Below are 141,247 nucleotides of genomic sequence, written 5' to 3'. Positions count from 1 at the left end.
TCCTCCGAAAATTTGCCTCAATGTAGTCCAATATATGGTGAATAATTGGTATGAAAACAATTTTGAAATATCTACCTGTTCTTGGGAAAATTGAAGTTGAATTTGAAATTGAAAATCGTAGCATTAAATAAGTTACATACTGTACATAGGCGGCTCAAGACCACCTATCTACTGACGCAATACATGGATCTTCCCATACACCTAGAAAGATTTCTTTGGCATTATAAATACGTATATTTTTTAATGACTCACAAACAACTCGGCCCGGCATAATCCTATTTCCGCACCAATCTGGGCGACAATTTGGATTACAGCAGCAGCAGATCAGATAAATGATAATTCCGAGAGGAATACAGCTGGAAATGAGGTAAACTATCCATGCACCTCTGAAATAAAAAAATAGAATTATTGATCCCGATATTTCGTAAAAAAGTATTTTATCCAGGAATCTCAAATTTGTGGATTTTACGTATGGAATTTACATACGTACTAAATATAACTGGTTACAATTTATCATCATATCCAAAGTCAAAAGGTATATATGTTCCGTGTACGAAATTAAAAATTAATGAGTGAATAATTTATTGAATGAATGAATAATGAATGAACAATTCAAAATAAAATGAGTGGGTTTTTTATTCATTCATTTTTTGCCATATGTTAAATTCATGGGACGAATGAATGAATTATTCACTGAATGAATGAATAATGCATGAATAATTATGAAAATTGATTTTCGAATTGAATGAATTTTGGATGAAGGAAAAAAATTGAACAGGTATGTCTTTTGCATATAAATTCATTTGAGGGCAGCGTTCATCCTGTCATGAAAATTCTGAACGAGCCGCAACTCACTTGAATATATGTACATGCGTGGCTTATGTACCTCCACATAACTGATAATTAAAATTTTTGATAAACTGTCCAATCTACTTACATGTCTCTTGAAGTAATATAGTTCTGGTTGTAATATCCTTGTGAAGCACTCTCCTCTATAAATGTTGCCATCACGAAGAAAGCGATGGCAACTGTATTGCTGAAAAATTTCATCTTGCGCTTGATTCAGTTAACAGAAAATTAAAATTATTCAGAAAATTAATGTTCCATTGCATTCGGGTTTTGAATTAAAAATATTGTGTCTCAACGGCCCCCCTTCCATTTATTCAAATCGCGATTTTGAAACGTGATCATCTAACTGGTCTTTTTGCAAGTAGAAGGTTTTAAAAATTTATGATTTTTACTTTTACAAAGTTATGTAGAGGAATACAATTTTGACTTTTAAGTATGTCTTGCTTAATAAAATAAGGATAAAATTGATGAAAAATAATAAGCAACAATTAAATATTTACTCATTGAAGAAAAAAATCATAACTCTTACCTCCTAACTTTGCAAACATATAAATTATAGATTTTTAGACGCAGTAAAATCGTCAATTTATAAAAAAAGCAAGGAGATGATCACATTTCAAAATCGCCATTTGAATACACAGAAAAAGGGAAATTTGAGACGAAAATTTTAATTCAAAACCTGATGCAGTTGACCTTTAAGAATGTAATTACTACTAAAATAACAGCGTTTCAAAGCGTGTCAAGTTTTTAATGAGACCTGAATATAAATGTGTATCTAGTTGGTTCGAGGTTTACATAAATACCCGGCTTATCTAGACAAAATTCGGAGTAATAGTGAATCATCTTGGGTCTTCGGAACAGATTTTATTTAGGCAAATCCTACTTAAATCCGTCTCCAAATTGTACCCTGAGCTAGGTACATACATAGTTCAATGATTCACATCCTAGTGGACAAATGAGAACATACAGGGCGGCTTAAATATCAAGCTACAAAGGAAAATTTTTCATTGGGAAAAATTCCCAAATTCCTCTTAAATAGCTACCTAAATTTTGTCTCAGAAATTCAACAATTTAAGAATTTTGCATCAGTGTTCCATCAGTTTTGATAATAATTAATAAAAATCCCAATCCCAAATCTTGTACCTAATGGATATTAACGGGGTCTCCCCTTTACAAAATTTCCTATTGCAGCGTGACGTGACATTTAAACCACCCTGTATTTAGTACCTAAAAATGTACTTTTTTAATTAATAAACTATAAAAATAATAACCTAATCCTGTCATGCGTTGGGTAGATAATGCAGGAAGTGCTAAAGAAAAGATGTATTTTAATTTCGTGGAAACCTGAGTGTATCAATTTTACTTGGTAACGGGAAATTACCTACATATATGTGCTTAGATATATAATTACAAAAATTAGGACGAAATGTTCCGCATTCCAGAGAGCTCGACTACAGTTTATCAATTAAAAAAGGATATGACTCATTAATATTAATGTTTATTTAAGCCAATCAATCTGTGAGTTTGGTAGGTAATGCAAGAAAAACATGCTTGCCGTAAGTTTTCGAGAAACTTTTCGTGGACATTTCTGTAACTCTGTAAGTCCAAATATATATTTACATAATTTCTACTTGGTAAAATTTGCACACCTCATATTGAGCGAAACAATATATGAATGCCAAGTTTTAATATTTATCGGGTAGGAAGTTGGGATATGCTGTCATGACATGCCATTGACATTATTGACGTGTCCGAAATTTCAATATCTGATTATTTGCCGTAATATTTCCGCATCGGATCGGATGGATTGTATCAAATTTCTCAGACATTTAAAATTTGTGCTAAATAAATAGGACAAATTCAAGTTATCATAAATGCCCAATTTGTCGGACTTCGAAATATTGGACATTTACGACAATTTGAATCTGTCACCTTGATAGTCGCCATATTTGTCCGGGCAACATACGCATATTACATATATTTTCTAAAAAAATGATAAAACTCCGTTTCACGCCTGTATTACAGCACTACACATAAATAAAGCTAAATGACACTAAACACATACATATTATACAAGAATGCAGTTATTGATGGGAAAATAATTTGGTGGTGAACAAAATGTCATATTTGTCAGAAATTTTGCTTTCATTGGGATCGTGACATATTGTATGATCACATTGGCAAATATGTATAACATGTTGAGATAGACGACAAATATGACGTGGACAAGCTCGTGCTTCAGCAGGATGTGAGTAATACCTTGAAGTACGTATTTTGGGGCAGGCCATAATTTCGTAAATCCGAAACTTTGTTTTGGGTGAAATATTCTCCCCAATTGCTATCAAATTTTATGAATCGACTCAACATGTTGTATAAATCACTTTCAAAAATTTTCAATTTCGATTGAACTTTGTCTTTGTGTGTATTTCATCCTTACGTAATCAGTAGGACACCTAAATGTACACCTAGATGTATTTTTGTTCGTTAACAAATCTTCTACATAACTCAGTTACATTACATAATAAATGCTTTGTTAAACGAGTTGATAATTGTTCCAGGAAATATCTTTTGAAACGATGCAAAGCTGAAGTATGTATTTTAGTTTTTAGGTACACGCGTAAATTGAAATTCTATGTATGTACATATGTAGGTATATTCAAGGTATGTAAGATTACTTATTATTAGTTAATAATTAACTCATGTATTTATATAATGGTGTGTAATTACATGAAATATTTGTGTAATTTTAATCAGTGCTAATTTCTCGGTATCGCACCGAACACACCCATGCATAATTATAATATTGGTAAGTGTTACATAAACTTACCAGTCTAAGCCTGCATACTTACTTATGTCTCATTAAGTATATTGTGCAATAAAATATTTCACACCTGCCTCATTTTGCCTTCACCACTTATATACATACATATGTATGTATGAGAACAAAACCCGAGCTAAATAATTGAAATTCCAGGAAAAATAGGCATTATCCTTTAATTACCAATACATATTTAGCACTCCTTCCTCCTAGTCCTACTCAATAAAAAGGGGAGCGAAGTAAAGAGCTACTTACCAGTTGTACATACCTAAATACAGTTCACTAAATTTCCGAAACTCAGGCTCTTCTTTCATCGCCATGAAATTTTGCTGGATTTATTGCATCCTGTTGTGTGCTATAGCTCTGCAAGGTAAAAAATGGCCCATTTGAGTTGCTGCATTTTTGAAATTTTTGTATTTCTACACTCTAAAAAATAATTTTGCCTTTTGAGAAATAAATGCGCTCTGAATTCTGTAATAAGTAAACTAAACCAAAAACACAGGAATAGATATAAAATTTCTTCGAAAATCGCTCACATGCTCTCCCCAAATATATGTAGCATTCACTCTTCGTAAAAGTGGCACTATTTTATATAGCGCAGAGAATTAATGCTATTTTTTGTCAAATATAGATCTACCCGAAAGTGGGGCTGCTGTACACTCCAATGTCAATAGTTGCGACATATTCTGCAATTTGGGCGGTTCCAGCTTAAGTTGTGCTCGATGCTGTCAACAACAGGGGGTCGTTGTTTCTGGAAATTATCAGGCTTACGGTCACTGCGATGGATCCACTTGTTTTTGCAGGATTGCTAACAAAAGATAATTTTGTATGAAGTGGTTAACCAAAAGCTACAAAATTAGATTCAGCAATACGTAAAATTTTTTGGTGTATTTTACTTATCTGTCAGTTGGTAAACGGTTTTGTGCAATGAATTGCTAGTGATTGAAAATAAATAAACACAGTTTTATGCTTGGCAATAGTTGCATATATTATAATTTACGATTAATCATTTATCACCATGGTTTCAGACAGAAATAATAATTATGTTTGGGGGATTCTGGACAGTTATGAAAATTAGCATACATACCTTTTTAAAAATCTGAGGGGTAATAAACTCCATCTACTCCATACTCCATACTGATATTTACTTTGTATTAACCTCCAACCGGTTTGGTGATACATACATAGTTGTAGTTTGTGTCAGAGTCGTGTATTTTTCATAACTACAACATTACTAAACGGTAATGCCTGTTATTACTATGCAGGTAGATTCACATAATACCTACGGGCAGCAATGCATTAATACGAGTTTCCAAAAGATACAGTTTGAAAAATAAATTCCAAACCCAAGTATTCAAGGCAACCTTTAATTTAGGCAAAAGTTACCAAAATAGAAAATGTTCTGCCCAACACTTATCCTTAATATTCTAATTCAGACATATCGCCACCACAAATAATTAGTGTTTCATAATTTTATATGCATACGTAACGGTAAGAGGCTGTTCAAATTGATTAATGTAAAAGCAATGAATTATTTAATAAAACACATTGATTATTTTATTAAAAGTACTTAAATTTCATTTTCACCGACGCATGTATCTACATCATTATTGAGTAGCTTCGTCTACGTAATGCGAAGATTTTGTCTGTCCGTCTGTCGCAAGTCAACTTGAAGGATAAATATTTTTTTAATGTGTTTATTAAATGGTGCGAGTGAAGCGAAGCGAAATTCCTGTATGGACATTACGTGTCCATGCATATGTCCATCTGTATATATTTACCAATGATAACTTTTGAACGGATTCGAATTTCGACATAAGATTTTCGCTAACGTGTTTCTAGTTTTAGAAATACGCGTGAGTTCGAAGATGGGTGTTGTAGGTCATAAGATCACTGCTCCACGGGGATGAGATTAACGGTCAAATACGTCAAATTTTTTCTCTTTCGACCGTTTCAGATGTACTTTGGGACGGGGATTTCAAAAATCGAGAACGTTTTGACGTCCCATAACCGCGTCGCTTCACCTCTCTGCTCCATTTTGTTTGCAACGGCGTATTAAATTTACAATTTGTGACGGGATTGATCATACATGTCTGGATTTGTATGCTGCTGTACAAAACTTGCTGAGACAGGAATAGCAAGTAAGGGCGAAAACTTGGCTATATTGTTAATAACATGTCTTCATGTTCTCAAAATTAGCCTAAAGTAAAAGTTATTGTTCCAGAGTTTTATTGGCTATTCCTAGTTGTACAATTATTTACCTATTACCTGATCTGTAATTATACACTGCATACCAAGTTCCTGGTATGTAGTGTAAAGTTTAGGCAAAGTTTAGGGCTTTGCTTCATTCCACTTAATCGTTGTCAGCAACTCACAATAACTGTCCACAATTAGGGGACAATTACAGCCAATTTTTGGCCTGATGTCGCCATTTCCCCCTCAATTTTAAACATGGAAAACGCAAATTATATTTGCATAAGCTGTCGGCAAAACATTTTTAGACTAAAATAACCATTTCTTCTTGAAGTTTACACGAATAGAAAGGTTATCAATTATATAGCCCAAGTTTCCTGGAAGGTTTATATTTCCGTGTGGTTAGATCAGTAGGAAAAGGAGTTTCATAAAATTTCCTTACATACGTAAAGTAATATCTAGTACTTATATGTCCTTAATGGCAAACATGTTATACTGTCATAAACTGCAGCACAATTACATATGTATACATGAACATGAACTCCAAAGAATTTTTAAAACACAAGTTGTGCTTATTTTAAAACTTAACTATAGGTTGCTGTGTGCAGTGTTTTGCTAGCCATTCCTAGCTGTATAACCCTTTCCCTTTCAAAGTTTTACTGTGTATTCATACCTATATAACATACCGAATATCTGTTAAGAAACGTTTAGAATTGCATCGCCATAACCCAATATTACAATTTCAAGATTTATTCCTGGTAGTATAGTTACATGAAAAAATTTTCGGAAACTAGTCTTCTACATGCATCTCTACAAACACCTGCAGATCGAAGTGTTACATTGCTTTATTTTATTGCAACCAGTACTTTTATAAAATAGTGAAACGGTAGGAAATAAAAATGCTTCAGTTTTTAACACGAAGCAACGTCGGAATCGAAGTTAAATTGATTTCATAAACAGATGTGGCGTCGTTATTTAAAAACAATTGGGATTTTTTATTGTCTGAATTTAAGAATTTAGCTGTATATCGTCAATATCAAAGTGAATAACATACGTAGATGCGTATAGCACGTATCCATTAAATAAATAAACAATGTCCTCAATGACAATATTTCTACTCTATTGTTATCTTGGAAATTTTGAAACCTTGGCAAACTTTGGAACTGTGTCGCACCCAAAACTCCACAAACTGATAGGCACCATTCCACAAGGCTGCATCCCACACTTGATTTGTGATCGAATACAGTCGCATCATTTAACTCTAAATGATGCTAAACAACCCATCGTTGTCTCCATTCCCGAAAAAAACTGCACAACAATACACACATTTGGGTCTATGTTTCCATCCATACCCCGGTTAGTTACCCACAAGCTAGATAGGATATCCACACCATATTGCCGTGTCCAGATTGTGTGGATGCATCTTCCCGCTACGATGGATATCGCCATGTCCAACTCTTTCGGAATTTTTCTCGAATTTTACTCACGCAGCTACTTCAATACGAACCCTGGTTATATTATTGCTAAACCTGCTGGGCGTGTATATGTCCTCGTGATGTTAAATACCCTGCACAAATCATTGCAATATTCATCTCTAGCACCGCTATACATTCCACTCAATGTTGTACTTCCACATTTCGCCGTCTTATTTCTGCCCTTCAGCGAAGATAAGGAAAGCACCTTGTGTACGAGTAATTCCGAAAATAGTGTCCCATTTCTCAGAAATATGGAATGTTTCGAGTTCCTCCTCTCGGATAATCTATTGTCATTTTATTCAATGATAAGGATGCCCTCGGATTGGGCTGTTGTCCTACTCGAGACTTACAAAAAAAGTCCCGGCTACTTCACAAGCACAAGACATATTGCGGACGCCATTTTGGTGCAACACCTGAACTTTACTTGGAATTGGACATATCACTGGGAGCGCGAGGCCAGCGAGAGTATGAGAATTGATCAGAAATGCTTGAGGGTTATTATTATTCCAGACCTGTTGAATATCTTGAACAAACTTGACTCTGGCACCCCTGTTGGCTATGAAACGATTAAATATGCCTTCGTGACATGCCATTACAAGGAAGACATAAATTTCAGGTTTTACATAAATCCATTTCAACCTATTGTGTGGATTAGCATTGCAGTTTCTCTCGCGACGCTTATAATTCTTGGGGAAGCGTTCTTTAGTGTTAAATATAATCAGTTTCGGTTTTACGTGACGTTTTACATCTGGGCTACCATTTTCGAACAATCTAACACAGTAACTTCTACTGTAATGAATACAAAGTTCTTCCGTGCCCTGATAATGGTTTGGTTGATGTCTGTGACCAGCCTGACAAGCAGTTATCGCAGTTTAGTAATTAGCAGTTTGAATTCCCCACCGGTTATAATTTTTCCGAAAACCCTTCAAGTAAGTATATAATTCCATTTCGCACACGAGAAAGCATTCCTTCCTCTAGGATTTGTAATGCACTCTAGTACTCACGTACAAGAATCAAAACCAAATATCCTAAACATGTGTATCATTAGCGTTGAACGTTTTTTAATACGGCAAAAAGGGAATACTGGATAAAATTAAAAAAAATAAAGCATGCCCATCGTTGTTATATGTTCAAATCACACGAATTTGAGACGCAAAGAACGGCGGCCAAAACTTGTAATAGGACGATACCACAATGATTGGTTATTATCTATGTGAGTAATCGTTGCCTTCTCGCACTGAGATTCAAAATAATGAAAGTCATACCTAATTTACAACATTTTGATAATTTGTTATTGCAGGACCTTTCGTGCTCTAATCATGAGCGGGAAGTTTGGTTTCTTGAGCAGAATATGTCCAAAAGATACCAAATATTGTTCAACGCACATTCTGAGAAAAGACGCACAATCGTTCGGCCCAAGGCCGAAGGAGGCTGCTTTAAGGTATTTTCGCCACCTGTCATCACTGGACGCGTTAGAATAGGCAATGTGATTCATCAAAATGTATCCATCGGCTTGTTCATCCATTATTTGTTTAATTTAATCCCTGCCGTTGATCAGTCGGTTCGTCTTTTGCCTGTAATTTACCAGTTACTCAGCCATGAGCAATCCTTTCACCCAAAGAATGAAATACTTTCACTGTTGGACAAGAATAAAACAACTCGCAGCATAATGTCCTTAATCGAGGAAGAACTAGTTGAATGCGGAAAATCTGTATTTTTTGATGAGTATAGAAATGTCCACTTGTGGTTTCATCATCTCAGTTCAACTTATCATTGGTTAAAGTTTTCCGTTGCTCGGATTCCCTACCTTCCAACACCAATTGGATGGCATTTTGCGACCTACGACGGCACAAAGGGATCAAGGGTACAGAAATTGTTTGTTAACCTGCTTGAAACTGGGGTTTACTCCAAGGCTAAGAGTATGGAGAGTGAGATGGAGTTTCAAAGCCGAAAGATGACCTCGTCTAGAAGTATCATTCAGCCCATGATGCGAAATGGACGCCGCCCTCATAAGGAGGAGCGGAGCCAAAGAATGGGGGGCAGTCCAGATACAATATTTATTGTGTGGGGTGTTCTTAATCTTACTCTCGGCTGCCGTGATTTCATTAGAATTTTTAAGCCGCTCCCGTTTTCATTGTGCCAAACTGGCTCCAAGTAAGAAATCCGTAAAGCCAAACCTGAGAAGGCCCCGATAGGGATTGGTAGATTGGTAATCAGGATTGGGGTTAGTCAATACTTAATATATGTAAGCTTAGAAAATAATTCAAATGTTCCTCCTGTCTCCCATATCCAAATCCAATACATTCAAATAAATCTTTTGATTCCCGAAATTTGCCTTATTATATCGAATATTTAATATTTTTAGTAATTTTCTGACCAGTTGTACACATAGATCGGATATTTTGCGTACTCCGTACTCCGGCCAGCCATGCGTACTCCGGCCTCCGCGTACTCCGTACTCCAAAAAAAGTCGCGTACTCCGGCCTCCGGAGGCCGGAGTACGTACTCCAGGACTTGAGTATTCCCATTTATGGGATCAGATATTTTGCGTACTCCGTACTCCACGTACTCCGGCCGCCGGCAAATCTCGCGTACTCCGTACTCGGGCCAGCCACGCGTACTCCGGCCTCCGCGTACTCCGTACTCCGGAAAAATTCGCGTAGTCCGGCCTCCGCGTACTCCAGAAAAATTCGCGTACTCCGGCCTCCGGAGGCCGGAGTACGTACTCCAAGCCCAGAGTACTCCGATTTATGGTTGTACATAGTTCCTCGGCGAAATAAAAATTTAAAAAAGTTGTCACTTTGGTATATCAAAGCAAACATCAAAAATTTCATATCACTTATTTATTTCTAAGAGGTTATCATTCTGAGATGAAATAATACACTTTTTAAATGTAAAATTCATAATTTAAATTTATTCAACCATGCCAAGTTAGCGAAATATAAAAGCGGGATTCATTCCGGTTGAGCTCCAAGGACGCGAAGATATGTAGGTACACTGCCGAGCAAAAGTGATGGGCAAAGATTTTTCATAAACTTCAACTCTCAAATTCTCAAAAAATACGTGGAATTTTGGAATTATTTCTGGTTCATGTTAAAGACAAATTAGTGGACTACAATCTAGGTAATTATTAATATTTAGCAATTATTATTACCTCTAGAGTAAATTAAAAACTGAAATAAGTCGTAAAATTGATGAGCATAAGTGATGGGCAGGAAACGTTTTAGCCAAGCTAAGTTTTGAAACTAATTTTGTAAGTAATGATTTTATCGTTTTACATAAATTATAAGTCTGTAATTGTACTAATTCATGTAAATTTAAAACAATATAGACAATATCAGTCAAGCGAAGGAGGTGCCAAGTGAGGGTTAGGGAGCTCATCATTCAACACCATCAAAATGTAGAAAACCGTTTAAGGACTCAATAGGAATTTGTCAATTTAGCCGTAAACCGTCGGTAATACCTTTAGGCACTACAAAAAGACGGTATCATTCGAAACTAAAAACGCCAGGGATGGCGAACACCCTTTATTTGAAGATTGAAGAAATTAATTGCGGGACAGCACTCACAAATCCGAAGCTGTCAGCCACCAAAATTTTTGTCGAAGCAAAAATTGAGTTTGATGCGGAATCTAGTCGTATTACCATTGCTAGAGTGCTGAAAAAAGGTGGCTAAAAAAATTTCCGAGCAAAAACTAGGCCATACAAACCCATCGTCACTCAGAAGAAACGTCTTGTTTTTGCACGACAGCATGTAACCAAGGATCAGAATTTTTGGAATTCGATTCTTTGGTCGGATTAGTGCAAGTTCAACGTTTTCGGACCATAAAACGTTGAACTTGCATTCATCCGACTAATGAATCAAATTCCAACAATTCTGATCCTTCATTATTTGGTGTCGTGCAAAAACAAGACGCTTCTTCTGATTGACGATGGATTGGTATGGCCTAGTTTTTGCTCGGAAATTTTGTTAGCCACCTTTTTTCAGCACTCTAGCAATGGTAATACGATTAGATTCCTTATCAAACTCAATTTTTGCTTCGACAAAAATTTTGGTGGCTGAAAGCTTCGGATTTGTGAGTGCTGTCCCGACAATTAATTTCTTCAATCTTCAAATAAAGGGTGTTCGCCTTCCCTGGCGTTTTTAGTTTCGAATGATACCGTCTTTTTGTAGTTCCTAGTGGTATTACCGACGATTGACGGCTAAATTCGTAATTTCCTGTTGTGTCCGTGGACCGTTTTCGACATTCTCATAGTGTTGAATGATGAGCTCCCCAATCTCACTTGGTACCTCTTTTCTCTGGAGTCTGGACTGACATTGTATATATGGTTTTAAATTTTCATGAATTAGTACAATTAATGACTTGTAATTATTGTACACGACAAAATCATGACTTAAAAAATTATTTTCAAAACGTAGCTTGGCTAAAACATTTAGTGCCCAACACTTATGCTCATAAATTTTACAACTTATTTCAGTTTTTTATTTACTCCAGAGGTAATAATAATTGCTAAATATTAATAATTACCTAGATTGTAGTCTACTAATTTGTCTTTAACATGAACCAGAAATAATTCCAAAATTCCGCGTATTTGTTGAGAATCTGAGAGTTGAAATTTATGAAAAATCTTTGCCCATCACTTTTGCTCGGCAGTGTACATACATAGTTTTATGTAGGTTAGAACAGGATGGAAACATGATGGACGCACTATTAAGGTAGACCTTAATATGATGTGCGTCACGAACGTCATATTAAGGTCTACCTTAATACTTCTACAAGCAAAAATTTAATTTCTCCATGGTTGTGTAAGCTCATAAAAATAATGGTAATTTCACTTGGCGAAGCTTGTAAGGGGATTCTCTATATATTTTTCAGCAACCCAACTTTTTGGGTTTGATACATATGTAGAATATCTACAAAATAGTTATTTCCAGGACGAATCTACAGAGCGTCGCTTTTTTATCTGATAAAGAATTTGACCTTGAATAACCCCGGAACGGTTTGTCGTAGCGGGTCAAAATTTTGAACAGAGGAGCATGATATCCTCAGATAGTTGTGTGCAAAAATTCAACTCTCTACTTTCAAAAATGTCTCCCCCACAGCCGCCATAAGTCGAGACACTCTTTCAATTTTTTCTAAACTCCGTCTAAAAAATTCGGTCTAAGCAGAAAAATTTTTCTTTTCAAGTATCCGACCCCAAATAAGTCCATTTGACTTATATCGGGGGACTATACAGGTATTTCACTATTCGAAATGATTTTTATCCCCAATCTAGCTTCAAGGACCTTTGCATTATCTTGGGTCAACTTTGCCGTCTGGGAAGACGCTCCGTCATGATTTGAATAAATTTTTTTGCAAAGGCGGGCGCAATTTTTTTCTTGTTTTTCGGTCAGCTGATGCACACGAGGTTTCCGACGAAGTCGTGTTTTCAAAATCTTAATTTCTCTTTTCACTCAACGCTTAGACACCCCAACCTTAAGGGAAACTTCCTTTTGGGTCCTTCGATTGTCTTTGGAAGTCAATAGGTAAATTTTCCTAAGCACGGTCGGAATTAACACTTTTTTTGCCTTCTTGGAGGGGGTGGTGGTTGCCCTTAGCTCAAAATTTCTCGCTTTTCACCTATATTTTTAAATACCTTATTGATTCTAGATTTCGCAAATGTTTTTCCTTCACTTTTAAGATGTTTTGATTTTAGGCTAGACGGGTACTTAAGGACTTGGTTCAGAATCCCCCGTGGTAACACTGTCATTTTTATGTCACTTTTATACAACTTTGCCGCAGCTTTGCATAAGATGGGCTGCGTGTAAAAAATTTGGGTCTGGTGCGTTAATTAGGGGAGCGTCCATTAATCACGTGATCGATTTTTGGAGAATTTTGACCCCCTCCCCCCCTTGGTGACCGTTGGTGATAAATTCGTAACCCCCCACCCCCCTCCGGTCACGTAACAGGAGACCAAATGATGCTAATAAATCATGGTGTCCGGAAAATAATATTATTCCAGGGTTCTTACAATCGTAACTGACATTAAGGCTATTTAATCAAAACGTTTTGATGGGTTTTTGTTTAGTTTTTATATGCTTCACGTCTCACAGGAAAACGCATATGCTTATTGTCTAAAATAATAATGAACCAAAAATATGATCAGAAAATTTGTTCAAACTTATTGTCCATCCAACTTTGCAGGTCCTCAATTATTTCAAGTCTGTCTCCATCCATTGTGTCTGGTTAAATTGCCTCAACCCCATGAATGTGGTCTGAATTTTCGATATCCGACACATCGGATTGTGTGTCAGAATCAGTTTCCGCCAGGATTATTTCTTACGTCCGTGTACTTTCTTGTGTGCAGCTTTCGCAGTTTTAGTCGCCAAGGAAATGTTGCACGTCGGACACACACGTTCTTCAAGATACTGAATCTGTGGTGGACAGTAGGCGTCAAATGGGAGGATCCGGAACTTTGGGCAGGATGGTTCCAATGATGTTAAAATCAATCTAGTTGGCAAATCTTGGAACGAATGCGCATGATCCATAGTGCAGGTCGGTTCACATAAGCGAATTCCATTCTCTGATTTATGAAACAGGAGTGGGGGAGGTAGGAACCTGTTTTTTATGATTAAAGGGTAATTTGATCTCCAATCCTTACAGCAATTCCGATTATCGCATTTCACAATTTGCAGGAAGTAGTGAGATTGCCGCACATGGATGCATTTCCACTCTTCTGAAAGGGGTAAAACTTTGGACCCCTCTTCAGTTCCATCCGCGGGGGAAATGTATTCTGCAAATACATCGTATCCATCAATTTTATTTTCGCTCCACACTTCCGACAAAATTTCGCCAGCTTTTTGAAAGTTCTTCTTCTCCAAGTTAATGTCGTTGGTTCGACATTGGTCATCTAAATGCGTTCCAAAATGATCATGTGGAAGTATTAGTCCCGATAAATCTCTTGAAAGCGACGCCATCCTGCGCTCCACTGGATTAAACGCAGATAGGCCAGCGGCATTTGTTGCTACAATAATGCAGTCGAGATCAAAAAGCTTAAAATTGTGAGCTGCTTGGGTGAGGACTTTGGGGTAGCGTGGATTTTCATCTGGGCCGCCATCGGATAAAATGCATACAATTGGCTTCATTGTATTTGCACCTGGAGATTTGACGAAATTTGCATAATTTTCAAGTTCCATTAATCTTCGAAAATCCTTTCCATGAGATTCAGCGGTACTCTTGTCGTGCTTCCCACTTCGAATTGCGACGTACGTCGGTCCGGAGTAAGTGATCGTCTTCAATTTGTCATCAATTGATAAAGCTGCAAATACCGATGGAATGAGCTTATGTTTGGATGCCACAACCCAATCATGGTCCGGTAGCTTGACTTTGTAGCTTAGATGCATCAAGATTGGGGCTTGTTTATTTGCAGCTGGCAGACCCAGTGGAATTCTCGCCTTGTCATCTTGACTGCAAACAAAAACACAGCCGCTACCAAATAGAGAAGCCAGATCCTTTACATATTTTACAGTAGCTGACGCAAAGTGTCCGTCTGGATTATTTTTTCTTTCATTGTTTTCAGGACGGATAAGTCTAACAGGCACAGTTGTTACGTGGCGTCTTCCTTCGATTGTTGTAGAATTTTTTGGGAACAATCTTAGGTACAGTCCAGATCTTGACAAGTTGTACCCTGGAAATTTAATTATCAATTTAGTTTTTAAGTATCGATAAAGGTAATTTAATTACTATTTTAGGTGACCTTCATTTTTCAATTCATTATGCAAGTCATTAAGTGTCACACAGCTGCGGAGTAATTCTGATCGCCGGCGTGCTTCTGCTGACGCGTGTGGACATATTATGTCAACTATTGTTTTGAGAAGAAGTGGCTGCTCAGCTTCTAGACTAGGTCTACCAATTGGTTTAGGTATTAGAGTTGACAATTCGTCCATTAATTCTGGGTGCTTCTCCATCAAACAGTCGATCTTATTCTTCTTGCCATCTCGGGATTTTTGAGAGGATTGAGCATGTCGTTTAAGCTGATCCAATTTTTCCTGCTGGTTGACTGTGATTACCTTCAGAGACTTCAGTGTATCCAGTTGATCCGATGTTGCCAGGCCTGTGTTCTTTATCTGCTGAAGTGCAACTATCTTCGCAGAATTACTTGTAATTATTTCTAATATTTTTTCTTGAGTTGGGGCTACCCGATGTTGTCCAGTTTGTACATCCGCGTCCTCAGGAACGGGATTATTGTCGATTACTGGCTGACTTGTAGCATGAGAAATTGTGTTACATTCGTTCTCTAAATCATGAAAGTTGAAATATACTAAAATCATTATAACACTATTTATAGCAAAAACAGGGATCAGGTTTATACTTCACCGTTTGTAGCTTGGGTCATAGTTCAAATATAACATTGGCACACGTATGTACAAGTAAGTGAAGTATAAACGGAACGTTAGGTTTCTAATTTCAATTTTTTACGCGTGTTTTATTTAAAATACCTAATAAGTTAGAGCTCGCTTCATCAACTTTTTTAATTGGAAGATTTGCCAGCGCTGAAGTTATGGTGGGCTGTTTCCTGAGAGATCTTTCTTTCAACTTTAGGATGGTTTTTTCAACTTCAGCAGGATTGGTTTTGTTTTCCTTCCAATACGCGTTGACCTCTGACTGAACTTTTGCTCCTGAAACAATTTTACAATTTTTTTAGTAAGTGCTGAGCGTATGATTATTAATTTGTCACGAACCTGACGAAAGTGGATTTGCCAACTTCCAGGCATTGTGGAGTCTAGGATAAAGGCCTGACATGGTAATTGACAGGAAGATGGAGTTTTAAATAGTCGAATAAAATCCACTATAAATTTCGGATTTTTTGTAAATGAACACTACTAAACTGCAATTTCAGATGAGCGCCGTGCAACACTCAACGTGTAAAGTGAGAAAAATGTGCACCCTAAATAAATGTGTACCCTAAATAAGCCTGAGTAAGACTTTCACTATCGCTATTGCTACGATCATTTTAGTCAAATTTGTCAAATATATTTGCTCGAATTCGTCGTTCGTGAGTATTTATGATTTGAAGTATGTACACAACAAAAATTTTACTAGATTTATTTTGGATAACTGGGCATGCGAAAAAACATCATTTCGCCAGTTTCATGGGTTGGGGAATGTTACAAAATAAATAAAAAACGTTGAAAAATCGGCCGAGTTCGAAAAGTGACAATACACGCCGAGTCGGCAAAGAACTCGGTTCATCTTACATAGTGTAAATGCATAATACGCAAACGGATTAGAAAATCTCCAGTAGTGAGACCTCAGGGGAGGATTCACAACTGTTTGTAAAGTATTGTCAAAGCCATACATGAGGTTGAAAATTTTAGTAAGATGATTTTAGTATTCCCTATGATACAATTTGGTAGAAAAGAGCCAGATTGAGCAATGCTGTTGCAGTTACCATCAACTTTTATGAATTTAATTTGAAATTTGGGATACAAGTATATGCAAATCAGACATTAGAATTTTAAGTCCAACACAAGTGTCTCTAAATATATGCAATATAAAAAAATATGCCCTATGACGAATTTATGTATGTAAGATGAAATAGGTTAACGATTGAGTAAATATGATCAAATTTATGTACCATACGTGATATGCCAAGAGAGTTTATGCATATCTCCCAGGTATCGACAAATAAAAATTTTATAAAAACTAAACGTTATGTCACGTGACATCTGGGTATCACCCCCCCCCCCCCCCATGGTGATAATTGGTGACAAATTTCAGACCCCTTCCCCCCCTTTGGTCGATCACGTGATTTATGGACGTTCCCTAGCAAAACTATTCAATAAATTTATAACATGAAGCTATTAGCCCCAAACCGCACATGTTTCTGGAGGTGCACAACATAGCAACATATAATCTGTAGTGGATTTTTGAATTTAGATCAAGAGTCCTGACTAACCTTATGTATGTATGTGGAATATTTTAATTTTTAAATGAAGCCAAGACCTCAATCTAGACGAGGAGATCATTTTGATAATTTGTGAATTTGATAGAAGGGGTATATAGCGCTTTGTTTATTGGCGACACTGGTTTTGCCTTAGATTTTGTATGTTAAATAACCCCGTGGACTTTCATAAATTATCTAAAATAGTTGGTGCACTAAACAACATATTTATCCAGCTTCTGGCAAAAACTGAAACTAATTTTGCTCGCTAGTTTTTTCACAAACGTTGATCTTAACAAAAATGAACACTCCCTGGGAAAACCAAGATTACACGAGACGGGTGTGGTTTGGGGTCAATAACTTTTCTTTATAAATTTTCCGAATAGTTTTAGCAGTTAATAAACCAGAGTCAAAAATTTTACATATAACTCATCCTATGCAAACCTGGGACAAAGTTACACAAAAATGACCTAGTGTTACCACGGGGGATTCTGAACCAAGTCCTTAAGTTTGCAACGAGTTTTTATGACTGCCTCACCTTCTGGGAGCTGTTGGGGAGGCATTTTTGAAAGTAGAGAGTTGAAATTTTTCACACATCTATCTGAGGATAACATGATCCTCTGTTCAAAATTTTGACCCGCTACGACAAACCGTTCCTGAGTTATTCAAGGTCAAATTCTTTATCAGATAAAAAAGCGACGCTCTGTAATTATGCGAAGTAATTAGGACATACTTAAGCCCAAATCGATAAAACTAGCTAAGCAACCATCGTACGACGCAAATTGGAAGGTGAATCCAGTAGAAAAATATATCTAGCATTGAGCCAGCCAAGGATAAGAACCCTTTCTCTTCAAATATATGTACTAAAAATTAGAACCTATAAACTTAATACTTATACAATCGTTCTAAAACTAATTCATTCAATGCTAAATGTTTTCAAAGCATAAAAGTGGAAATATTTCGTGATTTTTATCAATACAGAATCACAGTTCCAGTAGGTCGCAAATACTAATAAAAACAGCAGGAATGCTATATATTTCCTTGGAATTCAAAGCACGAAACAATTGGACCATATGTACAACTGAAATTAATTCTTGAAGAAAAATAACTTTATCTTCAGATAATTTTGAGTATTTTAACGGAAGGTTAAAATGTTTATTAACCATTGTCTCATCCTGCTTTCCGCTTTGTTATCAGTGCTCGGCATGAAAAACCTCCCGCCCATAAACTTTGAACATTTTGGCAACTGTGTAATCAAATTCTTAACATTGAGCGATTCCTTTGAGTATATCGACCTAGCAGAGAATCTAATCCATGCAAACGGTCCTATCAATCTAATCTACACGATCAGTAGCCGACCAAAACTTTCCGATTATGTGACCGAGATCGAGAAAATGGTACAGGACTTTAAATTCAATGAGGTTTGCACCATCACAATTTTTGTAAAGTTTGACATCGAAAATAATGCATTCGGCACAGATTATTCATACCGGAGACGGGACACCCATAGAAGTAGGTTACATTCCGTCTTCATCTTAATATGTGAACAGATTTCGTCCCGTACATTGCACTTAAGTTACGGACCAGAATTTCTTGTGCCGTTCAGAATCTTTTATGTCGAAATCAAAACAAATCTCCATCTATCCAACTCAATTCTTCACTCAGATATTGAATGGTTTTTCTTCTGTGTCTTTTGTAAAGATAATTTTGTTCCGGTAAGCTATACTCCGGACATAAAGAAAATAACAGTAGAAACATTCCATGTGCACCAATTTAGAAACGATATTTCCATCGCTGCAACGATTCGATACCAATTTAAGCCAGGTGGAATTTGCGGGAAAGGGGAGTACTATATTGCACTCCTCAGGAAAACCTGTTCCATTGAAGAAAGAAAATATTTAACGATGGGTAATATTTTGAACATTACGTTCGTTCTACCTCCACGTTCAGGGTGGCATACACATAAGTGGGGCTATTTTAACCAAGGTCTACAGTACGGTATCTACTATTATGATGATATAAATACGCTGCATTCGTTCCGGTATGAGGGGCATTTCGCGATATACTGTAACTTTAATGTGTGGTCTGAAAACTCTGAATTGTCCGCGTGGGTGTCACCTTTTGATCCAGAAGTGTGGCTCGGTTGCGCCGGAGTCCTGGTGATCCTGGTTATCCTAAGGGTTTTAATGGGTTTATGTAAACGTGAGAAAAATTTTAATTTAATTAAAAATGTGAAAGAGGTAGTGTTCGTAATTTGCGCGATGTTTGTCAGACAATCTTCAAGTACTAAATATCTCTCAATGTGGATCTTTGTGTCCTTGCTTTACACAAGTTTTATGCTACTGGCCCAATATGAATTATTCTTAACAGCAAATCTAGTTATTCCACCGCCATATGAGAAATGTCGTACTTTGAGCGAGTTTTTTGCTAATGATTATACTCTCGTTTACTCGTCGGAGGAGGCCAATCAAACAACTTCAACCCGGACCAAAATACAGAATGAATATGAGCGGCAAAAATTTGGAACCTTCCCTCAGGATAAAACCATTGTTATTGGGTACGAACTAATATATTACTGGATTATTATTAACGCACCCAGGAAAATACTGAAAAGTACCCAGTAAAGTATTTAAAATCAATAATACTGAATGTTGCCCAGCCAAATTATTTTATGCACCCAATATAAAACCAAAAATGCCCAATAATATCGTGACACATAAAAGTAATAACGACTTTGGTATTAAACATGAATTAGCCATTTATTCCTCCACATTATTCAAAAATAAATTCGAATTACATAGTAATCAATGCCTCCGTAGCATTGGTAGGGCGTCCAGGCCCACGTCGAGTCCCTATTGGAATCGTCTTGGCTTCTGGGCAGACTTCGTATAGTTTGTTCATAATCGCGATACCAATTAAGTCCTTATAATAATTTATGGGTCTCCCCTTATATACATAAATTTGTAAGAAAATTGGACACAAACATTGTATAAGATATTATTGGGCATTTTAGGTTTTATATTGGGGTCATAAATGAATTTGTTTGGGTGAAGTTCAATATTATGGGTTTTAACCATTTTCCTGGGTACTTTTCAGTATTTTCTAGGGTGCGTTAATTGGAACCCTATATTACTGGTGATCTTATGTCATTGCACTACACATATTTTGGCATTTCACGCTTTATGCAATTTATTGAGAGGTCTCAATTCAAATTTATCACTATGTGGAGCTTATTGTAGCGTGTTGCCAAATTTAAACACGGGGGTCTCATAAGCCTAGCCTCCTAGATATGTAGTTGCTAACCTAATTTAGTGCTTATTTAGCTCCTTAGCTAGTAAATAACAAAATGTTATTTGTAATATATAAGCTTGATTTATTTACTAGACACAACTGGAACAATCTGACTGCCTATGTTACGAAACGAAGTCCAAGAAATGTCATCCTAACCTACAATAAAGCCTATTCACTAAAGCCTCTACTTTACATACAAAACAAGCTTTTGAACGGACGGTATGAGTGTTTTGTGATTTATGAGATTGCATTAAACGATGGCAGGTTCAGCGTTGCGAACAATATACTGAGAGATGAGATTGGACGGAGTGTCAAGGCTCTTGAGATGGGAGGATTCCAAAAACTGTGGCAGCGGCAAATAAATCAGTTAATTATGTTGAAAGCTAGCAACTGGTCAACGTTAAAGGTGGCGTCCTCGTACATTACGACGAACACGTTGTCACCTTTCTTCAATATTGTGGGAATAACAATAGTTCTGCTTTGGGTTATACTTATAGCTGAACTTATGTCAGATCAAGCGGTGCGAGACAGGGTAAGGTATCTTGTCACGTTGGTTAGAATTTCAGTCCGTGTAAGATTTGCCAAGTTGTGCAGACACTTTAAAAATAAGAAGTCCAAGGGTAAGATGAGACGGGGAAAATAGGCATCAAATATGTACATATTTGTGTACGTAAACCTGACTTATGATTACATCAATGATAATCAGTATATACTTGAAGATTAGTATTTTCCAATGATCCAGTTGGTCCTAGGGATCAGTATTAATTTTTAGTATTTATCATACATGTTTTGTATACAGTATCCCATTTAATTGTGGATGCAGTGCATGCATGTATGATATAAATAAATCACAAATTCTTAATAATGGGTTAATATTTCAAATTGATTTTTACACCAATTATCAACAATATTTCATGCTACAATCGTGCAAGATTTTAAATGAATTGGTGTAAAACTGATGAAATTATAGATATTTAAATGTCAAAAAGTTGAAAATTGCACGCCACAAAATTGTAGATGAAGCCGAGTTTAATTATGATAACGACCCAGTCTTTCAATATAGATACAAATTTCGTTCGGGATTGGTTATTTGCATAAGATCAGTTGTTCGAGTTGCCCATGATCTAATCCCCAATCTAATCCGAAAGTTTTGGTGACTAATCCCCAATCCGTAATCCGAGCAAAAAATCAACTAATCTCTCAGCTCTGGTTTTTGAGTAGAAATTGGGACCATTGTTGTTCTTCAAAAACCTGCCCAACTCATTCCCATTTACTGTAAATTGAATCACCCAGATAAGTCGGCTTACCGAGCATAGGTACTTATTTAGATATGTAGATAAATCCTTTGACGGATCGCATACGGATCGACCAAATATAAATGTATACACTTTTACGACTCATTTTCTACACAATGCTTATTTGTCTGGTGCAATCTTTTTCATTCAAGATAACCAGACTTGGCCAACGTATGCATATTCAGATTCAATTAACCACGTGGAGCACAGTATTACTTATTCAAATGAATCATTACAATATTGCCTTATTTCTCTCGCCACGTTTTCATACATAAATAACACGAATTACTTCATAACACCATGTGCAAAGTCATTGCCAATTTAATTTCATTACTAACTGGTAACCACCTATAATTTAAAAAACAGAGTTTTAATTTCGCAAAAATTATTTGCACTAGAAACTTATTAGTTTTGTTCTTTAGTTTTAGTTTTTGTCATAGCCGCGGTAATCATAGCAATAATTTTTGCGCCAAAAGACGTTCCACCACCATATCTGGCAAACGTTAAACCAGCTGCGCTTGTGGAAAAATTCGTCTGCAAATCAACCGGATTTGAGGTTAAATTTACATTATCCAATGTTAACTTGAGAATGGGTTGTCAAAATGTAATTCCAGTAATTCTGGCACCATAAATTGATTATGTAATTTGAAACAGAAAAAAATTGAAGACATATTAACGAAAATGAGTGAAGACTACAAAGAAAAAAATGTGATTGTTTTTGGAGAAACTGGTAAATAACTTGACATGATTTATAAATATGCGAAACGGGATTTCTGGGTCGTTTATTTAATGAAGTTACAGTATGTAACTTATTTAATGCTACGATTTTTAATTTCAAATTCAACTTCAATTTTCCCAAGAACAGGTAGATATTTCAAAATTGTTTTCATACAAATTATTCACCATATATTGGACTACATTGAGGCAAATTTTCAGAGGAATGGAGATAGAACGGTTGAATCCACAAATATTTTAATGTCAAAATATTGCGAATTGCACGTTACATAATTAATGCTACGATACACAACCCGTGCAAATTTGCCGTTTTTCCTAAATAAGGAGCAGAATTTCGAATGGATAAACAATTCTGTAGTATTTCTACTACAAATGAAAATAATCTGCCGAATTATAATAAATAAATAACAAAGGACACCGTTCTCAGTATCAAAGTATTGGAAAAGTGACCTGTCTCCATTAATAACGTCTAAATTTAAGGAAACTTTGGAAACAATTTAAAATACACACCGAATCTATTCCAAGACTCGCGGAGGAAAGGAAAACCACAGGAGCTATAACGAATTGTCATCGTCAGGGTCGAAAACCCAGTAAAACACCACACGCGGACGCGACGATTGTAAAAACAGTGACAATAATGCTTGTCTGTCCGCACCAGAAATTGCGAAAGATGTTCAAAGTGACCGCTTTACTGCTCTACACCTATGAATGAATAGACGGTGGCTGATATTCGCAAGAATATCCGGGGAAATTCCAAATTCTACACCATGCATCTTATGGAGCAACCACAAGAAACACTTGGGGTGGGCAATGCAAAGCGAAGATGATCCCATGTTTACCGGAAAAAATTTCTGTTCCCAGATTAGACCATAATTCAACTTTTTAGCTCAGATGGAACGGTAAGAGTGTCTAAGGAGCCCAAAGAAGTTTCAAGGAATTAATTTCTGAGACAAATTATCGAACATAGCAGAGATAAGGAAATCTAAGCTGTGTGAACCGCTAAACCCTGGTGTGAAACTTTCGAAATCTTGCAGGGAGGTAAGGTTTTTGGGCAGTATATGTTGCCACAGGGTGGTAGCACTGACGTGCGTCGATGGGATCATGACCAAAGAGGTTTACCTTGCTTTGTTAGAAATAAGTCTTGGCCAATTCACAACAAAGAAAGACTTTGGTCAGAGATTTATTTTCAACAATTGCCGGATATTTGACAAATATTACAAACATCATCTTAAATGCCTCAAGGATAATAATACAAAGGTTTTGGACTGGACACTAAAATTTCTTGACTTCAACTCGATCGAGCATAACCCAAAAACCCTGCGGCGTTTGGTGACAACACCAAAACCGATAAGCACGGCTCCCCGACACACCTTGATAACAGAAAATAAATAAACATCGACCATACCATAACCGAAAGGTTGGTGGATTAGATGCCCAAACGATTTCAATCAGTTATTGGGGTCTAACGATATATTGAACCGCTCCTACCCCCGTAGCATTAATTATGTAACGTGCAATTTGCAATATTTTGACATTAAAATATTGGTGGATTCAACAGTTTCATCTTCATTCCTCTTAAAATTGGCCTCAATGTAGTCCAATATATGGTGAACAATTGGTATGAAAACAATTTTGAAATATCTACCTGTTCTTGGGAAAATTGAAGTTGAATTTGAAATTAAAAATCGTAGCATTAAATAAGTTACATACTGTATATCATAAAATCAAGCCAAAAATTATGTGACACTTATCTTTCGGTTGAATTGCCCTTGAAGGAAAATATTTATGGGCAAAGTTTCCAAGTCCACTATGGTTTCGACCCATCGAGGAAAAAGGGAAAAAAATGAAATCAAAAGTTGAACTTTGCCGCTAATATTGTTCTTCTAAGAGGTCATTCAATGGAAAGATAGGTGTCACGTGATTCGGAATTTTTGGCTTGATTTTTATATTTCCTGTATAACTCGCTACAAAATCCTGGTGTAGCTTTAAAAAAGGTTCCATTGTTAGTACAGTTTACTTAAGGTTAATATAAAATGGACAGCGCATTCAAGTACTTTTCGAAACATTACTTTTCGACCAACATTATTTTTAGGAGTGCTTATGGAAGTAAAAATGAACTCAATCTAAACCAAATTGTATATTCGCAGGGGTTGGAAAAAGTTCCTTAATCAACATGATCATGAACGCGAACGTCGCCCAGGTATCCGATCGAGCTGTCGGTGTAACATTTGAATACCAGAAATATTCCTTTCTGAATTTGAATATCTACGATACAATCGGTCTGGGTGAACCAGATGGCGGCACGGTCAACAAAAAGAAAGCCATATCAGAGCTTCTCAAGTTGATGACAAAGCTAAAAAAGAGTAGCGGGATCAATCTTATAATTCTGGTCATGAAAAAGGGGAGAATAAACGACATACTCAAATCCAATTATAAATTGATTGTGGAAATTATGACAGACTTTAAAGTTCCCGTCGTTTTGGTAAGTTTTAAAAGAACGTATTACAGTCTGTATATTCAGCACATTTTTTACCCTGCGGTTAACGAAGCGTGAAAGCTATTCTGAAATGTACAAAAAAAATCATTTTAAAGTTTTTGAAACGTTGTTTTGAATTACTCAATATGATTTTGAGTAAAAAATTTGGTTTTTGAAAGCAGATGAAATTTACGGAAATAAAAATAAATAGCTTAATAATTAAAGCAACAACGTTTTAACAAATCCATACTTACACTCGGATTGTAGAAAACCAAAAAAATATGGCTTTGCTTTTGTATTTGTCCACCAACTAGACCAGTAATCTTTGTGTTCACGATTTATAATTAGTTCGGCTAAAATCGAGGAAAACCATTTAATTGTGAGTGCTAGATTTTAAGAAAAAAAATTCTTAAATGATAATAAACTCATTTTTTGCACAGGTTGTTACTCACGCAAAGGATGAGAAAGTCAGGAATAAATGGATCCAAAATAACCAACAATATTTCCGTGCAAATAATCTTATCTTTGTCGCTGAAACTACGGTTTGTGGGACGCCAATACACGGCTTATCAGACGAAATGCAATGCTACTTTAAAAATTGTTTGCTTGAGTCACGGTTCGACGTGTTGCGACTTATCCAGGATAAGTCGTTAAAACAACCGTACCGAATTCCAGAATTGAATTTTTTGAAACTAATTTGCGCCATGTTTAACTTTGTGTTGGACTATTTTGGATTTCCTATCCCGTTATGGACAGAGCTATCAGATTTCCTACAAGAGCACGGTTTTGATCCGCTTGAAGCTATTAGACGGGTTAATGCAATGTTTCATTAATTAATTAATCACTCCAATTTGTACGATAATATGTATGTACGCAATCATTTAATTAAATTTGTACATGGTATTTGTTGAAAGTGATGGATCTTGATTTATTCCAAAGTGGTATGTTAATTTGAGGAAGTGCTTCGAGGTCACGAGGTCACGAAAATGCGTAAATATCATTTATATAGGTACAAAACAAATTGTAATACGTAAATATGCTAATTTATTGAACAAAATTCCCACCGATTAGTCTCATAAATTCATAAAAAAGATAAAAAATCTGCTTTGCCGTAGAGGCTCCAATTTGTATAAAATTTCTACCTAAATCCACTCCACAAATTTCTCTAATAAATTGCTTAATCTTGTATGGACTCCCATCATACTCTAGATTAGAGTATAACCAATTAATCCTGTCACAAAGGAAGGTATTAGCGTCTGATTCAGTTTTATGCGTCAGGATCCACGCCTCCAGACGTAAATTCTTCTCTACAATTTGTAACAATTTTATTTTCGACGCTGTGTACATTTCTGTCATTCGATCCACAAATAATGGATGAATATCGTCGTCTGCGGGAACGGCACAAATTATGGCATGGTCGTTAAACTGAAGGTTCTGTTGAGTGAATGCATTCTGATTTTGTTCCCACCAGAGGGCAGCATCATGAGATTTATCCGCACCAGTTAAAACCTAGTAAAATACGAAACTTGTAAAATTCATGGCATTAAGTCGAGTTCAGGGTGCCACCCGCGTAGGCATTATAATGCTGTACATATTTTTCCGTAATGATTAAGGTGAGGTTTTGTCGTATTAGAGAAACAAGTAACAAAAACGCGACCATCAAACAGACGTGACGTCGTTATTAAAAGATGAACTTTCATGTAAACAAAATCTTATATTTAAGTAATAAAAATTTTCATTTTTTTTAATTGACAACGTCACGTGTATTTGGTAGCCGAATTTTATTACCTATTTCCCCTTGGTGACAAACTATCTCTTTAATCATTACCCAAAAATAGCACTCTGTGGGTGATAATTTGTCTTCAAATTATTTAGAGTGAACATCAGAACAAATTAGAGAAAAAACACGCTTGCAAAATCAAGAAAATGCGTTATGCCCAAACAACGATTGTTAATAAGTCCAAATATTACGCAAAAATATACCAAAATCACAGGAACACTCTTCCCCATCAGTTGCTCCACGAAGAGTTGATAATTTTTCACAAAATTATCCGTAATCCGTTCCAAACTCATCACACAAATGATTAAATGAATCCCGTCCCCGTTCTCCAAAAGTGTCACAATTTCCTTCAAATTTCTCATGGCTTCTTTCATCTCGTCCTCATTAAACCGTTTCCCACTCATTCCAAGCATCTCGTAAAATGTGTACAACTCTGACTCGTGCTTCGAATAAGAGAGGATTTCTGACGATTGGAAAATTTCAGGATTTGGAACAGGTATGATATTTTCGCCAATTATCATATTTGCCACGGCACTTTTACCCACACCTGTAATTATTCAGTTACGTAATAATAATTTAACGTAGGAGTCGATGACTCATCATCAAGGTCGTCAAAATTCCTACATTTTTAATTATTTCCCCGTTCTTGGAATTGATTATAAAATTTTGAACCACTAACCAACTTGTAGCCAAGAAGTCGATTAGTGGAATGGCGCTGAGTATTTTTAATTAAGATAATCTAATTTTAATAAGTTAAGATTTTTTTTAGGTTTCTTAAACTTGATATATTCTGCTTCAAAAACTGCCAAAATCTTGAGCCAATATTAAAAAAAATTGGCAATGACCTGTTCCGCAAATCATTCGCTCATAATTTTTAAATAAATTCCCAGAGAAGAGAAATCATTAAAAGTACGATTATTTTGACCATTTATGCGATGAGTCATCGAGGAGTTATACGTTAATTGCTTTTTTAATCATTAATAAAATGTTCAAATAAAACCCAAACCATTTTCTCCGAGTAGAACGATGTTCTTTGTGTGTGCTCCACTCCGCCCAATATCAGGATTGCTACGTTTCTATTATCATGTACATTTACATATATCGAATTATTTCCAGATATGGTAAAATAATAATAAAAAACTAAATACAATAAACACATGTACTTACGCTTCTTGGAACAGGGTCACTAGTTTTCTCATTCCGTAGAAAAAAAGGAGGATAAATGCTCACATATAATGATAAAATTGAAACTAATATAACATGATATATGTCCATGGTCACGAAATATTAGATGTTTTAAAAGATAATATTTTTATAAAAATGGTAAACTGAGGAGAGTTAAATAGTTGTCAGATAAATAGTTCAAAAAACGCAACGTATTCAGGTCAAATTTCTTCGTCGTTGGGAATAAATACATACATATTTATGTTTGAGGAGATGAAGCAGTAACATGTAAAAATATCTAATCTTGTTTAAACAAGCTGGATTCGTCAATTGTGCCCCGCAATATTTACTCATGAGTATATCTACACATAAACCTTAGTTCCCGACGTTTGAATGTACACTCTTAAAAATAATGCTACCCTTTTGAAAAGTAAATGAAATCTGAATTCTAAATTAAGTAAACTATACCAAATCCAGAGTAAGGTTTGTCTCTTTACTAAGTTAACCCTTGAATTTATTTAGTAAAGTAGTTTACTTCGTATAAAAATCAGTGTGTACGTATTTAATTTCCAAAGGGTAACATTATTTTTAAGAGTGTATATAATCATGCTTCTTGTAGTTTTAAGTCGGCTTTGGAACCGTTGTCGGTCTCCAAAAACCTATCCGAGGGAACATTCGTATATTACGCCAAGATTGAAAAAACTGTTTTTAGACTGTCCACTCACCCATTCCGAATTCTACTCACAGTAAAAAATTTTAAGTCCGTGCAGAGTAAAATATAATATTGTGTGGACTTGAAAGTGATTCCACGCTGTGCAGAGTAAACCGAGCGAATTTGCCAAAGGGTAACCGACTTTACCCTGAACGAGTTGGTGGCTAGCGCCGCACAGGGTTAGCGTATAACTCGTAAAGGGGTTACCGTTAACTCAGTACCGAGCTACCACTTTACTGGTTACAGGGTTGTTTTTACTGGTTATGAGTTATCCATGTAATGCCTGTATTAACGAACAATTAATATTATATTCAATTAAAAACTTCGTATTTAATCAGGTGTAACAAAATTGTGGGTAACAATTTAAAGTTATTTCTATGCTTTTTACTTAATTATGTATCTATCTATAACTATGTAAAATCAAAAAGTAGAAATATAGTTGTCCGAATTAATGGCTGTTCAAAGTTCAGATGATGTCCAATGCCCTGTACAAGTTCAACCAGGTCGATCTCTTTCAATGTCGACAAGGGGTCATCACAGATGACTTTATCTAAAAATAAAACAGCGTTAAATACATATTTAGTACGAATGATTTCAAGTCCCCAAAAAATTATAATAAAAACTGACCTTGAAACTTATGGAAGTAATCACTCAAATCACATTGCTCCAACAGCCGTCTTATTTCAACACAAGTAAATACACATCACTAGTAGTTTGTGTACCAGAGAGTATAGATGGGATTATGTTAACTAATTATTATTAGTTAGAAATATCTATTACTAATTGTTTATATTAGTAAAGCAAAATTATTAAATTTCTGACAGTCAGGTAAAGTAAAAAAAAATATCTTTCAGAGTGGTGGACTGACAAAGCTTCGTGCTCGTTCGTGATAGATGGAGTAAAAAGGAAGCATCCTTTTTACTCCATAAAGAGTAAATCACAGTGTCATAACTCGTGCATGGGTAACATTAACACGGGGACGAGTAAACCAGTCGAAATTTATTCGGCACCCGGTTACTCGTGGATTAACACCACATCGCATTAACGACTTTACTCCCGGTGGGACACGGTTTACATTGTACAGTGTTGGAGTCATTTTTACACAAAGAAGGGTTACCTCGAATTTTTAGTGTGCTCAGGTATACTTACAATACTTTACATAAATACACAAGTAAGGTAGGCGCCTACCCATCTTTTTAATGACGTAATATATGGACGTTCCCCAACTGTAGTAAACCGAATCACACAGATAAAAAGCTTCACAAAACATGGATTACTTCCTTTGACGGGTTGTTACATACATACGCCTTATCTATACGCTTTTAAAATTCCCTTTTTTGCACAATGATTTTGCAATACTTATTTAACCCATTTACATACCTGGTGCAATCAAATCCATTGGAGATAACCAGACTTGACTAGCTTACATGCATACAATTTAATTTAACATGATAATCACTTTGAGCACAGTGTTATTTATGCAAATGAATCATTAAAACATTGTCCCTTTCCCTTGCTACAGTTTCATACGTATGTAACACGAACTAAATACTGCATAACACCATGTGCCAACTTCTTGCCAATTTACTAACATTCGCAACTGGTAAGAATCAATAATTAAAAAACAACGTTACTAATTTCGTTACAATTAGTGTGCAAATTAATTGGTTCTATTTTTTAGTGTCCGTCATAGCCGTGGCGATTTTAGCAGTCATTTATGCACCACCCAAAAACGATCCACCACCCGTGGTAAATGTTAAACCACCTCCTCCGCCTCCTGAAAAATATGTCTGCAAATCAACCGGATTTGAAGTGAATTGAAATTGCATAATTTAAAAAAATTATCTATATCATCATTGTTACATACAAATTTTTACATGTCGCAAAATTTAACCAGAAAAAAACGGAAACTTTATTATCCACCATGATTAAAGACGATAAAGAAAAAAACGTGATCGTCTTCGGAGAAACGGGTAAGTTAACCTGGCATAAATTGCCTATTTACATATGTATAAATCTGTGAAATTTTTTACAAAGACTAAATTTTCAACTCAAAATGTAAATAAATTACAAATAAAAATGAACTCAATCTCACCTAAATTTAACATTTTCAGGAGTTGGAAAAAGCTCTCTAATCAACATGATCATGAACGCGAACATCGCCAAAGTATCTGATCAAGCTGCCGGTGTAACATTTGAACATCAGAAATTTCCCTTTCTGAATTTCAATATCTACGATACAATCGGTCTGGGTGAACCAGATGGCGGCACGGTCAACAAAAAGAAAGCCATATCAGAGCTTCTCAAGTTGATGACAAAGCTAAAAAAGAGTAGCGGGATCAATCTTATAATTCTGGTCATGAAAAAGGGGAGAATAAACGACATACTCAAATCCAATTATAAATTGATCGTGGAAATTATGACAGACTTTAAAGTTCCAGTCGTTTTGGTAAGTTTTAGATAAGTAACGTACTCATCTCGTTTTTTTCACCGCGGTTAAATAACCCTGAAAAATTTGTACTCTTACAAAAGTTTAAAAAGAAAAATTTCACCCTTACAAAAATTTTACAAAATTTCACTTTTATTTCTTAAAGCAATATAGGGTACTCAGGTGATGATATATGAATAAAAGTATCGTGATGCTCCAATCTGACATAAGTAAGCCGCCAAATTTGTAACGCAGGTACTTGGGTATTTTTCGTAAATAAATTACCCAAATTTCAGCTTTTCCACTATTTCTACTCGAACTCGAGCAAAATTTTCACACGTCACCCGAGTATTAGTTGTATTGCAAAAAATGAATGAAATTTTCACGGATTTCGATTTTCACCTGAATACTAGGCTTAAAAAAATCTCAAAAATTGATAACCTCATTTTAAAAATTTGCACAGGTCGTCACACACGCCAATGAAGAGAAAGTCAGGAACAAATGGATTCAGGATAATCGTAAACTTTTTCTAGATCACAAGCTTAAATTTATTGCTGAAACTACGGTTTGTGGAACACCAATGGACGGCTTAACGGATGATATGCAATGCTACTATAAAAATTGTTTGCTTGAGTCACGTTTCGACGTGTTAAAATTCATCCAAGATAAATCGTTAAAAGAACCGTATCGAATTCCGGAATTGAATTTTGAGAAAAGGATTTCTTTCATGTTTAACTTCATGTTTGACTATTTTAACTCTCCCCTCCCGTTATGGAAAGATTTATCCGATTTCCTAAAACAGCAAGGCTTTGATCCGGTTGAAGCTGTTAAGCTGGTTAATGACATGTTTAAATAATTATGTAATTAATTAATTCAGCCAATTGGTATGTATGTATGCATGTAAACACGCTAACACTTGGAATCAATTAATTAAACTGGCATTTACATATTATTTGAAGATTATTTGAAGTGGTGAATTTTGTTTTATTACGAATATGCATATTTGCAACATTGTGTATTTTATTACTGGATGGTTTGACTAAATTTAAATGAAGCCATTCAAGCTAAATTGGGATTTTGTAGCGAGTTATACCGAAACATCAAGTCAAAAATTAAAAATCACATAAGCAATTTAAACATAATTAGCACAATTTTGATTTCTCACACAGAATACCAATATAAATCAGGCCAGTTTTCCATACCTGTTCAGAAATTTAATTTTCATTCAAAAGTGAGTCATTCTGATTTCTGACTGAAGATTCCCATTCACATTTTGTAATTTTCGATCAAATTCATTTCACTTCAGCTGGCTTTATTTCTTACTTCGTCCCATGTATTAAGCATAGGCTAAAAAATGAATTTAGTGAGAAATCCTTTCATTCACAGTAATTAATCTGAAATGACGGAATCGGAGATGCCTTTATTACTTAAGCTGGGCTCCGTTCTGTTTCCTCTAAAAAGTCATGTTTTGATGGGTTTTGATCAGTGTGTGCAAAAAGGCAGCCTTTTTGCTTTTTCTGCATGCCTTTTTCCCCTTTTCAATGCCCCTTTGCCTGTTTGATGCCTTTTTGCTCGAGTTTTGACGATTGAATCCGATTTATTGTCGTTTATAACGTATTAATGAAATTGCAGAATCTGCAATATGTTTTTAAAATTGTATTGGAGGGCTCTGACTTTCATCAATACTTCAAATTAGTTAAATACTTTTCCCGAGATATCTTCAGCGTTGTTTCTACGTCGCCATCAGCTTAGTTAATCAAATTTTGACTCTAAAGCTTATATTGGCGAAAAGTAGAAAGAACGCAATGAATAACCTTCACTTTAATTTTATCACGGGGTTTTCGTCTCATCTCGCCCCAAATTAGCCAAAAGGCAAAAAGACACAGATTTTTGTGGGGCAAAAAGGCAAAGAGGCAGGCAAAAAGGCAGTGCCTACATACCTGTTTGCTCTGCACACACTTGTTTTGATCGTGCACGCACTCTCGCCTACTTTTGAACGGAGTCATGTGAAATTTTAAACTTTGTCCTAGAGATGCGAAATTTGGCATGCACATGCACCAACATATGCTGCAGCAGCGTATAACATCAATTCCCATTCCGATCGCTATAAAATTTTCAGGAAAAATCAAAAACCAAACGGAATAGGGGTGACATTTGATTTTTCCTGAAAATTTATAGCGAACGGAACGGGAATTGATGTTATACTCTGCTGCAGCATATGTTGGTGCATGTGCATGCCAAATTTCGCATCTCTAGGACAAAGTTTAAAATTTCATAATTTAAAACCCGGTTTTCGATTTAACCGAAAACCGGTTCTGCAATTTTTCAAAACACGATTTTATAAAAAAAAAAGTTCACAATTTTCAAAGACGGTTTTCAGTTCTTAAGAAAACAAACATTTTTGGAGCTAATATTTAATGTTTCTCATTGTTGAGATAAGATTGTTCTGTAATATATATCTTCTTCTCAGGCTTACGTTTAATTTTAATTCGCATACATTTTTTGCTTATTATATTTTTAAACTTTTTTTTAAATTTGAACTAAAACTTATTTTAAAAACTTGTTTTTCGAAAACCGGTTTATGACGATTTTCCAAAATCCGATTAATCGAAAACCGGTGTTACCAATACTTGAAAAGTCTAAATAACAAATCGAAAAACCGGTTTTTAAAAATCTTCCGATTTTGGACCCGCTAGTTCGCACTATGAGAGATTGTGGTCTGATCGACGTTTTCACAAACCCGGTCCGATCAGTTTATCAGATTTTGAAAAATATCTTTTCTTTAATCATATATCTGATCCAGCCACGTCGCGTTTGCCTTGTCTTACATACATATCTGTACAATTCCATCTTTATACCTGCAACAGTAAATTATGATTAAATTTGGACATACTTACATATTCTTCACACAATGAGGAAAGTATTATAAAAAAAATTGGCACATAACTTCCCTCATTTATTATGCTCTGTTAAGTTACAATTCTGCCCATTAACCGACAAATTTTAAGCTTCAGTTACAATTGGATAATCAAGGCTTGCAACTCCGTCACCTGATTGTGATAAATAATTATCTCAGTAACAGGTACATTCCGTCGATCTCATCAACGAAGCCTTGTACATATTTACATATGTACATAAATGCGTTGCACAGTTCCTGCACATGACGACCTAAATAATTACGCAAATCTTCAATTAAATGATTGCTATTTAACAGTGAAAATCAATCACGCCCTGTCACGCCACGCCACAGGTACGTCTGTTGGAAATGGGTATAAATTTAAGCAGATTTACCACGTTAGACCTCAAGTAATGAGTTGTACTCAATCCGATATGTTTCCAAGTGTAGGTTTCTTCCTGGTCTTACTGGCAGTCTCCGCAAGAGGTATGATTCTTTGTATTAAGAACGGGAACGCAAAACATATTCAGCCCAAATTATTACTTGACCATTTCAATTTGATCGAGATCTTTAGAAACAACATTTAGTGGTATACTTCGGAAAAATTAAGTAATTTTTTGGGGGCCCCCAAAATTTTCAGTGCACAATTTCAATTCATTGACAATTTCCAGTTCTCGATTGAATAAGGTAATGAGACCACGTCCCACGACGCCTGGGGTTGAATATGGTCGAAAATTAAATTTAACCTTAATTTTAATATGAGGTGTAATTTTAACGGGAATTTCATCCTGGCGTCAGTATCCTAGCCAACCTTTGAGCGGGGTAAACCCTTAAAAATGTAATATATTGAGATTTCTGGTTTTATTTTCAATCACTTTTTTTGGTCCCTTGACACGGTTTAATTGTTAATTAATTTGTGTACTACAAAAATCTTGTACATAACCTTTAAAACTAACTATTTTTAAGTAAATTGACGTTAAATCTGCATTTACACAATTTTTTATGAAGGTGCTCCAAACCCCTTCCAGAACAACCGACCGGAGGATCCTGTTCCAGTTGAGACAAGTATGAACATATTACAGTACATATTTACATGTGAAATTAATTCTTAGAGCACATTAACCTTTCGAGGGGATAGCATTTTATTTATGTAGGAGTTTGTGTTGCTCCTTTTAATACCAAAAATTCTTCACATTTCAACCCATTGATTAACGCACTCTTTTCACGCCGTGGATACATCGGGTTCCCAAACTCAGCCCGTATACCCATATGTATTTATCGTTGAACGGACCTTATTTTTAATATAATACGTGGCGGTTACATTGAGGCTTCCTCGGGCACGATCAACTTCCAAGTCGGTGGGTCAATTCGAGCCGATATGCGCTGCATTTGGACGTTAAAGGCACCCGCACACGATCTGAGGTTTGTTCTCGTCTCGTCCGGCTTGAAGGAAACGGATGGCTTGTACTTGACCGAATTTGGGCATCTACACGCAGGTCCAGGACGTCAACAGAGGGTGTAAGTCTTATAAAATTGTTGGCTTCATCGCTCAAATTTGGAACACGAATTAGAACAATCTATGTGCATATTTATCTATTATTAATGGGTGTGCCAGGCTTATCCCTTCCAAATATTTTGTAACACGTACATATAATCTGCGGCAGAGGTCGGCGGATATCGGGTGAAAACCTTCAAATAACCCGGCTAATATCCATATCCGAGCCCTTAACTCGCAATCCAATATCCGGATATCCATGTCCATAAAAAAATTTCGGCCTCCAATCTCCAAATATCCAAAATAAACGATAGGCCGAGCCCTGGTTGATAAAATTTTGCAATGTTTGGTTTTTATTTTTTGTTTTGTTTATGTTCGGATGGAATGGGGGACATTAAATGCGTAAATAATCGTAAAACTTTAAAACTACTTCTTATACCATTGGTAATGTTTTTATCTATGTACATTCAGTTTTTAAAACTTGCAATTTTTTAAAAGCTTTTTTAAAACGTCAGAAAAAAATGGAAAAATGTTCCTTATTGTTAAAATTTAAATACCTGTTTGAGTATCCGGCTAACCATTTAATGCCGGGTATCGAGTATGACCACTCCCCGGTCCATCCCTACATTAATCCATATAATTATACTTCTTCTTAAGAACCACCATTGGCCAGAATTACACCTTTATATCGAAACATGTCTTCATCACGTTGAACGTCGGACACGCCCCGACCTTCGGATTCAGTCTCCAGTTTTTCTCCAGTGGGTATGACGACATTTTTCAGAGACTCACGGGCCAGTCAAGTTTGACCACAGGGAAAGGAAATCTAAGCTACCCGGTTGGTGGGGGGCAGTACGGTAACAATGAGGTCGTCTGGTTCACAATCAGCTCTTCAGTTCCGTCCCAACCAACGCTACGATTCACGAGGGTGGATCTCGAGTATAATGGATCCTGTAATTATGACAGTCTCCAGACGTACACATGGTTTAACAATCAGTTCACAGAGGTAGCGAGGTAAGTCGGATATACATTTGTAGCTAGTAGGCTGGAGTTAAAAAGGTTAGCTAATTATTAAACTGTAAAGCATCGGATGGAGTCATAAATATATTCCATACTGGTATTGATTTGGTAATAAGTAGTTCCCTACCAGATTGGTAATACAGATTGGTAATCTGTCGTTTGATTTTACGTAAATGTAAGATTATCACCACATCACTACGGTGTAACACCCGCCGTTGCCAGTAGAGTCACATGTATAGATACATATATACTCCGGTCAGTAATGTCTAATACCAGTTGTCTACCCTGGTACTTTTGATTGATAACGTTGATGATTATATTGACCCTAACTTGTTGGATCGATACCAGTTATTGTTTGAACAAATATTTATAAAAGTATTACTTCCAGGTTTTGCGGGACAACTATTCCTCCAAGCCTAACCTTGACCGAAGGCCTTGGTTTGATAAGCTTTGGTACTGATGGCTCCACCACCGGGTCTGGATTCGACTTTGAGTATGAATAAATAAGTACATGCATATGCACTTATGGTAACAAACTGGCAAACCTTAATAAACAGATGCATATTAAGTATTTGTAATTTTCGTTCCACTTCCTGTTACCATTTATTACGATTAATATTAAATTTTGATAAATATGTTATCAATAACATTCGGTTACATGAGAAAGATTACCAATCAATTTACACTTAATCAACAATTTGTTTCAAGTGACATGGTTATGTTTTACGCAAGGCATATGACATGAGAACTTTGATTGGAACAATTTAAGTGATAATTAAGCCAAAAGGTCAAAAGTAATGCAAGTTGATTTCATGCGGTGTGGTAAGGTTAAATATGCATTTCGTGCTGGTAGTGACGTAGGAAATAAAAACTTGCTCAGATTGGTAGGGTGCGTCCAAAAAGCAAATTTTTTCTGCTCACGTTATCTCCAATGTTTTGATATTTGGTATGTTTCTCGAGGTTATCATCCTAAATTATTATTCCAAGTATGGAATTAATCCATTAAGTATTTCACATGTAATGGTGGAAGTATGAACAAGGGGCTTACCAGAAATCCACCTTGCTGAGTTTGCTTATGTTGTAAATTTAAAAAAAGTCACAATATAATAATGCATATCTGAATAGTAAGTGATTGATGACTGCTTGCAATCACTTTGAGATTTTATCATTTAATGGGCTAAGGATAGGGAAAACCCTCTTTCACATAAAATTGAAAATTGAGAAAAACTTTAATAGGTGAGAATTTGTGTGGGTGAGAGAATTTACATACGGGGAAACCTTACGGGCGAAAATTTTAGGGCGAGAACTTACATAGTGCCGTTGGAAACCGGGTGTATTGCAGAGTAAAAATCTCCGTGGGACGTAAAATGTCCCGCTCTATAAGCTCAGTGAATGTTAAAAGAAGCCAAAGTTTGTATTTCTCAGTCCCTAAGATTTTTACGGTGCAATACATACTCTGCTAATACAATTCCTACTCTTAACGAATAAACTCTATCACATATAATTCTGTATGTAAGACATACAACAGAATTGACTCGGCTGGATACTTTGTCTGATCCATCCGAACCAAAACCCAATTTCTCGGCGTGAAAAATACCCAATCAGAATCATTCTGGCAGGATGGACACATATGCATCCACCAGTCGAATAACTGACTCAACTATTTTCATAGGAATACCTACAATGATTCCACCATACTAATATTAACTTTCTCTCATAGTGACGCATAAATAATACATACACATGTAAATATGTATATATAGTCCGTCCACGGCAAGTTGAACCCGGAAATATGGAAGACTAAATCCCGGCCCATGCTTATTAACGTTGAACTGAGTTTAGTCTCCCATATCTCCGGGTTCAACTTGCCGTGGACAGATAGTATCTATAGATTTAATCAACAAACTCGTTTTAGTTATGGAATTTAAAACGCTATCCTTGAAACAAACTACCCTAATTACAAATTATTTGTCACCAACCAAATTAAGTAAAAGCTTGTCATTGGGCATGTCTAGTATGTTAGACGGGAAGTCGGACTCATCGAGCTCGTGTCTGGTTTCAAGACATTATACGTGGGACCTGAAACCTACTCTACATAATAAAAATATATTTATTATTAAATTGAGTACGTGACTACGTGACTATGTTGTATGCAGCACTCAAGAATAATACCAATGATAAACTCGTGGCTGCTGGATGAAATATGTGCATAAGTTATTGAGAAGGAATCAATAATTTCAAACACAATATCCAGACACCGACCAAAAAAGTCTTTAACAGTAATCTCTTTAGTACACTAGGTTAACGTGTGATAATATTTTTTTTTAATCATGGTAAAAATAATCGGACGGGAGAATACTTTTAGGGCAAAACTTCTACTATCTAACAATCTAAACAAAATGGTAAACACCAGAGGCAACCTACTACTTTGTCCAGTGCTACTTTTAACCAGTATTCTCAGCAGTTGCTTTCCACATCCCTCTGAAATAACAAATTTAAATGATTACATAAACCCACTCACTGGCTGTGTGCTTCATCTACTCAATTACGAAAATATTGAAATTCCAAGCGTAATACGAATCCCATATATAACTTCTCGCGTCCTAGTTCTACCATATTGCAGGACTGACTCGAGTACTAGAGTTCGACAAACAACGACTGAAGTTATTCCGCTGAATAAGGGATCGAAACAGTTAAACGTTTTCTGCTTGCAAAGACCATTTATACCATCGAATTCACTGCTCTCAACAAAATCTCAACAGCGTGGTTGGAACTGTTTAACAAGAATTTATATATTTCCCCCTCAATCAATGGGGTTTAATTCAGTACCTTTTATGTTTGAGGAAGAGTTTGTCTGGGCAAAAAGACATGTAACCGACGATTCCACATATCCACGTAGCCAATACCACATTTTGGTACATGAGAAAGATTATTCTTTCCAACAGTGGAACTTAGGCATGAATACAATCATCCGGTTTAATGAGAAGATTGAAATATTATATTGGAAAGTTACCACTCGATTGGAGCATCCAGAAATGTTTAGTATTGTGGAAATTAATTTCGTCTGCAAATTTTCTCAGCTATACTTCCGCTCATTAAGACTAGGATCCAGCCACCCAATGTTCCTTTCTGAGATTGAGACTCGCACATCATACTTGAATACAATATCGTACCTATTTCCCTTTCACATATTCTTTCTCAATGAGAAAAAGTGGGCTGACGTTGAAAGCGTTAAAGCTCCAAAATTTTGGGAATTTAAGACTCGTAGATTAGATGCTGCCAAAGTCCTTGTCAGTTTGTTGCTCGACAAACTGAATAACAGTAAAACTGCCACTCAAGAAATATTTATGAGGGGGTTCATCCCACCATTTTATGCTTCACGTACAACTTGTTCTGGCAAATTCAGCAGGGAATCAAAATCTCCTTTCTGTGATCGAATGGAGGGCACAATTCCGTCCATTGTGTTAAACTGCGAGTCAAACATTAAGATTCCTTTGCGATTCCGATTGTTCACATTTTTCACCAGCATTGATCGACTTCATAGAAGGATTTCTATAGACACAATTCTTCACGTTTACGACATATTAACTTGGACAGGAATATTTGTCACGGCGACATTTATTCCTCTTATCGTCGTTGCGGTAATTGGACCAAGATATCATAATGTTTTGGAATACTTGTGTATGGGCTTCTCAATATTACTTGAACAAGGAACAAATGCTTTAGACCATGGATCAAAAAGGGTTTGCATGTTCCTCTTATTGGGACCTTGGATATTAATGTATCTCATCATAACGAACGCATTTCGAGGGGATAACGTCACAAATGCTTTGCACCCTTTAAGGACTGTATCCATTGCAACATTTGCACATGTAATTCAGAGAAATAGCACGGCATTCAGTGATTTTATTGAGATCAGTTATCCCCTCCCACAGTCTTCAACGGAATTTTATTTCCTCCTGCAGGATTTTAACACTTACCAAACAAGTTTCTATTCCTCATTCATCACCGAAGATAGACATACATATCTATCAAAAAACCTGCAATTTGGTTATCCTGGGATGGGTGAGGATACCCGTTGGCAACTTTCAAGCTTATCCGAGTCAGCTATAAAAGGTCGTGCCTTTCTTGGTTGGTCGGATGATCTTGAGCGATTATTATCCTTGGCTAGGTCCAGATTCCCTAAGATCGCTTGGCAGATGGGTACAGAATATTTAACTCGGATGGCCTATGGATTAGAGCTACGTCATATTTCAAATCCAATGCTGCTTAGTAGGATTGGTGGACTGTTTCAATCCGGAATCCCGGAAAAGTGGATTTGGTATCGAGACAATAGTCCGAATTATAACAGCCGAAATGCAGCTGATAAAACGGTATCTAGTCTACCAAAAGCCTTAAATCTTGAAGAAAACACGTTTGATATCTTTAACTATTTCGGTTATTTGATGTGTATTTCCGGAATATTTTTTTCACTTGAGTTCGTGCCGATTGCAATTAGGAAGGGTAGAGAGAGGTTGACATTTGTATACTGGAAGTTTATTACGTGGATTCGCCTATACAGACATGGTTCAGTTAAGACGACTATGGTTAATCTAACAAAACCGCAGCATTTTCTTGGTTCGAGGTTATGTGGCGCATGATGCAATGCTTATAAGCATTGGAACTTTGATTGTCAGCCATTCATGCAATTCTCCATGGATTTTCAAAATTAAACATGTTTTGGAAACATCTGACCCTTCCCTACAATATATAATTTCAAATTTTTAAAATTTGACCTACGTGACCTGAAATCAAGGTCACAAGGTCAAAAAATGAGAATATTTGCAAAGTCCTTAAAAATGCAAATTCGCAAATTTGATTCGAAATTTAAAAGTCAGGCAACTCAGGGGAGTGGCAAAACATTACCCTCCGGTCATTCTAAAAATTGTGGGTGTGGCAGGGGGCGTGGGAAAATTGAATCAGGTTTAATTTATTAGAGTTTTAACACCTGGGAGCGTTAGAAATATCAGTATCCAATCAGGTCACCCCCCTCAACAATGGTTACATTATCACATTAAAATCTTCAATCCCCACCCACAGGGGGTGTGCCCATCAACGTTTTTGTGGTTAATCAACTTAAGTACATTGCGCGACACAAATAATTTATTGTAACGGAATGGCGACCCCAATGGTCACCTGATATCGCAAAAAAATACACCAAGGTTAAAATCTTGAATCCCCACCCACAGGGGGTGTGGTTATCAGCGCTTTTGCCATCTTTTCGAGAAAGCATGTCGTGTGACATATCGTTTTGACCAGAAACATGAGGGTAACTTAAAAACAGTATCGATGTTACCCAAACCACACCCCCAGGTGGGTGTGGCTTTTAGCGCTTTTGCCATCTTGTCGAGAAAGCATGTCGTGTGACATATCGTTTTGGCCAGAAACATGTGGGCAACTTAAAAATAGTATCGATGCTACCAAAACCACACCCCCAGGTGGGTGTGGCTTTTAGCGCTTTTGCCATCTTTTCGAGAAAGCATGTCGTGTGACATATCGTTTTGACAAGAAACATGAGGGCAACTTAAAAAATAGTATCGATGTTACCCAAACCACACCCCCTGGTGGGTGTGGCCTTCAGTGCTTTTGCCATCTTTTCGAGAAAGCATGTCGTGTGACATATCGTTTTGACCAGAAACATGAGAACAACTTAATCATAGAATCGAATTTACCTAAACCACACCCCCAGGTGGGTGTGGCTTTCAACGCTTTTGGTAGCAACTAATAACATATGTCATGTGATACGAATAATTTATCGGAATGGAATGGGGACCTCGATGATTACCTCCTATCGCATACAAACCACACCCCCAGGTGGGTGTGGTTTGTACATATGCAATCACTCAAAAAATCATTGGAAAAATCAAGGAATTCAAGGAATTCGGTACTATGATAAATGTGTACAAGTTTAGACATGCCATAATTTAAAAAAAATTACAAATTGAACAACCTTCCACGATTTTACAATTAAAACAATTTGGGTGAATAGTTATTGTAGAAATTCGTGTTAAGTGGAAAATTGATATTAATTTCCCAACGTTTTGATAAATTTCGGTAATAGTCGTCAGCTTATATATTTATATATAAGCTTATAATATATTTATATACTAAGAATAATATTACTATTTAGAAATTTCACTTAAATCATATGCTTAAACCGGCAGAGGTAAATCTCGCCGATTGCATGCCGGTAGTACTTAACTCGCCGCCGAAAAACCGTGCAAAATAGGCACCGCAGACAACTCACTCCGGGTTGACCTCTTGAGAGGATCCCATTAAAATTTACTTTCAAAAATTTGCTTTCAAGTTAACACTATCAATTACACGTTCATACTACTGAAGTTCAACGATCTGCGAAATGTTATTCAGAAACGCGACGTGTAGTATCGAAGCTTGGGCCGCGACACGAAATGTTTGTTTAAATGGGCCCCGCCCACAAAAGCATGCAAATTTACGCCCAATTTTGGGTGTGGTTATTAGGAATTGGATGTGATCCTTTACAGTATAGGCGGGAAGTCTTTCCACCCTCATAATTTTTTCACTTAAAGTCTTATATTTCTCGAGAAGCTTGAGGAAATGAACTACAATTTTGCACAATTACTTATCATGATGCAAGGTTTTCGGAACCATACTTTGGATAACGGCGTGGCACAGGAAACGACAGGGTGAAATTATATGCAAAATTCCGACTGGAAAAAAGTCTTTCCACCTTTTGACATTTTCGTTGTTTTTGTGTAATTCTTAAAAACATTCTTGAAAATAGTTCTCCACCCAGTGCGGGATATATCATTCTTTAAAAAATAACGCTTGTATCATGTTCAAATTATTGATTGTGATCAATATAAGCTCATAATGAGAGGAAATCGCCTTGTCACAGATCTTGGGCAAGACGTCGTACAATTTCGTGAGGAAGGGTTTTGATACCAAACAATTTATGATAAACTACTCGTGACGAAGTACATAGTTGGCTGAATAGTCCAAAAGTACAAAAAAAGTTGGTACGGCGGCGAAATTCCTAGCTTATGAACCGCTAAGCAGTACGGCCCCAAGGATCGATCACGCCATCCTCTCCTCAATTCAGCTAATCCCTCGGTTACAGCGACAAAAACTAACTGGAAACGAAGGAAGACTACAACCCTCAAATTTCTGTGCCAACTGTAAAGAATTAAGTAGAATAAGTTGGATTTGAAGACCCAGCAGTGCGGAAAAAGCTTTTATTTCCTAGGCCCATATGACCAAGGTTATGAAATTGGCTAAAAAGTATCGAAATTGATACATTCAAGACTGGAAATGTACAACATGGAGCGACTAGACCAAGACCAACTTGTTTGGTTCAGATCGGGTAACTCGGATAAGGAGATGCCCAGGAGATACAGACAAAACTAAGTACCATAAATAAACCATTAAGCATGGGGGTGGAAACCGAAACGTATGGGCGTGAATGTCGTAGAAGGGCATCAGAAATTTTGAGATAATCAAAGGAAGCATGGACCCCAACTGCTGTTGCGACATTAGGGGTTCGAATTTGATGGTGACGCGAGAAATAACCGCGTGGTGACAATTTTATTTCAAACAGAATGGTGAATTTAAGCATATATCAAAGTTTTTGAGAAGTAGATTTACGACAAACGAGATTTAGTTGTTGGATTGTACTCTAATATCACCGGACGGAATGTTAATGAACATTTGTTGTCAATTATGAAGCCTATGATTTCGTAGCAAAAACTGTCAAACCCGAGTGGACTGGGCGAAGTCGTTAAATTTGAATTGGAGAATTTAGACACCTTATACACAATCTTAATTTTTGTGTTGATGCCTAGAGGTGTTATTGCCTTCCTAGAGGACCTGGGTGAACATTGCAAATGATAATTTGACTATTACATAACAAACAAAAATTTAAAATGAATGTTGCATTAAACTTAAGTCTGGGTGGAAAGACTTTTTTCCAGTCCGACTTTTGTATATAATTTCACCCTGTCGTTTCCTGTGCCACGCCGTTATCCAAAGTATGGTTCCGAAAACCTTGCATCATGATAAGTAATTGTGCAAAATTGCAGTTAATTTCCTCAAGCTTCTCGAGAAATATAACGCTTTAAGTGGAAAAATTATGAGGGTGGAAAGACATCCGGCCTATACTGTAGATCACTTTTGTTTACCCGTAAATTATTGATATTTTACTAGAATACTGATTAAAAAACACCTAAAGCCACACCCACTGGTGTGTGTGGTTTTGGTCGCTTGTAAAATGACCACTATGTTTCTGATGAAAATAATGTCACACGACGTGCTTTTTCGAAAAGATGGTAAAATCGGCGAAAGCCACACCCACCAGGGGGTGTGGTTTTGGTAGCATCGATACTATTTTTTAAGTTGCCCTCATGTTTCTGGCCAAAACGATATGTCACACGACATGCTTTCTCGAAAAGATGGCAAAAGCACTGAAGGCCACATCCACCAGGGGTGTGGTTTTGGTAACTTCAATTCTATTTTTAAGTTGCCCTCATGTTTCTTGTCAAAACGATATGTCACACGACATGCTTTCTCGAAAAGATGGCAAAAGCGCTAAAAGCCACACCCACCTGGGGGTGTGGTTTTGGTAACTTCAATTCTATTTTTAAGTTGCCCTCATGTTTCTGCTCAAAACGATATGTCACACGACATGCTTTCTGGAAAAGATAGCAAAACCGCTGATAACCACACCCCCTGTGGGTGGGGATTCAAGATTTTAACCTTGGTGTGTTTTTTTGTGATATGATGGGACCATTGGGGTCCCCATTCCGTTACAATAAATTATTTGTGTCGCGCAATGTACTTAAGATGATTAACCACAAAAACGCTGATGGGCACACCCCCTGTGGGTGGGAATTGAAGATTTTAATGTGATAATGTAACCATTGCTGAGGGGGGTGACCTTATTGGATAGTGATATTTCTAACGGTCCCAGGTGTTAAAACTCTAATAATTTAAACCTGATTCAATTTTCCCACACCCCCTGCCACACCCTCAATTTTTAGAATGACCAGAGGGTAATGTTTTGCCACTCCCCTGAGTTGCCTGACTTTTAAATTTCGAATCAAATTTGCGAATTTGCATTTTTAAGGACTTTGCAAATATTCTCATTTTTTGACCTTGTGACCTTGATTTCAGGTCACGTAGGTCAAATTTTAAAAATTTGAAATTATATATTGTAGGGAAGGGTCAGATGTTTCCAAGACATATTTAATTTTGAAAATCCATGGAGAATTGCATGAACGGCTGACAATCAAAGTTCCAATGCTTATAAGCATGGGCCAGATCCGCCAACTCGTTGCAGCAAAATTGAATAGGAAAATGCTGCGGTTTTAATAGATGAACCATAAAGTCTCCCAAATTAAATATAGATGTTTAGAATTTATTATCAAACTCAGGGAGTATATTTAATAATTAATAGGAAGCTAGGCAAAAACTGTATTTAATAATTAGTATTTAAAACATTACGGATATATCTAGGTAAATTTAAATATTAATTAATTAAGTAAAATTGCTGGTTTAGTAATAATATGACATTCACATATGTGTGAATGATATTCGTAAGACGCAAATTTTAAGAATGATCTTGGATTAATTATATATTTATTGTTGTTTAATACTTATTTTAATACGCAATTGCGGGATTCATTACAGTTTATATGGCTAGCTCGCATTATAAAATCATTTAAAAAATAAATTCAAATTAATATTGGTCTATGACGATAGGCAAGGGAATTTTAAAGGTAATTTTTTTGCTGCGTTAAGAATTTGTTTGTAATCTACATGAACCAGTCGTAAGTATACCCTCAGTCTATTTTCATGTTTATTAATTGCCATAATTTATTTAACAGTAATTTCAATTCGTGCCTAGATAAATGGTTAATCAGAAAGTCAGACGTCAGTTATTAGACAGGTTGAGCAAGAGTACAAGATTGTAAAAAAATGATTGTAGCTAGAATCACAATCACAATCTATGATTGTATGTTCTTGAGGTTGAGCAAGAATATTTTATGGTAGGATTGTAATTCTCATTAATTTCCGGCGGCAGATTTAAAATTCCTGCAAGTTGGGTATATGAGTACAATACAATGCTGCCTGGAGACGGAGATTTGTAATCCTGAGTTTGACTAAAAGTTTGACTAATTTTGATTTTCCCGCTGTGTTTACAATCGCAAAATACAATCATGTACTCTTGCTCAACCTGTCTATTATGCGTAGGCTTGCAGTGTGCACAAGGCAAAAATAGCAGCGATCGTAGAAAATTTTGCAATGGGAAAAGTATGTACCTATCTGCATACATACCTCCCATTAGTTACGGCCAAGTGGAGTTGAGATTTTTATTAATTATTTTACTCTAATTTCAAAATTGATGGAACATAATGCCGAAATTCTTAGAGTGAATTTCAAATCTTCGGTGACCAATGTAAATTTGTGAATTTTTCCCACTGAAAAATTTTCCCTTGTAGCGATACATTTAAACTACCTTGTACATTTTAGGACCATGGGTTGTCTGCAAAATATGCGCCTCTGTCGATCGCATCCATTAAGAAATTTTTCCCTTTCAACATGTTTTACTTTGGTTATATCTTTCGAAGTTTGGTTAAATAAATATTTATTCCACGCTTAAAAATAATGTAACCCTTTTGGTAAGTAAATTCACTCTGACTTCAATATTAAGTAAACTATACAAATCCACTGTAAACTTCACTCTCAATTAAGTCAACTTTACCTACGGTTGAGTTAGTATAGGTAGTTGGCTGGCTACATAAACACATATGAAATTAATCCTGAGAGCACATTAACCTTTCGAGGGGATAGCATTTTATTTAGCAGTGTGGGTTACTCCTTTTACTGCCAAAAATTCTTCAGATTTCAACCCATTGTTTAACGCACTCTCTTCACACCGAAGTTCCCAAACTCAGCCCATACACCCATACGTATCGTTGAACTTACCTTATTTTCAATACCTATATATACCTACTACTGCCATAAGTTTTGACCACTAAACAAATTAATGTAGCGGACTCAGTTTAGTGAATTTTAAAAAACGAACGATATCATGAGAAAGCCTATTAAATTCCCTACAAAATATACCGGGCACTTTCCAAAATTTCCTCCTTTCGAAGCTACAATAGCAGAAAGTCTAGATATCCACATCTCACTCGCGGTACGCACTCATTCCAAGGAATATTAGTCTCATTTCTAAGCGACAGATTTTTTCTCGGATTCCAAACTTGTGGTGTGTTTAGCACATGTATCTAGCTTCAGTTTGGACCACATATCGTATTCCAGAAGGTTGAGGTTCGGCGACAGTGCATTTTATTCTTGATCCGAAATGGAGTAAGAAATTTTGGAATTTTACCCCATTTTTACTATTTTGGCCTTATCAGCAGGTCCTGAGCCCTGCTCGAATACTTAGCAGCTATTTTTTAATAGAGTGTGGTCCAGTGGTTCTTCCATTCGCTCGATAACTTCAAAAAATACAGTTTGACAAGAAATTTCACCCCCAGAGGAAGACAATTCACTTTTTTGACCAAATCCAATCTACGCCGAATAAAAAAATCACAGAATCTGGATGGTGGGTCCGATTAATATTTTAAAAAATTTTATGAATAATATGGACTGGTGGGGTGTGGGCAAAGTACTTTTGCTAATTTTATATGGCCTCAATTGTGATAGTTTACTTATCTTTCAAAAATACTTATTTCCATCTTCAAACGCGTACCGCATGATCAGTGCCCGGGTTTTGAAGGTTCTATTTTTACTTGGCATGAAGTTAGCAAGTATTTCTTTTCACATCTTAAAGACATAAGTCCAGGGTCGAGTTTAGGGGCCTGGGACGTAGTTTTACTTGGACCGTTCATTTGTAGGGACATTTTTCTTAGGATCCGGCATGAATTCAGCCGAGTTCAGGTTTTGTGATTTTTTGTGACCTTTTTGACCGTTCCCTTCAACTCGGTTTTCGGTTATCAACACTGCCAATGTTAGTGGATCATTTTATGGTATGGTCGACCATCTTGCAATTAGTTCCGATTTTTAATGATCTATTGAAAAATGCCGAATTTTTATGTTTGCAAAAATGTTTCTGAAAAATTGCAACACGTCGATTTGTCCGATCTGTCATTTTAGCACCTTGTATCACAAAAAATTTCGGAAGATGGTTTCTGATAGACAATTGCATGGGGAATTCAATAAAAAATAGTACAACTGGCTAACGTAACTGCTACTGATGTTTTTTTGCGCGCGGAATGCTTGAGACAGAATATGTGGCAGTAGTAGGTACATGTAAATATTAAAACCTACCTACATATTTAGAGCCACCCTTTCACGCTTAGGCTAAAAATATGCACCATTTCCTCCTCAACACTTGACGATCAAACCGAGTTATGATCGTCCCAAGTTAGCCAAGCTTGCCAAGAAGCCAAATAAATATTTACAACCTCGACAGGTGAGTTATGCATAAGTAAATAAGCACCATAAATTCTAATCAAATTTAAGATCAATTATCAGAATTCTTCTAAGATGAACTTGGAAGATCAAGCCTCATATCCACACCTGGCTGTCACTTTACCCGAGGTAAGATTTGTTAATTAAATACTGAAATATATATCCACCACCTCTTGGCTATCAATTACAGAAATTTTTGTAACGATTTTTTATCACTTGACTACCCTAATCTACATATGTTTCGAAATGTTACTTTGCTTACCAGTTACACTAGCATTTGTATAGCAAAATTAGGCCTATTAGCTTCTAAAGTACGTATTTTTGAAAATTTTACGTTGTCCGGCATCTTACAACTTTATTGATTACCAGAATTTTTAAAATCCCTGATATAGAACTAGCGTAAAAGCCCGTCTGCCGTCGGGGGAGCGTATGAACTATGTTTTTTAACTTGACCTGACCCACATGGCCACTGGGTTGGTTGCCACAGGTCGAAACGGTTATCATATTCATGTTCAACATTCAAAATCTAAAATTGAGATTTCTGAAGTGAAAAGAGACGCGATGGAATTTAGTCCTAGTTGCAAATGAACTTTCACCTCCTTTCACTTCCGTTGCGGATAAATGACTTTCATTTCCGTTGTAGACATACATTTCCGGTTTATAGATAATATAGAATTACATAAATTTGTGTAACTGGTACGCAATGGAAAACGATCTCGTATTTTATTGGTAATTTAAATAATTTTGCGAGACAAATATGGTCCCACTAATTCCAAAAATACGCAAGTGCACTCGATTCTTAATTTTAAAATGACATAAGTGCACAAAAAAGTAGTAAAAAGACGTAAGTGCAGTTTCAAAGTTATAAATAGTAATTGTTTGTTCAAAATTATCCTGTCAAGGAAATTTGAATTTATTGGCCCCCGTCGGCTAGTAATGAAAGGAGATTCAAAATTTAAAAACTACACCGTTAGTGAGTGTGGTTTTCGACGCCTATTTTGCACTAAATAAAACACGACATGCCCAAAACTAAACAAGACACAACATATCCTTTTTCTCAGCCCGATGATCCAACTTCCACAGTACACTCAAAATTTTAAAAATATTCAGGGGGTGCGGTTCTTAAATCCAAAATTGAATTTTGACTTGGTTAAACCCCCAAAGTTTCCAAAATTGAAAATGCCAGATATTTTTTTGCACTTACGCCTTTTAAAAATTAAGCTTCGACAGTCGAAGTTGAACTGCACTTACTGCACTGTTTAAAATTAAGCATCGAGGGCGCTTACGTCTTTTTAAAATTAAGCATCGACTGCACTTACGTCTTTTTAAAATTAAGCATCGACTGCACTTACGTCTTTTTAGAATTACTATGAAGATATTTGTAATTGGTAGGCAAAGTAACATTTCAAAAATCAACTGGAAGTCAAGTGATAAAAACCTATTACACAATTCTGTACTCAATAGTACTCATCCGAACGTTCCAGAAAATTAATAGATAACTATAACCGTAAAAATTAATAGAAGCAACCGAGGTTACTAAACTGATCCGTACTTCCAGATTCTCCGAGAAATACTCTCCTTCGTCTCCACTACCGCCCTCGTGCACAGCGTCACTTTAGTTTCCCGCCTATGGGAAGAAGCCGCTCGAAAACACCTCCTGACTAGAAACTTTATCCAGCTGAACCCCTCAATGATGGAGTCCTACATCGAAGAAACCAGTGTCCGCGGAAACCACTACAAACGTATATGTCTGCCTGCATTCAACTTCAAAAATTTGTCGCCTCGCGAATCCCAGCTTTTACAAAATTTCTACGAAAACGCAACCCTTCCAATTACCGAGTTACATCTCAACTACTTTCCACGTGGGAAGCATCAGGTTGCCGCTATTTTAAAAAAATTCCCCAACTTGACATTTTTACGTCTTTGTTCCAAAGATTTCGAAACGCAAGGTATCGAAACTTCCACTAAACTACCGGAACTTACCTCTTTTCCAAAACTTGTAAAACTCAGTCTTGACATGACCTTCGAAAGGCGGGACGATTTAGTTCCCACGCACTGCCTGGAATCGATCCTTGAAATCGTCTCACTATTTCCGAACCTTAAAATCTTACAGTGTGGAAACCTTCCAAAAAATGTGGTGGAGTATTTTCTTTCCAAAAATAATAACACGTGCCTCGAATCAATTTCGATCCGATTCGATACTCCAGCACCAATCTCGATCCCTAACCCATCCATTTTCCTGACCCGGATAGAATTTCAGATCAGTATGTGCAACCGTGCCAACGATTATGACGTAATTCTTGCCACTTTTGCCGAAAGTTTGGAAAAATTAGAGATTAGCCCGCTTCAATATGTCTCCAGGAGCTCGACTATATACATGGAAAACGTTACAATAACGTTACCAGCGGTGTTGCCGAAGCTTAAATTGCTCAAAATAAATTTATCCCGAGATTCATCAAGGGTCAAACGAAACGTAAAATTTCCATCGGTTCATTTCAAATTTAGCGGAAGTCGATTAGTGTATTCCGAGACATTTCCCGTCTTGGAAAAACTAGAGGTTTCTCAACCTGTTAAATTTGAATACCATTTTTTAGACAATGACTTCTCCGACGAGGAATATTTCGAAATTTGTGCTGGATTTTTATTTAGATATTTTCTGTAGGGTGAATGTCTCACGTTGTGAGAGCTTCATATTCCCCTCATTCCGAAGTACTCGTACATGAAGAACTTTAAGGTTCTGGGAGGGTCGCAAAATTATGGGGATAAAGACAAATTTGAAATTGTAGATTGTTCCAGCTTTTTCAAGAAAATTGTGACCACGTTTCCAAATTTGAATCCGAGATGGGAAACGTTTGGTGGGATGGGTGGTGACAAATTGAAGGAATGGCTGAGGATGGGGGGCGAGTTGGGATTAAGGGTGGGAATAAGTGGAGACGAAAATTGTGGGGAGGAAGATATATTGCGAGAATTGTTGGATTTGACGGAGGGGAAATCTTGCATACTGTATGTTAAGAAAATGTAAACGGTGTTGATTTAATTCGTCCCGATTTGTTATTTCTATATTTAAAAACTTGTAGCTCAAAAACGATGAAAACTTTAACGAGGACATTTTTTATCAGAGATGCATTGCTAGATAATTAGTCCTGCGTCCATTTATGTATAATCATCATTCCCTTAGCTTTAATATTTGGACTTGCTTTTAATTTTCGTAAATTTGTCCCTGATTCCAAAAAAGACATGGAGGCGAATTAAATAAACACCCTTTACTTAATTTATGTATGTTTGTAGATTGCAGGATTGTATTAAACAAAATGCATACGTATGGATTTATGAGCGATTATTTCTATTTCAAGTATTAATGACCAGAAACGTTGGAAAAAGTTACTTGTGGCTCTTATACATCAATGAAAAACTGCATCATTGGATTTATACATTTTACACATATGTATTTAATGGACTGTTAGCATACGAGGAAATGCATGTATTTATGTATTGCATAATTATTTAGTTACGTAACAAATATGCACGTAGAGGCTGATGCAAAATAATAAAACATGAAACTACTTATTTCCTATCTTCATGGATGCTACTTTACGTACTTATACATATATGCACATGCGTGTATAGATATTTAGCACTTATTATTTAAACTCAAAGTAAAATAATATCTTGAACAATTTATTATTAACAAAACGCTTTTACAATGTATACAGTGCGGTTATAAATTAAATGATTAATATAAGTTACTGATTTAGCATTAATCCGACAGTTCGGGGTATAAACTAACCCAAATATTATACACGATTTATGCAAATAGAATTTATTATGTATCTACAAGTGTTAAAAATTTACACCCGTTTTAAATCGAACACTTAATCATCCCATTGGGTCTTGATATTTACCAATTTTGTATCTCCCCTCATATTCTGTGGGTGTTTTAATCTTACATGCCTTGAAAAACTATTATTTCGACCATATTTACATGTAATCACAAAACTCATAGACGAACGGCTTCTCACCCGTGTGAGACACTCTTGTGTCTCACACCCTCTTAATTATGCAAGCATGTTGTTAATAAAATTGAACAATTACATATGCACATAGAATGTGTGTATGTAGAATTACAAAACAGTTTATAATTACTGCACAATTTGTTTCAAGTGATATAATAATATCTATTTATTACGCAAGCTACATGACATGAGAACTTTGATTTGTACAATTTAAGCGATAATCAAGTCAAGAGTTTTGAAAATTGTGACAAGTTATTAATTGCACAGTTAAAAATGTTGTGAAGACAAATATTCACTCCGTGCGTGATTTGATCATAACTTCTCCAGGGGTTGGTAATAAGTGGTTTGTACTTGAGCAGGACATAAATTTTTCAACAGCAACACAGCATAATACTAAATACAAGTTACCTTTATTCCCGTGTTGCTAAAGTCATATGTACATACATATATATGCATTCTGGTCAGTAATAATTCAATTCCATTTTACTAACAATGAATAGATGTGAGTTATCAACTTACATAACACTATTGTACAAGTAAAACATTGAACCTGTCAAGTTGTCAGTTTGCAGTTATGTAATACAGTTATGCATCTATTTATATAAATACACACTTACAATGACGAAGTGTGAGGTGGTTATCGCCAATATCGACCGGACAAATTTTAAATTGTTCACACTCAGAAACAAGTGGGCCCGTATTTTTGGGTTTACCTGAATGGGCATGTTTACACACGCCCGTGGCGGAATTTGTAAAAAAAACTCAGCCTAAATCCAGATTTTTAAAAACCCTGAAACTATTAGAATTTGAACCCAATTTAAAAGGTTAATCCCAATTTTTGCTCAGAATTACTCCCCTGAAATTATAAAATTCATTTTTAAACAAGTCCTAATTTTCAACAAAATTATCGTTTTTAGCATTTCTAAAAGTTCAGGACTGACATGAAAATATCGAATTTAATTCTTTTTTAATTTTATAAAATCAATGAAGTAATTCTGCACAAAAATTCTGTCTAACTTTTGAAATCGGGTTAAAATTCAAAAACTTACAGCGTTTTTTAAATTCCGGGTTTTGGCTGAAACTTTTTTTTTAAATGGTTCGTCACGGGCGTAAACATGCCCATTCATGAAAACAAAAAAATACGGGTCCACTTATTTCTGAGTGTGAACAATTTAGTGCGGTCGATATCTGCGATAACCACCTCACACTTCCTCATTGTAAGTGTGGATTTATATAAATAGATGCATAACTGTATTACATAACTGCAAACTGACAACTTGACAGGTTCAATGTTTTACTTGTACAATAGTGTTATGTAAGTTGATAACTCTACTAATATATGTAGGATTTGCGTGCTTTTGGACTTGACACAAATTATCATTTACCACAATGATAACGATGCCAGGCACTTATGTATGTATGTACATATTCGCACTTTTGGAATTTGGTATAAATTTGTGCCCACTAATGGACAATGGGTTCAGACGTAGAATTTAAAAAGAAATGCATCGTGAACTGGGCTTAGTTCTTGTCCTGCTGGCCGTTTCGGCATGGGGTAAGTTTATACTGGTTTGCAATTATGTATACACGTGTCCACATACAATGTGATTGTAATTGAGCATTACACATTTTTATTTAATTTGTGATTTGACAAGGTGCTCCACAAAAGTACCAGGACAACCGACCAGAGGACCCGGTCCCAGTTGAGACAAGTATGTAAATAACGTCTGAAATAAAGTAGTACACATTTCCCCATATTCGAATAAGTATGTATGTATGAGATAATAAAACATTTTTTGAAAAATGTTGAATTTCCTGACAAAATTATTCAAAGTTCTTCAATTAAACTTACAACGGATTTATCGCATCATTTGTTGTTTGATTGCGACAATCAATCACAAATTGAATTAATATGAAATATGCAAAAGACTCGATGTCCCAAGGGGCACGTTTTGTCGAGATATTTGATTAGATACATATGCAAATATAATCGCATTTTTCGCAAATTCTACACAAATTGAATTTGGGACAAATTGCAGTAATTTTGTCAGAATTCGAGAACAAATGGCAATGTTCGAGCAAAATTTCCCGCTATTTAAATTTTCGGTTCATTTTACACAGTCACGACATGCGGCGGTTACATTGAAACTTCATCGGGCACAATAAACTATCAAGTCGGGGGTTCAATTAGGGCAGATATGCGATGCATTTGGACCCTGAGGGCCCCCGTACTTAATCAACGGTTCGTCCTCGTCTCATCCGGCCTTCATGAGACGGACGGTCTGTATCTGACCGATTTTGGTTATTCCGGCACAGGAACAGGGGCCCAACAAAGGGTGTAAGTTTAATATAATTTGGTAATAAAACGCTAGGTACATATTTGCCTCCAAATAACACGATGGCCAGTGTTTCGCCTTTCCCGTCCAAAATTATAATTGACTAGTTAGTGTTCAAAAGTGGAAAAAGGGTTTATCTGCAACCATAATTGGGTAATTTGATACAATAATGGGGCAATTAAAGACTTAAGTGGCCATTTTTTACAATAATAGGGCAATTTGTTATTATAACTGCCTTAATAAATTATAGCACCACAAATATTAAAAATTATGTTAAATTCAAATTTACTACAAGTATCTAAGTTACAATTTCCATAACTTTTATTAAAATTAAAATTTAACTAAACTTAACTAAAATTAACTAAAATTTTATTAAATTATTTTTCCCACCTATTTCAACCTTAGCACAACCGTCGGCCAGAATTACACTGTCACTTCGAGAAACGTTTTGATCACTTTGAACGTCGGAAACGCGCCCACGTTCGGATTCAGCCTCCAGTTTTTCTCCAGTGGGGCAGAAAACAATCAATTGTTGACCGGTCATACCAGTTTGACCGCGGTGAGCGGCAACTACAGCTACCCGCCGGGTGGAGGGCAGTACAACAATAGTGAGACGGCTTGGTTCACAATCTGTCCCTCGGTTCCGTCCCGACCAACGTTACGATTCACCCGGGTAGATGTGGAGCATAACGGACAATGCGGGTTCGACAGTGTGAGCACGTTTACCTGGTTTGATAATCAGTTCACCGAAGTTGCCATGTGAGTCCTACATAAATATGAAGCTAACTTATTGCTAATGATGGTAACAATTGGTAGCATTATCGGGTCGAAGTTCTAGTACATATTTAATGGTTATAATTTCGGTGAACCATAAAAACACAATTTACTCTTAAGCATTATGCACTCTTAAGGCAACTGTGGATGACGTGTTTGAACGTTAGTCTCAGTCTACCCCTATTCAACGTTTTTAACTGCAACATTTCTAAAATTAATTTATTTCCACGAGTTTTAAGATATGTGCAACTTTTGATATTCTAATCTAACGCTAATTTTTCGTATTTACGAGCAAGTCGTTTGAAAAAATTAGTTAATTCGATTTGAACAAAAAAATTTCCTAACAAATAGAACCGCTATTTTTTTCAAAACCACTTGCTTGTAGTACCAAATATTAACTTTATCTCTGAATATTAAAAAAAGTTGTGTTTATCTCATAACTCATGAAATTGATTCAATTATAAAACCTCCATGTGAATACATTAAATAAGGGTTGAGTGAGACCAAAAACTCTATGACGAAGCCCTAAGGAGGGGAGCTTGCGAGGTTGATAATAACAGATATTGGTGCCCTTTGGATATGTGGTAGGGACCCATGAGTGTACTAAAACCCTGAAGTAGTTTGACTCCATGGCCACATTTGCGCCCGCCACACCCACTCAAAAATGTCCAAAAAACGCTTTCACCCCAGTTTTCACTCACTCAAATCCACGCCAAAAATCCAATTTTACTCGGATTTTGAAATTTCTTTCACCATTATACTCCCAGATAGTTGCTTTCTTCAATCCAATATCAAACTACATTCTTTCGAAATTTTGAGTATTTTTAAAATTTAAAATTCTGAATGAGCATTGTTGTAGTCATCAACAAAACAAATTATGTTTGCGAAATAATCATCAATAAAATTGAGTTTGATATTGGATTGAAGAAAGCAACTATCTGGGAGTATAATGGTGAAAGAAATTTCAAAATCCGAGTAAAATTGGATTTTTGGCGTGGATTTGAGTGAGTGAAAACTGGGGTGAAAGCGTTTCTTGGACATTTTTGAGTGGGTGTGGCGGGCGCAAATGTGGCCATGGAGTCAAACTACTTCAGGGTTTTAGTACACTCATGGGTCCCTACCACATATCCAAAGGGCACCAAGATCTGTTATTATCAACCTCGCAAGCTCCCCTCCTAAGACACCGAGATTAATTATCACCGACAGGAGTGGTTTATATTTTAATCGTTAAGATTGCAAGCATTTATTTGAAGCTCTTTTGAATTTTTGTCAGGTTTTGTGGAACAACTATTCCCACCAGCCTTAGTTTACAAGGGGGAATAGGTTTGATCAGATTTAGCAGTGATGCCACCGACGCCAGGACGGGATTCGACTTTGAGTGGGAGTAACGGAAGACGTGGTTACACACATACTCCATTTATCAAATTTTAATTTTCTGATTCATTATTTCGGTAAAAGATGGACACCTGTGTGTTTCATATAAACTTAATAAAGTCATACATTGCTACAATGTCGATGGCCTGGGGCTATGTGTGATAAATACATAAATTGTGTTGAAAATTGAAAATATGTATGGCATCAATGTTGAAATTGTGGTGTGACATATCTATGTACATATCAAAAACAGAATTGGGTCGGTTGATTACGTGCATCCGCACCGAATCCCATTTTTGAAAATTGAATTTTGATTGAATTGAATTGAAAATTGAATTTTTGAAAAATTTGACTCTTAAAAAGGGTTAAAACGCATACCATTAAAGTCAAGGTTATTGATGAGCATCGACAAGCTTGAAACATTGTAATGGCATGTGATTTTCCAAAACCTGCCCTTGTTCCCTAAACTACGTAGAGGAAGGAGTCTTGTCGAATTTCCCCGTGATTCATACCAGGTTTAACGTTATTTAGGATAATGATATCATGGCCATGATAGCCCATGCATGGGCTGTCAATCAAATTGTTAATTCCACCCATGCAGAAATTTTACTCGTTCAACATTATTCTTTTTTACTTGGTCACATAACTACAAGTTTGAATTGTCAACTATTTATTTATGTATTGCATGTAAGTATTTACGTATTGCACCCTTAAAAATAATGTAACGCTTCTGAAAAAGTAACTGCACTCTGAATTCTATATAAAGCAAACTGTACAAAACCCAGAGTAAATAACCTTTACTCTTTATCAAGTGAACGTTACCCAGGGCTTATCCTGAGTTGGTTAGTATAGTTACTATTAGTTACTAACTATTAGTTAGTCACATGCACATACTTAAAACTAATCCTAAGAGCACATTTACTTTTGGACGGGATAGCGTTATTTTTAGGAATGTGGGTTATACTCCAAAATTCAACCCTTTGATCAACGCACTCTTTCCTCGCACGCGACACTTCGATTCCCCAAAAACTTACCCCATGTGTGTATAGCACATAGCACTGACTTTCTTACTTTTAATATCTATCTACATTATAAGCCTGAAATGTCTGTTGGCAACGGAAGTGAAAGTAAATGTTCTGTAACGTAAGTGAAAGTAAAGAAAGTCAAGTTTCAAATGGCGCGAAAATTCAAAATAAATTAAGTTTAAAACAATAAATTTCATAACCGATGGTACTCTTTGTGGGTTTATTTATGTGGGGGTGGTAATTATCTGGGGGTGGTGGGTATTTGGGGATGGTAGTTATCTGGTGGTGGTGGTTATCTAGGGATGGTGGTTATCTGAGGGGGGTGGTTATCAGAGGGTGGGTGGTTATCAGAGGGTGGGTCGTTATCTAGGGGTGGGTCGTTATCTGGGGGTGGTGGTTATCTGGGGGTGGGTGGTTGTCTGGGGGTGGGTGGTTATCAAGGGAAGGTAGTTATCTGGGGGTGGGTGATTATCTAGGGAAGGTGGTTATCTAGGGATGGTGGTTATCTGAGGGTGGGTGGTTATCAGAGGGTAGGTGGTTATCAGAGGGTGGGTGGTTATCAGAGGGTGGGTGGTTATCAGAGGGTGGGTGATTATCTGTGGTAGGTTATCTGATGGTGTTAGGGCCAAGGTGTCAAATTCCACTATCATTGGTGGTACAAGACTTCAGGTGCCCAGGCGGGCCGAGCCACCGGGATCAAATCCCATAACGTCTGAGCATTGGTGGTCTCGGTGGGCGACCCGCCGTCAGCCGGGACGAGCCACCCACGCGTTAGGAGATCGTGTGATGTGAAAGTGGAGGTAGCTACGAATAGTGTCCAAGGTGAATTAATACCAGGAAACGATAAAGTGTTTACTAAAAATGTAGCATTTGAGGAGGTGTTAAATTAGATTTTGAAGGATAATAATATGTATTACTGGTATAATCTTAGAAGGCGCATTGCCAATAGAGTTAGTACAATTTTTCTATTGCCATGTGTTGGCTGGAATCAATTAAATTTTGTATTAAATATGTAAAGTTTGAAATTGTTCGCCATGAATTTGTACTCTTCTCAATAAATATAGTTAACGCTACAATATGGTGTTTTGAATTGACGTAAATAATTATCGTTGGGTTATGCGATACAATTATGCATGGTAATTTACATCTGCCACGAAGCTCTATATTAATTAGGGTTGTTATATTTATTTCCTTTTTTGCCGTTGCCGACAATATTTCACGCTGATAGTGTAGCTTTTGTGTCCCGGCGAAGACGGGCTTATTCGCTAGTGTAAATATGTGTAAAAAATTTGTGTAAAACCTACATGTTTGGAACCCCTTTCACCTAAAGCCATTCATGCCCACGCTAAAAATATGTAGCATTGCCTTCTCAGCAATACAAGTTTGTTTCCCATTCAAATCGTGCCAAACATGGTGAGATTATACGCGTAAATATTTATAACCTCAGTGGGTGAGTTACATATACATAAATATCTGTCAGTTTTGATGAAATTTAATTTTAATTTCTGGGAATTATTTGCACATTTAGAGTCAATTAGAATCATTCCAAGATGAGTATGGAAGGCCAAATCTCAAATTCACACTTGGCCGTCACTTTACCCCAGGTAGAATTTATTAATTAAATACTTAATATTTCCACAATTATCTGTAATATTCAGATCCTCCGAGAAATCCTGTCCTTCATCTCAACCACCGACCTCGTCGACAACATGACCTTCGTTTCCCGCGGGTGGGAAGAAGCCGCTAGAAAACATCTCCTTTCTAGAAACCTTATCCAGCTGGATCCCTCAATTATGGAGTCCTACATGGAACAAACCAGTGTCCGCGGAAACCACCACAAACGCGTACTTCTTTCAACATTCAACTTCACAGATTTGCCCCCTCACGAGTCCCAACTTTTAGAAAATTTCTATCAAAACACGACACTTCCAATAACCGAGTTACATCTGAACTACTTTCCACGTGGGAAGCACATGGTTGCCGCCATTTTAAAAAACTTCCCCAACTTGACATTTTTACGTCTTCGTTCCAAAGACTTCGGAACGCAGGGTGTCGAAACTTTCACTAAATTCCCGGAACTTACCTCTTTTCCAAAACTTGCAAAACTCAGTCTTGACATGACCTCCGAAAAACACGAAAATTTAGTTTCCACCCACTGCATGGAATCGAACCTGGAAATCGTCTCACTATTTCCGAACCTTAAAATCCTACAGTGTGGAAACCTTCCAAAAAATGTGGTGGAGTATTTTCTTTCCAAAAATAATAACACGTGCCTCGAATCAATTTCAATCCGATTCGATACTCCAGCACCAATCTCGATCCTTAACCCGTCCGTTTTTCTGACCCGGATAGAATTTCAAATCCATGTGTCCAGTTATCCCACCGATTATGACCTAATTCTCGCCACTTTTGCTGGAAGTGTGGAAAAATTACAAATTACTGGGCTTCGATACATTTCCCATAGCTCAACTAGTGCAATGGAAATGGTCACAATAACGTTACCAGCGGTGTTGCCAAGGTTAAAATTTCTCAAAATCAATTTATCACGAGATTCTTTGGGGGTCGGACGAAACGTAAAATTTCCATCGGTTCATTTAAAATTTTGTGAAAGGCGAGTGTATTCCGAGACATTTCCCGTCTTGGAAAAATTGGACGTTTCAGAACTCAATAAATTTGAAATGCATTTTGTAGAGGATGACTTCTCGGACGGGGAATGGTTCGAAATTTGTGCGGAATTCTTATTTAAGTATTTTCTGTTTGGTGAATGTTTCACGTTAAGAGAGCTTCACATTCCGCTCAATCCCAAGTATACGAAGAACTTTAGAATTCCGGCATGGTCGCAAAATTATGAGGAGAAATGCGACTTCGGAGTTGTAGATTGTTCCAACTTTTTCGATAAAATTGTGGCCACGTTTCCAAATTTGAATCCGCGTTGGGAAGCGTTTGGTGCGAATGGAAATTTGAAAGAATGGCTGAGAATGGGGCGCGAGTTGGGATTGCGGGTGACAAGTGGGGACAGAAATAGCGGGGAAGAAGACGCAGTGCGAGATCTGTTGGATTTGCAGGCCGGAAAATCGTGCACGGTTTATGTTATGAAAATATAAAGGGCGTTGATTTAATTCGTACCGATTTCTTCTTTCAATATTTTAAAACTTGTATGTCAAAAAGCGTGAACACTTCGAGGTCAATTTTTTATCAGAAATGCATTGCTAATATTGGTATAATTAATACTACTCATGCCCTTCTCTAGTCTATTTTAACTTTGTCCTAATTTTCGGCATCCATTTTTGTTTCGGGGTCCAGAAAAAATCGGGACGAATTAAATCAACATCCTTTAGTTCATGCATGTTTGTAGATATTAGAATTGCTTGAAATGAAATGCATAGGTATGGACTTATGAACAATGATTTCGATTTTAATTTCGTAGTTTTGACCGGAAACGTTGAGAAAAACTTGAGGTTCTTACCCATCAATGATCAACTGCGTCTTTATATTTACTGTTAGAGATAATGTATGTATGAATATATGAATTACGTAATATGTAAGTTACATTTACATAACAAATACATATGTACGTAGTGGCTGGTATGAAATAATCATGAATGAAATTATATTCAATGCTTATGGACACTACTATACGAATGTATTAAAGTGTATGTGTATGTCAATACATATTTATTCCTTATATAAACTCTGGGCAATAGAATTTTGAACATTTTATAATTAACGAAACGCTTTTGCAACACAGTACGGACCTAAATTAAATGCTTAATATAATTTACTGATCTAGCATTAATTAGACAGTTTGGGGTTAAAACTAACCCTAAATATTTATACGATTTACGTTTCTAGATACTTAAGTGGTAAAAATTTACACCCGTTTTAAACCGGACGCTTACATAATCATCCGGTTGGATTTTAATATTTAGCAATTACTTATCTCCTGTCGTATTCTTTGGGTGCTTTAATCTCACGTGTCTTGACAAAGTGTTGCGTCGACCATATTTATAATCACAGAACTTACAGGCGAATGGCTTCTCTCCCGTATGAGAGACTCTGGTGTGATCTTCAAGATAAGCTTTTCTAGGAAATAGCTTCTTGCACACTAAACACTCGAACCGTTTAGAAATTGTGTGCACAAATTCAACGTGATTTTTCAAGGTCTCAGCACTCAAATATTCTTTCGGACATTGATCGCATAAGAATCGCTTCCTTTTCTTTGTTTTAGTGTGATTTGCGTTCTACAAAAATAGATTTGGAATGCAATTTACCCCTTTAAATATTATTTGTCATTATTTCAATTTGTCTTACAAAATGACGGTTACGTTGATACGAAGCACAAAATCCTGCCCGACAACCCTTAACCTTGCATGAATATGGTCTCTCAACGGTGTGATGGCTCCACATGTGATACATAAGCTGTTGACTGGACTTTATCGTCGCATCGCAAAAATAGCACGGAAGTAGTGTTGCTGGGTGTACGGTCCGATGATGCTTATCTAAGGATTCTTGTGATGTGAATATCTTGTCGCAGGTGGGAAATGAGCATTGAAGTAAGGGATGAATTTCAAATTCACATTCATTTGCGATAAGTGGCTCTTCCTGTAAATATAAGGGAGGATACTTCAAATTGATGCTTATCTGCAATGTGTGTTATGGTGTAACCGTTGCCATGGTAAAATAAAAACTACAAAAGCATAAAAACCAGGAAATCATCCTGGACAGAAAAACCAGAATGCATACCACTGCATCCCGTAAATATTCAATTTTACAATGCAGATTTTATGCACGGACCAATACTTTTCAATACTTCCAACATTATTGAAATACGTTGATGGTTTATACATACATACATACATAAAATCCGGTTTTCCCTTGTCTAACAAAGTTCCTAAAACTTTCAAAAGGGCTTAATTTCTCACGATTTTCTAAGATCTTACGGAAGTCGAGGATAATTAAATGGAGAAAATTTCTATTAGAGTTAGTGGTATTTTATCGGTATACCTAATAACCAAAATTTATGAAATTCTCATAAATATCTGCATAAATGATATTTATTCAGATACATATTTAAGTGTACATATTTCTTAAATATGTACACTAATTTGAGCACATACACATACATACCTTCTTTACATTTCTTCTCCTCCGTGGGCTACCACATTTCGTGGCGAACGGTCTGAGAGTGCCGAAACTACCCTCCAAATGTTTAGAATTGTGGCAAACTACCTTATTCTTATCACCGGCCGAATTTGAAGTTTGCACATTTTCGACATTTGCTTGACACAATTGTGTCATACGAGCACCAGGAAATGGGTCCCATGTCGAGGGAAGGTCAGTGTCGTCTTCTTCCTCAGCCTTAATTTCGATTTTAATCCAATTCTCTATATCCACCGGGTCAGGGCTTGAGTCATCCTGTGTATTTTCCTGGTACAGAGCCATCCTCAGTGTCACTTTATTTGCACAAAATACAAACTATTAATCTTTTGTTTTCAAATTTTAATACACAATCTTGAGACATTTGCCAGGTGAAAATCAAACAATTAGTCACAGATCTAATTTTGAATCAATGACCGATTAATTTTTACCTGCCTGTACAATTTCTCAGTTTTATTTCATATTTAATTTGTGTTTAATAAGATATGCAATATGTGACATGAACATTTGTGGAGGACGATCAGGTGTTGACTAAAACATTTATTTCGCTCTGCAAATGTTGAGACGAATGACTCCGCTTCCACATACTAAATGTCGTTTTTCTTTGTTCGGCTCTGAATTATTTTACATGGTTTATCCTATGACTTGTCAACAAACGTGGAAATATTTATGAATATATGATACATATGTGCACATATTTATGAATTGAAATGCTGCACAAATTAAAGGCGATATTAGTTGTCCTTCTAAATGATTATCTCACTACTGTGTAGATTTTTAACTCATTTTTTAATTTGTTTAATTTCAATCCGTGCTAATTTCTCGGTATGCATACATAAATCATCATACTACAATAATTATTATTGTAAAACAATTATATCATTTAACCATGAAGACAATATTTATTTGTAAAAAGCTCGGTGAAGCAAAATAAAACTATTTTTAATAGTTCGCATAAACCGTTTCACAAAATTTTTATCAATAATTATTGTGATTAACGGGTAGAAACGCTGAATATATTTTTATCGCCAACAGTACATGAATATGATATGAGATATGCAAATATATTTGGATTATGAATACTATTTCAGTTGATACCATCAGGGATAATTGGTCATGTAAATACACATATTTCTATGTATCTATTATGTACATAAGCGGTCAATATGTATGTAGTGTGGTAGTGTGTTTGTAAAAATAGCATTAGAGTTGTTCCTCACCAAATGATTTTATTGAAATTTAAATTAAAAATATCTACGCATCATCTAAATGAATTATATCTAGTCATTAATTACATATATCACCTATTTATGCATTGAATTTCTAGCATTACAGTCTTCCAGATTTTCATCAATTCCATCGTAGCAATCGCTGACGCCATTGCAAAGACAAAAATCTTTAATACACGCTTCACTAACGGGACAGAGGAACCCTTGATTATTTTGACACGCTTTAATTTTGTTCTCCAATTCGATTCTCTCCAATTCTGGTAGTGTTTCTTTGTAATCATACGCACAGGACCACGTGGAAGAGGAAGTTGAGATATCAGTCTTATTGGGTGCATCACCAAATTGCGATTGTGTCGAAGCGGTGACAAATTCCGAGATGAAATTAGGTGAAAGTTGGGTTTCCCGCAAATTTGTGGCATTATTTAACAAGATGTCACTAGCAGTAGTAAGAATAGCTTCCATTTTTGCCGTTTCAGTCGTAAACGCTCGTACGGGTCGAAATGTGAAGTTATTAGTGTCATCTTCTTCACTCTGCGGCGTGTCTGACTCATTTGCTGTGGTGTTATCGGTACGTGTAAAGTTTTGTGTAAAGGCGGGTATCGGTTCGAAATTGTTTGTCCTATTTGTGATTTTGCTAAAATTTCTGATAAGATTCAATATTTCGTTATCTAATTCATTCGAAGAATTGTAATCGTCCGGATCGGCCTCAACGGTGTCGTTGGTTCCTGGAAATATAAATATTATATAAATACTAATGTCAAATATTTAAAAAATCTTTATTTATAAATACGTGCATAATTACGTACTGCACTATGGGTACACTCTTAAAAATAATGATATCCATTTAAAAAAATAAATACAGTCTGGATTTGCATTAAGTAAACTATTAGAAATTCAGCGCAAACTTGTCAACTTATCGACTTAGATAACTTACCAAAACTTTTTATCAACCTATCCTTGCACTGAGTTTAGGATAGCTTACATGATATAGAATTATGTATGTATTTAGTTTTCAAATGGTGTAATGTATTTTAAAGTGTGTAGCATTCTTACTTGTTAGATTGGCATCATTTCCAGACGTTTGTCCAATTTCATCCCTTAAAATTGTCACGGGTTTAGCATCGTCCCACTTAAACGGGGTATACGTCACTTCTTCTGTCTTATCAGCAAGGGTACAATTATTCTCGTCTGAGCCATCGTTACAGTCAACATATCCATCGCAATGTCATTTACTTTGAATTCGGTGCGGAGCATGGAGTTAATCCAGGTCGGAAATACGGAAACTTTAGTAAAAACGGCGGGCGGTGGAGAATTGTAGAGGTTTCCGTCTTTGTCAACTAAACAATCCATCCCATTTTTACCGGCAGAATTTATGCCGCAAAGAACATCGATGCAGGCGCGTTGAGTGCTGCTGGCCTCAGTATCGGAATCCATGGTATTGATCGATTGACCGCAATACTGGCAGATGGCGCCAGACCCAGAGTCACCTAAAATGCATAGCATAAAATACATACACTCTTAGAAATATGGTATACATAATCTGGCAAGTATTTATTTCTTGATATAAAAGCTATGTATGTATTTACTACCGCGTGGTATTACTTAAAATCTTGCCGGTCCGTAAAACTTTTCTGCCGATATGATAATACCGAGCTATTACTAACAATATTACTTACCAGCGATACCACTTTGGTGGAGTCATACAAATATGAATACCTCATTGATAATACCTCGTGATAATATCTCATTGATATCGGATTTCTAAGAGTGCGTTGATAATATAATTTTACATAATATTCACAATTTCACACCTGCACAAATCGTTGTTTTATTCGACTTTGCACAAAACATGACTTGGTTATCGAATCCAGTCCAGTAATCGAGACCGCGAAGACACTCGTTACTTGGGATGATTGACATCACCCCGGATTGCAGGGTTTCCGGTGTGGTCGGAATAGAATGGGCGGTAAACCCAGAGTCCTTGACACGATTGGATCCCCATCCGAACACCGTTACATTTCCTGCATGATGTAAAATTTGTAAGGAAAATTTACTTCATACATAAATATTTTTGCACTATTAAAAATAATTAGATCTTTTGAAAAGTAAATGGTCTCTTAATTCTAAATTAAGCAAAGTCTATTTACAAAATCCATGAGAATTAAGAATTCAGAGTGCATCTAAATACTTTCCACATAAGTAAGTACAGAGGGATATGTACTGATTGCGAATTCGCATCATTCGCAAAAAAACAAGTTCGTAAGTTCGCAAAAAATGAATTGGAAATTAATTTTCGAATTTAACAGGCCAGGCCACTTAATCATTCGCAAAAAAACAAGTTCATAAGTTCGCAAAGAAAGGAATTAAAAATTAATTTGCAAATTTAACAGGCCAGGCTATGTACTTACTTCTTTTATTAAATTTTGTTACAATCCAAATATGCAGAATTGTAATGGATATCCGCAGTATTTTTAAGAGAAAGATGCCACTCATTTTGTGTACATTTACGACCATAATTTCTAACCAACCTTTAAATTGTCTGTTTAGATTGGGCAGTCGAATCGGGTGGACGAATCGGTTAACGTTAAGGGGTGCGGTCAGTTGAATGAGGGCAATATCGTTTTCCAGCGTGCTTTCGTCAAATCCGCCATAAACTCGGAGGACCTTGACCTGCCTGACTTGTTCTGTGGCGTCGCGCAGTTGGGGACTGTACTGTCCCGCGACGACACGAATTTCATTCGGTTTTCGCGGGATGGTCGATGTTGGCGGTTCATCACAACGATTACGACGGTACATACAATGCGCCGCGGTAACGATGGTGAGCGAATTGAGGATCGAGCCCCCGCAGAAGTGCGAATTAGCTTCCGTGTCGACTAGACTAACTTGGTGAGGGGCGTAACTGCTGAATCCGTTCACAACTCGGGGAACACCTAAATGGCGAATGATTATTTTTAATAATTAGATTTTCTCATTACAGTCACTCTTAAAAATAGTGTCACAATTTTGAAAAGTAAATGCCCTGTAAACTGTACTTACTCCAGAGCGAACTTTACATACTCCAGATCAAGTTAAGTAAATTAACTCTGGATTTAGCATGGTTTTCTTAAATAATATAAAATTTAGTTTGATATGAAATACACAGCACATCTACGTTTCTGAAGGGCGACATTATTTTTATATAAGCGTGGTTCATACTTAAGAAAAAAGTGAAATATTTTAACACACGTATGCAACTGATTTTTTAAATATTGCAAAATAAATTAAATTTAAAACTTACGCTTTCCTTGCGTGCATGAATTCTCGAAAAATAGCAACGTTATTGAGATTGTGCAATGAAAAAACTTGAAAATATCCATTTTCTTACTTTAACTTATTTCTTAAAAAGACGGCGCCCAAAATAAATACAATTTGACTAGTTCAAGCTCATGTGCTAATGTGCACGTGAGTAAAGCCATCTTTTATATGCAGGATTTTAACATATTCGCTAGGTACATGGTGTATAAAAGGTTTTCCCGTGTCATTATTTTGCAAATCATGCTCATTCTCATTCACTTTTTCATTTTCCAGGTGAGGCCAAGTGGACGGATTAAGCGGTGTCTAATTAGCATTATTTGCATGATTCATTATCCACATATTACCAGGTATTAGCTAAATGGGTGATGCGATTAACGCACTTCAGACTTTGTCGTTGCCTGGGCAGCGCAGATCTGAAAGACATGTCCATGAATATGTATTTTTAAGTCATTCTATTAACACAGTTGATTTACACTGTTAACGTGTTAAGTTAAATGTGGTGTGATACATGTGATGTTGCGACAAAGCAGATAGTGAACTTTAGACTTTTAAGGGGTTGACCTAGACTTCAATTTAATTAAGTAGTTAAACAGGTAACACATTTTTGGTGAAAATTTATTTATGCGAAAGTGGATTCCAAATGCCTCACTGTTGTTTTGTAGTCATCCACTACGGAACCAAGTGAAAGCGCACGTATGCATGCAGAATTTAGTTTGGACCTATTATATTTATGTAAATCCAACGGAGAACGAGAGTGCGAAATGATATTGCATATGTAGGTATGTATAAATAGATATGTATGTAAGTACATACTTGTATAAACACGCCAATCTACTTGAATACGTGTAAAAGATATTGAGTAAAATGGAATGAGTCAATCATTAATTTTATACATACATACGTCAATATGTTTATTAATAACTCTGATTATTATGTATGATTTTGGCCAGTAAGAATTGATATATATTTACCTACATACATATGTATGAAATATCGGCTCCGAAGAAAATCGAAAACGTGCATGAAGCAAATGCCTTACTTAAATTGTGTATTTAAACTTATCGGCTTAATTTATTTGTATACATACATAGATTCATGATTATGGGAAGAATACGTATTTATGTAAGTGAACAAAGAGGAATTTCATAAATGCATACGATGTTCCATTCTCGGTTACCCTCGGTTTAAAATTCTAGTTTAGGATACAATCTTTGAATATTTTTTTTACAAATTTAACCGAATACTTTGTAATTGCTTTGTTTACCTTGACAATACTTCAAATAAATTACTTTGACAGAGAAAAACAAAACTGACAGGGCAAAACTAAACTAAACTTACGCAAGCATTTCGGTTCATTGCCAATAAATCCTTCACATCGTGATCTGCTAAAAAATGAAAGTGAGCAGGAAAACTTGAGACAAGTTGGATTTCAATATATTGTCTGTTGTCAAGTTACATAAGCTAAATGAACTTGATATTTCCGGATCTCGTTGCACTTTAGTAATCCGGAGTCAATAGCTATATGTACATTATATAAATCCAGTTTTGCGCATGACTTTAATTTGATTGCATAACCGTGGGTCGGCCCAATAACAATACGACAAGGAAAGTAAATATTTACATGTCCGACCAACAAGATTGACGGGATGAAGACAAATTGTCACTTTAGCCACATAATAAACGAATTCTCAGCAATAAATCGTTCCCTAAGTGCAATCCAGGAATAACGAGAGTGTTCATGCACTCTTAAAAATAGTTTTACCGTTTTTGAAAAGTAAACGAAATCTGAATTTTATGTTAAATAAACTACATGCACTAAATTCAGAGCAAACTTTACTTTTTATGTGTTAAAGTACCATTACCCTGGATTTTGAATATTTAGTTTATTTAATAAGATCATATTTGTATGCCAAAATGGTAGCATCATTTTTAAGGGCGTATTTATAACCATACATTTGTCAGTCTGCACTTTAATCGTTGACATGTCTGGAATTCTTTCTACTTATTTAAATATTTAAGTAAGCCAAAATCTCAATGAAGCTGCACAGTTGGTTTCGTCGCTTAACCAAGAATATATTAACCTAGGTTCATTTTCTTAGATTCCTGGGAGATTAAAGTTCAAGTTTTTGTAACTGACCACATAAAGCAGACGGCACCAAGTAAGGTATTTGTACATACATAGATTTTCATATTTATGAAACAAATCATTCATTTTTGTTATTATCTTACATCTATAATCTGTGAATCTATTGATGGACTTGCCAGTACAAACTTACATAAACAAAATTAACCCTTAACTTAATAATAGATAATAACAGAAATAATCACCCGAGTTCATTGACAAGATTTAAAGTTAAATAAAAACAGTAATACAAAATTCTATATTTTGAAGTAATTGGATTGGATTTAGACGACCTTAAAATTTTTCTAATTTATTCATAATCACAATTTTTTTTACAACTTTACAATTAATTTTGGGCAATTTTTCTCACAAAAATATAATCAAACGCAAAAAAGTTATTTTATTTATAAAGATCTGTTTCATCGATCTCTAGCAAATAACTATTTTCCCATAAGATTCTAATCTTTAAAATATTTTCAGATGGCGCAAAACCGGCGATACTCAAAGGAAGAGGTGGAACACGCTTTCAAGAAAATGCCCAGTTTTTCCGACGACGCGATTGACATCGCCGATGTGGGCGACTTCCTGAAGAAGATGGCCTACACCTGCACCCAGGAGCAGCTGGACGGGTACATCAAACATTTGCGCGACTGTCACGACAGCAAATTTACCATGGACTTCGGAATCGCTGCCTTTGGCGTGATTGACGACACGAAGGAACTGATGCGAATCAACGTGACAATGCTGGACAAAGACGTGGCGTGTTATTTTATTTTATTTTGCCCTTACTTGTTAATTAAAGTTGTGTAATAATTTCATAATGAGTAAAAAATATTAAACTTCTTGGTCCGAAATGGAGTCAGAAATTTTGGAATTTTACCCCATTTTTACTATTTTGGCCTTATCAGAAGGTCTTGAGCCCTGCTCGAATATCTATTAAGTTAATTAACATTTGACCATTTGTTTAAACAAACACTCGCATTTGGAAGACTTTGTAGTGAAATTCAAGTAATTTCGGTGAACGAGTAATTTAGCACAAAACGAAGAACATGCTGTTTCACGTGAAAAATCCGTCCTGGGAACTAAGCTTAACATAGCAATTCTTCACTAAACTATTTACTCAATATTAAGTACTCCAAGCTAATAATTCAAGGCAGCTCATTCGTTAAGAAAAATCACCGTATAACATTTTAGCATAAAACGTTAAGCTCTGAAATATTTTTAGATGGCTCACAATCGTCGATTTTCCAACCTCGAGGTGGAAGTCGCCTTCAAGAAGATGCCGACCTTTACCGACAACAAGATTGACCTCAGTGATATGGACGCTTTCCTGAAAACCTTGGGCTACACGTGCTCAAAAGAACAGATGGACGGATACAAGGAATATATTCGGGACTCGTACAACGGAAAATTAGTTCTGGAAGATGTCACGGCTGCCTTTGCCGTGATAGATGACGCAAAAGAAATCATGAAAATCCACGTGGTGGCGATGGACAAGGATAAAAATGGATTTATTGATGAAGCTGAATTTAAATCTGGTGTCAAAGTTCTGCTAATTCACGACCCGTCCTTAAATAAAATTGACTATGCCAAGTTTGTCCAGGAAGCGGACACAAATAAGGATGGAAAAGTTAGCATTGCCGAGGCTGTGGAGTGGTTTTGCAAAAATGCCAAAAAGTAAAAAGAATTTCGCGCAGGGTGATGTTGTGAGTAGTAACGTAAATAAATAGCTTGTTTGATTTTAGCACATGAAACAAAATTAAAATTAAATTATTATTACATAGTACAATCAGTTATGCAGAATTTTGTAAGTTTTTCACATCAATTTCTTTTAGAAGATGTCAAAAATAGAATTTTGCCATGACTTTTTTTAATTTCAAATACAGTAGTATTTAATAATATGAATGTGTATTTTGCGCTTCATGTATTTCCCTACCGCCGGGAAATATGGTTACATCCATTTTAAAATACCTTACTTTAGTAAGGACCACTCTTAAAATTCCATATCGTTACCGCGCAGCGTGCATATGTGAAATCACCAAATGGAGAAAAATCTTGCCGCATGGAGACAAATTGTCACTGGCTGGCATTAATTTTCTCACCTTTAGGTGAGATAAACTGTCAACGCGCCATTAACACCAGGTTATTAAGAGTGCAAAAAAAGACTCTTAAACTTTAGGGAATACTTTACTTCATTTTATCCGTCTTATTGACGGTACTTTATTTACATTTTTCAGCCATTTTTTCTAACATTTTTAAATTTCTTAAAATTACGAAACTATTTACACATTTAAATATCTTACAAACTTTTCCCCAAATTAAACGACTCTCTTGATCTGCACGACCTTACAATTTTTAGCAACTAAATTTTCTCCGCATTTTCTTAAAATTCTTGTATCTAAAACATTGCAATATTGAAAATTGTGCATTAAAGTTAGAACTCTAAATTGCCAGTCTTTCCACTAAAAGCTTCAAGATTGCTTGCAATCTTATATTGCGTCCATTAATGGATGATATTTGTGCCCTTATTTTGTCCATCGATTCACTTCGATATTGACGGAAACGTTCGTCAATTTGCAACTCTTGAAATATTGACTTCACGATGAGCACACTTTCATCGTCCTGTTTCCCGTAATTTTGTTCAAGAATGGCACGCTGATCGTGGTCCGCTAGTTCCATGGCTTTGCAAATTAGCCACGTGCATTTCCCCTCGGAAATGTCGGTTCCCTTCTTTCCGGTCTTAGCTGGGTCGCCATAAACGTCCAGAAAATCATCTTGTGCCTAGAAAATAAATGATTAGTGTGGACACCAGGTACATGCGATGTGGTTAATAAAGTCTATTGATGACCATGACGGATTTTCGAGAAAATGTTTAGAAAAAAACGAGAATAAGAGACCACATAGTAATAGTAACATTTTGCAATTGATTTGAGGAATTTGATAAATTTTGAAGTGAAACTCAAGTAATTACAAGGAGTTAAGCACAAGGGAAAAAACCTGTCGTTTCGTGCCACAAATCCATCCTGAAAACTAGGCTTAAGATATTGAATTTTTCAAAATAAAAATTTTTGGGGACGTCCGTATATTACGGTATCAAGAAAATACAGATGAAAATGCAAGTCTTTTTAAATGTGGCAAGATTTTGTAATTTATTTTTAGTCAAAATCTGAATTTTTCAAAGGAACCCTTCGAAATTTTAAACCGATTTCAAAAGTTGGTAAACAGCGTTGATACATCCACATTAATAAAATGTCTATGGTCATACCTGAAAAATGTTGCCCAACAGGAGCCCAATAGTTTCAATCTTTCCGTAAAGCTTGGAATCCTTCAAACCCGCGAGTATAGCTCCGAGTCGAAGGGGCATCACAAAAGTGTAGTAGCTCGTCTTGTACTTTGCGATTCTTGAAAAACTTTCCATCTTGAACCTGCCAAAAATTCAATCATGATTAAAAACCACGCGTAACTGACAAAAGTAGGTAATCTAAAATTCTAAGTTTTGTTTGCATAGTAATTAGTGGTATTCACAGTAACCGATTATTGCGATTATAATCATTATCGATTATAATCACCCAAAAATTCTCTATGGGGAAAAATAAACCAATGTGATTATAATCGTCAAAAAAATAGTCCTCTCCGAGGACGATTATTTGGATTATAATCCTTGATCCAAATGCAATTTTGGAAAAAGTAGCCGTTGCTAAATATTATACTATTTAATGAATCCTGCTGGATATTTTAGGGAAAATAATCAAAATACAACAATAATCTGGTATATGATTATAATCGATTGTGATTATAATCGTCCTCACGATTATAATTGGTTACTACGAATACCACTATTGATTATTAGTGGGATTATTGAGAACTGGGGAGCAGTGATACTTATTTTTCAGTTGAAACCACCTGAGAATCTTCAGGTAAAAATTATGCAAAATATTCGTGGACAAGTGGTATTTTCTGCTCTCTTATAACAGAAAGCGAAAAATTCGAAAAATTTAACAGACTTTGACCATGTAATTTCGCGTGTAAAATCATCGTGGGTACTAGGCTTTATCAACGAATGATAAATCTTATCAATCAACTTCTCCGATAATCAATTCCCAAAGACTCCCAAAGCTAAATACTTTTAAAATGCTTTTTTTTAATTACTTAATTCAATTAATCTCACCTGTCCTCTAATTTCTTTTTGCTCGCCATAACGTCAAGATTCTGCCCAAAAATCGTTTTCAATGTAGTCTCATGGAATGCGTCGACTAAATCGGTGTAAACTGGGGTCCCCCCGAAATATTTTTTGAGCAGGTAATAAACACTGGACTCCAGGTAAAAGGCGTCATTTATGGCGTTCATTCCTACAGAGTCAACCTTGTACCAGGAGGGGCGTCCCCTCCTCAGGGGGGAAGAATCCATCATATCATCCGCCACAAGAGAGCAAGATTGCAACTGAAAATTTATGCAGATGTAAATTTGTCAGTCATTTCTAATTAATTAATTTAATCTAAGCAATTTATTTAAATGACAGTGCATGAACTAAGTAATTACTAATTCCTAATTAACTTTAATTGGTACTAACCAAGTTAACAATTCTAATTCCTAATTAATTTGAAAATAAATTTTAAAAGAAACAGCGATTACTAGCTACATAATTATATAATCGGTTTAAATACCGACTTCAGTCTAATTTTTATGGTATGTACATTAAAATTAGACACAATTTTGTGCATGTTTCCCTCGAAGAATTTCGCCTACTCATAAAATGCCTTCCATAATTCATATATAATTTCAAATGTGCTTCATTACTGCAATTTGTCTTGCAATTCATAACTTGGACCTTTTCTATCACATATCTAAACTAATTATTCTTGTATGCAAAACGAGTCCGAATTGTGCTCACTTGGTCAGAATGAAATTTTATATATGTAGAATTCAAGTATCAAAATCTTGATTGCGTTGGCACCACGAAATCTGAGCAAATGCGATGGCTATCCTTTAAATATCTGAATGTAAATAAATACTTAATACTTCTAGTTCCGGTTAACCATGTCGCTGCGGTAAAATATGTATGCATGTACGGTAGAATTATTTGTGTTAGTCATCTCATTTACATAGTTTGATACATTCACCAGAGACATTGGTTTATTCAATATGAAATCGCCGAAAATGGACATAGTGAGATTGATGGAAATGAGGTGAAACGCACAAATACATACATAATTTAACTATTTGTGACTACCCAATTTTTTACAGTGCATGTGCATGTTCTTCACCCTAAAAAATAACAAGATAATTTTACTCACCAACTCGCCACACCATCCGAGAACGCGAGAACAATGAATTTGTTCCTCAGTAGGATTGTTGGCCAATGCTTTGAACGTATTTACGAGCAGAAGTCCCCTGAAGTTGTCAAAACCAAAATATTATACTCATTGCATTTTTATTTCGATGTGCATAAATACATATTTTAAAAAGCATTCAAAATTTATGTAAAATGTATGTAAAATTGATAAAATTATCAATTCTGACCTCTGCAATTTTCCATGTGGAACATTATAATCTAAAACGTTCTCGAACCAATCAATTGATTCGACAAGGTCCCATTTTTCGCAAACCTGGTTCAAATCTAGCTTCAATTTTTGAAAGGTTGGACGGAACAAGGTTTCACCTTCCGGGGTAAACAGTTCAGTGGTTAGGATTCTTTTAAAATTATTTTCGATTCTAAATTAAAAAAAAAAATCAATTTTAGTAATTCAAAATTTTCAAAAAATTTGAATTCTAGATTCTGTTCACAGTTCTCACCTTTTCGTTACGGGCGATGACGTCCCTATAATTTTTGACAGTAGTGTATCAAAAATGTCGAGTATCGTGGCCAAAGCCGGTACCATTCGGTACGTAAGTTGTATAAGTATTTTGTACATGGTGGTCCGAAATTTGTAAGATGTTTTATATTTTCAAGAAATATATTTTCTCTGTCTTCTTTTTTAAGTAAATTGCTAAATTATGTTAAGCCCGGTATGTACGTAGGTAGCTTAACAATTGATCGAGTCCATGTTCGAGTCGGTTTATTTTATAGCAAGGAAATTTGATCTATTTACATAAAAAGTTACACGAGCGTGAATTTGTTCCCAAGAAAAATTTACTGATTGTTGTCTAACAACAGCTTTGACCTTGCTTAGCGTCGCACAAATTGAGAGCTCATGTGATCCCCGGGTCCGTGTGACCGGTTACGTTCACGCGTGTCTAGGTATACAAAATACGATGAATTATATATACCTTCACTCTTAAAAATAATATTACCCTTTGGAAAAGCTGAAATGTTAACTTGATCAAAAGAAAACCTTACTCTGGAATTAGGATAGTTTATTTTATATAAAATTAAAGTGTACTTATTTTTCAAAAGGGTAACATTATTTTTAAGAGTGTACATATAAGAGATAACGAACTAATTGTGTAAGAGGGTTATACTAAGGAGGGGAGCTTGCGAGGTTGATAATAACAGATCTTGATGCCCTTTGGATATGTGGTAGGGACCCATGAGTGTACTAAAACGCTGAAGTGGTTTGACTCCATGGCCACATTTGCGCCCGCCACACCCACTCAAAAATGCCCAAAAAACGCTTTCACTCCAGTTTTCACTCACTCAAATCCACGCCAAAAATCCAATTTTACTCAGATTTTGAAATTTCTTTCACCATTATACTCCCAGATAGTTACTTTCTTCAATACAATATCAAACTCGATTTTATTGATGATTATTTCGCAAATATAATTTGTTTTGTTGATTACTACAACATTGCTCATTCAGAATTTTAAATTTTAAAAATACTAAAAATTTCGAAAAATTGAGTTTGATATTGGATTGAAGAAAGCAACTATCTGGGAGTATAATGGTGAAAGAAATTTCAAAATCCGAGTAAGATTGGATTTTTGGCGTGGATTTGAGTGACTGAAAACTGGAGTGAAAGCGTTTTTTGGGCATTTTTGAGTGGGTGTGGCGGGCGCAAATGTGGCCATGGAGTCAAACCACTTCAGGGCTTTAGTACACTCATGGGTCCCTACCACATATCCTGTAAAAACCAAGCTATCACCTACCCGGAGTATAGTGTCTTTACGAATATTTAATTGTGCCTTGCTCGTTGGAATTAAAGAAAGTGACTTGAGTGAATATACGATTATTTTATCTACTTAAACTAGATTTTATTTCCAACAAATTACTAATTGTCAACACAATTCAGAGCTCTGCACTAACACGAGTTGATTGGTGACTAACTATTAACAAATTAATCGTGGACATCAATTACAAAGAATTAACAATTCTTACTCTTGATTTCCTACCACGACGACTAAATCCAAAATGTCTGACTCTGACAACGACTAAAACTCGACTGTGTAGAATTCTTCTACCTACTTACTTACTACGACTTAACAAAGAGAGACGCGCACCCAAAAATCCCACCCTGACGTCACCATGGCAACCACCACCACGTCTCGGGGCAATTATAGACGCGTACTCAACAATTTACAAAAATACATAAAACAATTTCATAACTACATCATTTTACATTTAACATATCCAAAGGGCATCAAGATCTGTTATTATCAACCTCGCAAGCTCCCCTCCTAAGAAATACGTAATTAATTTGAGCTCCAGGAAATTATGTAAAGCGTGACGTATAATGTGTTGTAATCTCTAGTTTCACATGCATACGTATGTATCTATGTACATGTGTGCACGTACACATGTATAATATGCATACTGTACAGTAGACAATTAAAGCTGTGGGAATATTTACATATGTACATGCACACAATTAAGTGGTATTTGTACATTATTATGTATTTGCGAAACAGATTATTTATATATGAACATATGTATCTGTTTGGAAAAGTCGACTTGGAAAATTGCGAAAATCAAGCTGTGTATCATCTTAATCGCTACGTATTTACTTAATTAGCCAGTTATTAAGAAAAGTTGATTCAGGACTTCCCCGGGCTTCCCAAACACGTGCATATGCATCGGAAACTGGTCTGCTAATGATTTTTGGCTGATATGAATTTTTTTTAAATATGACATTTTTGTGGTTCACTAAATATTTTCCTAAAAAATGACCTTGTGACCTGCGCGGATAAAATTTGCATGAAATTTCTAAAAAAAAATTGACAAAACGAAAAAAAAAACTTGATGTCATAAGTTCATTTTGATTCAAAGGGAATCAATACCTGGCATTGCAAAGATCGTATGTATTAAAATAATCCTCCAAAAGGGTGACGCAAACCATGTTCAACCCAGGTAATTTTGCTAAATAAAAACATGCCCATTTGCTGGATAAACTTTCAGATAAGGATCCTATGGTTATTAAGCTTAGGTTTTTCGAAATGTCCCAAATTTCTCAAAACTTCGAAATTATGTTGCTATCCCAAATGTGTATTATGTACGTATGCGATATATGCGGGCCGTGACGTGTATTCCCTCATTGAATTTTCCTTAGGATTTTATTAACTGATTTCTTATTTATATTTGACCGAAAGTAGGCGGTGCAAAGCATGTTCAACCCAGAATGTTATTTCACCACCTAAGTTTGAGACATTCTGTTCACTCCCTGACTTTTGAATGACAACTAAATTTTTGAACAGGTATGGTTTGAGAATTTACTAATTTATAACGCAACTTGCACAAGTTAGCATAAATCAGAGCGTTATTGGGGCCCCAGGTTCGAGAAAACGCGCGGTGCTTGAGGGTAATTTGTACTTGCGGCAGCAGCTTGATGGAGAAAACCGGGTGTTTTCGCGAACCTGTGACGCCCGGAACCCTCCCTTAATTTTTGCACGTCTATTTACTCAAGTTCAATAGCGTTTCTAAAAAGTTGGTCTTTCAAATCAAGTTGGGTCAAAACTACTGTAATCTTGGCTGGACATAGCCTACTTACCCATTCTTACAATTAGTAAATAAATATGTATACTTCCAAAAATATTTAAGCAGAAAACTAGGTAAATTTTGCATAAAAATATGCAGCAAAGTATGGCCAGAGGGAGACCATGTAAATTCATGCGATGCAAGGTGTGCAAAATTACAGGAGCTACGATGCCCGTTGCGACATACATACATAAAATCAGACCTGAATACATTAACGTGATGAAATGTATAAAATGTGCAAAGTTGCACAACAAGATTCTAATCTATATGTATGTAAATATGTAACTAATTAGTAACTTAATTAAAATACTTATGCAATTACGTATAACGTAACATACATAAGTACATTACATAGTTCTTGAGAGCATGATGATTTTTAGATTGGTGAATTTCCATAAGGGAACGTTCATATATTACGTCATCAAAAAATTGCCGATTTTTAAACCACTCATCCACCTCTTCCTTATTCTACTCATGTTAAGCTGAATAAAAGCAAGATAGGCGACCCGAAACCAACTTTTTGATGACATAATTTATGATGGTTCCCTAACCAGTCTAAGTTTCTCACGCTTTTGTGCACATAGGAAATCATGAGTCGTTATCCGGTTACATATGTATGTAGGTTTGCATAATTAAAAAATTGAATTAGTTGAGCGTGATGCAACCGCATGGAAGCTTGTTCTTTGCGTAATCAAGTAAAACTTAATCTTTGGATGTCGTGGTTGCTGATGTTTTATTTATCCATGGTAAAAAAAATTTAACTTGGCCAGTTAAAAATTCTAGCATTTGATAAGATCTTCTTCAAATTTATATTACAAAATGTTACGTTTATATATATCAAGATATGTGTAAATACTTCAAGAAACCCATGTTTATCGGAAATGGTGTAAGATATACATAATATTTTTTTTCTGACAGGGAGCAGTTTCCGACTGCTACGCGTGCCCAGGATATGCACCAAGGATTAAATGTTGGTCGCACCGCTTATAGACGGGTGCCTGCAAGATTTATTCTCTGGTATGCACCATGTTTTTTTAGAATGTATGTATGTAATAAATACATACATAAGTCCGACCCCAGATGAAGGATTCAGTCATATTTACCTGCAAAACTCATGCTTGGCGACGTGGGGGTTATTTAAAATTTCATGACATACGAAAGTATAACTCTTTGTCGTGATTTTATTCAAAAAATTTGAAGATTTGAAGGATTTCTAAAATTATGTCAGTTTTAAAAATGAATTTTAAAAAACATTTAATTTGACGCTAGTGGCGTCACGGCGCGGCGCCAAATATGAGTTTTGCACGTAAATATGGATGGATCCTTCATCTGGGGTCCTAGTAGACTCTAAAAAACATGGTGCCTACCCAGAACACCGGTAGCAGTCGGGAACCTTCTCTTGTATATAAATCTCACTTTAAGAAAAGAACTTCTTAAATAATTAAATATGGCATATTCGGCGGGTGTCTTAAATGAGTGTAAAAGCTATCAAATCGGAGATTTCATTAGTTCATGGAGCTAACAACTGGAGCGTGTAAATATGTACATTGAGGGAACATCCATACATTTCGTTATCAATAAAACGCCATTTTTTTGTCCATCTATCACCCACAACGTCCCTAATTCTAATCATGTTAAGCCTAACACAAATAAGGTAGACGACCCAAACTATGCACCCACCTTTTTGATGACGTAATGTATGAACGTCCCGATAATAAAATTTTTGCAGGTTTGGTTAAATGAGACAAATATTTATTGATACATACATATTATTGTAACTCCCGTGTAAATATTTTTGTTTAGTTACATATGTATGGATTACTTGGAGCAAGTGGATGCGGCTGAGAGTTTTTCCCACGCCGATTATAATTTACACAAATGCGCGAAGAATTAACCCCTATTGTGTAGACGGAAGGAGCTACCATCTCACAACGAAAATTTACACTCTTAGCAAAACGGTATTTAATCACCACCAACGGGAGTGCATGATTTAACCGGCGCGGTAATAATGCGCATTACCGCATGGTGAAAAAATACTCCGCTGTGGTAATGAAACACCACTCAGAATCAAGCTATTACCAGCCCAGGGAGAAGTTATCACTAAATTATTATTATCACGGAGTGTGTATGTACATATGTTAAAATATGCCCCTGATCTGCAATTCAGATTATGTACATCTGTACAATTTTTTTAACTGGATTTTTGTAGTTTAACTTTGCAAGAGTAATGAAATCTCGGTGTTTTCATAAAAGTAATTACATATTTATAAAGAATTACATATTTATTTACATATGTACATATGTATTACCCTTCAAAAATTCTACATTTCCAATTTTTTCACCAAAAGTTTCAGGATTGCTTGTAGTCGTAGATTGCGCCAACCAATGGCAGCAATTTGTGCCCTTGTTTTGTCCATCGATTCACTCCGATACTGGCGAAAATGTTCATCAATTTGCAGCTCTTGAAACATCTTCTTCACGATGAGTACACATTCCTCGTCATTTTTGCCGTAATTTTGTTCGAGAACGGCACGCTGCTTGCGGTCCGCTAGTTCCATAGCTTTGCAAATTAGCCACGTACACTTCCCCTCTGAAATATCCGTTCCTTTCTTCCCGATCGTAGCCGGGTTGCCGTACACGTCCAAAAAATCATCGGTTGCCTAGAAAATATGTAAATGTCTAATTTTTGAGAGGCTGTTTCGAAGGTTACAATATAAAAAAATGATTCTATCTTTTTTGAGAAGTATTTAAATACATTTTGAAATCATATTGAGCATACTATACTAAATCCAGCATAAAATTTACAATATCAAGTTAATAATACTCTGGATTTAGCGTAGTTTATTTAGTTTAAAATTATGCAAGAGTGCATTTCCTCTTTAAATGGATAAAATTATTTTTAAGGGTGTATTTGCATGAAAGCCGTTGATCCGTTTGGTACAAAATTCGTGTCATATTTTATGCTAAATTGGTACCTGGAAAATTTCGCCCAACTGGAGCCCCACAGTGTCAATCTTTGGTATAAGCTTGGAATCCGTCAAACCAGCAAGAATCGCTCCGAGTCGAAGTGGAAGTACGAAAGTGTAGTAGCTCGTCTTGTATGTTGCAATTGTTGAAAAGTTTTCCATTTTGAACCTGAAAAAAGTGTAAATTTTAAAAACCACGTGCTAGCAGCAGAATTGTTGCAGCTCGAGCGATTACCAAAGTACAGAGAGTGTCCCCAGATTATAAAGATAAAAGGTTTTCAAAATATTTAATAAATTACTGGTGTAATTTTTTTAACTCAAAATTTCCAAAAACCCTTGCGTCTATCTGAAGTAGAGAAACTTGTTTAAAACTTTTTATACCAGTACTTTCATTAAATTCCACTGAATATACATAAGAATATACTTTTTGAAAATTCAGAGTTTGTAAAAAATTTGCAGAAGTAAATTCAATCCTCTAAAACATTTCAAAAACAACATTGGTTTATCTTTGTCGGGCTATTTCCAAAAAATTCTCATAAATTGTTCCTGCATAGGGAGACACCCTCTGTATCTGTACTTATCAAAAAGAACGCGATCGATTTTAGGGAAATTTTGACCCACGCCGGTGTAACTTATTCGCCCCGTATTATAATTAACGCCAGAAGGATAGGATGCCTTGACCCAAACCGTTCCCTCCCTCAAATCGATCACGTGGTTTCTGCCCAGTCCCTAATTATCTGACCTGTCCTTCAAAACGATTTTGTTCGCCATAACGTCCAGATTTTGCCCTAAAACCGTCTTCAATGTGATATCATGAAACGCGTCGACCAAATTGGTGTAAACCGGGGTCCCCCCAAAGTATTTTTTGAGCAGGTAGTAAACACTGGACTCCAGGTAAAAGGCGTCATTTATGGCGTTCATCCCCACTCCGTTGACCTTGTACCAGGACGGACGTCCCCTCCTCAGTGGGGAAGAATCCATCATGTCATCTGCTACAAGAGAGCAAGATTGCATCTGAAAATGTATAAATTTTTCTTAACTTTGACACTATTACGGGATATATAAATTGATAATTGATATGGTCCCTTTTCATTACTCTTCAAAAAAGTATTTATCCACTCAACATTCATTCAATCACTCTAAATATATTTGATTAAAATTTACTCAATTTTGAGTAAAATTGCCACCAAAGCAACTATTGAGTAAAATTTTCCCTGACAAAGGTAAAATTTACTCCTAAAATTAGGTTGAAAGATTTTTGCTCAACCTTGAGTAAATTTTACCTTTGTCAGGGAAAATTTTACTCAACAATTGCTTTGGTGGCAATTTTACTCAACTTTATTTACAGTGATTTAATAATTAGAAAATGTATGTATTCATTCATTTTTTATTTATTCTCAATCTGATAAAAATTACTTGTTCATTATATTTATATACGCACTCGTAATTCATTTTTAGCTCAAATTCATCTAACTTGATGGATTTGTAAATGCAACCCAAGGTTTGGGGTACATGATTCATGTGACATGAATACATATGAAATAAATAAATTTTATTCAATGTTCAAAAATCATTCAAAAATATTGAACAATTATTCACTCATTATTCAGGAATTTATTTAATAATTCATATCTGTGTATGAAAATTTATTCAATTTCTATTGAATAAATGAACGTGAACCGGTGTGACGTCATACATATATGTACATATTTTCATATGCAAAACTGTCATATTTATGTAACATATGCTCCGCTTATCTGAATAGTCACGACGGTATTGATTTTTCGGTATTAAAGTTGCTACCGCCTGGTATTAAAATTATACCAGTCCGTAAAAATTTGATACCAGTATTGTATAATTTTAATACCGTTATTACTACTGACTCGGAATTACTTCACCAAAAATTTGGTTCCCGCTTCGTATCCCTACCATACTAATAGCATGGGAAGGATACCAGCGCGGGATGGAAAAGAAAAACTGAGTTGATATTATTACTATTATTTTTTTTAAAAGTTATTATTCATCAATACCACGTTGGTAGAGTCACATATCGATACCGCCTGGTATTATACATAGTAGTTTAATACTGGATTTCGAAGAGTGTATGTAACATATCAGGATTTTGGTTACGCAATTTCTGTTGCCTATTTTTCTACACTCAAAACAAAAATTTGACAAATCAACACCGTCGGTGACAATATATGACTTAACCGCCTTGGTTAAAATGTTTATTCCGAGTGGTAATGAAATTTTTCCATCTGGTCATAGCATTATAACTGCCGGTATCAAAATCATCATATATAACTCGGAATCACAATTTTAACCAAGGCGGTTAAGTAATACATATATTGACATTGGCGGTGTTGATTTGTCAAATTTTTGTTTTGAACGTACGCATGTGCTCCATGAACCTGCTTTTTTTGCTGAAATGAACCAAGTCGATTTGTAAACAGGTTACGATCTTCCCCGCATAATTACGCATGTAACTTCCCATACGCAGGTTAAGTATGGTTTGTCTGAATAAATACTTACGTAGGTACTGACGAAAAAATTAAATAATTGATGTACGCATTGTCGGAAGAATTTTGAAATGGCTTTTGCCATGGTCAACATTTATCATATTGGGCACTTTACGAAATTTGTGTTTTTGCTACCCACAAAAACTCGATAATTTTACTAACCAACTCGCAACACCATCCCAGCACGCGGGCAGAATTAATTTGTTCCTCGCTAGGATTACGTGCCAATGCTTTGAACGTATTCACGATCAAAATTCCCTTAAAATTTGTCAAACTGAAAATCTCTTAAGTCATTTTCCTTTAAGGCATTTCACGTCAGCCTTCGTTATTCCTAAACTTACGAACCTTTGACTGCATTTCGAAGTCTCTATAAAGAATTTTTTTTTCTTACTAACGTACAAAAAGTTTGGGACAATGAAAGGGATGTTTTTGGTTTCCATACGTGGTTACGGAGTTACGAAGGACGATGTGAAATGCCTTATTTTTGCGGATTTTCATGCACAGGGTGGTTTACTGCTTCGTTTGTTCGGAGTTCTTAAAACGAGGATACGAGTATAAATACTGCCCACTTACCTACATAATTGCACGTTGCGCTCTGTGAATTGGGTAAGTGGGCAGTATTTATACTCGTATCCTCGTTTTAAGAACTCCGAACAAACGAAGCAGTAAATGTCAGGTTACAATGGAAAATTTTTCAATGGGAAGAGTTTGTAAATTTCCATTAGTTACGGATTTGGGATTGAGATTTTTATTAATTTTTATCAAAACTTATGGAACACTGATGACAAAATTTATAAAATATTGAATTCCAGAGGCAAAATGTCGGTAACTAATGCACTCAAAATAAAAATTTGTCGAATCAACACTGCCGGTGTCAATATATGACTTAACCGCCTTGGTTACAATGTTGAATCCGAGTTTTGATGATTTTGATACCGGTAGTTATAATGTTCTGACAGGATGGAAAAAAATCATTACTACTCGGAATCACAATTGTAACCAAGGCGGTTAAGTCATATATTGACACTGTTTTGTTTTGAGTGTGGAGATTTGCGAATTTTTCGCATCGAAAAGTTTTCCATTGTACCCTAACATTTAAACCACCCTGTATTTGGGTATGTGTTTTTTTTTAAATTGTTACCTCTGCAATTTTCCGTGTGGAACATTGTATTCTAAAACCTTTTCAAACCAATCCACCGATTCGATAAGGCCGCATGTTTCGCAAACTTGGTTTAAATCCTGTTTCAATTTTGGGAATACTTGACGGAACGAGGTTTCATCCTCTGGGGTAATACGGACACTATTCGTTAAGAGTTTTTAAAAATTGAGTTCGAATTTTCAAAAATAAAATTTCGATTTTACATAGTTTCACTATGCACAAAACTGGAACAATATGAACTCTGCTCACCTATTCTTTAAATGAGATGACATCCGTAAGTGTATAATTTTCATCATTTTTGAGCATAATGCGCCCAATAGCTCGAACATGGTGAGAAACATTTTTAGAGTATTTGATGTAAGTTTTGTCAGTATTTTGGACATGATTAAAATAATACCAAGTTGTATTTATACATATAGCACTGTAGTAAAGTGGTGTTGATAAGTGATACAATGTAAGATGAGCAAATCTCTAAGGACCGGTATAATTTTAATACCAAGCTGAAGGAACTTTTATACCGAGAAATCAATACCGGCAGGATTTTAATACCAGATTTGTAATAGTGTACAGAACTGATTAAAGCCATCAATTACTTCCATTTCTAAGCTCTTTAGTAGGCATGTACACTCATAAAAATCAGGGATAGCCTGGGACCTATTGATTCTTCAGTGTTACATTTGCCACCGGTTGGTGTTAAAATAACCCAGGACAATGAATATTTCTTACCAACGTGGTACATGATTTAGTACCGGTTTTCTTAGAGTGTACATCCTTTCAAACTAGTTCCCTCCATCCTACTCGCAATTAAAATGTGGTATTGAAAACAAGATTTAACACTTTAAGCCTTAATCTTTCAGTTACTGTTCAACCTTCACCTTAAATACTTGGACAAAATAAATAAAATTTTGCATTTGCATTGTCAATGGACCCTACATACATTTTTGCCTTTGTTACTGGCACCCTGTCAATATTTCTTTATTTTAAGATTTCCAAATATATTTCACACCCGGGTCAAATAATCCCCCTTCTTAAGCTAATCTTTAACCAGTCCAGTTTAACAATTCGACATGAAAAGAAAAGCCCCGAGTGGGTGTGGTGTTTTGATCTTTTGAAGAAAACGAGTAGAAGTTTCAACTTCCTGATTTTGGGCATTCGTCCCGATTTGGTCAGACCGGTGGCAGTATTTTATTTAATAGCGAGGGCACTTGACTCAATTGGTGAGTAACAAAAAAATCATAAATTCTGAGGGAACGTCCATAAATTATGTAACGCGAGAGGGGTGAGGGGGACACGAATGATATCGTGCCAATGTTACACATGTTACAGGGGAAGGCTGAGGGGTCTAGAAAATCGCAATTGTTTACGCTACGTAATTTGTGGATGGCTCCTTACACCCTAAAAAATAATGTCCTCCTTTTGAAAAGTAAACGCAATGTTTGAATTCTAAATTATGTAAATTCAGAATAAACTTTACTCTTTATCAGGTTAGCGTTACTCTGGAGGTAGTATATTTTACTTAATTTTGAATTCAGAGTGCATTTACAAAAAGGTAACATTATTTTTAAGGGTGTGTAATTATATAAGTATTTACCATTTGACATGTTTGATTTTTGTAAATTTTCCTTAGAGGATGACATGAAAGTACCGTCAAAAGAGAAGGAAAAACCTTTGTGTGAATTTTACACCCATATAGGAGACGAGGATTGGGTTTTACCCGGATGTAAGTGTGCATTTTCGTATGTACAAACACTCTAAAAATTCTTGTGACACTGTCGGAATTCTGCACAAAATTGCCTTCGATATTATTCTATAGCAATATCACCAGGAAAGTATGCTCTAAATTTTACTTAGGTACATAGTTGACAGTCAGTGATAAAATTTATTTATCAGTATATTTGCAAATATGTACGGATTACCTTGCCGTTATAAGTTTGTCGGATATATTGCAGAAATTTTCGCGACTTTAGACTTTATCTCAATTTTTTTCATAAATATCACCAACCTATAATGATATTCTTGTTTTGCTAAAATTTCAGTTGGCGCAAACCCGAACGAAGTTAAACTCCTCAAAGAATACGGAAATTTGGCGAAATGCTACAATTCCTTGCATCCCACGCATCAAGGCGTGATACGGGACGCCATAAAAGAAATGGGATTCGGAATGAACCAATTTCTCGACGAGGATATCGTCAGCCTTGCCCAATACAATAAGTATTGTTACTACGTGGCCGGCCTGGTGGGCATTAATGCTATCGAATTGTCCATTCTGAGCAAAGTTTGCGCACCGTTTAGCATCCCGGATGAGACGAAACGGTCCCTCTGCATTTCGGCGGGGCTCCTGTTGCAAAAAGTCAATATAATTCGGGACATAAGAGAAGATCTCTTGCAAATCCCGCAGCCTAGGATATTCTGGCCGAAAGAGGTACGAATTAGGGGTATGGGGCCGTTTATAAATTATGTATCGCGACAGGTGGGGGTTCTAAGGCTTGCATGCTATTGTGCCAATTTTGATACATGTAAAACGAGGCCCAATTTTTGCTTTACATAATTTATGAACGGCTCTGTTCACATTCATATATTTTGTAGAGAATGAATATTCATTCTGAATTCATTCATTATTCAATAAATTCAGGAATACGTAATGACTGAGGGATTCTTTCAAAATTTGAAATGAATGATTATTTATTCATTTGATGTTCATCAAGATTGAATGCACAATTTTATTCATTATTAAATTCTCACGACGAGCGTAGTAGTATATGGGCAAGTTGAGAGACCCAATAATAAAGTGAATTTGCACGGAGATTAATAAGAAATGAATAATAAATATGCAAATGTTTATTCGCCAATTTTTGAATGAATGAATAATTATTTTTCAAAACTTTGAAATTTCATGAATTTCAAATGAAAAAATACTTCTTTATACAGGTTTGGAGCAGGGTTACAAGGGATATATATCACTTAGTGAGATTTAATGATTTATATCATTTATCTCAGTTGGGGCTGAGTGAGAAATATGATAAATAATGAGATAAACTTGTAGTTCATAACCCCGTCCGCTAGGTGGCGCTTAAGTGCATGGCTCATAAGTCTCACTATTTCTCATATTTCTCATGTCTCACTATTTCTCACTATATCTCAGTGAGATGAGATTTATGAAGGTGAGATGAGATTTCTGCAACCCTGGTTTGGAGTAAGTATGCCACACAACTGGACGATTTTCTCCTCCCCTCCAACAAACAAAAGGCAGTAAACTGCTTAAATGAATTGGTCATTAACGCCCTTCCCCACATGTTCGATGGTCTCACCCTGTACCCGAACGTGTCGGATTTAAGTTGTCAAAAATCCCTGGGTGTCGCTTTTACCATGGGAATTGCCACGTTGGCTTTGTGCTACAATAATGAAAATGTTTTTACCACCATCGTCAAACTGAAGAAGGGTGAGGCTGCCTGGATTTACGATAATTGTTCCGACTTTGCTTCTGTCATTTGGCTGGATAGAATTTATCTTTGTAAGTTAAAATCGAAAATGGAAGGTAACAAGGAGAAAAATATTTCTCTGGTGGATAAATGTATTCAGAAATGTGACGAATTACTAAGAAATGTATGAACATAGCAGGACCGATTTACATGAATTGTCATTTTCAACGAAATAAATGGCATTAGGGGACGTTCATAAACTTCATAACGCAAATTTTGGCTTTTTTGGACACCCACCCTCCCCTATGTGACAGCCTTTGAGGGAGACAAATTGCCAGTGTTGGTTTGGATAAAGAAGGTGTTCAGCATATGACTTAATGAATTTTGGAAGCAAGTAAAATACATAATTATTTTTGACTTAACAACAGCGGTTCTGCTATTTTATCCGTTCCTCATCTTATTAGTGTTTTAGTGTCAAAGTATTTCCACTTTTAATATGAAAAATGAATGAAGCCTTTTAGGACATTTAAGATTGGAGGAATTATAGCTTGACGATTTTTGTGAACTCTTTATACAGGCATGTACTTTGTGGCAAACTAAACCATTTTTGAGATTTTCTTTCTGAATAATAATTTCATGTTATTCGATGTGTACAAAATTTGAAGTCGATAAACTAACAAGGGAACCACAACTACTGTCCCATCTCGATTTCCTTCGAAATATCCTTAATCGACAGATAATTTAGTGAAACTAAAACTTTGTCATATAACATGCGGTGTAAAATCACGTTTTCGCGAAATATTTGGCGAGAACTGCGCCAAAACCTGTCATTTTCCCAATGCTTTTAAAATGTCCATCAGCCTTTCGAACGATGAAATGAACTTTCTGCCATAAAGTTTATGGAATATTGAAAAAATATATATGTGCATATCCTCGTAATTTAAGCCCGATCACGAATAGGCAAAAAGTGATGCAAGCTTTTGCGATTTTTTTTCAAATTGCGAAAATCTGAAAAAATTCGCAAATTTGAATTCTTCGTTCGTTTAAATTCAACAAAATTACAATATAATCAAAATCATAGTTAATCATTAATGATAATTAATCAATAATTAAATCAAAAGTTTAGCTAATGTAAAATACAATTTTCTAATTGCCAAAAATTTGTAAAAATTGAGGTTCGTAATTTTTCAATTTTTCATTATCATTTTATAGAAACTAAAAAAGTATCATTTACATACAAATGTTTGAATGAAGGAAAAGCTAATTTGTAGAACAACTAAAAAATCACGACATACATTGCATTTTTTTGCAAGTTGCAAAAATAAATATCGCAAATAATTTCGAAAAATGCGTTAAAATAGACTAGAATTGGTGATTTTATCTAATTTTCATGAAAAATTGCGAATTTAAATTTTTGCAAATTTTTTCAATTTTTTTGCAATACGAAAAACGTATTTTAGATTGGTCAGACTTTGTAAATTTTGTGGAATCTAAAGGAGCAAAGAATTCAAATTTGCGAATTTTTTCCGATTTTCGCAATTTGCAAAAAATTGACAAAAGCTTGCATCACTTTTTACGTATTCGTGATCGGGCTGAAATTACGCGGATATGTACATATATAATTTTTCAATATTCCATAAAGTTCATTTCATCATTCGAAAAGCTGCACTGTAAAAAAAAGTTGTACTAAATTTGCCCAACCTTGAGTAAAAAAGAGGATGACACAACAGTCGAGGTAAAATTTGTCCAACATTGAGTAAAATTATGATGATGATGCACCTTGTTCGCACAACGTTGGGCAAATTTTACTCAATTTTGGACAAATTTTACCTCGACTGTTGTGTCATCCTCTTTTTTACTCAATTTTGTTTAGAGTGTGGTGGCTATGTTAAAAGCATTGAGAAAATGGCAGGTCTTGGTGCATTTCTTGCTAAATATTTCGCGAAAACGTGATTTTGCACCGCATGTTCTATGACAAAGTTTTATTTTCACTAAATTATCTGTCGATTAAGGCTATTCCGAAGGAAATCGAGATGGGACAGTAGTTGTGGTTCTCTTTTAAGTCTTACGAGCGTAATCGATTGACAGACAAAGAAGTAAGAAACTACATACATATACATATTAAGGATAGGTAAACGGTTTATCTAGCCCAAGTTGGGGTTTATCATAAACCCTAACTTGGGCTAGATAATATTGCAGTAAGGCTTCAAAACAGCACAAAACAGAATAGAAACAAGAATAATAGCAAGATAGCTGAATCTTACACAGACCTTACAGGGTGGAAAAATATTTTTATATATATAAATTTTCAGTATACATAAATTGTGTCTCATTCATTTTTATGATCTTTATGCATTTTATGTACTGTTATACCTATACATGCCTAAAAATTTACCTAACCTCAAAATTATATTGTGTGCACAAAAAGAAATTTGCGTTACAGTAACATGTATCAGCTCACCCACCCTCCCCCCTGTCACGCTGCGTAACGGAATCTCAATTACCCACCCACCCCTCTTTGCGTTATGAAGTTTATGAACGTCCCCTTACATGTCATAAATGTCAATTTGTCAATTTTTTGTCATAAAGATGTACAAGGTCTAAATTTAAATATGATGATAGTGACAACTTTGACGGATGATTGTCATAATTGTCATTAGGTCATGATTATCATAGAAATTGTCATAATCGTCAATATTAATTTACCTCATAAAAAATGCTGCATACATACATGTGTACATAAATAAATACGTGTTTTACACAAAATAGGTATAAATATGAGCACATCCTTACATAATTATCATGCTTGTACATATGTACGTACTAAAGTGCATTTAGCGATATGTTCTTATCGCACATCGACGTCTTGCATGAGTCAGACGGACCGTACGTACACACATGGCATGATTTTATTTATTAATACACACACATCATCATCATAAGCTTCGATCATATCGTCACTTGTGAGGTTACATAAAATGTACATTATATTTATATGTTGGGAGTAACGGGAAAACCTGGTATTAATTTGATAGGACGCTGCATTACCTGTGAAAATCAAGTCAGGATGATCGGTTACATAATGATAAGTACATAAGTACATTCCTGTACGTCTGTACATTCTAAATAAAAGGTGAAATAAAAGTTGTGGAAAATTTATCCAAGGTTAATTAAGAAAGAGGATGATACACCAGTCAGGAGAACAACAATATGTTCATCGGCTGTGTATTTAAAAATTTTTCCAACTTGAATACAATTTATGTAACCGTTGCGCATAATTTACCCGATTGTTGTCAACCTTTAGTAAATTCAGCACAATTTTTATTTAGGGTGTTTTTTACGTAGGGCAATGTTAAGTTAAAAATGGAAACTGTGAACATGAGTGTCAATTAGTGCTGGCGTAGATACATATGTGCAAATACTGTATTGAAGCGAAATAAAGCGTTGTCGGTACATACATATGTACAGGATACCGTATAAATTGATGGTTATATTCCGCTTGGTGCATACAATTTAAAATTACATAATTGACCCGAAATCAATCAATTACGATAATCGAGACTCAATGACGCCGACCAGATTACGTAGGTCCTCAACTTGACAAAAATTTTCACATATATGTCAACCAACGATGACTCAAAAAATTCAATTCGATTTCATCCTCCATTTGATCGGCTGAATAAAAAACATATTTATTTTAAGGATGACCAAGTTTGTCGAATTTTTTTGGGTCGTCGTCATGGCGATCTACGCCGTGCAGGGTGCCACCCTTAATAATAAGGAAGCCAAAGAGAACGGAGACCTAAAAATAAAGCAGCTCGAAGTTGGCGATGGTCTGCAATCGAGTTGTCCATCTTATTGCGATTACTGCTCAAGTAACAACTGCTACTACTATGAGGATGAATTTCCGTAAGTCGACTAGATTTTAAAAAATGTTAAAAAATTTGTTCATTCATTTTCTAAAATGGAATACAAAGGAACCTTTTTTCAAGCAGCGCTTGGATGTTTTTAGCGAGTTGTATTCAAAAATCAGGCCAAACAGTAGGAATCACATGACGCATATAATTCCGAATATTGGCGTTTATTTTGAAGTTCTTTCGGAAATGAAAATATATTTACATATTTTCATTAGAGTTTTATGAAAGTAGACTTCGTCACCACAAAATCTAGCCTATCTTCAGCATGTTGTAACGTTTGAATGTTCGCGAATACATTTTGGCCAAATTATGTATGTGACTCAAAAATAACAAAAACGCAATTAGCAAATGTGAAATACACATTATTTTAGTAATTTGAATTCTAATTGATTTTCAGGACTGGTTGGGTAATTGCCGCCGGTATCGTCGTCTTTCTCATCTTCTTCGTCTGTCTTCCAGTCGGAATTTGCTTCTGCTGTGGGTACTGCTGTTTTGCATCTTGTCGAAAAGGAGACCAACCGCAGCCGCAAATTATTTGTGAGTTCTGCATATGAACATGCGTACCATGTTTTTCAAAATATAAATATGTACTTATTTATAGTACAATTGCTTATCCTTTTTACTAATTTATTAAATTACAATTAATGAATAGATGTGCAAGGACCACCTCCACCCGGATGGGACCAACAGCAGCAACCACAAGAGTACGGTCAACCAGTTAGTACTTAAATCCATACAATTTGGACAAAACTTATAATTAAAAAATTCTGTAATTATTGCAAAATTATCAAAATTATATAATTACCTAAATAAAAATCAAACCAACATTCTGCGTCTGTTTACTGAAAAAAATGACACCAAATCAGGATGGCAACTTCGGATTTTTCTTGTTTTACGATTTTATAGAGTGCATTTTTTTAGTTGTTAGTTTCCATCTTGTCGAGCAAATGGAATTTTTTATCGCATAACTGTGAAATCTGACATGTTTCAAGTTTGTAAATTTTTTACGGTCGGATTGACTGATTTTTCTCTAAATAATTTCATATACCTTAAATACTCCATTGATAGGCCTATTCTAGTAATTGCCCGTCACCAAGTGTAGCCGAGTATAGAGCCCAAGATTTCAAAATTTAAGCCGGGTCCCCAATTATAATCGGGTCTCTAATTATGACCGTGCATAGCCTACCCAAAAAAATTCTGCACATTCCGTTAATCAAATAATATGGTCAAAATTGATAACAATAATAATTTCATTTCAATAGGAATGCAAATAATCACGACAAAAAAATTAATTAAACTACTAGACCTCGTTAAAGAAGGATTATTTTGATTTACGTTTAAAGTGAATGGTTTACTGATAGCATATCTTGCTAAATAAGAAAACTCAAATTGAGTTAACTTATATTTAATTTAAAGTTAACTTAAATTTAGCCGGGTCTATAATTATCAGGGTATGCTACGCCGGGTTTTTGGGGTATTGCGGGTTTTGGTGGGTTTTGGGGTAGCAAATTTGAGCAATACCCACGGGTAGTCGGGGTAGTCGGGGTTTTCAAATTTTACAAAATACGATAACAGGGCATTACTACCAATTCAACAAATTAATTACTTATTAAAATATAATTAATAAGCAATTTTGTTGCGAAATTACTGAAAAACTGATTTTTTCATTAATTTCTTAACTTAATATGTGAGACACTGACTCAGTTTGCCCCCAAAACCCCGACTACCCCGACTACCCGCAAAACCCAGGTAAAACCCCGGGGTATGGGTTTTAAATAGCAAAACCCCAGGGTTTTTCTTAACCTGATAATTATGCTACAACAATGAAAAAGTTTTTACCTCCATCGCCAAATTGAGGAAGGCTGAAGCTGCTTGGATTATTTACTGTAACTGTACCCGCTTTGCTCCTGTCGTTGGGATGGATAGATACAGTGTGTCCACTTAAAAACGAGTCCACTTTTGGGGGGGTAATAAAAGTGATTTTATTTGTACTAAAATTTTTTTTTAACATAAATCCTTTTGGTATACAATACCTTAGTATTTAGTGATGCCTCCACACGCAATTTGCATATCTCTAATTCGTTTAGGGAAACTCTGCGTCAGATTTTCCAAAACGGTAACCGAAATTTCCTTCCATTTTTTTTGGAAGCGTCGAATTAAAGAAGAACGGGTTCGTGGAATTGGCTGCTCATACGCGCTATTCTTGAGATAGGGCCACAGATTCTCGATTGGGTTCAAGTCCGGGCTATTTCCTGGCCAAGTCCCCTTCCCCCAGACTGTTGAAATGTGCTCCCCTAGGAGGCGCATGCTCTCTTTTGCAGTGTGAGCTGGTGCCCCATCCTGCATGAAAGTTATTTTTTTCTTACTTGGAAAAAGTAGCTTATTGTCCATGGCTTCGAAGTAAGTAGGAAGAATTTTGTCACGGTAATAGGCTCCGTTTACATTTTGACCACTCGGAATGATGTGCAAACGAGAGACGCCCCTCGAACAGTACCCAGCAGCAACCATAATCTGAAGACTTTTTTTCGGTGTAGATGTTGCTGGAACCTCCGTTCTTTTTTCTGTCCTGTACCTTGTGTTCTGAGGATTCCCCCGAGGGTGAAGATAAATCCAAGTTTCATCGGTAAATAGTATATGTCGACGTTTTTCTTCACCCCTTTCACCCTCTGTCAAATAGCCGTTTTCGTCCAAAAAGTTACCAAACTTTAACCTATCTTCAATATTTTTGGCAGACAAAAGTGGTTTTTTAGATCTCTTGAAAGCTTTATTTCCCCATGTGGTGGTTTTTAGATGATTTTGAATGGTAGATTTGCTAATCTTTTTATCCATCCGTTTGAATCGATTTATGAGATTGATGGCGGCCGCACATTTTCGAGTGGAACTGCCAGTTTTTCGGTACATTCTAGTTTTAATCATATTTTTAGTGGTAGGTGACAGTATGGTGGGTTGTCCAGGCCTTTTTTTGTCAGCTGTTGACTCTCGGTTTTTCCAACGCTGGACAGTACTTCTTGCAACTTTGATTTTTTCGGAAATTTCTCTCTCGGAGTATCCCTCCTCCAATAGTGTTTGAATTTCTATTCTTTTCCGTATTCTGTTATATAAATACTTGGTATACATTTTGTAAAAAAATCACCTGTGTAAATAAACAAAGAAAAAAGTTATGCCAATTTGTATTACCTAGTGCTCATGGTAGTTTGGTGGACTCGTTTTTAAGTGGACACACTGTATTAACTTTGTAAGCTGAAAGCCCAAATAGGGAGTAACGCGATGAAAAAGATTGGCTTGTTGGATAAGTGTACTCAGAAATGTGGCGAATTGATAAGCTCATCTTAAAATGCATGTGCATATTAATCAAGAAGGATTTAAATTGCAAGTGTTAACTGGTTTAATAAATCTCATATCATGTTATAAACGTCAATTTTTATTTTCATTTTCATAAGTGTCATTGTCTAAATGTGTGACAATTATGACAAATATGGATGGCGGACCTTTGTCATAATTGTAAATCATGTTTAATTAACCCCGTCATAAACGATAAATTAGCCGGTAACGCTTGCATACAATTATATGGTAACAAACTGTCTCCAACCATTTCAACATCACGAAATGAAGTAATACTTAGCTTTTGTTACCAAGTTCTAAATATTTAGTACGAAAAATTTTAAAATACATATCCATTGGACTTCACGGCAAACTTGAATTTTTACAAATTGCTAATTTTGCACTGTGTCATATGCATAAGTATTTACATTAAATACGTATGAACATACGTATCTGTACGTGTCTTACACAAATTGGTATAATAAATATGTGCTTATCATAATTGCATGCTTACGTAGATAGTTATTTATATATTTGCTGAGTGCATTTGCAGGCACGTTCTTATCGCACATCGACCAGGGTTCGGAAAACCCTAGGGTTTTAATCAAAAATTATAAAACCCATGGGTTTTAATGGGTTTTACCATGTTAATTGGGTTTTATTTGGGTTTTAATGGGTTTTATTGGGTTTTATTGGGTTTAAATGGGTTTTAATGGGTTTTATTAGTTTTAAGTAATAACTTAACAAAAATAATTAGGAATTTGTATCTATTCGGAAATTATTTTTGTTTTATAACACTTGAAATCTGTGATGCTAAAGGAAGGAGTCAATTGTTGATTTGTTCCGAATTTTCATACATTAGAATAGTAATAAAATAAACTGCTTAAGAATGAATTGAGATAACGTCTTCTAACGTATAGGAGATGTATTTAACTTTTAGAATGTAGTTTTAAGGTAAAACTCAATTAAAACCCAATAAAACCCATTAAAACCCAAATAAAACCCACTTAACATGGTAAAACCCAGTGGGTTTTATTCATTTACAACCCATTAAAACCCATTAAAACCCAATAAAACCCAACCCATTAAAACCCAGGTCGGAATACCCTGACATCGACGTCTTGCATTAGTTAGTCGGACTGCACGTATACACATGACATGATCCTAACTTCTATATTATAAGCTAGAAATGTCTGTCTGCAAGGGAAGTGAAAGTAATTTTCCGTGACGGAAGTGAAAGCAGGGAAAGTTAAATTTCGAATGGCCCGAAAATTCAAAAATCTTAATTTTAAAAATAAATATGAGAAGATCGGGCAATGGGCAAGGGATCATCTGGTCGTTGATGCTTTATGGTGGTTATACATGGTGTGGCGGCCTGACGGTGGTTATCGAGGTGTGGCAGCCTGATGGTGGTTATCGTGTTATAGGGGCCTGGTGGTGGTTATCGGGCGTGGCGGTTATGTTGGGAGTGGTTATCTGATTTTGGTTGTCTTGGGGGCTTTCTGATGATGGCTATCTGGTATTGGTTATCAGGGTGTGGCTGCCTCACGGTGGTTATCTGGGAGTGGTTATTTGATGGATTGTCGCTTGGGTGTGGTTGCCAATGCAGATCATTGCCAATGGCGGACTAGGCTGGTAAAAATGGCAGAGCCAAGTGGGTGCCGGACAAACTGCCAGTGGCACTGCCATTGCCACTGGCAAATTGGCAAACAGGGATGGCAGAGATGACAGAGCATGGTGAAATTTTGATAATCTAATCATCTCTCGCCCGGCGGGAGACGGGCTTATACGCTAGTTTATTAATATATGCATAGATCTAGCATAACCAACCGATCAGCTTCACATCGTCACCGGTGAGGTTACATATATAAATCAGTATGTATGTATGTATATATATTGAATTTAAATATAGTACATATCGTGCAGTGATGGGCGGCCTCGGCCTCTTTGAGGCCATTTTTTGTGACCTCAGGCCTCGGCCTCTCTAAGGAATTTGAGGTCGAGGCCAGTGAGGCCTGAGGTCTACTCTTTGGAAATTAGAGAGGCCGAGGCCGACCTCGCTGAGGCCTGAGGTTCAAAACGTGAGGCTGAGGCCGAAATTATGAGGCCGAGGCCTGGAACTTTTTCGGCGAGGTCGAGGCCAGTGAGGTCTGAGGCCTATATTTTGAAAATTGGAGAGGCCGAGGCCGACCTCACTGAGGCCTAAGATTTTCAAGCCGAGGCCGAGGCCTATTGAGGTCTTAGGCCTCACCATAGTATTAATTGGAGAGGCCGAAGCCGACCTCGCTGAGGCCTGAGGTTCAAAGTGTGAGGCCGAGGCCGAAATTGGGAGGCCGAGGCCTAGAGCTATCTCGGGGATGCCGAGGCCTATGAGGTCTGAGGCCTACTCTTTGAAAATTGAAGAGGCCGAGGCCGACCTCACTGAGGCCTAAGATTTTCGAGGTGAGGCCGAGGTCGAAATTGAGAGGCCGAGGCCTGGAGTTTTCTCGGCGAAGCCGAGGCCATGTGAGGTCGTAGGCCTCATTTAATTTTTCGAGAGGCCGAGGCCTCGTGAGGTTGCCCATCACTGATATCGTGTAATGTATGTGATATGATAACGTGTATGCAATTATAATGTGAAAATAAATAAAAGCATTAAGAAAGGAACAAATTTAGTATACATATTTACATTATGGATGTATGTATACCTAAATTTAAATTCTATGTATGATACAAAACTTCAACATATTGCTATGTTACATGTTGGTACATATATGCAAAATAGTAATATTTTAAACTTTTTTAGCACGTCACAAAGTCAATCTTTGGGAGAATTGTAAAGGGCAAAAAAGCCTTATTTTTTATTTTCTTTAAGAGAAAAATTACGATGGGGCTATTTTCAGATGTGGCTTTTGGCAATTAGTCACTATATACAATTCATGCATACGTATGTACATAAACATAAATACGTGCATGCATCCATGCGTTTATTTAGAAGTAATGCCCGCATTGCGTCATTTTGGGTTGATAGTTGCACAATTTTCAAAGAATATTGTGCAGTGCCTCGATAAACCCTAATAGAGGGGAGTTACATATGTCCTAACCTTAAAGTTGATAAGGTGATATCAACCTCGTGTTGTATGTACATATCATTCATAGTAGCATATTGTTAGTAAATTGTGATAAGCGAGACACAATGACGCTGGCTAGATTATGCATGTGCGTCCTCAAGTTGGCAAAAATTTCCCCATATATGTCAACCAAGGATGACTCAAAAAATTTAATTCGACTTCATCCTCCATTTGATCGGCTGAATTAAAAAAACATATTTTGAGGATGGCCAAGTTTGCCGTATTTTTTTGGGTGGTCTTCATCGCGACATGCGCCGTGCAAGGTGCCACCCTTAATAATAAGAAATCAAAAGGGAACAGGGAACTGAAGGTGTGCAATCGACGACTTGTTCGCCTTTTTGCTATGACTGCCACTCCTGCCACTTCAACGGTATATATGATGATGGAGTTGCGTAAGTCGATTGAGAAATAAAATTTTACAGGAAGTGATCTTTAATCATTTCTAAAATAGAATAAGTGACACTCTTAAAAATAATGTGACCAATATGAAAAATAAATATATCCTTAATTCTATATTAAGCAAACTTTATTCTTGGTTAAGTTAGCGTAACTCTGGATTCCGTATGCTGTAAATTATCTATTTATAGCCGGGGCTAAAATCCAAACCAGACAATAGCACCGTTCTTCAAGTGTATGTAGGAATAACATGGCGCTTATCATTCCATTGAATCAATAAAAATATTGGCGCAAAATTAATTTTCTTGTGGAAAACGTACTTATTTTATTCAACATTGAGATATGTTTTTGTGTATTTGGCCTATTAAATTACGATTATTATTTGCAATTATTTTGGAATGACTTTATACACAAAGCAGAAAGAGTTTGGTAGAAGTAAGGAGTTTTAATAGAATTCTTCACCACAAAATTTAGCCTCTGGTGTAACGCTCGAGTCGTGCTGTATTCGAATAAATTTTGGTTAAATTATGGGACACAAAGTATGCCAGAATTTACATAAATACATGCATGCAAACATGCATATGTACATATTATTTTAGTGATTTGAATTTTTAACTGGTTTTTCAGGACGGAGTGGATACTTGTCGCCGCTATTGTCGTTTGTTACTGTTGTGGGTACTGCTGTTTTGCATCTTGTCGCAAAGGAGACCAACCGCAGCCCCAAATTATTTGTGAGTTCTGCATATGAACATGCGTCCCATGTTTTTCAAAACATACTTATAGTACAATTGCTTATCCTTATTACTAATTTATTAAATTACAATTAATGAATAGATGTACCAGGATCACCCCACCCGGATGGGACCGACAGCAACAGCAACAACAACAACAGTTAGTACTTAAATCGGATGAACATGATTGAACAAATCCGTAAAATTTTAAAATTTTAAATTTAGACAAACCTTACATATAAGGGGTGAGTCATAAGTAGTGATCCACATGTTAATGCTTTCCGCACGCCAAGGAGAGTGGGATAATTCATTAAGTTGTAGTATCCTGATATTAAGCAACCGATATGCCACGCAAAACATGTCATTTGAGGTTGATCGAATGTTAGGCGGGAAAATGAGACTGAAATAAAAATAAAAAGTTAAAATACGAGCGGTGCAAAATTAAAAAACGCATCAACTTTTGTAGGTAAATCATTTCCTACGAAAGCAGAAATACGTAAATTTTAAAATTCTTTGCTTTTCTCAGTTACATAATAGCATTAGCTAAACAAATTTACCACGTTTGGAAAAATATCCTAAGGACCGGCGTCTCAGACTACACGAAAAGTGAAAACCTATATTTGTTTGAACGGTTTAAGATCGATTCAGCATGGCAACCAAACCACTAAACCTAGTCACCTCCAATCGTAGGAGGGTTAACATTAGGCTGTTGGGTCTTGAAAACTGTGAATATCAAACTGCCAATAAATATGCAAGTAACAAAAAACTAACATTATAAACAAGAAGTCGCGAGAATTACTGTTATTTTTGAAGAGTGCTGCGTGTACCTTGATCATTCTGCTGTCTTCTAACCTAGACATAGACATGGCAAGGATCATGGACAATAGCAAAATGTCCCTAAAGTTCAACAAAAACTAAAGTTTCGCAAAATTCTCGAGGTTTTTTAGGATCAAGTCTTATGGAGATTAACATTATAATAAGTTCAGATGGTGATAATATTCCACACGAAAGTAAATTTTAATAATTCTGAGTACATTTTGGTAGACCACTATTCTGTTAACTGCCTCAAGGAAAAAGTTTCAGAAATGCATGCTTTTACCATGTAAAATTCATAAATATATGACAAGAAAAGTGGGAACTGAAGGGTTGGAGGTAGCTTGGGAAAATTGTTGTCTTTTGGGTTTAAGTTAATCGATGGTCAAAATCTCATCGACTGCTAAGTTAACAGTCGCTTGGGCTATAATATTGCTGATAATAGCTTGTTTGGAGTTAAGCAAATGGGGACCGTTTTATACTGTATCACTACTTATGACTCACCCCTTATACAAATTCTGTAATTATTGATATGTAGCAAAATTATAAAAATTAGATAATTACGCCAATAAAAGTCAAACCAACGTTCTGAATCTGTTTATTGAAAAAAGTTTTCGACAAAATTATTTTTATAAGCTGAAAGCTACAATGGAAAAGAATAAAGAGAAAAAGGTAGCCTTGTAGGATGAGTGTCCAGAAATGTGACGAATTGATAAACTCATCTTGAAACGATTGTAGATATGTATATATGTAGATACTTGCGTACACAAATACTTATAATAATGAATTGCATGTGGTGACACTTTTGTGAAATCAACTGCTGGCTAAGAATCTTGAGTAGAGATGGAGACGATTTACTTATTACATATACGGTTATGCCTGATAATTCCAGATCGACCCATTTTTAACGATAGTGTCAAGACATTGGCGCTATTCCTAAGCGTACATACATATACATATGTATCTAGTTATGTACCTTAATACATAAACAATATTTTCCCAAAGTATGCTGGGCATAAATCTGTCAATGTTATCGTTTGGTTAACCAGTTGTGAGAATACCATAGTCAGCAGGACCTCCTCAATGCGGTCATTCATCTTTAAGTCGAAAGGATTCATTGATTCAGATGACCAACTCATTGGGCGGTATAAATAATTCGGTTTGCCATCCTTCGCCATGCCCTTACTACACCAATGTCGTAGCTGATCAATGTTTCCACTCGCCATGAATGTTAAAAATCCTATCAGATGTGCATTCGTGAGTGGCATACAGTTCAGTTTCAAGTTGACACTATGAGGAATAAATGTACATATTTTAACCTTTGCAGCCAAGCTGATAAGTTGAAGCCGAAAAATTGTTGGATCAACGGTCCCCGCGGAACGCTCATCTTTGAACTCTTCTACAGAGTTTGTAGTGACAAGTGTAACGGCAGATGGCCATGTCTGGAGTGTGATTCGGCCCAAGAAACAGAACTTCAGATTATAACTACAGCTGCAGAAATTTTGTTTCGTCGCTACATAAACCCAGTGATGAAAAGACTAACCCATATTAGAAGTGCCGAATAAACTCGGATTAACGATGACGAGAGGCAATTGACACAGTAGGACTGACTCGTACCCGGCTAGAATCAATGATGGGAACGCTATTCCGTTTGTGTGAACTAAATTCGTAAGAATCGGGGTGAATGGATGAGTTCACCGGCATGTGTACAATTCTCACAGGAACAATGGGCATAGGCCAGACGTACGCGTGTCTATCCTCGTGTTGAATTTGCAGATCGCAATTTGTTAAGCCATCGAGAAGGTGCGTAACATCAATTGGCTCTTTGTCATGGACAGCTGGTTGAGCATGTTTCGATAAAAATGCTAAAATGGATAAAACCCAGTGAAATTTAGTTGGTTGCTTCATTTTTGTGCTGTAATTAAAATTTTCTTATTGTGAGTGGCGACGAGAAATAAATTCAGTTACAGGACGCTGATGTCTGATTTGGAACAATTACAATTTCACAAATAATATTGAACCCGGTGAACAAAATGGAGAAAATTGCTTATATCATATGTCACAGTCCAAATTTTACGTTTTTTTCTGAAAGAATGGCACTAAAAACTTACCCTACTGTGAATTTGTTTGTAAACGAGTATTTCAAGCTACATAACTTCTGCTCGTTAGTATCAGAACGTCGAGCCTATAAAATTAGAAACTCATACCGTGCCCATTACACAAGGCGACAGGTATGTGTGTATGAGTCTCAACTTGTGATTGTACTGTATCACGACACATCGACTCCTCAAAAACTACGATTTTTGCTAGTACGTACCGGCCAGCATAAAATTGGATAGCAAAGCAGATGCCAAAGTCATCGATTAGTGCAATCGTACGTTGAAAAGCCCTGGTAAGCTTGATAAGAATCAGTGTTGCCGATGAGTTATAAATGAGTTTTCCATAAATGCACTATAAATAGTCACCGACTTGTGCGAAATTGAATTTATAACGAATTTATAACCATTTACGGTTCTAACCGGGTTTACCCATAAGCCGACTCACCTCCGGAAACACTACAAATTTTCGATCCACCGTAAAGCTATAATTCAGGAATGGGATCAGTTTCTGTTCGAATAAAGTGTTGCAAAATTTGAAACCGAGCTAACAATGCACATGTCAGACAACTTTCTTCCGGATCCTCTTAAGACTAAAAACTCGTATATATATAACTTAGCGTAAACAATGGTTAGTCTGGCACTTGAGCATTTCTGCAGAATTCATGCACTTATATAAGAGGACGTATGTAAGTTGACAAAAATGCATATTTTCAACATAGCAAAGCGGAGATATGAATGCTACATGGTTTTAGGTGGTGAAAATGCTCGGTTGTCCCAAGCTAAAACCCTCTTAAGTCTGATAGTCCTGCAGAAGTGCGCAAGTGCCACACTAACTGTTGCACAGGTTTGGGTTTATGACTTAATTTGTTACTACGGGTGTTGAGAAAATCCGTGAGAAACAAATGTGACATGTGCATTGTGAGACTCTGATTGGTCGAAAAATCTTAGAACACATCCAACCAGAAACACAAGTTATATCTTCAAAGATTGCGGGATTTGGATAGTTTTTCTTGTAAAGATCACCCAGTTGCTAGCGTAAGCAGCAGAATAAAAATCTTTTTTGCGTCGCAGACAAAGGTTGCCAAACCGTCTATTATTATCTCTGTAATATCGGTTGCTAGACGATAGCGGCGACAAAACAAAAATCAATTCCACTAAAACATCAGTAACATTGCAATAATATACTCAAAATAAAAATTTGTCGAGTCAACACCGCCAGTGTCAATATATGACTTAACCGCCTTGGTTACAATGTTGAATCCGAGTTATGATGATTTTGATACCGGTAGTTATAATGTTATGACCGGACGGAAAAATTCATTACTACTCGGAATCACAATTGTAACCAAGGCGGTTAAGTCATATATTGACACCGTTTTGTTTTGAGTGTAAATTATCGGAACCAAAAAAGGTTGAACATTCTTAATCCCATTTTCAACAATATTTTTGACTTTTTACTCCGTTCGTACATACGCGTGGGTTAGATTTGTGGTACGTCTGCTGGGAAAGTTCCCGGGGGTTTTAAATTTGAATTATTTTAAGCAAATTTTGAAAGTTTCAGGGAAATCGTGGTAACATTTCCTTTAAAATGACACCAAATTTGATTTTTATGCTTTTTCTGACCTATGACCTCGTCGTCATAAGGTCATAAGGTCTAAAAAATTTAAGTCTTTGAAATCGAGGGCAAATTTCCTCTAAAATGACACTACACAGTGTAGTGTCACTTATGTACTTCCAAAACTTAAGTTAGCTCTAATTTTTGTACATATGTGTAGACTACACATACGAAAATTAGAGCTAACTTAAGTTTTGGACCACACCCAGTGGCGCCGTCGGGGTGGTCGTATTCACACCGTTTTCGAAATCGACCGAGAACTACAAATTATAAACACACTGTCAAAAACTGGGTTTGATTTTTGATTATATTGACTTATTCTGGACATATCATGCTTAGAGGCAGACAGACGGACGGACGGACAAAACGATCACAATAAGTAGCTGTCGCTACTTAAGCATAAAAAATGATTCTCCAGATATGAATTTCAATCAATTAATCAACATATTAAATGACATCTGGCCTTTGGCCCTTATCATACAAATTTTATTACAATTAAGGTAAAATTACTATCGATTAAATATTAAATCCCATAAATATGTCGAAGATCTTAAGTATTATTATAATTCTCAGAGTATGAAAATAAGTCATGAACTATTTAATAATTTTATTCATCAGAATGTTCACTAATGATTCATAAACGCTAAAAAAATATTCAAATGGGCAAAATATGTATGCTTCACCCTAATTCGCACTATAAAAATAAAATTTGTTTAAAAAATATACCCTTTCCGGAGTTAAAAATATACAAACAAAGCGTAAGAGGTGACAGATATTTTCCATTGCTACCAAGGGAGCGTCCATAAATCACGTGATCGATTTTTTGACAATTTTGACCCCCTCCCCCCTTGGTGACCAATGGTGATAAATTCATTACTCCCCCCCCCCCCCGTGGTCACGTGACAGGTTACACATTAAACCTAAAGTACTGTAAAACGCATGAAACCTATTTTTCCCCAAGTGTGATTTTTTGTGGCGGATTTTTTTCGCAAAAAGTTTTTTCGCCAAACTATATTTATTTCCGACACGACCATCCATGGCACAAATTAATCCAATAATAATATTCCTGGGTCTTTTTTTAATCCACAGTTAAATTAAATTTTAAAATTATCGAAAGAATGATTTAATTACTAATGAGTAAGTATAAAAAGTAATTTAACATTCATGATATCTTAAGGACAACTGCATACACTATATTTCTGAAAGAATAACGAGAGTTCTATGAATGTGTACTGAAATTTGGAAGAGTGGTACATATATGCAAACCAGACCCAAGATTGTCAACTAAAAATTTAAAAATACGCCGTATAACGAATTTAAGATAAAAGAGGTTAACTATTAAGTAAACACATATTATTAAATTTATTTAAGGCGCGTGATAACATGCGAAGAGACTTTATTGTTACTCTCTTCACATTTCACATTTACTGACATCAGAACTTAAAAGACAAGCATTTCGTGGCATATCACGTGACTGCCGACCATTACCCCCCCTCTTGGTGATAATATGCGACAAATTTCAGACCCCTCCCCCCCCTATGATCGATCACGTGATTTATGGACATTCCCCAAGTTTATCAATTCCTCATGGCTTCATTCAAGTCCCTCCAGGCCTGAAAAATATTTATTTGGTTAGTAAATAAATTTTACAATACATTCTAAATAAAAATACGTAAAATTTCCTTAAGATTGAGTAAAAAATAGAATGACACAACCAAAAGGTAAAATTTGTCCAACTGGGGATTAATTTTGCACAACGTCGGACAATTTTTACCTTTTGTTTGTGTCATCGTCTTTTTTTTTACTCAACTTTGAGTAAATTTTACTCATTTTTATTTAGAGTGTAGGGGTTGAAAAATGGAAATTTTTCAATTTTTTGTGTTCTGCTCACCTTTGGGTAATTGGTCTGCCAGTGGCGCGCAACTTTGGCGAGGCGACGTTGCTGGTCTGGATTACAGACGCGACATTCCGTCGTTGTAATTCCCGCGTATCGAAGGGAGTTAAAAAGCCCTGGAAAAATTATTTGTTAGTTTGTAAATACAGTAATTTTCAAAATTTCACAAACTAATAAAACACTTGTAATTTATAATCGTTCAAATTCTAGTTTGCCCATTATCCAAAAACCTTAGTAGTTTTAAGTCAAATTTGATAAATTAAAAAATTCCTAAAATTGCTTTGTAAATGTCAAAAATAAGGAATATTAAATTACATCATACTTTTTATCTCGTTTCCAATCTTGTCACATGGCCCAGAGTAGAGCAAGCAATTAATGTGGTACTCCACGAGGCGGCGATTTTGCAAATATGTGTCGACATTAATCCTGTTTAATTATAATCAAATTTAGCTTAATTAGCTACATAAAATTTCAATGAATTATATTACGAAATTTTAGTCACCAACCTTTCCAAAATTTCCGATGTGACACCCTGTCCAGTCGTCGTCTGAGTTAGCATCATCATCACTGCAGCAGCCACCAAGAAGACAAATTTCGTCCCCATTGTGAAATTTGTTATTGAAAAATGAGCTGCAAAATGATTATATTACTTACTTATTAAATTAAGCTTTAAAAAATTGAACGCTTCGTTCCCACTCGAAACGCGTAAACCACGCAAATCTATAACTTTGCAAAAAATCGAGTTACAAATTTGTAACACAGATTAATCTATGTATACCAAGAAAAAATGTGTAGCGTAATTTTAGAAAATTTTGAAAAATTGATATCTTAAGTTGTCCAGAAATTTATAAAATTTCCGTAATGAAAATCCTGCGGCAAGATTGTCTCCAATTTTTTGCAATCCTTATAAATTAAATATGCCAAACGATTTTTAAGGGCTCAAGTTAATCAGTGCTTACCAAATGATAATTTTAGAACTCTCCCAAGTTTTCGCTGGATCGTGATGAAGTTCAAAATGTGACTGACTAGATCCTGAAAAAGTGGGTGACATTGTACTCTCCGTCCTTTAAGGGCTCAGTCCTTGACTAAGCTTCCCTTACCTTGAAATACATCAAAGCAAAACTCTATTTTTACTTCAAAAACAAAGTAGCCAACTAAAGTGATCCAAGAGAAATACACATCTCCAACGAATAAGTACACTAAACCTACAAATAAATGATCTACAAATAAATGATAAATGTTTCTTAAAAGAAACAAAGATACCCACTTCCACTGGGTCAAATCCAAGGTGATTCTAAATTACGTGTTTTGAACAATAAGCTACATAACCTTTACCTAAAATATATTTTAGGAAGCACGTATACGGAAAATGTACCTTTTCCATGATCCAAAGACGCCCTTGAATCTATGGGAAAACCTCGCATTTTACCAAAACAACACAACTATTTATAAATCAAGGGTCACTGTGTACTTGAGGTTGTTACCTTCATTTATAAATGTCTGCATACATATATAGGATAACTATGTATTTGTACAAAATCCTATTCATTTTACAGCCACTCGCACTTTCATTGTATTGAGATTTTACATATTATACCGTAAAAACTCAAATAGCCGGGGGCTACTATTTACAAAATCGGTGTCTGGGACCCGGCTACTATTTGAGCATGGCTACTATTTGGGCACGGTCACTATTTATAAAATAACGGAAAGATGCACGGCTACTATTTGCACACAACTCTTGAATTTTGTTTCCAGAATCAAGCTCAAATTAAATTTTAATCACAGCACCAAATTCTCCCCTAGAATCCCAGTCTATGACAATTCTATTGTTTAAACCTGCTCTTAATCAATTTCTTCGATGAGCCGAATTTCGTGTTCCCTTCGATTTTTTGTATGTGAATGCGATTAAATTGAATTATAACTGAATTACTTAAATGACCTGACTAGGAGATGTGTGGTTAATTTGATGCACGGCTATAATTCGAACAAGGCTACTATTTGGGCAGGGCTACTATTTAGGCAAGGTCACTATTTATAAAATTATGAACAAACGCAGGGCTACTATTTGAGCACGGCTACTATTTGAGCAACGGCTACTATTTGAATTTTTACGGTAAGCTAAACCAAGGAGCAAGTATGACTCAATTTGGATAAAAATACACCATTCCTCCATGGTAAATATGTACAACGTACATAATTTGTGGGCAATGTCAATGCAACGACGGAAAGCACGTTTTGGAAATTTATGTATAATAAAATAACGTTAAAACTTATTAACGACAAATTGTTATGAATATTAATACTTGGTTTGTGTATGCAAATTTGTCAAAAAATTGAAATTTAGTAAGGAGTAAATTCATAAAACACTTTGCCACAAATCTAGAATTCATAGGGTATTCACTTTAAAAAAAGATGGAAACATAATTTTTAGGAGTGTAATGTGTAGATTGTGTTTGTTGGTTCGGTCCGCAGACATGCAATTTAAGACAGTATGTGATTCGTTAATGACATTCATCGAGTAAGGAGGAATATTTTATAATTTTTGCACTTGATTTATTCATAAATATAAACCCTTTCTTGATTTCACGCGGCTCGTAAAGATTTTATTAAATATTTCATGGTTACGATATAAATATACGCACACTCTTAAAAACCCGGGGTTAATATCGTCACCGAACGGTGTGCATATGCATGCTAGCACTAGCTCTAGCTGGTGTCAATTTTGCCATAATTAGATGAGAAATATTCTGTGACGAAAAATCCGGGTTATTTAGAGTATGTAGTTTTGAGTTATGGGCCGTCCATAAATTATTCATATGATACAAAAATCACGATTCTTTAGACCCCCTGTTCCCGCTTAAAATATGTAACATACATATAGATATCACTGGTGCCTTAAATCCCCCTCCCCCCTCTTTCGTTACGTTATTTATGGACGGCCCCTAACTGCTATGTAACTTCGTGATATTTAGAATAAATAAATGTTTTAAAAAATCAGACTTGAAGTTTTTATTGCAAAAACTAAATATATATTTCTTTTAAATACTTCCTTTAACCACTTCACCCCTGAGAGATGCATATTTTTATAACTTTCACCCCTAGCAACGTGGAATTTTAACTTCCCTTGACCCCTGGAATTCTCATCTACTGCATGACGTTAATTTCTGGGATATGAATTACAAAATGATGTTCCCACCGGAATTATTCTGGAAACTTTTTTATGAAAGTTGATGCGAATAATAATTTGGGCACGGATTTTGAGTTGTGCTTTGCATTTTTGAGAACCACTAATGTTTATAGCCTAAAATAGCCAACACGCCGAATTTTAAAAGTGATTGTAATTGCATGAAAAGTTAAAGAAACATTGAGTAATACTTGCAAAATAGTACATAAATTCGCAAAAATCGAATATCGTGCCTCAAGCTCCCCTGAAGCCAATTTGGGCGGGAAAATTAAACTTCGCAAATATTGCTTTCAATTCGTGACATAGGCTACAATTAATTTAGTTATTACACTAAAATGTGTAACAATTGTCTCTTGTACATCTGGCATGCATAAAATTTAGTGATTAAATAGAACTCAATTTTAAGCGGGAAAATTAAATTCTATTAGTTTCAGACAGTCTCTTAATTTTCCCGCCCAAAGAGATTCCACCAGCTCCAGATGCGTAATAATTAATTTTGACGAATTTTGTCATACTGGCAATATTATTTGTAGCCTATATATTATTTTATACAATTCATCCAACGTTTAGTTTTCCCGTCAAAAATGCCCGTTGGTGCATTCTAAATTCGATAAAAACAATTTCCCTAATCTTATCTAAAAGAACTATTGAAATAGGCGACGAAAACCCTATCCAACAGCAGTTTTCAAAACTGGGCGTGTTGGCGAGAAATAGCCGGATGGCTATAAATTGTTTTTACCTTCCTTTATAACATTGACTAGAGTAGAGGCCCGTTCAAGAACGGGTTCTAGGCCCCCAGAGGGGGGTGTGCCCATAGCGCAAAATCCCTAAACTTTAAATAATTTCCAGTAGAGACTTTGTCCCTTGTCATAGCGCATACATGCATCAAAGTGCCCAAGTCATGCTGTATTTCAATTTCCCTGGTTACGGAACAATCTGATTTCCCCCTGTGGGAGTGGCTGGATAGCTAACCACTTAAATTCTCACGTTCCACGCTCCCATTAACTTCCACAAACCCCGTTTACTTCCACGATCCCCGTTAACTTCCACAAACCCCGTTAACTTCCACAATCCCCTTTAACTTCTACAATTAACGCCAAGCTATTGACGGCGTTGGATTCAGCGTCAAAATACATTCGAATTGATATGCGACATCACGAATAAGCCATATTTGAACCCCACGGTCACGGGAAGGTCACGGGGGCCTCGCAGGTCAAAACCGTTGACGGCGTTGGATTCAGCGTCAAAAATACATTCGAATTGATATGCCACTCGCTGTGGGTGGAGTTTCTCAAACTAAAATAATTAATTAATAGTGATTATCACGATGACTTATCATGATAACCACTATTGATGAGTGATGTATGTGTGTATGTATATGCTGCTCACTCAGTGTACATTTTCATGCATGTATTCGTTCATGCAATGTGGTGGTGGTGGTGGCTCCGCTTTTTTCTTTGTCTCCTCTACTCCTCTCCTCATTTGCATAATTCTCCACAGCCAGCCAGGCAGGCAGCCAGGGATCATCGTGGCTCTTTATTAGAGTGGATTCCCAAGAGGAAATTCATCCTCCTGCCCAAAGGGCGGGTTATTTACTCAAAACTATACTTGGAAGAGCAATGAGCTAATTTTTTTGCGAATACGACACATAGTCGTAGGCCGGTGTGAACAGAAAATACGCCACATAGTCGTATCCGTTGTCAAGGGTCAATACGACACATTGTCGTATTCCGGTGCCAAGGGAACTTACGCCACATGGTCGTATCCGGTGTAAAGGTCAAATACGTCACATAGTCGTTATAGGGGCGAAGTGGTTAAACTTTATGTATATCGCAACACGAAATTGTATATCAAATTGCATATCAAGTACTTGCCTAATCCTCAGCTCTGCAAAACTCACTTTAAAACAGCAGGATCGCAGCACTTACATATTCAACAATGCCAAATACATAATCCGACAACATGTTTCTCAGTATCTCTAAAACCAGCTCACCTTTTTCATAGCCATCAGTTGCGTAACCCTACAAAATGGTACAGACAAGATCGATCTTTTTTTTGAGTACACATTTTAATGAAATTGAATCATAAAGATTTAGATTTACATATTTATGGATCTCAGTTAATAAGTGAACAATCTTAAACGAATGAGAATGAAAGAGTGAAACCAATCCGTTGTATGTACATATGTGATCAATTTCTATAAAATAGAATTCTTAATTTTCCGAATCAGTTTCTACCATTGTCTCAAATTTCTATAATTCCTAAAGTTGTCTCAAGTTTTATTTTCTACTATTGTCTCAAATTGTCCACAATTGTCTCAAACTTTCGCAATATTTTATTTTTCCCAATAATAAACGCACACCTCGTCGCAACCCTCGTTTTAATTGCCACTTTCTCCCCTTCAAAATTAACTGGAACCTACTGCTGACCGTTATTTGAAATTGCAATCCGTTCAAGAGTAAATACTCGATTATATGTATTTATTTGTGGACTGACAGACAAGACATTGCCATAGAAGTATTTCAGATTTTAATAAATACCCTGTGATACAGACGATTATTCTATTTTACATACTAAACGTTATTTATAGCCGCGAAATCTACTTTACATAACGTTCACACTTATTTTCCTCCTTGTTCTGATCATTTCCATCGTCACAAAAATGTCTGCTTCCCAAGAAAATCCTGCTCCATGCGAAACAACGAGCGACGTCTTTTCCAAAGGATTTTTACAAAATGCCTTAAAAATAGAGGCGAAAGGCGGCCCCGTCCCGGAAATAACTTCCTATTTGACCACCCTTGGCACAAAACCGGGCGATAATTATGGCAGCATCATTTACTCCGTGGATATCGACTTATCCGACGGAACGAAGCGTTTCTTTGTTATCAAATGTTATCCGAACCATCCCGGCCGACAAGAATTTGGCAACACGAGCAACATGTTTTTTAAAGAGTGTGAAGTCTACTCGAAATGGATCCCGGAATTGGGTCGGATGCAGAAAGAAGTGTTTTCCCTGGATGAAGAGGAACGGGTTAAGTTACCCTATGCGAAATTTGTGCATGGCGAATGTATCGATTTCCAATCGGAGGAAGGTAAATTATTTAGTTCACAAAATAATTTAAGGTTGGAGTCGATGTCTCACAATAATCAGCGAATTTTTAATCATTTCTCGCAATTTATTTTAAAATTCTGGACGCCAAATTTCTAGAGAAAGAGATTACTACCGATTTTTTTTAGATACATATACACTCAGATTTTGAAAGGTTTTGAAGGTGGAGATTTCAAGTTTAAGAAAATTCTTGAAAAATTTCTCGTCCTGAATTTTAAAATAAATTCCCATATGCGAGAAATTAACAAAAAGCTGCTGATTTTGACGATTTTGGTGTTGAGTCCTCGAATTATAGGTTAATAGATCTCATATTTAATTTAAATTTTAAGAACAAAATTACAAAAATAATAATTTAAAATTAATTTTGATTTAATTTTAATTAATTTCTGTTTTAATTTAAATTACTTCAAAAATGTAATTTTTGAAACATATGCATGTAGATACATAATTTTAACAATGATTCCTATTCTTCAGGTCAGGCCCGAAAATCTGGGGTAATAAGTTCCCTTGACAATTTCATAATTATGGAAGATCTTCGAAAAACGTACGGATTTCGGATGAGTAATCGTCTCGTACCTTTCGACCTGGATCACATGCACCTCGTTATTGAAACCCTAGCAAAAGTACATGCGATAAGTTGGGTCTATCGCAACCACGTGGAATCACAAATTACGGAAAAGTTTCCCTGTTTGGTGACAAACCTCCGAATGGAAAACATGGAAATTTGGAGTAGCGTCATTAACGCTAATTTGGAACAAGCGAAAGAAATTTTTGATAAAGAATTTGGCCCTGGAAATAATTATTCTGCCTCAGCAGACAAGTTTGCTGGGATGGTTGGTAAAATATCTGAATTGACTTGTGGCGGAGATGAAGATGGGACTGGGATAGAAAAATTGTTGCGAATTACGAATCCTGATCCGGTAAAGTTTGGGAGGGATGCGAAAAATCCGGGTAAGTGCCATGCAGAAATTGAGGAAGGATTTGTAAGTGGGTGTATTCACGACAAAGTTTTATTTGGCTTATACCTTGCCTCATTTCGCAAATTTGCAGAAATGATAAAGTATGTAAATAAGAGGATTCGAAAAGTATGACAAATATTGCAAATATCGCAAAATTTCTTATCTTTGATTTATTTATATCGCTGCATGAGTGCGAAATAATTGTGTAAAATGGAAACATCTCCAGTTGCTGGGGAAATTAAAAGAAATTCAATTGTTTTCCAGCAAACGTCGTAAATTTACCACAAATTCGCATATTGATATGCTTAGTTTGCGAAATATGCAATGTTTGGCGTGAATACACCCAATACAATGTTAATATTCAATTCAAGAATTTTAAGTTGAGTCATTTATTCATGATTTATTAATTAATATTTTTGAATAAAGTAATTCATAATTAGTTCATAAATCACAAATATTCATAAAAAGTTAAATTTGCAATTTATCAACTTTAACAACTTTAACACATATTTAATTATTCCCCTGTACTTAGAACCTTGGCGAATCATTTGTCACGGGGATTGCTGGAGCAACAATATGCTCTTCCGGTACGATCCCAAGAGTGGAAAACCGCTCGAAATCGTACTCGTTGATTTGCAACTTCCGCAAGAATCCTGCGTCGTGAATGACCTCGAATACGTCTTTTTCGTCTGTACGTCGTTAGAATTTAGACGAAAACATACCGACACTCTTCTCCAGCTTTATCACGATACTTTTAACGGGATCTGTGACAAGTTTGAGACCCCAACTCTTCCCGGATTTTGTATGGATTCACTCCGATTTCGGTTTCATCGGGGTAAACTTCTCGGCTACTATTTGGCCATGATGGTGCTCCCGATTATCTTGAAGGATGGGAACGTCACCAACATGGAGGACATTGAACAAAGTAAAGATATCGCGGAGGCGTTCATCGATATTTGCAAGGCTGATGAGAATGCTTTGCTTAAAGGGAGGCTTATCGAAGTTATGAAAGGGATGATTGAAGATGGGGTATTTTAAGGGGTCAGATTTTAAGATAAATTTTTGAAACTTTAAAACCCCTCAAATTATTATCTGAATGACATTATAATGATATGTAAATTTTTAAATTGATTATTATTGCTTGATATCAAATTGGGAATATTTTTTAATTAAGGAAGCACGTGTTACCAATACCATAGGAAATCACAATTTGTTCATTCCTTGCTAAAAGGAAGACTTATTGAAGGGATGGTTAAAGATGGGGTGTTGTAATGAATTTTATTTCGATTTTGAGGGAAATCTTTGAATTTTAAAGATTTTGAAATGATGTAAATATATGTATGAAGTTTTAAATTGATAATTATTAATTGGAATAAAATTGGGAATATATGGAATTTGAATGTGTTTGGACATATTTGGAATACTTGGAATTATGGAGACACGTGTTACCATCACGGTTTGTTCAGTTTGTAGTGAGTACCCCTTTTTTGGTGAATATAACTATGCCCTTCAAAACGACATATACATATATACATATCAATGCAATCTTATAGCTAATTTTCCTGAATATTTATCCATGTGCAAAACACCATAATTCTTCATATTTGAACTCATTTTTCTGATTTTGCTCCATTTTGTCCATTAGGTACTTACATACATTTCATAATAAAGGCCATATGCAATTCAAATTATGTTCATTTTAACATAGCAACGCTGGGGATGAGTGTTCCTCACAACAAGAAGGAAATGATTCTTGCAAATGTAGCTACATATTTACCAGAGGTGAGATGGGTCAAGGTTTTTGAAAACCCGACCCGCCCAAGCCCGACTTACCTGGGTACTAAAAAAACCCGACCCAACCCAACCCGACAGTTTGCAGTTCGACCCAACCCAACCCAAGTTTAGCATTTGTTTGCCCAACCCGCTCAAACCCGACTAAACCAGAACAAAAAATGACCCAACCCAACTCCGTCTCATTTCGCCCCAATATTTTACAAAAGAGGGCAACAGCAAATGAGAATTTCAAATGTTTATTTACCTTCAATAATAATTAATTTGCTTGCTCAAAAACTGTGTTCATGATTTTGAGCAAATTTCTTCAAGCATTTTGTAGTTTTGTGATAAAGTTCAAAAAAGAAGTAGTAATACATAGAAGGAAACATCAACGTGCTGGAATTGTGGTTATCGAAAGTAGAATATCCGAACTGCCGACGTCGACAGAAACATTAAAAGATAAATCCAGTTAGATTTCTGATTTTGGCACCGAAATGATTTGCAAAAAAAGAAACGTATTGCGTTCTGCACGCACATGGGTAAAGACAACACTAGTGCCCCATATGGAGAGAATGTGAAACTAAAATGCCAAACCCAATCCTCAACCCAACCCATACTTTTCTACCAAAATGCCCAACCCGCCCAAGCCCGGCTTGAACTATTAGGCCCGAACCCAACCCGCCCGACTCCTTAATTTTTTTTGCCCAACCCGCCCAAACCCGGATGGGTTGGGTTGGGTCGGGTTGAACCCGACTGACAAGGAAACATACCGAGGTGTCCAACGAGTTAAGGGTCGACACCTATACCAAAATGACCACAACACATGACTTATTAAACAAACTGAAGGAATTTCCGTGTAAAATTCATTTTTCGTCAAGTTGTGACGATATTTGTGACGAGCGCATGACCATCGGGATGCCAGCGGGAGAGGTCGGCCGCTCAATGATCAGGTCGAACACAAAGAAGCGTCGTCGTCTTCACGTCGTCTTTAGAGATTTCAAATTCTATCAAATTTTGAAAACCACTTGAAATTTTGAAAACCACTTGAAATTTTGAAAAAAATTGAAATTTCTTCAAAATTTCAAAATTTTCTCAAATTTTCAAAATTTTCTCAAAATTTCAAAATTTTCTCAAAATTTCAAAATTTTCTCAAAATTTCAAAATTTTCTCAAAATTTCAAAATTTTCTCAAAATTTTTTCAAAATTTCAAAATTTTTTCAAAATTTCAAAATTTTCTCAAAATGTTTTCAAAATTTGAAAGAATTTAAAATCCCTGAAGACGACGACGCTTCTCTGTGGTCGACCTGATCGTTCAGCGGCCGACCTCTCCCGCTGGCAACCCGCTGGTCATGCGCTCGTCACAAATATCGTCACAACGTGACGAAAAGTGAATTTTACACGGAAATTCCTTCAGTTTGTTTAATAAGTCATGTATTGTGGTCATTTTGGTATAGGTGTCGACCTTTAACTCGTTGGACACCTCGGTATGTTCCCTTGTGAGTCGGGCGCCCATCTCACCTCTGATATTTACATAAACATTCAAGAAGATTAAATTCAATGTTTTGCGTATGCAAATATGTATGTACATACATATATGCTTGATCCACTTTGCCAAAGTATTAGGCTTTATACATCCATACCAGTGCATCGCATGCATATAAATACTTAAATAAGTAAAAGTTTAATTACTTAAGAGGAGCAAAGTAGTTAAACTAATTAAAATAAGCAAACGTTTTTTGCGCAGTATTTCATGGAATTTTTACCACGAAAGTCCGAATTCACAATAAGATTTTTATTGTGAATGCTTATTAAGTCGTTAAACAAATTTCTCTAAATTCTCAATGCTTCATTTACAAAACAACAAGTCCAATTTCTATTTACTAACCTATTCAATATTTTTGCACACATTTTATGTCCATGTTTCCCCATCCATTTACATATTGAACAATATCGGACATAGATTCACTTATTTGAAAAACTGCATCCTTGATGTTCACCTGTTCCCAGAAGTGCTTACTGTTGCTGACCGTGATTACCATATTATTCCTCCCTCATTATCTCAAGGGAAGGATCAGATCTTCTTTTGGGAAGACCTTCTATCCCATATTGTTAAAATTAATGGAGACAATTCTTTTATAATTGAAAATAACAAGTCGTCAAACAAATCAGCCTTTTCAACCGTATTTTCCTCCGAAGTAGCCAAATATGGTGAAATCCTCGACCATTCTCCCGTCGTTCAAGCAAGACAACTTGTATCCAATTTTAGATTCTTCAATCGTGCCTTTTCCACATGTGGGGTGAACATTCTGCTTAATTATATTTCCAAGTTTAGTATCCCAAAGCGAATCTTCCTCATGGAGAGAAGTCCTTTTATTTTGAGGGGAAGGGTTAATTGGGGCACCGTAATATTGATATCATTGCAATCTCCGGACATTCAGGGCCATGGAATTAACGATGATTTTGTCGGATCGTGGAGAGTTTTCTTTGTAAGGACTTTCTTGTATGAGGAAAAAATTCTTAGAGAAGCGGGCCAAATATATAAAAACTTCAAGTTAGGTCGTTTTTTTGGGTATATACATTTTAACATCCACTTTCTCTGTGTATATTGCCCACCACTATACTTTCGAAAAATTCATCATGATTATCTCACCGTGATTAAATTTCAGAAAACAGCTCGCGTTGTATTTAATGTTTTTTTGTTAAAACCTGTATGGAATTTTGGCCATGTGAAATTCACTTCAAACGAAAAATTCCACTTTCATGATGCTCGGCTACAGGGGAGGAGGGTTACAGAAGTCTGTAAGTCGTCAATGCGTTACAGGCATGGCTATGCATGTTCGAGAAATGCAAGGAAAATAGCCACCTTGGAGAACTTGATAAATATTAGTTTCGTAAATGAGGTAAACTCAATACGTGGATTATGGGGTGGGGTTTCGTTCACGGTATTTCAAACGAACATACCTGGAAAAAGATTAAACAGATTAAGCCATCAGTTTGAACAAGGGTAAGGAATCAATTTTCAAGTAAAGTTTAACCAAAAAGTAGAGTAAAGATATCATTTTTAACCGTGTTTTTTAATTTCTCTACTATTTACCCATTTAGGTATAATGTGATTTACTGTGATTACGACATACATCCGGAACGTTTCTCATTTTTGATTTGGGTCATCCCCATTAAACCATTGGTTTGGATGTTGGTATTGATTAGCATTTTCGGCACTTGCCTAGTGCTATGGATTCACCGAAAAATCTTACTTCCCCCTAAACACATAACCTCAACTGGCGCATCCCCAAGCGACGTGTTTGATATATTTTCAGTACCACTCCGACAAGACGTGTCCTCATCTAAGGGCTCGATAAAAGACATATTTCCCTTTCTTTTCATTTTTCTTTCTTTCTCCTCTGTCATCATTCTTTCAGAGTATGAATTTTTCGTCACCGCGGAACTTGTTGTTCCCGAAGTTCCCAGAAAACTAGACAATCTTGTCGAAATCATTCACCAAGGATTCGTACTTCACAGTCAGATTCATCCAGATGCTGGGACGTCTGCTGAGATTAAGGTTCGCGAGACCTTGAAAGATGACTTTGTCAAATGGAATATTTCGGATAGATTGAACTCTTCGGTGAAGGAGGTAGGGCGAAACCAGTCTGAAGTTGTAAAGCTCTTTTCAAAATCGCGCCCAAAGTTTGCCATGATATCAAGAGTTTTGCCATTTCAAGCAATTTCATTGTTAAGGTTTGTGAATATTGAGTTGAAGGAGCGATACAACTGTTACCTTGTGGAAAATGTGGTTGACAAGAGAACAATTTATGACGATTTCGCCACCGCAATTGGGGAAAGGTGTAAGGAACTTATGGAAAAGTTAAGGGAGGCAGGATTTTACACCCTTTGGGAAAAGTGGAACGGGGTTGCTGGGGATATATTATTTATGCTACAAAGACGTAAAATGGCACATAACGGTAATAAGGTGACGGCCGATTATATCAGTCTAATCAATTTATTATCCTTTCAAATCATGTTTGGAGTTCTTTTGATGCTAGCAGCAATGGTTTTTATAGCTGAGTAGGTTCTGAGGCATACGAAGAAAACGATAATTCATGAAATTAGTGCCCTGACTATGTCATAATTCTTTACATTCACAAACTTACATATTCAGATACAGGATAAGGAAAACCACGGGTTTTTTACCCCGGAAGAAAATGTTTTAAATTCACGATTTGAATGCATGGAAGAAAAGAAAGTTGAGAAATAAAAAATCAAACTCAAAACTCCCATGCAATAGGACTTTTGGTCAACTCATCATGCACAAACTCATTCAGAATCAGGGTAAGGAAAACTCTGGGGTTTTGATATTGAAACCCCATACCCAGGGGTTTTACCTGGGTTTTACGGGTGGTTTAGGTAGGTGAGATTATGTGGTTAAGCAGAGCCAGTGTCTCATGTATTAAGGTTTGAAAGCAATCTGTTTTTTAGCAATCTCGCAACAAAGTTGCTTACTAATTTAATTTTAATAACTTGTTAAATTGTAGAATTGTTAGTAAAGTCCTCTTATCACGTTCTATAAAATCCCTACCTTTATCACATTTCTTGGTAAAATCGCGAAAAATGCACAGAGAAAAAAACGAAAGAATTAGGTGCGATCTACCAGCTTACGTTTTCTGGCGCACTTAATCTCCCTGATTGCACCTAGAATTCGAATAAATAACGAGTCACATGGTCCGAGAAAACATTAGTGTTCAAAAACTACTAATTTTTAGTTTTAACATACATAAATCAACATGCTCCCTTTTCCACAGCGGAAAAGCCTACATATTGATTCCGATCATGGATATGGGAGCGGTTTTTATATAAATATTTTAAACTTCAAAAATCCGTGTGTACATTTGCCCGACTTTTGGATTAAAACCCTGACGATAGCAAGCCTGGCTGACGCATTCTCAGTACATAGTTTATCTGTCTGCTCAATACGCCATACGCCCATTTAAACTTAAGGTGTTGTAGATAAGTGAAATTAAAATCAAATATGTACATATTAAACATACCGATTTGGTAATGGCGAATGTTCTCGCACGAAATAAGAATAATCATTTATTTTGCAACTGTAAAAAAACACTAGAGAAAATTAAATTTGATGCTTTACTTATACCAATATACACTTGTCCGGTCCACATCGCAAATGTTTATACCTTTCCATCGTGTGCAGATAAATATATGTATGTATACTCACCTTTATAAATTTGTAATTACTTAAGACGAGGACTTAAGAAGACTAAATTAAACCCATATTTTTGCACAGTATTCCATTGAATTTTGACCCCAAAAGTACGAATTCATGCATATATTAAAATACTCACTACTCTTTCAAATAAATTTCTCAATGTTACTTTTACTAAAAAACAATTCGTATTTATTTGTTTATTTTACAGTTTTGCAAACATATTTTGTCAATGTTTCCCCATATTTGAATACATTGAGTAATCTCGCGGAAAAATTTACGACTTTGAAAAAATGCGTCCTTGATGTGCACCTCTTTTCAGATGCGCTCACTGCTTCTGGTAATAATCGCCACGTTTTACCTAAGTCCATTTCTCGAGGCAATGATCATATCACATTTTGGGAAGATTTTCTCACCCATTTAGTTACATTTAATGGAGAAAATTCTTTCGTAATTGAAAACGAAAGTTCTTTAAACAAATCGACCTTTTCAACCGTATTTTCCTCGGAAACATTCAAACCTGGTGATAATTTCAACTATTTTCCCGCCGTGCCAGGAATAGAACTCGTCTCAAATTTTAGATTCTTCAATCATGCTTGTTCCAAATGCGCGGTGACAATTCTCCTTAATTATGATTCCTATCGGAGTGTCTGGAAGCGAATCTTCCTCCAGCAGAGAAATCCATTTATTTTGAGGGGGAGTGTAAATTGGGGGACTGTTTTGTTGACGTCATTCGAATCCCCGTATTTCCATCTTCACGGGATTACCAATGATTTGGCGGGATCCGGAAGAATTTTTTATTTACATGTCATCCTAATGGAGGAAATAAAAGGAAAAGAAGACACTAGGTTTGCGCACGTGCGAATACTCCCCAAATTTGCAGAACAAACTCAGCCATACAGGAAAACCACATACAATTTTCTTGAAAATTTTCAGCTTGGCCGTTTCCTTGACCGCGTACATTTCAGAATCTACTTTCACTGTGCATACTGCCCTCCCGAATTCTTCCTACAAATTAGTCTTTCGAAAACAAATCGCTTCCAACTTGACCTGTTTTTGTTTCAAAATCTCTGGAATTTCCGAGACGTCAAATTTACATCAAATAAAGAAGTAGATGTAGCTGCTTTTCAGATGCAGGGGATACATGTCTCAGAATTTTGTAAGTCATCCATGCGAGTAAGGCATGCTTTCGCGTGTTCAACCGCTGCCAGAAAAATGGCTACTTTGGAAAGCTTGATAAACATTAGCTTCGTAAATGAGAAAAATTCTGGACACAAATGGTGGGGAGGAGTGATTTTTACAACGTTTCGAACGAATATAGATGCACAGAATCTAAATAGATTAAGCTATCAGTATGAACAAGGGTAAGAACTCAATTTTAAGATATAATTTTGTCGTAAAAATAAATGGGTTGTTACTGTTCCGAAATTCAGAAGTTGGCGAATCAAAAATCGGTAGAGAACTGCCAGATCAAAATGTACCTAGGTAGGAACACCGGTTTGTTTAGGCATCTATGTACCCTGTAGAATAATTGTTTTAATTCAGATGTGGACATTCTCATTGGTAAATGAAGGTTTTGGTTCCTACTCCTAGTTCAAGTTAAATACTTAAATGGACTTCATGTACATATTACTCTGGTCCATGTGTTAAGAATTTTAGCCTGAGATGCAAAATGACAAGCATTCTCATGAAAATTCTTTCATTAATCTAAAACGACCAGATCTTTTACTGATTTTCTTGATTAAATGAAAGGCAATTCCCCATTTACTTTCATGTTTAAAGAGTTATGGAAACTAATATTTATCTACAAAAATGGGCCCGGTAACACATAGTTCAACCGATTTTTGATTCGATAAAGAATTACAAAACGTAATTATTGATTTTTTTACAAATGATAAACAAGTATGGTTTATAAAACGAATAAGCTTGTCTCCAGTATATCGTAAGAGAAAAGAAAATCTGAATTGTTTATCAAGCACAGGAGAAAGGCTCATATCCACATATGTTTGACAATGGTCCAAACCCTACGAAAAATAATTTTAGGTTATCTTTTTTTTCATAATAATAAGTGCTTAGCCAGTCAGTTCTTTGCTTCAAGCAATGCAGAAGAAGTTTTTTTTCTCTTGGCGCTCCCGATATTCCTTTTCATCATGCTATCGGGCATTGATTGCATAATCGATGCTGGAGTTATAAGCATAAATTTATCGATTTATTAATTTTAAAACTCTTGTTTTTTAACTATTTAGATACAATGTGATTTACTGCGACTACGATATCCGTCCAGAACGTTTCTCATTTTCGATTTGGGTCGTCCCCATAAAACAAATGGTTTGGATGTTCGTATTCATCAGCGTGTTCATCATCTGCTTAGTATTATTGATTCACCGAAGAATATTACTCAACCCTAAGCAAATGATCGCAACCTACATCCCACTAAACGACGTGTTTGATATATTTTCAATAATTGTCCGACAAGACGTTTCCTCGTCGAAGGGTTCGATCATGTACATATTTCCTATTCTTTTCATTCTTCTCTCATTCTCCTCTCTCATCTTGCTTTCCGAATACGAATTCTTTGTCACCGCGGAACTCGTTGTTCCTGAAGTTTCGAAAAAACTGGATAGTCTACCCGAAATTATTCACCAAGGATTTATCCTTCACAGCAGGATTCATCCGGATTCTGGGACTTATATCGAGTTCGAGGTTCGCGAGACCATGAAAAATGATTTCGCCAAATGGAATATTTCACATAAGTTGAACTCCTCTGTAAAAGAGGTGGGGCGAAGTGAATGGGAAGTTATAAAACTGTTTTCAAAATCGCGTCCTCAATTTGCCATGATTTTGAGAAGTTTGCCATTTCAAGGCATCTTATATTTAAGGCTAGTTAATCTTCAATTGAAGGAACGCTACAACTGTCATCTCGTAACAAATGTGGTTGATAGAAGGACAATTTATGACGAGTTCTTGATCGCAATTGGGGCAAGGTGCAAACAGCTTATGGATAATTTGAGGGAGGCTGGGTTTTATATCGTCTGGGAAAAGTGGATGGAACTCGCTGCAGATATTTCATTGATGATAGAAAGACGCCAAGCAGTTCAAGGTTATTCAAAAATGACGGCGGATTATATAAGCTTCACGAATTTGTTATCCTTTCAAATCGTGTTTGGAGTTCTATTAATGTTAGCAACATTAATTTTTGGAATTGAATGGCTTCTGGCACAGATGAGGAAAACTAGGACCCATAAAATTGTTCGTAAAACTGCCAAAGCAATTTCATAATTCCTAACATTTGCTTGCATATTTAAAAAAAATTGCTCATAATTAAGCAAGTAGTCTATTTTTAAATTAAATTTGAATGATTCAATAAATATTGATCATAAAATTGCTGAACACATTTCTTACACATCTATAAAAATTTATTTTCATTGTAAGAAAAATCTGTCATCTCATCCTCTCGTCGATTCAATAATCCAATCATGAAAGGCTCCAACATTCGTGTAAGTGCCTGGAATTCCGGTCGATCCGCATTTTTCCCTCGCGTAGGAGACCACCCCTTGCAGGACTCGATTACAAACTAAGGGACCTACAAACAAACAAAGGATGTATAACTAATCTAAAATACTACATACATACAGTCGAATGTGCAAAGTTTTCCAAAAATTGTATCATAAATCCCGCAACGTTTGATTTTTTGCACCATTTCCTCTTACATATATGCGGCTTTTATAATTCCACCCCATCCAAATCTGTATTTATATAAATAAAATGTCCAAAAATTCAATCAGTTACCGCCGGAATCTCCGTTACAACTGCCCGTTCCAAGTGTTCCCCCGCCCGCGCAAATCATCGAACTCGAGTCAAAATTAGAACCAAACTCTGTCTCGCAAATGGAGGGGTTTCTAATTTCCACTACGGCCTCTCTCAACCCGCCTGTTCCACCGTTTTCACTGCAAATCAAAATTACCGATTTAAAAAAGTGTGCCCGTCTTAGGCCTCGTTTAAAATCTTATCAATTTGTTTTTCAACTTTATGCTTACCGAGAATACCCAAATCCCGACAGTCCGCAGGCAACCCCTGCAATATATTATAAATTTCAACCACATGTGAAAATTTACATGCTAAAAACTAAACCTGCAGGAAAATCAATTCCTAATAATCAGACACCTTTTTGTCAAATATTTTAAATCTGCTCAAGGAACTTTGAAGTTTTTTATAGTTTTGACCACGTGGGAAAATTGACTTGCTAAAAATTACATACATCTTTCTCGCAGAATTGATTTTTGCAGGAAAGATTCGAACCCGCACAAACAATTACATACCAATTTCTACATGGCTTCCTTGTCCAGCAATTCGGATCGGGACAATTTCTTCGCTAAAGTCAAACGGGACTGAAACCCGGATGAGTGCGATATCATCGACCCCACCCCCTTGTACATAACCATCGGGATGTGAAACTCTCACCGCTCGTCGTCCATCCCCCGAGACTTCGTTAATCCCCCCAGCAAAGACGAATATCCCTTCGACCGGAAATCTCAGGTTGGTACGTTTATCGTATAAACTGTGTCAAAAATTAGGTATCATTCTTGTGAACATTTGTACAAAATGGGAGCATCATTTTTAAGAGTGTGAATTTAAGGTTGAAAACTTGTGAGATAATTTTCCTTAAAAATTTTTCTCACGGAGTTCCAAATAAATTTGCTCCATCAATTTATTAAAATTATAAAGTTACCAATGAGCCGCTGTTATGACCGTATTTTCGTCGTATAGCGTCCCACCACACTTGTACGTTGTGTTGTCATGAAGGATCAAAACCTGCCAGGGAACCTCTCCCAGAGCTACGTTCCTCCCAGGTCCGGTCACTCCTGTCAAAAAAATATTTGTAATTTGTAATCTCATAAATTGAAAAAAGTACATACACACGTAAACACCCGAAGAACAATTTGATTTGGGAAATTTTGTTAAATTCGTATTTGTCCACACCCACAAATATCTACATACACAACTCACCTTGCGTAATGCTTAGAAGTGCGGAAAATAGGACCCCATAAAATAATACGAGACGCATTATTATTTATTTCAATGAGAACAAAATTTCTAACAGACGATAAATATACCAGACCAAACCACGCATAATACTGACATTCCAGAACTCACGACCTGCGCTTATAAAATTACGATTTAATTAATTGCATACATAACTTCAATTAGCAAACTTTCCAGTTTTTCCCCCTCTCAAGATCCTCAGATAGTGTTCCTCATTAGGTTTTCTACGATGAGAAAAAATCCTTAATTAATGTTTGCGTAAGAAATTAGCAAAAAGGAGAAACGCAAATATTATAGGGACATGCGCCACTTGTGTGATCAAAAGTACGTATATATATTCTGATTTTTGTCCCTTCAAACCGTTTACATACATAAATATGCATCGGACAAAACCAGAAATTTCGTAAAGGTTACCTTTATACCACATAAGTTATGCAAGGTCCCTCATCCACGCGTATCTCCCTGTCATCAATTAAACTCCAAACACGGATAAAATGCCACAATCGTGCTGCTACCGTATTTGTTTTTAAGTCTGCATACATACATTCATACGTACATACATACATACATAACTAATTAATGCAAGCACGTATGTATGTATTTATGTAATATTATATCACACCTTATTTATTTCAACCCACCTCATTTCCAGACATTGACGTTGGCATTTCGACTGAATTAGATGCCTATTCATTCACACGGAATGACATAGATACAAAGATGAATACATAACTAACGACTGAAATAAATAAATCAAGGACAATAAATGTAAGTCGGATTTTGCATCTCAATTTTAGCCATGCCGTGTTAATCCCACACTGGTAGAAATCTCGCATAAATAAACAGACAGACAGATATTGATCTCTGGGTATTCAAAATGCTATCGTCTTGTATTAAACTTGTACCGGTTCGAAAGCAATTTTCTCCCAATATGGAAAAGATCTTCAATGCCGAAATATTATTGCGCGGTATCAATTATCAATGCAATTTTGGCAGGTCATACATATATGTATCAATACTGCCTGGTATTTTTTACACACTTGATTTCTAGCATATGTACACAATTTAAAACAGTTTACCAGCGTAGTACATATCTATTGTCATGCTTCCGGTGACTGTATTTATAGAAAACTAATAAATACTTCATTTCACGGATCACTAAATATACATACAATTGTGTATTCTTGTAATACAAATCAATTCATGTACATATGTATGTATGCATACCAAAACTAATTCCCACCTGCACGCCACAAATGCTTGTATCAAATCCATATCATTACCGTGGTGGAATAAGGTATGAGTAATACATAAATACACAATAAGGTGATATGTAGCATCATTACCACTTTTTGTTGTTGACAACAATAGCACCACCACCATTCACCCACTTGTTAGATAGACGCTTCTCATCCCCCTTGTACATACATAATTCGTCGCATGCATAAACCTCTGCAAGCAATACGTATTAAAACAGGCCTGGATTTTGTTATTGTTATGGTGACCACATTATTGCAATATCACGTCGTATGTACATATGCAATACCATCATCATCTCCTCCACCCCTGCAAAACTAGTTAGTCTTATGCACATACATAGTTTTTTATATCAAGGTAGCATTGTATTTTGCCATGTGTTTTATTAATTTGTTTCGTAAGTTTAAAACCGTGTACATAAATGTGCTTTTGTAATATTTTACATCATTTAAAACTAAATTTTATATAAAAATAAATAAGTTTTATCGGAGTGGGTATGATTTCATACATATTGTGCTAAAATTTTGCGAAGTTTACGAAGCTATTTCGTATATAAAGTCCCACCAGAGTGCATTTACTTACACACACGTTACAAGTCGTTTACAATTTGCAAAGTTATGCAATAAAAAATAAATACTTGAAACTGCAAACTTCACTTCAGGATTTTTATTTTGTGTAAAATATAAGTTTACAATCTCGGCATTTGAATTTATTGGTACACAAAACATTACAAAGTTTGCGAATAAATTTCGCCTTTAACAAAAAACACTTTAAATTGGAAACTTACAGGACGAGCAGCATAGAATTTGACTTTTTGTAAATTCCTCTTCCAAAGGTTGCAACCCAACCATTTTAATCACAAAATTACGAAACTTGCGAATAATTTTCGCCAATTTGATTCTACTTCAGAGATGGATAAGGGAAACCCGATCCCAACCTATATCAAGAGAGGGTTGCCCAACTTGTTAGCCGCGATTTGCGTCGCCCTCTCGACTACGTTGCTCGTCGTGGCGTGGGCGACGCCGAACTGGCTGCAGTGGAACACGGGGGTCACGACGAACTCGATTTTCGACAAGTTGGGCCTCTGGGTCAAGTGCAATAACAATCGGGACGGAAATTACGGACAGACAACGTACTGGCCGGGATACTGGGAGACGACATCCTCCCTCTGCGTGTGGATTATCGGTTCCAGCAAAGTTTCGGGTGGGTGGAGTTGCAGATTTTATAAAGCAGAAAGTTTCCAGAATTTTGAAAAATTGGAAACCTGGAACCAGGCTTTTTGCACATGTTTGTTTGTGTACAAACTTAAATTATGGAAAAGATTGTATTAAATTATTACTGGTACGTATGTATCTATAGGACCCTATAGGCACGGTAAATAACAGTTATTACCGCTTAGTCATGGTAATGAAACACTTACTAACAAACAAACTATTACTAGTCCGGTGGAAAATTAGAACCAAGTCAATACCAGTGTGTAGGATATATGTACCTATGTACATACATGTGTAAATATGCGTGTCCACCGGATTGGTTACAATGTTCGCACTGGTCATACATACATACATACATGTGAATACAGTGTGACACAATTCACGCAATCCTTTGTAACTTGGTAAAATCTGTAAACTTACAAATATTACCAGGAGAAAAGTAGTCAAAAAGTTTGTTCACATCAAGCCAGTTAATTTATTTTGTAAATGTTTGCAAATTTATTTTACAAAATTTGTAGACTTTACAAACTTACCAAGGACTTCGTGCATGGCTTCGATTTATGTATATGTACATACATATGTACATTTTGCGATTTACTTGAAAAATTTACATATGTGCCTATCAAAAATTTCCAGAAATCCATACCCGTCGGGTAGCTTGCAACTTTTATTGCACTAATTTAAGGAAATTTCACATATTTATTTCATTACTTTTCAGCATACCTGGTTGCAATTCAGGTCCTTTTCACCATCTCGACCCTGATTCTGGTCGTCATGGCAGCCTTTCTCGCGGTATACAGTTGCTGCAAGAGGTCCTCCATAGGAAAAAAATTCCTCATGGTTACCACCGCTCTCATCTTTTTCTCAGGTAGCGATATAAATTTGTACATAGTTTACAAGCAAATATTATTCGCGATCAAATATTTCTAATTGAGGTATTAAGGACAACTAAAAATTGTTATATTAGTTTTTTGCTTTCAAAATTTTAATATGTAAATTCTTTAAAATTTGTCAAATAGACCTTTTTTGCTAAGAAGAACAATATTGGGAATTTGTTTTTTAACCTTAGCTCATTCCATTTACATATTCTTTATCAAAACAAACATTATCGGGTTAACGTAAAGTGAGGGATTAATTAACTGGTATGTTTAGGGCATGTTTAGAACCATTATCACTTGGTAGTGAATTATAACCTCAGCTGCATATAATTATGTATGTTGAAAGCAAAATTGGATACCCAATTATAAATATGTATATGTAAATTCGTCAAATTATTGTATAAATAAATAATTTTCTTTTGTCAGCTATCCTGGGGACGATTTGCGTCACTTTATTTGGCGTCAAGGTGTACGACTGGCGCAGTTATGATAACTACTTATCCTGGTCCTTCCACCTGGCCGTGGTCGGGCTCGTCTTTCAATTCATCGCGGGATTCCTGTTCCTCAACCTGACCCGAATTTCGGCCACCGTCGGAATGGGATATGCAGTCCCCAACGGCAACAGGAACGGGCATCGCTAAAATTTTAGTAAAATATTACCTTCGTGTAAATTGTGAATTTCAACGTTGTAAATAAATAAATATGAAAATACATAACGTAAACTTTGTAAATTGTGAAAGGGAAATAAACTCTATAATTTTTTAATGTTAGAGAAAACATCGGCGTAAAATATTTGGGGATTTGAATCCTGTGTAAATTTTACAAATATGTACATAAGCCACCGATTTTTCTTTTCAAAGGTTCTAAAAACAATTTCAAAACATTTTAAAAATAAGTGCAAAAAAACTAAAAGAAAAATTGTAAATAATTTTGAGACAAATCGTCACTACCGGAAGGACTGTATTGCTCTATTTTTGGGTAACGATTACGGTGACGTTGGGGAAATAAGAGCTGCCCACATATTGTAAGTGTCAGGACATTTTGACCTGCAGGAAATGAATGCATGAATCAAATCTAACGAAATTTTTATGCAATAGTAACGATGATCATATCGAGGTGTTATAATCGTTAAGTTGTCCAAATACACCTTCCCTACTGGTGGAGAAAATACTTTGTGGCGCACCTTTCATGAGCGCTTTGCCACTCATTTCACCAATGTCAATGATGAATTTCTCTATAACCCGTCGAAATTTTTCGATTTTTTTAGTGTCCTTTTTTCATGAGAGTATTATTTCTTAATTTATGCCCAAAATCATTCAATGGGTCGATACTGAGGTACTTGTAAAGCGTTGTCTCTTTTCTCGACGAAATCGATTTTTTTCCCTCGATGGTACAATGCCATTATTTTGGCATTCTAGCAAGTACGCATGTTAAACCAAAATAAAACGCGTTTGTTTTTGATAGAGGGGGTCAATCTTTTGATCATACACTCTTTCAAATAAAGTTTAAAGTTCATATTCTTCGTGGAAACGAATGGATTTGAGAGGCTCCCATTTTTGTCTATCGCCAGTCAATTTATGCATTTCACTGGTAATTTTGCTTAGCTTTGAATTTTTACTTCGAACGAACGTCATTTCTACTTCAACATGAGTAGAACTATTCACCATTGACGCTTCGAGGTCAACGGGGCAGCAGTTTTCATTATCCACGACGAGAAAATTCTTGGAGTTAATTTTAACATTTTTTCAACAAATTTTCCACAAATTGATTCAGCTCCAGCTTTTTTATCTTCATTGTGTTTTGTCGTGGTTTTAGTGTTGCAAGTTTTGAAGCCCATCATATTGGCTTTGATCTTGCGAAAATATGTTTTTGAAATTTTTAGTTTTCTGGGTGCAGCCCTCACGGATTTGTTGGGGTTTTCTGTAAAAGTTTTTTCATATTTCTTGTCCGTATATTGGTCTTCTGGCGGACAGGTCGACAAGGCTAAATTTTATATTTTGCGTTTTCACGATCTTTAGATATGCATAGTGTATGATTAATTTTGTCCGGTGCATCACTTGACGGGTAAAGTGGTCACGATCCTTTTTCCGATCCGAGAAAACCACTTTTTCTCACGAGTGGCAAACTAATTTTTTCACTTCCTCTAAATTTTGTGCTGTCATTTCTTAACGAAAAGAGATAATCAAATTCTGTTTTCCGTTTTAGAAAGCTTATGAAATTTACTAATTTTTACGCTTTTTACATTTGCAAAATTCATTTTCAACTATGTGAACCAATAGAGGGAACCTTGACACTTTCAATACGTGGGCAACTCCTACATAAGTCAAAAACTAGTGTACGAAACACGCGTAACGTCTTAATTATACACAATTTTAACGTTTTTATCTCACCATATGATTTTTTTACATGAAAGTATTGCATTTTTTAAATGAAGACGTCACGCGTGTTTGGTACACGAGTTTTTTGCTTATTTCCCTCTGGTGATAAAGTATGTCAGGTGAGTCACCTGAGGTGACCATTGGTCTCCAAATTATTTAGAGTGTACAGCGTAAATTACTTACAGAATATGAGTAAACTATGGTTACCCTTCAGTGATAAATTATTACCTGAGCGGTTTAGTACCTCCGCCGGTAACAATCATACCCAAAATTGTGTAACTTAGACTGAAATTTTAAGAGTGTACCTGTAACCACGTTAATTCCACCATTGATATGAATCTCTTCCACATGGCGGGTCATCCCCCGCCACGAGTTGGCCCCAGAACCACATCGGTCACAATAAATCATAAATCCTTTCCGGGTTACGTCCACCCCGCAGTGGACCATTTTCTTCGGTAATTTTGGTTTCCTTATATACACAAGTTTTCTCCTTGGAGGAAATTCCTGAAAAACCTGAAAAATATTTTTAACAAGATTAAAATTCCAGGGATAACAAATCAAAAACTTTTCCAGAAAAATTGTCCATTTTTTACCTCAGGGGCCTCCAAACGTGCCACACTGAGAGCAATTTCCTCTCCGAGGGCGATTACGGATTGCAGGGGATCAATAGAATCAATATTTTCGCTCGGAAAGTAGTCCAGCTCGACTTCACTATCTTCACCGACTTCGATTTTGACTTTCACGACGACTTGTTCAGGTTCAAGGTTTGGTTCGAATTCCATCTCTTCAGTTTAGAACTCCGTTTTGAAGAACGATTTTGTCCGCGTGAAAGCCTGATTGAGACCTTCTCCTTCAGTAGCTAGATACATATGGGTACAAACGCATGTATTTTAATTATTTAGCCCGTGAATTACTCTTCATCCGAAGGAAATGTGGCCAAATTTCTCTAAGAGGTTAACTGGCAGCTAGTGTATATCTATGTAATTTCTTCAAATATCTTTGAATTCTGGTATGGTTTCTACGAAAGATAAAATAATGAAAGTATTAAATAAATTCCACGTGATACCCTTTTAGAATTTTCTGGGCCACATCAACTTGTTTTAATGAACAGTAGTATACAAAATGGACGTAAACATATAAATGCAATCCAAAACTCACGGGATGTGTGATCTGCCGTAAAATTGGGTGAATCCGTTCCTGTAAAAATCCTTGTCCAGTGGCGCAATTAGCATGTAGGCAAGGTAGGCAAAAACTAGGGGCCCCGCGACATCAGGGGCCCCCACGTCTGCTAACCATACATAATTTACAAATTAAAAAAATTTTATTAGTTAAAGAAACTCGTGATCGAAGAACTTAGGTAATTGGTCTTGAACATTTTCAAAGTTTTATGGTATTTTAATCAAAAGTTATGTGTGTTTCAAGTTTAAAATAAAATGATTATCAAATACTTACATACATAAGTATGCAGATTTTCGACAAATTTTATGTCAAAAAAATATTTGAAAATTTAAAACGTTTAATCAGCTTTTGTAGCCAAAATCTGCATATTTCGTTTCGAATTTTAGAATGTAAAAAAATTTATCTTAAATGCTAAAATGCATAAAGACAAACACGCAAAACTATTGTGGTCATTTGCCTAGGGGCCCCCAAAATATAGTTGCGCCTCTGTCCTTGTTCAAGGCGACAGTCAGAGTAAATTCTAAACATTTCAGGTTGAACATCAGCGTTTAACAAATAACAATTTAACGACAAAGTAGGGACCGTCCATATATTATGTGATGTAAAAGGTGAGTGGGTGATTTGGGGTGGCCTATCATAAATACTCGCAGCATGAGTAGGTTTGGGTGGGGGTTGTAAAGTTCTTCGCATTGTAATGACGTAACATATGAACGTTCCCAAAGTTTCCGAATTGATATAATTGTCGAATTAAATAAAATCACCTCCAAATTTCGACACTATTTTAAATATACATACGTAAATTTGTTAATTGGTCAGCGAATTAAGCTTAATATTCTTCTCACCCGAAGTATTTGTCTCATCAAATTTTCCAAAGTTTCGTTCCCCTCAATTTCACCCATGTTGTGGCACATTATTGAGTAAATTTTGAGTAAATCTTGCCCCAGATTGCAAACATGTTTCGATATCGTTCCCAACAAATTTGCACATTTTCCACAACAATGGAAATCTTCCCGACAGAAATTATTTTCCCCTTCGAGATTAGAATATTTAATCGTGTTCAGATAACGTAAGAACAGCGGGAACAAATCCGACCTACAACAATTACACCTTGATAAACATGGAATTCGGCAAAATATGCAAATTCCAGAGACTGCCATGATTACTTTTTTGTTGAAGTTTAAAACCAAATTTTGAATTTATTTATTCTTAATCCAATTGGCGTTTTGAGCCGAATCCAATCGATTCACCTGATCGGACTCACCTGTTGCAAGCTCGCCTTTGTTCAGAAAATGCGTACATTTGAAAAACAAGTATGTAAATTTGCATGAAAAAAACAGCAGCAATGGAAACGATTTGTACATGCATCTAAGGATAAGTAAATCCTGTTATTAATACTCGCAATTTAAGGGAAAACGATTTCCTTAACATCACATCGTAACTTATATATGTATTGTCAGTATCAATCATTACTACCTATTTATTACCCAGCACGTTATCAGATATGGAAAAGTATATGTCCATATGTATGAATAAATTGTAGCCAAGTTATGCAAACACTTGTGATTACTTGAGGTCTGTGTAAACAATCAACGTTGATTAAAACAGATTATACAAGTTAGCGTAATTTCATTTACGTAAGTAATTTGAGTTATAATTCCGAATGTGTATTTAAACATCTGGCAAAACTGATTAGCAGGGTTGGTTTATCTACGAGTCCCATAATTATTTGTTTTTCTCAGGTGAGGCAATGGTATAAATTGTTACGGATGAGTTCTGAATAAGCTTATACATACATGATGAGTTGGCCTTAAGGATCCCATGGATGACGCGTTGGCGCGTAATCTCACTGTGCCCCTATCCAATGTATTCAAATGCAATTTCTAAAATCGAATCAACTCCATGAGTATTGAGATAAATGCAACTCTTGATATTTTAGTCTAAAGCTAATTTTTGGTACTACAAACAAATCGATTTGAAAAAATTAAAAAATTCGTTTGCCGATTTTTCACAATAAATTTCCTCGAAAAAGAATTTTTTAATTTTTTTAAATCGACTTGTAGTACCAAAAATTAGCTTTAGATTAAAATATCAAAAGTTGCATTTATCTCAATACTCATGGAGTTGATTCGATTTTAGAAATTGCATTTGAATACATTGGATAGGGGCACGGTGAGATTACGGGCCAACGCGTCATCCATGGGAACCTTAAAGTCGTATTGCATGCGAGTTTTGAATTCGATGATTTTTTATTTCTCAACTTTCCCTTCTTCCAAATATTTTTGAAACGGTTTCATCTCTGTGCGTTTCCTAAGAAATTAAGATTTTAAGATGCATCTAAAAATGGATAATTTTTAGGTTTGCAACATTAGGGTGTTACAAGTTTGATTTTTTTCTTGTACGTGAAAATATAAATAAAAAATATCTAAAATTAACTGTTTTCTCATTAAAGAAAAATCAAAATTCTAACCTCATAACTTTACAAAACATGGTGTGCGGATACTGCCGAATAATAAATTTGAATAATTTGTTTTGAAATCTGAATTATAGGATTTATCTACATACATACATATATGTATTTAACTATGTATATGCACCTTATTAAAAATAATATTAGCCCTTTGAATAGTAAATGTATTCTGAATTTAATATTAACCAAACTATACTAAATCTAGGTTAACTTTACCTTCAGAAAGAGTAAATACATTTACATAAAGAATACCCTTACTTTTCAAAATGCTAACATTATTTTTAAGAGTGTATAAGATTACTGTGTAATTATAAACGACCTGGGCTGATTACGTGTTATATAATTGATCTCATTTACGCATGAACCAATTCACCCGTTGGTATTTATTTCTGCCCTGTTTGGCTAACTGCCCCATTGTGATTTTGCCCACTGTACAAATTACATACTCTTAGAACTAAATACTTACTAGGATATTTGTAAGCAGAAAAATGTACGTTAAGCCATTACTTTTTGTACATCTTGCCCTACAACTTGTACCTATACACTTGAACAATGCTGTAAGAAATATATCGCTAAAGTTCTCAAATACTAAATATTCGCTGGAACCATAAGTACATACTTATTAAGTTATCTTTTTAGATTGACCAATTATCTGGAGACCAATTTATGGGTAATTTGTAATTAAAATTAGAGACAGATAAGGTCACGTACTGTATTCACCAGGCTTGGGCAAGATACTTTGTTTTAAGATACAAGATACAAGATAAAGATACTTTTGGAAAAAAATCCAAGATACTAGATAAAGATACTTTATTCTCTGTTTTTGCCAAGATACTTCGATACTAAGTAAAAGATACTTTTTAGTATATATTTGTAAAGATACAAGATACAAGATAAGATAAAGTATCTTAAATATTCCACAAGATACAAGGTACTTTAGATTTTTTTTTAGATTTAAAAAAGATAAAATTTCATATTTTTTGCCATTTAGGCATCGCCAGTAAAATGGAAGTCTTACTATTGACTAGTTAGTCATTGAAAAACACCTTCCACTATTGACTGGGAACTGATCAAGGGTGATGGAATTTCTGCCCGCCAAAAACACGTGCCCATTTAATTAACATTGCGAGCGGGCTGAAATTCAAATCAAATCCATCATCCTTAACCAGTTCCCAGTCAATAGCAAAAATAACACGCATATTGTCTTAAAAATTACAATTACTACCTAATAAATCATCAGATAAGCGAACTTTAGATGTCGCGGGTAACATATTTTGCAAAAAGTATCTTGTATCTTAAAAAGTATCTTAGATACTTTCCTCTTGATGGAAAATATCAGATACAAGATACAAATACAAGATACTCATTGAGGTTTCTCAGATACAAGATACAAGATACTTTGAGCTGAGGCGGCTGGAAGATACAAGATACGAGTAGTATCTTGTATCTTGTATCTAGTATCTTGTATCTTAAAGTATCTATCTTGCCCAAGCCTGGTATTCACTGACACACAAATAATTGCATAATTATTTAGTCCCAACCCAGACGGAGATTCCGGACGGATTTTTGTACCTCGGACAATTCGGAACCAAGGCGTATTACTATGGAAAAAGAATTTGCGTAAATAATGATGGCATTAATTATTTATTCTTATCCTTAGTATCTTAAATTAGTTTAAGATAAAACAAGGGGTAAAAGTTTTAACTTTATAAGCATGATTTTCGATGACAAAATCTTACTCCGCCTCCAAAACCGTGTTCCTGTCGCAACTTATTTTACGATACGAAAAATATCTATAGACAGATCTAGTTAATACCCTCAGTATCAAACTTCATATTAATTTTGTATACTTTATCTGCTAATATTTCATTTCTTGGACTAAATTATTGCGCTAAAATGTGAAGCATATGTAAGAAATAGGCGCCTTCCAACCTAGCAACTAACCCACCGTGCTAAACTAATATGTAGGGATTGCCGCATTGACTGCATTTTTTGCAGTTATTTTCTGCATGATTTAGTCGTTGAAGTATTTTAAAATGCAGAAACAATGACGATAAATACATAGTAATTTATGGAAAATGGTGCGTTTTATGTACATATAAAACTACGATCACATTACCACAGTTAAATAACATTTGCTGGAAAACTTATATATAGCTAAGGCAAAACCAAGCTAGAGAAAAATGCGCCGAACTTGGCATGAAACTTGCCCGAATCGACGGCACGGAGGAGATTAACTGGATTAACGATAGGATTAATACGCCCTCAACTAATTGCGGTAATTTTTTGACCAACTAATCCTAAGGTCTTAAAAATTAGTATATTTTTAACCATTTATCGGCTCTGGAAATTTATTTTAAAATTCTGGTAACCAAATTTGTAAACCAGGTCGTTGCAAATTTAAAAAAAAAACATACAGTCCAAATTTGGGTAATTGTTGAAGAAGAAAATTTCAATTTTAAAGAATCCTTCAGAAAAATTGGAACTCTTTCATATCTAGAAACCGACTTACCTGGGAAACTTATCACCGTTCTTTTAATCGACCGACTATGTACATGTCTAGAATTTTAAAATAAATTCCTGGAACTGAAGATTTTGTCACGTTATCTCTAGTGTTTTTCTGTTCAGATAACCCCTGGACGGACGGTGAGCTTATCACAGATACGGATTCTTTCGAGTGGCGCACCAACCGCACTTCGCTATCCACTGACCTGCACATCGATTCTGACGACAATTGTTGCGTTTGGGTGGATTTAATAGGACGCCGTTTGCGCGCCATTTATAGGAATGCCGTTGCTTCACCGTTATGTTATTTAGAGACACGTGGTGACGTTACTCGTCCACAAAATAATAATATACCCGGGTTGTCTAAAAATTCCCGGGAGGATTTTTTCCAAAATGGGAAGGTCCTCATTCCTGAGAGTCAAGGTCAAAGCGTGCATGCTGAACTTAATTACGTGGGGACGTATCACGGCAAAGAGTTCTACTTTGGGACGGGATACAGGAACCAAGGGGTAAATTAATAACATTAGTTCATGATAAGACAAAGGAAATAATTTAATGTCCCTCTAAAACAATTGGAAAGTCCCTCCTATTAAGTCTAACATCGAAATTATGGAAACTCACCCCTTAATTTTTAAAATGATGATTAAACGGTTTTGAGGACCAGATTTCAAAAACCCATACAATTTTATTTCCACTCAACCAAGCTTTCCACAACCAATGTTGTCTTCCTCGGTGTCACAAGTACGATATGGTTTTTGTCCCAGGACGCTACTTCAAAAATTTTTTGTTGACCACAAATTAGAATTAGTTTCCCTGGGAAATTTATGGAATTTTTAGTAGGGGAAGAATAGCTGGTAACCAGATCTGATTAATTTTCCTTCCATTCTTGTTGGGTGGATTTTTCTTACATAATATATGTATGTATGTATAATGCTTTTTTAATTTTTTAAATTATTTGTCCTCATATTAATTTTCACATGCCTCTTAATTTATTTCGAGGACTTCATCGAAATAAATTATTTCGAAAACATTTCTTATCGTACATAAATATGTCTGACTGGTTGTTTTGTCCTCCGCTTACGCATTTGTACTAAAAAGCAATTAAAAGTAGATACATCATTTTTATTGCGGCGTACAAAAACTTGCATTTTATTTATCAAGTATCCTCGTAATTTGATGGGTTTCGTATTTTTGTACTTTTTTTAATTTTAAAATTTTTAAGGTTAACCATGTTCATTTGTGCCTTGCAGGGTACTCAATTTCTTGGACGAGTTAAGTGTGCCGAGGCTGGCATGAATTTTGCAAAGATTGACTCGCCCGAGGAGATTGCCTGGCTGAGTTGGTTGCTCCCACCTAGTAAATACACTCTAAATAATTTTTAGATAATTTGGCTATATTCTTGGGTTTAATGATAAAGAGGACAATGTGTCACCAATGGGTAATAACTCAAAAACTCGTGCACGTGCACGTGCACCTAAAACCCGTGACGTTGTTCTTAAAAAATTTAGAATTTGATGTTAACCAATCTTATGTCCAGATATAAATGGTCGATTTTTTTATAAAACAACAACGTCACGTGCGTTTGATACACGACTTTCTGATTTGTGTCCCCGTGATAAAACGTCTCCGTAATTGTAACCCTATTAATAAGAGTGACCAAAATGTAACCAAATGTTAACGTTTGTGACTCTACCGCCGTGGTTATAAATTTTTCGTCGAGTGGGTACAACTGCCACTTACTAATTATAAACTCTCACCGACATGATATTAAATTGTCAGAGCTACAAAATTTATAACCGGTGACAAATTCATAACCACTGCGGTATTCATATACGCTTATATATTTTTGAGTTATCGTAACCCTACTTCTAAGAGCGTATAGTAACTCCGCGGGTGATGATTTATCTCAAAATTATTTAGAGTGTACACACATTTGATCCATAAAAGTCTGCAAGGATGTCTCAAATTATGTAAATATGTATGTATGTAATAATCCATAAACAGCGAACTACTGGACGGACGGTGTGCAGAAATCAAGCCCCTTAAGGTATCACTGGGCTACAGATCAAAGTCCGCTAAACAGTGAACTTAATGTCACAAGTGTCGCCCTTGGTTTAGCCTTGAACACATTTGCGAAGCTCGTCACATATGACCAAAATGACACACAACGTCTAATCTGGTATTTGTGCTATCAGTATCGGTTGAAGAAATGATTTAATGAATAAATTTGAACTTTAACTTGACATGTGTAGTTAATTTAATTTGATTGCTGGGCATGCCAAGTTGAATGTAAAGTAATAATTAAACGAACGACATTAAGGTTTGAGTATGAATTTTGCATGGTATCTGTAACTAAAATTTAAATATTAAAGTTCATGCTATATAAATTCGCAAATTGGGATTCTATATGAACTCAGGGTTTCGATTGCTAAAAACCAAATTGACCAGGGCAGCAGGAAAAAGTGGGAGAAGGGCGCTTTTTACCACCCAGCCAGAATAGGTGGGAAATCGGAAAAATTAAAGAAATAGGAAAAACTCCGGTTTGTGGCAATCCGAATCAACTTCATTAAAACTTAAGATCTTCCAAATTTTAATTCGTATTCTCCATCAACTTCTGAGAAAATTATTTGGTAATTCGGCTCAATTCAAACAATCTAAAAGATTAATATGATATGTCTGTATTCAAATGAGAAAATCAGAAAAAAATCAAAATTGCTCGAAAGTTCCCGTATAAAACGCTCGTCGACACTATATTTAACGTTCTCCGCCGGACTAATTTAACACTCAAAGCGGCCTAGGCCTATCAATCTCAATATGAAAAAACAATTTTCGGTTACGCCGTGTCCT

At 35.9% G+C, this 141,247-nt stretch overlaps 19 protein-coding genes and 1 long non-coding RNA gene across 24 annotated transcripts in view; 11 read left to right on the top strand and 9 right to left on the bottom strand.

Annotated features, from left to right (window-relative positions):
• The window catches only part of LOC118436755, a 4,828-nt gene extending 3,550 nt beyond the window's left edge, over window positions 1-1,278 (bottom strand). For both annotated transcript variants that reach the window (XM_035855346.1, XM_035855345.1), the window contains exons 1-2: window positions 938-1,278; window positions 253-386 (exon numbers count right to left, since the gene is read on the bottom strand). In XM_035855346.1, the coding sequence (XP_035711239.1) occupies window positions 253-386; window positions 938-1,050 (247 nt within the window). In that variant the 5' untranslated portion in view covers window positions 1,051-1,278. The remainder of the gene's footprint in view (window positions 1-252; window positions 387-937) is intronic.
• Window positions 1,279-3,878: 2,600 nt separating this feature from the next.
• On the top strand, window positions 3,879-4,644 carry LOC110854707. Its single transcript, XR_002548352.2, has 2 exons — window positions 3,879-4,037; window positions 4,299-4,644. It is a non-coding gene; the product is annotated as an uncharacterized LOC110854707 (long non-coding RNA).
• A 17,408-nt stretch (window positions 4,645-22,052) lies between these two features.
• Window positions 22,053-25,975, top strand: LOC110854445. The gene is made up of 5 exons (XM_035855302.1): window positions 22,053-22,184; window positions 22,267-22,400; window positions 22,499-22,574; window positions 24,727-25,061; window positions 25,496-25,975. Exons 1-5 carry the CDS (start codon window positions 22,145-22,147, stop codon window positions 25,886-25,888), a joined length of 978 nt encoding a protein of 325 aa, XP_035711195.1. The 5' UTR covers window positions 22,053-22,144; the 3' UTR covers window positions 25,889-25,975.
• A 101-nt stretch (window positions 25,976-26,076) lies between these two features.
• LOC110854531 lies at window positions 26,077-28,267 on the bottom strand. The gene is made up of 4 exons (XM_022102969.2): window positions 28,003-28,267; window positions 27,842-27,911; window positions 27,039-27,382; window positions 26,077-26,564 (listed from the first exon to the last, which is right to left on the bottom strand). The coding sequence occupies exons 1-4, from the start codon at window positions 28,108-28,110 to the stop codon at window positions 26,100-26,102; spliced, it is 987 nt and encodes a 328-aa protein (XP_021958661.1). The 5' UTR covers window positions 28,111-28,267; the 3' UTR covers window positions 26,077-26,099.
• A 1,890-nt stretch (window positions 28,268-30,157) lies between these two features.
• On the top strand, window positions 30,158-32,099 carry LOC110854532 (tRNA modification GTPase MnmE). The gene is made up of 5 exons (XM_022102970.2): window positions 30,158-30,314; window positions 30,393-30,523; window positions 30,609-30,684; window positions 30,826-31,160; window positions 31,603-32,099. Exons 1-5 carry the CDS (start codon window positions 30,275-30,277, stop codon window positions 31,993-31,995), a joined length of 975 nt encoding a protein of 324 aa, XP_021958662.1. The 5' UTR covers window positions 30,158-30,274; the 3' UTR covers window positions 31,996-32,099.
• A 2,305-nt stretch (window positions 32,100-34,404) lies between these two features.
• Window positions 34,405-37,121, top strand: LOC110854444 (exoskeleton protein RP43). Its single transcript, XM_022102881.2, has 4 exons — window positions 34,405-34,521; window positions 35,044-35,553; window positions 36,188-36,544; window positions 36,939-37,121. Exons 2-4 carry the CDS (start codon window positions 35,414-35,416, stop codon window positions 37,051-37,053), a joined length of 612 nt encoding a protein of 203 aa, XP_021958573.1. The 5' UTR covers window positions 34,405-34,521; window positions 35,044-35,413; the 3' UTR covers window positions 37,054-37,121.
• Window positions 37,122-49,114: 11,993 nt separating this feature from the next.
• LOC118436780 lies at window positions 49,115-51,925 on the top strand. Its single transcript, XM_035855384.1, has 2 exons — window positions 49,115-49,174; window positions 50,604-51,925. The coding sequence occupies exons 1-2, from the start codon at window positions 49,121-49,123 to the stop codon at window positions 51,705-51,707; spliced, it is 1,158 nt and encodes a 385-aa protein (XP_035711277.1). The 5' UTR covers window positions 49,115-49,120; the 3' UTR covers window positions 51,708-51,925.
• A 2,609-nt stretch (window positions 51,926-54,534) lies between these two features.
• Window positions 54,535-57,716, top strand: LOC110854637 (cubilin). The gene is made up of 5 exons (XM_022103101.1): window positions 54,535-54,613; window positions 54,714-54,770; window positions 55,180-55,396; window positions 55,800-56,153; window positions 57,442-57,716. The coding sequence occupies exons 1-5, from the start codon at window positions 54,562-54,564 to the stop codon at window positions 57,554-57,556; spliced, it is 795 nt and encodes a 264-aa protein (XP_021958793.1). The 5' UTR covers window positions 54,535-54,561; the 3' UTR covers window positions 57,557-57,716.
• A 4,497-nt stretch (window positions 57,717-62,213) lies between these two features.
• On the bottom strand, window positions 62,214-64,262 carry LOC110854606 (zinc finger protein 519). 2 transcript variants are annotated; one of them, XM_022103068.2, is made up of 4 exons: window positions 64,156-64,262; window positions 63,695-64,020; window positions 62,879-63,169; window positions 62,214-62,808 (listed from the first exon to the last, which is right to left on the bottom strand). In XM_022103068.2, the coding sequence occupies exons 2-4, from the start codon at window positions 64,007-64,009 to the stop codon at window positions 62,500-62,502; spliced, it is 915 nt and encodes a 304-aa protein (XP_021958760.1). In that variant the 5' UTR covers window positions 64,010-64,020; window positions 64,156-64,262; the 3' UTR covers window positions 62,214-62,499. The 2 variants fall into 2 exon arrangements, with proteins under 2 accessions (XP_021958760.1, XP_021958762.1); XM_022103070.2 differs by having other exon boundaries at window positions 63,797-64,020.
• A 1,108-nt stretch (window positions 64,263-65,370) lies between these two features.
• LOC118436729 (chymotrypsinogen B-like) lies at window positions 65,371-68,346 on the bottom strand. The gene is made up of 5 exons (XM_035855311.1): window positions 68,231-68,346; window positions 67,482-67,883; window positions 66,765-66,974; window positions 66,007-66,440; window positions 65,371-65,678 (listed from the first exon to the last, which is right to left on the bottom strand). The coding sequence occupies exons 1-4, from the start codon at window positions 68,307-68,309 to the stop codon at window positions 66,100-66,102; spliced, it is 1,032 nt and encodes a 343-aa protein (XP_035711204.1). The 5' UTR covers window positions 68,310-68,346; the 3' UTR covers window positions 65,371-65,678; window positions 66,007-66,099.
• A 1,929-nt stretch (window positions 68,347-70,275) lies between these two features.
• On the top strand, window positions 70,276-72,113 carry LOC110854443 (probable calcium-binding protein CML13). Of its 2 annotated transcripts, none has more exons than XM_035855524.1 (3): window positions 70,276-70,406; window positions 70,850-71,125; window positions 71,595-72,113. In XM_035855524.1, the coding sequence occupies exons 2-3, from the start codon at window positions 70,850-70,852 to the stop codon at window positions 72,048-72,050; spliced, it is 732 nt and encodes a 243-aa protein (XP_035711417.1). In that variant the 5' UTR covers window positions 70,276-70,406; the 3' UTR covers window positions 72,051-72,113. The 2 variants fall into 2 exon arrangements, with proteins under 2 accessions (XP_035711417.1, XP_021958572.1); XM_022102880.2 differs by having other exon boundaries at window positions 70,276-70,411.
• A 607-nt stretch (window positions 72,114-72,720) lies between these two features.
• Window positions 72,721-76,873, bottom strand: LOC110854442 (farnesyl pyrophosphate synthase). The gene is made up of 6 exons (XM_022102879.2): window positions 76,163-76,873; window positions 75,890-76,081; window positions 75,664-75,760; window positions 74,538-74,809; window positions 73,635-73,794; window positions 72,721-73,150 (listed from the first exon to the last, which is right to left on the bottom strand). The coding sequence occupies exons 1-6, from the start codon at window positions 76,279-76,281 to the stop codon at window positions 72,812-72,814; spliced, it is 1,179 nt and encodes a 392-aa protein (XP_021958571.2). The 5' UTR covers window positions 76,282-76,873; the 3' UTR covers window positions 72,721-72,811.
• Window positions 76,874-81,415: 4,542 nt separating this feature from the next.
• On the bottom strand, window positions 81,416-83,257 carry LOC110854441 (farnesyl pyrophosphate synthase). Its single transcript, XM_035855445.1, has 4 exons — window positions 82,986-83,257; window positions 82,253-82,412; window positions 81,620-81,937; window positions 81,416-81,433 (listed from the first exon to the last, which is right to left on the bottom strand). The coding sequence occupies exons 1-4, from the start codon at window positions 83,255-83,257 to the stop codon at window positions 81,416-81,418; spliced, it is 768 nt and encodes a 255-aa protein (XP_035711338.1).
• A 4,299-nt stretch (window positions 83,258-87,556) lies between these two features.
• Window positions 87,557-88,896, top strand: LOC110854440 (squalene synthase 1). Its single transcript, XM_022102877.1, has 3 exons — window positions 87,557-87,641; window positions 87,958-88,356; window positions 88,850-88,896. Exons 1-3 carry the CDS (start codon window positions 87,557-87,559, stop codon window positions 88,894-88,896), a joined length of 531 nt encoding a protein of 176 aa, XP_021958569.1.
• Window positions 88,897-92,993: 4,097 nt separating this feature from the next.
• Window positions 92,994-94,073, top strand: LOC110854768. Its single transcript, XM_035855410.1, has 3 exons — window positions 92,994-93,249; window positions 93,655-93,794; window positions 93,910-94,073. The coding sequence occupies exons 1-3, from the start codon at window positions 93,044-93,046 to the stop codon at window positions 93,984-93,986; spliced, it is 423 nt and encodes a 140-aa protein (XP_035711303.1). The 5' UTR covers window positions 92,994-93,043; the 3' UTR covers window positions 93,987-94,073.
• Window positions 94,074-106,235: 12,162 nt separating this feature from the next.
• Window positions 106,236-108,377, bottom strand: LOC110854725 (ejaculatory bulb-specific protein 3). Its single transcript, XM_022103184.2, has 5 exons — window positions 108,196-108,377; window positions 107,743-107,866; window positions 107,559-107,662; window positions 107,234-107,352; window positions 106,236-106,955 (listed from the first exon to the last, which is right to left on the bottom strand). Exons 2-5 carry the CDS (start codon window positions 107,838-107,840, stop codon window positions 106,920-106,922), a joined length of 357 nt encoding a protein of 118 aa, XP_021958876.1. The 5' UTR covers window positions 107,841-107,866; window positions 108,196-108,377; the 3' UTR covers window positions 106,236-106,919.
• A 4,708-nt stretch (window positions 108,378-113,085) lies between these two features.
• On the top strand, window positions 113,086-115,529 carry LOC110854439. Its single transcript, XM_022102875.1, has 3 exons — window positions 113,086-113,515; window positions 114,007-114,483; window positions 115,024-115,529. The coding sequence occupies exons 1-3, from the start codon at window positions 113,086-113,088 to the stop codon at window positions 115,527-115,529; spliced, it is 1,413 nt and encodes a 470-aa protein (XP_021958567.1).
• An 8,137-nt stretch (window positions 115,530-123,666) lies between these two features.
• On the bottom strand, window positions 123,667-126,981 carry LOC110854685 (plasma kallikrein). The gene is made up of 7 exons (XM_022103151.2): window positions 126,937-126,981; window positions 126,487-126,746; window positions 126,209-126,341; window positions 125,799-126,037; window positions 125,517-125,553; window positions 125,269-125,426; window positions 123,667-125,062 (listed from the first exon to the last, which is right to left on the bottom strand). The coding sequence occupies exons 2-7, from the start codon at window positions 126,542-126,544 to the stop codon at window positions 124,926-124,928; spliced, it is 762 nt and encodes a 253-aa protein (XP_021958843.1). The 5' UTR covers window positions 126,545-126,746; window positions 126,937-126,981; the 3' UTR covers window positions 123,667-124,925.
• Window positions 126,982-130,293: 3,312 nt separating this feature from the next.
• Window positions 130,294-134,641, bottom strand: LOC118436793. 2 transcript variants are annotated; one of them, XM_035855399.1, is made up of 5 exons: window positions 134,271-134,641; window positions 133,408-133,537; window positions 132,843-133,108; window positions 132,555-132,762; window positions 130,294-130,508 (listed from the first exon to the last, which is right to left on the bottom strand). In XM_035855399.1, exons 3-5 carry the CDS (start codon window positions 133,029-133,031, stop codon window positions 130,369-130,371), a joined length of 537 nt encoding a protein of 178 aa, XP_035711292.1. In that variant the 5' UTR covers window positions 133,032-133,108; window positions 133,408-133,537; window positions 134,271-134,641; the 3' UTR covers window positions 130,294-130,368. The 2 variants fall into 2 exon arrangements, with proteins under 2 accessions (XP_035711292.1, XP_035711293.1); XM_035855400.1 differs by having other exon boundaries at window positions 133,408-133,534.
• A 1,660-nt stretch (window positions 134,642-136,301) lies between these two features.
• LOC110854684 lies at window positions 136,302-140,643 on the top strand. Its single transcript, XM_022103149.2, has 7 exons — window positions 136,302-136,452; window positions 136,535-136,565; window positions 137,430-137,515; window positions 138,053-138,173; window positions 138,524-138,909; window positions 139,651-139,756; window positions 140,405-140,643. Exons 1-7 carry the CDS (start codon window positions 136,384-136,386, stop codon window positions 140,611-140,613), a joined length of 1,008 nt encoding a protein of 335 aa, XP_021958841.1. The 5' UTR covers window positions 136,302-136,383; the 3' UTR covers window positions 140,614-140,643.
• Window positions 140,644-141,247: the final 604 nt, after the last annotated feature.

This window comes from Folsomia candida, unplaced genomic scaffold, assembly GCF_002217175.1.
Source record: "Folsomia candida strain VU population unplaced genomic scaffold, ASM221717v1 Fcan01_Sc010, whole genome shotgun sequence".
Taxonomy (NCBI): domain Eukaryota; kingdom Metazoa; phylum Arthropoda; class Collembola; order Entomobryomorpha; family Isotomidae; genus Folsomia; species Folsomia candida.
Note: the sequence above shows the minus strand (reverse complement) of the source record. Positions and strands in the feature narration are given on the sequence as shown.

Coding starts and splice junctions, on each gene's coding strand:
- LOC110854445 (XM_035855302.1), top strand. CDS start 22,145: ATGTGCAAAGTCATTGCCAATTTAATTTCATTACTAACTG. Junction 22,185..22,266: donor TTTAATTTCATTACTAACTG/GTAACCACCTAT, acceptor TTTGTTCTTTAG/TTTTAGTTTTTGTCATAGCC. Junction 22,575..24,726: donor GATTGTTTTTGGAGAAACTG/GTAAATAACTTG, acceptor GTATATTCGCAG/GGGTTGGAAAAAGTTCCTTA.
- LOC110854531 (XM_022102969.2), bottom strand. CDS start 28,110: ATGGACATATATCATGTTATATTAGTTTCAATTTTATCATTATATGTG. Junction 27,912..28,002: donor GTGACCCTGTTCCAAGAAGC/GTAAGTACATGT, acceptor ACATGATAATAG/AAACGTAGCAATCCTGATAT. Junction 27,383..27,841: donor CGTTCTACTCGGAGAAAATG/GTTTGGGTTTTA, acceptor GAATAATTACAG/GTGTGGGTAAAAGTGCCGTG.
- LOC110854532 (XM_022102970.2), top strand. CDS start 30,275: ATGTGCCAACTTCTTGCCAATTTACTAACATTCGCAACTG. Junction 30,685..30,825: donor GATCGTCTTCGGAGAAACGG/GTAAGTTAACCT, acceptor TAACATTTTCAG/GAGTTGGAAAAAGCTCTCTA. Junction 31,161..31,602: donor TTAAAGTTCCAGTCGTTTTG/GTAAGTTTTAGA, acceptor AAATTTGCACAG/GTCGTCACACACGCCAATGA.
- LOC110854444 (XM_022102881.2), top strand. CDS start 35,414: ATGCGCTGCATTTGGACGTTAAAGGCACCCGCACACGATCTGAGGTTT. Junction 35,554..36,187: donor CCAGGACGTCAACAGAGGGT/GTAAGTCTTATA, acceptor CTTCTTCTTAAG/AACCACCATTGGCCAGAATT. Junction 36,545..36,938: donor CAGTTCACAGAGGTAGCGAG/GTAAGTCGGATA, acceptor TATTACTTCCAG/GTTTTGCGGGACAACTATTC.
- LOC118436780 (XM_035855384.1), top strand. CDS start 49,121: ATGAACTTGGAAGATCAAGCCTCATATCCACACCTGGCTGTCACTTTA. Junction 49,175..50,603: donor TGGCTGTCACTTTACCCGAG/GTAAGATTTGTT, acceptor CCGTACTTCCAG/ATTCTCCGAGAAATACTCTC.
- LOC110854637 (XM_022103101.1), top strand. CDS start 54,562: ATGCATCGTGAACTGGGCTTAGTTCTTGTCCTGCTGGCCGTTTCGGCA. Junction 54,614..54,713: donor GCTGGCCGTTTCGGCATGGG/GTAAGTTTATAC, acceptor TGATTTGACAAG/GTGCTCCACAAAAGTACCAG. Junction 54,771..55,179: donor CCCGGTCCCAGTTGAGACAA/GTATGTAAATAA, acceptor CATTTTACACAG/TCACGACATGCGGCGGTTAC.
- LOC110854606 (XM_022103068.2), bottom strand. CDS start 64,009: ATGGCTCTGTACCAGGAAAATACACAGGATGACTCAAGCCCTGACCCG. Junction 63,170..63,694: donor GGAGAAGAAATGTAAAGAAG/GTATGTATGTGT, acceptor TTATATTTACAG/GAAGAGCCACTTATCGCAAA. Junction 62,809..62,878: donor ATCAACGTAACCGTCATTTT/GTAAGACAAATT, acceptor CTATTTTTGTAG/AACGCAAATCACACTAAAAC.
- LOC118436729 (XM_035855311.1), bottom strand. CDS start 68,309: ATGGATATTTTCAAGTTTTTTCATTGCACAATCTCAATAACGTTGCTA. Junction 66,975..67,481: donor TCTAAACAGACAATTTAAAG/GTTGGTTAGAAA, acceptor TACATCATGCAG/GAAATGTAACGGTGTTCGGA. Junction 66,441..66,764: donor TAAAACAACGATTTGTGCAG/GTGTGAAATTGT, acceptor TATGCATTTTAG/GTGACTCTGGGTCTGGCGCC.
- LOC110854443 (XM_035855524.1), top strand. CDS start 70,850: ATGGCGCAAAACCGGCGATACTCAAAGGAAGAGGTGGAACACGCTTTC. Junction 71,126..71,594: donor TGACAATGCTGGACAAAGAC/GTGGCGTGTTAT, acceptor AAATATTTTTAG/ATGGCTCACAATCGTCGATT.
- LOC110854442 (XM_022102879.2), bottom strand. CDS start 76,281: ATGTACAAAATACTTATACAACTTACGTACCGAATGGTACCGGCTTTG. Junction 75,761..75,889: donor CCACATGGAAAATTGCAGAG/GTCAGAATTGAT, acceptor TGACAACTTCAG/GGGACTTCTGCTCGTAAATA. Junction 74,810..75,663: donor TCGGATGGTGTGGCGAGTTG/GTGAGTAAAATT, acceptor ATAAATTTTCAG/TTGCAATCTTGCTCTCTTGT.
- LOC110854441 (XM_035855445.1), bottom strand. CDS start 83,257: ATGCAATCTTGCTCTCTTGTAGCAGATGACATGATGGATTCTTCCCCA. Junction 82,413..82,985: donor AAAATCGTTTTGAAGGACAG/GTCAGATAATTA, acceptor CACTTTTTTCAG/GTTCAAAATGGAAAACTTTT. Junction 81,938..82,252: donor AGTTGGGCGAAATTTTCCAG/GTACCAATTTAG, acceptor CATATTTTCTAG/GCAACCGATGATTTTTTGGA.
- LOC110854440 (XM_022102877.1), top strand. CDS start 87,557: ATGAAAGTACCGTCAAAAGAGAAGGAAAAACCTTTGTGTGAATTTTAC. Junction 87,642..87,957: donor GGATTGGGTTTTACCCGGAT/GTAAGTGTGCAT, acceptor CTAAAATTTCAG/TTGGCGCAAACCCGAACGAA. Junction 88,357..88,849: donor GAAAGAGGTACGAATTAGGG/GTATGGGGCCGT, acceptor TTCTTTATACAG/GTTTGGAGCAGGGTTACAAG.
- LOC110854768 (XM_035855410.1), top strand. CDS start 93,044: ATGACCAAGTTTGTCGAATTTTTTTGGGTCGTCGTCATGGCGATCTAC. Junction 93,250..93,654: donor TACTATGAGGATGAATTTCC/GTAAGTCGACTA, acceptor ATTGATTTTCAG/GACTGGTTGGGTAATTGCCG. Junction 93,795..93,909: donor ACCGCAGCCGCAAATTATTT/GTGAGTTCTGCA, acceptor ATTAATGAATAG/ATGTGCAAGGACCACCTCCA.
- LOC110854725 (XM_022103184.2), bottom strand. CDS start 107,840: ATGGGGACGAAATTTGTCTTCTTGGTGGCTGCTGCAGTGATGATGATG. Junction 107,663..107,742: donor ACATCGGAAATTTTGGAAAG/GTTGGTGACTAA, acceptor ATAATTAAACAG/GATTAATGTCGACACATATT. Junction 107,353..107,558: donor GATTGGAAACGAGATAAAAA/GTATGATGTAAT, acceptor TAATTTTTCCAG/GGCTTTTTAACTCCCTTCGA.
- LOC110854439 (XM_022102875.1), top strand. CDS start 113,086: ATGTCTGCTTCCCAAGAAAATCCTGCTCCATGCGAAACAACGAGCGAC. Junction 113,516..114,006: donor CGATTTCCAATCGGAGGAAG/GTAAATTATTTA, acceptor CCTATTCTTCAG/GTCAGGCCCGAAAATCTGGG. Junction 114,484..115,023: donor GAGGGATGCGAAAAATCCGG/GTAAGTGCCATG, acceptor CCCTGTACTTAG/AACCTTGGCGAATCATTTGT.
- LOC110854685 (XM_022103151.2), bottom strand. CDS start 126,544: ATGCGTCTCGTATTATTTTATGGGGTCCTATTTTCCGCACTTCTAAGC. Junction 125,554..125,798: donor AGGAAGCCATGTAGAAATTG/GTATGTAATTGT, acceptor AATATATTGCAG/GGGTTGCCTGCGGACTGTCG. Junction 125,063..125,268: donor TTGTAACGGAGATTCCGGCG/GTAACTGATTGA, acceptor GTTTGTTTGTAG/GTCCCTTAGTTTGTAATCGA.
- LOC118436793 (XM_035855399.1), bottom strand. CDS start 133,031: ATGGAATTCGAACCAAACCTTGAACCTGAACAAGTCGTCGTGAAAGTC. Junction 132,763..132,842: donor CACGTTTGGAGGCCCCTGAG/GTAAAAAATGGA, acceptor AATATTTTTCAG/GTTTTTCAGGAATTTCCTCC. Junction 130,509..132,554: donor TGGAATTAACGTGGTTACAG/GTACACTCTTAA, acceptor CTAAAATTTTAG/CGATGCCCGTTCCTGTTGCC.
- LOC110854684 (XM_022103149.2), top strand. CDS start 136,384: ATGTACGTTAAGCCATTACTTTTTGTACATCTTGCCCTACAACTTGTA. Junction 138,174..138,523: donor TACGCCCTCAACTAATTGCG/GTAATTTTTTGA, acceptor TTTTCTGTTCAG/ATAACCCCTGGACGGACGGT. Junction 138,910..139,650: donor CGGGATACAGGAACCAAGGG/GTAAATTAATAA, acceptor TGTGCCTTGCAG/GGTACTCAATTTCTTGGACG.